We start from the raw sequence: 117466 nt of genomic DNA on the forward strand, positions 1-117466 counted from the left end.
ACAGAGACTTGGCAGCAGTGGCAGAGCTGGTTCATGGAGGAACCAGAAATCCTGCCAGGCCAAGGCCTTAGTGGTGAGGCGCTGACTGGCAGGGGGTGGGCGGCACAGATGGTGGTTAACGTATCAGTAGATCCAGGTGTAGTCTCTAAGCTTACAAAAAACAATAGACACAAATGAATCCATTTTGTCATATAAAGTTTAAGCCAGACTAAACTGACCCACGTATGAGGAATGTAAGTATGGTTGTCTTGGCGACAGTGGAAGAAGCCTGAGTTTGTGAGCGCTGGTCAAGTTCAGTTTGTGTCATTGTCGTTTTTCCCTTCTCCCTTTCTCTTTTATTTTGACTCATTTCACTGCGAAGCTGAGGCTGGTCTTGACCTTCTTCTGATCCTCCTGCCTCAGCATCCCCCATGCTGGAATTACAGACATGTACCACTGCCTGACGTGGTCTACGTCTTAATCTGACGGCGGTTCATCCACAGGTTTATTCACTTCGTGGGAATACAGTGGCTTGACAACCACCCACTGCGTTGTATCACTCTGATTCAAAACCATTTCACAAGAACACACTCCATCTGATTTTCAAGAGACTTCAAAAGGAGGCTGGGCCTGATGTTTGTCTCGGCTGAGTTTCTCATGCTGTTCCTGTAACGGATCTCCGTGTCCATGGAAACCAGACAGCGTGGAAACAAGAAAGAAAGAAGCAGAGCCTGAGGAAGTACAGCACATGCAACAAAAAACCAGACTCGCAACAAGACTTTTCCCTGGCTTCCGATCCCACTCAGCCAGCTCCCTGCCGTTGCGACTCATCGTGCGGTGTTCACCTCTGCCGGTCAACGTTCATACCAGGGGGCACCCGGCCTGTTACTGTTTTCCATTCTACCCAATCCAACAGCACCGTTATTCTGACGGGAACCCGATATTAAAGACGTCCTCTCTGCATGGAGGACTCTTCACAACTCACCAGCTGGGTGTGGTATGCTGGAACCTCAGCTCTGAAGAGGAACCCTAAAGTCCCTGCAACGGCCCACAGAGAGCGTTCAGGAGCCATGGGCTGAGCACACTCAATTCTCTCAGCAGGGTTCTCCAGAGCACATTAATTCCCATTTTAAACATACTTCCAGCACCTTGTCACTGGATTTTTCTGGGTCTGCCAAAAGTTCTCCCAAGGGTGCACATGCACCTAGCTTCGCAGTGTTTGAGACTTGTTCTGGCTGTGTCTGGGTGTGGATTTGTGTAGGTGAGCACACGCGTAGGTGTCTATGTGTTGGTTGTAACAATGTGTGTAAAAGAGCCGTACACGTTTGCATCTTATGCATCTGTGGGTTGTGTGTGTGTAGACTGTCTGGGTGGTATGTGACGACATTTGTGAATGAATCTGTCATTTTGTGAGTGTTCTGTATGTGTGTGAAACGGGGCATAAGATATGCAAATGAGAATGTACTTGTTTGTGACTCGGAAGAAAACAGGAGAGAGCTCTTTCGGCCACACCTGCGGCCATTTCTTTGAGCTAAACTGTAAGCTTGCGTGTGGATTTATAGAGGGAAAGCTCCAGGCAAAGTTTTCAAGTCATGTGATCGAGCCATATGGAACTGCCCTTTTCTGTGTGGGGGCTAAAAATGGTTAACTGTTCAGTGGTTTTCCTATGACCCAGCCTCATCAGTGTGTGCACATGTATGTGTCCATGCACACCTAAGTCTGAATTGGGTTGGCCTCTGCACTGCGTTGATATCTTTACTGTAAGGAGATGAGGTCATCATGCGTGAGGCCTGGGAGGAAGCTTGACGAGGCCTCCGAGGGAAGAGAAGCTGGAGAAAGATTGACAACCAAAGAAAGTTGCAATGGGTGGGTAGTGGACAGTGAGGCTGCAAGCTCCTTCCTTTGGGAAACCATTTCTGAGCCCTGTTCTGGATCCATGGATCCCAAGTTTCTCCAGTGGGCTTCTGTGACCCCTGGGAGCTTCCTGCCCAATGGGCTCTTGTTACCCTGGAATGTACTTGTTATTTCACGAGGCTGTCTCCTTCACTAGGCAGCAAACTGCCCGAGTCTCTCTTGTTCGTTCATATTCCAGGGACTGAGAACAAGGCTTGCTGCAGGGTGCAAGCTCAGTTAGTGTTTGTCGAGTACAATCTATAAAAGGAGATAAACTTCACTGAGGGACATTAACGAATGCCTGAGTAAACGAAGAGACAAACCACGTATATCATCAAAGCAAAATTGAAAGGACAGAAATGTCAGTGTATGGGGTTATGGGTTCAATCACCAGCACATATGTAACCAATGAATAGGTAAATAAATATCACTTCCTCTTAGTCTACAGTCAATGCTATTATAAGCACAGTCACCAAAAGGACCCTGACAAGATGATTGTAAGTTATTCATGAAGAGCAATGGGTATGTATGAAAAAAGGATATGTTGGGGAAATAGACCCTACCAGATGTGAAGATACATTTAACTCTTCCAAGGGTAGGTAAGGAGTTTTCACCTATATATTCAGCCCCTGCCTCGTCATGGTCCTCCTTGTCTGTCCTCTCTCATGGACCCCTGCTCCTTAGCATGATGCCTTTGTCCCTGTTTACCGCATCTTGTCACAGTAAGTGTGCGCTGTTGCCTCCTCTGCCTCTGCTCTTTCTAGTATACCCTTGCCTTTGGCTTACCAGCTCCGATCTTTATATCAGCTACTTATATTACTGTCAACATATATTTGAAATCTTCCTACCTTCCTCAAAACACTTAAGCCACTTTTTCTTGCTGTGTAGCACTGGCTTGGCCCTGAACTCACAATATTCCTGACTCAGCCTGCCAAGTGCTGAGATTTTAGGCCTGTGCCAGCCTGCCTGGTCTATGCCATTTTTGTTTTTGCTATTTGTTTCATTTTTTGTCACATATATAGCATAGAAATGGGGACGTAGAAAGGGACAGGGATACACAGAAGTGAGTGTTCAGAGTTACCCGCAGGGAGCCTTCTTCTTCTTCTTCTTCTTCTTCTTCTTCTTCTTCTTCTTCTTCTTCTTCTTCTTCTTCTTCTTCTTCTTCTTCTTCTTCTTCTTCTCCTCCTCCTCCTCCTCCTCCTCCTCCTCCTCCTCCTCCTCCTTCTCCTCTTCTTCCTCTTCCTCTTCCTCCTCCTCCTCCTCCTTCTTTTTTGGTTTTTCTAGGCAGGTTTTCTTTTTGTAGCTTTGGACCCTGTCCTGGAACTCACTCTGTAGACCAGACTGACCTGGAACTCACAGAGATCTGCCTGCCTCTGCCTCCAGAGTGCTGAGATTAAAGGCTGGGGTCAGAAGCCTGCAAGAACTCAACACTCACCCAGAAACTGTGAGGTCCTGTGGTCTAACAAAACCTTACTGCTTCAGTAATGGCCTTGAATGCATGGTACATGGGATCTGCTCTGTTTGTCTTGGTCTGCTTAATCATTTGTCCATGCAAATGGGAGCCTGGACGATCAGGAAACCTCCACGCCCATCAGGAGAGGTTATACTTTAGGTCAGTACCTTGGACAGCTAGTGAAAGAAAAGGAGGCCACTGCATGTCGCCAATAGGGAACTAACCATCAGCTTTGGGATGGACAAGAAAAAAAATAAGGTTCAGAACATGTGTGATTTCCCTCGTTTGTCCTACGAATATGTCTATGTGTGGGTCTGAGCAAACAGAGACTCTGGGAGTTGTAGGTTCCCTGAAAAGAAGGAGATAATGGTAGCTAATACCTGTAATCCCAGCCCTTGGGAGACTGAGTCAGGATTGACACAAGTTCAAGGCCAGCCTGAGCTACACAGTGAGGACCAGCTCAAAAACAAAATGTTGGGCACCCCAGCATTCAAGAGGTGGAGCCAGGATGATTAGAAGTTCAAGGTTATCCTCAGCTGTATAGTGAGTTTCAGCCATCTTGGGCTACAGTATGAGATACTTCTTCAACAAAACAAACAACAATGAGAAAGCATTGGAGATATGCTTTTCTTTGAACAGACTTTTGTACCATGTGCTTTGATTGTCCAAAAATTAATGTTTAAGAAAAAATGAGAAATAAAGATATTGCAAGCAAACAGTAAATCAGAGGACAGCAAAGGATAAAAATTTGATTTTTGTACTGTATCTGGGGAGATCAAATGGAATACTAGCAGGGGACAGCCTGCTCCTCATTCAGAGGACCATGCAAAGGCAAAAACCTGTATGTCCAACTTACATCTGAGAGAGAGCAAATTGCTTAACACCAGTCATCGCAGAAAGAGGACCAAACTGATAAACGCACGAAACCCAGGAGCAAAAGCCTCTCTTTGCACAGCTGCAAACCAGGCAGTAGATTTTTACCTGCTTCTGCCAGAGGGGGGAAGGCGGTAACCTCTGCTGGCTTTGCCGTGGAGACCACATCAAGGAGGCACTGAACTGCTGCTTCCGGCTGGTGGGCACCAGAAACTAGAGAGATGCATCAGAAGGGCAAGAATATTAGAAAAGTCAGCACCTGTCAATACCTTGCTGTAGGATCGGATTGCCTTGGAGGCTGAGAAATGGCCCCAAGCCAGGCAACAACTCCAGGGTCGCTCTGCAAAGGGAGTCACAGGCTTTACAACAGGAAACAGATTGGTATGAAGCTTCTTGACTAGCTAAGAAAATACAGCCAGAAGGATGGATAATTTTTGGGGGGTGGTAGGCAGGGTACAAATGTCAAATTCACAACCACGTGTCATCAAGAAAAGGAAATTAGATTCAGTCATGTGAGAGGCGGGCTGTCTCAAGGGGTTTATGGGACAGGCCTGAGCGATCAGGGGCACTTTGACTGGTGGAGTTCATGTAAGAAGGGAATTTTTTTATTATTTACTTATCTACTGGTTTTTCCACACAGGGTATGGTGTCACTCTTCATAAAGAGCCACAGACATTTGACTCAGGGGAAAGAGAGTGTAGAGACAGGGAAGAGACATGGGATCAAAAGGAAGGGTGAAATTTAGTGAAATTTGAATTTCTTTCAAATGTTTGGTTTGGGGACCTTAATAGAATTTGACTTTACACAGAGTCAGTCTCAGTAGCATGAGGCTATACTCTCAGCAACAAAGGAGTTGGAGGCAGGAGACTCCCTGGAAGTTCAGGGCCAGCAAGCCTGGGTATGTAATGGGGAGAAGAGGCCCTGACTCACGCAGAGTCTTTAGTATAGGGGGAGTTTGCTGCGTCTCGGCAGCCATTCCCAAAATAACACCTCACAGCCTTATTATCAATTATAAATACTTGGCCAGTAGCTTAGGCTTGACTCCAACCAGCTCCTACAACTTAAACCAACCCATTTCTATTAATCTATGTATTTTCCAGGGTTCATTTACCTCATCTATCAACTCCCCATGTTGCTTCCTCCAAGTCTGGCTCGAGACTCCTCAGACTTCCCCCTTCTTCCCAGCATTCTCTCAGCCCCCAAAAGCCTGCCTCACTACTGGACAATCAGCTTTTTATTAGCAATGAGAGCAACACATTTTCACAGTGCACAGGCTTATTCCACAGCACGTCAGTTTCATTCATTCATTCATTCATTCACTCAGCAAATACCTATGTTGATACCTGCTTACTTGGAAGGGATTATATTGGGTGCTAGAAATTAATTTTAAATAAGGTACAAAGACTGTAGAATTGTGTGTAGGCATATATATGTATGTAATCATATCTAATAATTACATATATATAATCTTAAAAGAGAAAAGTTGGAGGTAACTTTCTTAAATGAATATTTACTAAAAGCCGCAGCAAACAAAACAGTGTGATATTGGCATAAGGTCAGATGTATACAGCAACAGAAGAACGTAGAGAGAACAGAAATAAACTCTCATGCATACTGTCAGATAATCTTTAAGAGGAGCTCCAAGGCCCTTCAGTTGAGAACAGTCTCTGCAATCTTCATGCAAAAGAACAAGCCTGGGCCATTACCTAACATCACATACAAAAACTAATTTAAGATGGGTTTGAGACCTAAATGCAAAAACTGTAAACTCTAGGCTGGCCTCAAACTTGCAGCCATCCTGCCTCAGCCTTCCGAGTAGGTATAAAAGCTTGTGCCACCATACTCATGCTCTAAATAAGCTGAAGATCTATAGCCGTCTCCCTGGTATGTGTCCACATATACTGCATTCAGAGCAAATGGCCTCTTCTAACATAGCTGCAATAAATAGTCATCAAATATAGCAGATGTCAAATGATAGCTCCTACAACACGATGCTGTCCTGTGCCAAAACTGATCTTAGTTTTCCTCAAAATATCCTATATTCTTCCCAGACAGACTCAGATTTTCCCCCCAGAGACAGGATTTCTCTGTGTAGCACTGGCTGTCCTGGAACTCTGTGGACCAGGCTGGCCTCTAACTCACAGAGATCTGTCTGCCTCTGCCTCCTGAGTGCTGGGATTAAAGGTGTGCGTGCCATGGCCATGCAGTTAGACTCATATTTTTTAAAAATATTGTTTATTTTGATTTTATGAGCATTGATTGGTGTTTTGCCTGCATGTGTGTCTGTGTGAGGGTGCCAGATCCTCTGGAACTGGAGTTACAGACAGTTGGAAACTGCCACGTGAGTGCTGGGAGTTGAACCTGGGTCTTCTGGAAAAGCAGTCAATGTTTTTAACTCCTGAGTCAATTTTCCAGCCCAGACTCATATTCCTGACTGGGACTAAAACATTCAGCTTGCTCCTCGGGAGTTTCCACTCTACAGAAATCTGAATTTGGATGTAGGGTACGCATGAGACCATGTTACCAGTTACATGGCCTCCAATTGCAAAACCCTCTTGATCCCCCCTTCCTTTCAAAGTACATCAGGTGGACTGCTGGCTGGTGGAGGCCACAGCAAAGAGGCAAAACCCACACTCGGGTCCCTCTGCCTTCTTCCCCGTCCTCCCCGGGCTCCAGTCTCCTCCATGCTCCTCTCTCCCTCCCACTCCTTCTTCCTCTTGCTGTGTGTGCCTCCACAGTTTGAGTCACAGGCTGCCTCCAGTCGTGAAGGCGTGACCATTAGTCAGGGATGTGGGCTCATCCTTCCTCTGGCTCTCTGGGGACATCTGGGGAGATCAGAGGGAAAGAGCTTCAGCAGCTGGCACAACCTGTGTGCTTCAGAGTTGCTGAGACCAAGGGCAGCGCCGGCCGCAGTGACAGCAGTGACCTGGGGAGAGGCAGCGCCTGCCGCCTGCGCCTGCCGAGGCTGACTGATGGTGGCTGTGCGGGGAGGGGGAGGAGCAGACACCCGGAGACTCAGAAGGTGCCTGCGCTAAGCAAGGGAATGAACGGGACAGCTGTGAGGCTAATGGCGTCCTTGGGTGTCCCCAGGGGCAGGCAAGACATAAAGAGCAAATTCGCCATCTGCAGCACCCACACCAGCCTCCATCCCAGCCTCCTCTCTCTTCTGTCTCAGTTCTCAGAGCTCCCGCCTCCCGCCCTGGGGCAAGAGCACTCAGTCCCTTCTTAACATTCCATGTGAGGCTGTGCTCTGGAATCCCCTGTGCTCAAATCGTATCAGGGAAGGGTTCAGAGGAGGCAGACAGCGCTGCTCAGAAACATCGGCTTTCCTTTCTCCGGGTCTCCACACTCCATTCCCAGCTCCCTTGGGGCTGATCTTTGAACTTTAGGTTTGCCCCGCCCCCCTTACATCTTCTTCAACTAATAGCCCATGTCAGAACTGGAGGACACACGCTGCGGCTGTAGCTCAGCTGACAGAGTGCTTGCCTGGCACACAGGATGCTCTAGATTGGGCCCTGCCTAAGCTAGGTGTGGTGATGCAGCCCGCAGTCAGCAGCGCTGGAGAATCGGAGGCCGGGGAGGGGGGGGCAGAGTGCAAGGCCTCCCTCTGCTAGACAGTGAGTTTGAGCTGGCCTGTGTGGGCTATGTGAGATCCTATCTTGTTGTTGTGTTTCCGTTTGTCCATTTGGTTTTGGGTTCGTTTTTCTTTGTTTTGGTTGGTTGGTTTTTCAAGACAGGGTTTTTCTACATAGCACTATTTGTGCTGGAACTCAAGCTGTAGGCCAGGCTGACCTGGAACTCAGGGATCCTCCCGTCTCTGGCTCCCAAGTGCTGGGATTAAAAGTGTGCACCACCACGAGATAGTTGCTTTGCCGAAGTCTCCCTATGTGGCCCTGGCTCTCCTGGAACTCTCTCTGTAGTCCAGGCTGCCCTGGTCTGAGTGTTGCCTTCTGAGTGCTGGAATTAAAGGTGTGAACCACTACACCCGGTGAGACACTATCTTTAAAAAAAAAAAAGTGTGGTGGTGTCTGCAAGTGCCTAGGAAGGTGTGGCTGCCTACAGTGACAGCCAGAGCTGTAACTCCAGGCTCCAGGGTGGACTCCAGAAACAGTGAGTGCAAATAAACTCTCCATACTCCCGTCTGTCTGCATCATTCAGGTCTGCCTCTTCCCCGGAATGAGCATCTCTGGCCACTGTTAGGAAAATGGAGGTCCAAACTTACAGGACCTAGGAGAGGAAGGCGGGCATGACCATCTTCCCACCCAGACACACCGCCCCAAAGGCTGGACCCTTTCAGCACTCATCCCTGCATCTCTAAAATGAACAGTTGGGGGGGACAAGTCACTTCCAGCTGCATAGTGTCGGCCATTTACCACGGCGCCTCCTTTTCCATGCCTGGCCCCCATCCCTTTGCACTGGTTTCCTTTTCAGATTTACTCCCCACCCAGGGAAGTTTGTGCTTCCCACACACTATCTAGAAACACTAGCACCAGACCTGGAGAGCAGGAGCTCATACACGTCAGATGCCTTCTTTGTCCTTCTATACTTCATAACTTTGGTTCCCATTTTCGAGAAAAGCATGAAGTGTTTGCCTGTTTTCCCTCCTTCCTAAAAATGCCCATGCAGGGCTGGAGAGATGGCTCAGAGGTTAAGAGCACTGATTGCTCTTCCAGAGGTCCTGAGTTCAATTCCCAGCAACCACATGGTGGCTCACAACCATCCATGATAAGATCTGGTGCCCTCTTCTGGAATGGAGGCAGAACAGTGTATACATAATAAATAAATCTTTTTTTAAAAAATGCCCATGCAGGATGCAGGGTAGCCTCCCTTTTCTCTTTCCAACAGGGTCCCACTCTAGTCTGACTTACTCTGGAACTAGGTAGGCGTGTAGCCCAGGCTTTCCCTAGCCAACCTTGAAATACCTTCTTGCCTCGGCATGCAGAATGCTGGGTGGCACTGAAGCATGCACCACCCCACGAAAAGTATTTTTTAAGCCATTTGTAAGAAATGATGTAGAACTTCAGGAGAAGTTGGGAAAATAGCTCGGTTAAGGGTGCTCGGAAGGGCAATTGACGTAAACTCAGGGGGTGTTGGACAGATGTCCATAGATAACCCTGTGCCTTCCTGCTGCTTCTCCCCTCCCTCCTGATTCTGACTATCCAGGGCAGGAAGTAGGTTGCTGTGGGTTCTCAGAGGAAAGCAGGCATGAGGGCTATGTGTGGTGAGGTGGGGTTCAGTAGACTGCTGGACCTGAAGCGGTGACAATCCTGGCATACCACCTGAGTCTGCTTCACTCCTTTGAAAGATAGCGTGGGGAGTGGAGCAGGTCTTTCTCAGTCCCATCAGCCAACTCCCAAATAACGTCACCAAGACTTCTTATTAATTATGAAATCTTGGCCTATAGCTTAGGCTTGTTCCTAGCTAGCTCTTGTAAGGTAAATTAACCGTTTATATTAGTCTACGCTCTATCACGTGGCGTTACCTCTCCTCCATCTTGCTCCTCCCGTTTGCTCTCACGTTGCGTGGAGTCTCCTGCGTGTCTAGATTCCTCCACCCCTTTCTTTCTCTCTGCCCGGAAGTCTGCCTGTCTCTCCTGCCTAGATATTGGCCATTCGGCTTTTTATTTCACCAGTCACAGCAACGCATCTCCACACACTGTATAAATATTCCACCGCAGGGGAACATGAAGATAAGCACAGGGGCCCAAACACACTTTTTCCTTCTGAGGCAGGTGAGAGACAGCTAGATGAACTGTCTTTCCTGCTGGCACCAGAGTTCTGGGGAGAGGTGGGGGTGCTGGGGATGAGCTCCAGAGGTGGTCGTGGTGCAAGCCCCTACAAGGAGGAGGAAGAAAGAATCCAGGTGTGATGGTACACACTTGTAGTCCTACCGCTTGGGAGGCTGGGATCTTCGGCTGAGGGTCAGCTTGGACTACACGGTAAGACTGGAGCTCAGCCTGAGATATACGGTAAGACTGTCACAAAAGCTTAAACTTTGTTATTACATCTATTAATTTATTTGCGTAGATGTGTATGAACACATAGACATGCTATTATGGCATGCAGACAACTTGGAAAGGCTGGTTCAGTTCTCATCTTCCACAATGCGGGTCCCAGGAATTGAACTCAGGGAGTCAGGCTTGACAGCAAGTGCCTTTACCCACTGAACCATCCTGCTGGCCTATCTCTATTATTATTATTATTATTTTGTTTTTTTGAAACAGGGTTTCCCTGTATTGTTTTGGAGGTTGTCCTGGAACTCACTCTGTAGACCAGGCTGGCCTTAAACTCACAGAGATCCACCTGCCTCTGCCTTCCAAGTGCTGGGATTAAAGGCGTGTGCCACCAACACCTGGCTTATTTTTTTTAAAGATTTATTTATTTGTTATGTATATAGTGTTCTGCCTACATATATACCTGTAGGCCAGAGAGGGCACCAGATCTCATTACAGATGGTTGTGAGCCACCGTGTGGTTGCTGGGAATTGAACTCAGGACCTCTGGAAGACCAGGCAGTGCTCTTATCCTCTGAGCTTTCTCTCCAGGACCAAATGGAAATAAAATTCTTTTTGCCCAGTTCTGTTTGCTTGCTTAACCAAATACAGAAAGTTCTAGAATGTTTACCTTTATTAAGATCCTGTCTGCTTTTGAAGGTAAGAAGGAAGGGATCTGTTGACTTAAGGTATTCCCTGGGTGTTTGGAGGTTTAAACAACCTCATTAGCTTTGTGGGTTTCTCTGCCCTTAAGTGGCCTTAATTCTGAGGCAGGTTCTGCTAGGTCTCCGAGGAGGTGACATTTGAGGGGAAGCTTAAGGCCAGAAGGAAGTCAGATGAGGTTGGAAGGGGGGGCACCTGCACACAGAGAGAGTAGTAGTTCATGCAGAGGTCGGGGGCGCAGTAGGGCGATACAATTGGAGAGCTGCAAGCTCAGAAAGACGAACCTGAACAGATAGGAAGGAACCAGATTGCGGAGTCCCATGACAGGCTTGTAGAGTGTGTCCCTGAAGGACTGAACATGAGCATGTCCAGATCCACAACTGCGCATGCTCGTGGGGCAGCAGACCGAGCGGGGGACTTGGCGGGGGGGGGGACTGAAGAGGAAGCAGAAAAGTCAGGCGGTGAGACGGGGATTCCTCGAAGGAAATGCTGCCTGATGTCATCAGAAAGAGTCATTTTGCAAGCCCAGCTCAAGCAAGAGTTAAAACGATCAGCAAAAGAGACGCTCCTCAGTCTCAGAATCTCTCTACAGATAGACGCTCCTCAGTCTCAGAATCCCTCTACAGATAGACGCTCCTCAGTCTCAGAATCCCTCTACAGATAGACGCTCCTCAGTCTCAGAATCTCTCTACAGATAAGCACAAAGGGAGAAACCACACACCTTTGCAAAGGAAAGATCCAGGGGCCACTGCCCTGAGGAGGAAGCCAAGCTCAGCACGTGGTGCGAGCCAAGAGCATGCGCCTCCTGAGGGATCCCAAAGGAAGACAGGGGATCTCTCCCGGATCGCCGCCCTCTTTTCAGAGATGGTTGATCTCAGTCTAAACATGAGGAAACAACCAGGATGTAGGGTGGTATGTGAGAAAACTGGTAGAAATGCTTCAAAACTTCAGTCTCATAGTGAACAAAAATGGAAACAAAATGGGAGGGGATGGCTTTAAGTAAAAGGAGAACAGCCCAAAACAAAATATGCAGTACTTGAGGAGGTCCTTGGCAAGAGCTAAAAGAACTCTCAAAGACATTGCGGGCACAACCGGAGGATTTGAATGCGCACTAAATGCTATACATTGGTTTTCTCTTGTGTTTTCCTTTTTAGTAAACAGCTCCTTTTTTTTTTTTTTTACTTATTTGTGAATGTGTGTATGTGTGTGTGGTGTGCATGTGTGTTTACATGCATGTGTGCATGCTGGTACATGAAGGTGGGCACATGTGTGAGGAGATCAGAGGCTGAAGCCTATGTATTAATCTAATTCTCTGTCCCTCTCTCTCTCTCTCTCTCTCTCTCTCTCTCTCTCTCTCTCTCTGTGTGTGTGTGTGTGTGTGTGTGTGTGTGTGTCTTTGCATTCATGTATGTCTTGGCACCACATGTGTCCCTGATGCCCACAGAAGTCAGAAAAGGTTGTTGAATTTCTGAAACTGGAGTTGTGAATGGTTGTGAACAGCCATGTTGCTTCTGAGAATTAAACTTGGGTCCTCTGGAAGAATGAACAAGGCTGGGTGTGGTGAGACACCTTCTTAATGCCAGCACTTGGAAAGCAGAGGCAAGTGAATCTCTGAGTTGAAGGCTAGCCTGGTCTACACAGCGAGTTCTAAGACAACCAAGCAACAAGTGCTCTTAATCACTGAGCCATCCAGCCCCACTCCTGACATTTTTATGTGTGTTTTGGCCTTGAAAGTCAAATCCTCACGCTTATAATGCAAGCATGTTACCTACTGAATAGATTCTGCAGCCCAAGGATACTTTTATTCTTGTATGGTACTAGAGACTTAAGGAATAAAGGGTTGGGACATTGCCAATCTACTTTCAGAGCTTCAAGAAAAAGTGCAAGTGTGACTATGTCCATACATGATAGATACAGACAGGGATGGTTGATCCAAAATGCTGTTGATCTTTTCATTGGGAGAAAAGACACTTGGGGTTCCTGAACTGCTCTTCAGAGTTTTTGAATGTTTAGATACTATAAAAAAGAAGGAAAAGGAGAATTAAATATAAGCCAGACCTAAGACAGCAGCTTAATAAATGGGTTTGTCCCAGCTGCTGCAGCAGAATGACCTGGGCCTCAAACAACAAAGGCATTGCTCAGAGCTCCGGAGGCCCCGAGGTCAGGGTGCCGGCATGTCTGGGTTTGTCAGGCATCTCTTGTGGGTTGTAGATATTGTTGACTATACCCACTGGCTGCTGTCACACTGAAGGTTCTCTGGGGCTCCAGGTATCAGGACACCGATTCCGTTCGTGAGGGCCCTACCCTCCTTATCTAATTTCCACCCAATTCTATGTCACAGAGGAGGTGGGATTTCAGCATAGGTGGTTTTGGAGGGACACAGTTCATTTCATGGGGCGGGGTGTGTGTGTGTGTGTGTGTGTGTGTGTGTGTGTGTGTGTGTGTGTGTGTGGATTAGAGTCAAGAGAAATAAAGAGATATTTGGAATCCGTCCCAATTTGGCATAGTATTTGGGGACTATCCTAGTTACTTGTTTCATGAGCCAAAATCCCTAGCTAAAGCAACTGAAGGAAGAGAGTTAATTTTGGCTCACGGCTCGTCGGTATAATCTGCTTTCTGGGAGAGGCTAGGCGGAAACCAACTGACTGCTCTGAGAGTCTAGGAACTTACGCTGCCACGGCAGATCTACACTGCTGCTGCAGATGTGAGACTCAAGATGCTGGAGCCGGCTCCTGGCTTCACATGGGGCCTGCTGGGAGGGAAGGGGTTAGTGCCTCCTGGCTCTTCTTTGGAAGCAAATAGACTGGGGCAAACGAGTTCTGAGGATCCTTTTCCAGGAGTGTGGTCCTGGTCACCTCTCTTTTCTAATGTCACTGGGAGTCACCCGAGCTAAGTGATAATGAGATTTGTCACGTCTGCCTTTCCAATCTCTTGGGCTCTATTTCATTTTCCGTCTCTTCTTGGACACACTCTCTCCAGAGGCTGTTTTCAGCTCAACAAGGCCTTCACCGAACATCACTCTAGACGCTTCTGCCGCCGCCGCTGCCCCTTTCCAGACCTGTCTGCCCTTGACGTGACAGCTCCTTCCCAGACTCTTGGATATTGCTTTCTATTAATAACTCTGATTTTCCCCTTTGTTATGAAGCTACATTTTTATGGTAGAAAAATTTGGAAACTATGCGGAAGAAAAATCTTGAACTAGCTCACAATCCCACAGTTTTACTGGCAGCCACCATTAACATTTCTCTGAATGGATATGGAGATACTCGTGTTCCTCACAGTGGACTCTTATACACATACTTTTGTATTATGATTTTTTATTTAATAATACAAATTAAGCATTCTTTGGGGAAGACATGGGGCAGATTGCCTTTCTGTCATTTTTGCTTTATGTATGTATTTCTTTGTCCTGGTGGTACTGGGAGTAAACCTGGAGCCTCGAATATACCAGGAAGGACTTTACCCCGGAGCCATGACTCCAGTCCATCATTCTTTCACAGAATTTTACAGGGTTTGGATGTCATGATGACCTCCTGTTTAATAGCCCTCACTATTTAAGACATATTAAATACTGGATAAACATGTCATTAAAATAAAATATGGGGAGGCTGGGGAGATGGCCCAACGTTTGAGAGCACTGACTGTTCTCCTAGGGGACCTGCGTTGGCCTCCAAGCATCCACACTGTAGGGTTCCCAGCATCCACACTGTAGGGTTCCCAGCATCCGCACTGTAGGGCTCTCTAGCAGGCTGGAGCATGGCGAGTATAGGACCGAGCGTGGCAAACACGGCACCATCAGGTTTTGCCTTTTCTTCCCTTCCCCTCTCCCTTGCTAAGAACCGTTAGATTACATTTCTAAAGCTAGCCCACAAGGTCTACTCCCTGGTACAGCCACTGACTCATTTCTGAGACTAAACACCAAGGTCCAACAGTCAGAGTTCATTATTTGGCTAACATGTCCAATCAGGATTTAGCTACTCACCCTAGCACAGACTCCCCCTTTTTCTCCTTAAAAACCCACTCCTACAAAAAACACCTGCTGTTGCTGCTTCCTGCCGGGTGCAGCCTGCCTGCTCCAGAGGCGGCACCCCACCCCATCCACGCACCCCTCGCTCCTACCCTACCTCCGTTTGCCGAAATTGAAATCTGGAAATATGTTTATCACTATTTGTAGCTCTATATAATTGAAAAAAAGTCAACTTTTTGTTTTGTTTATTGGTTTCTCTGTGCAGCCCTGGCTGTCCTGGAACTCATAGAGATCTGCCTGCCTCTGCCCCCATAGTGCTGGTATTAGAGGTGTTCTCCACCACTGCCAAGCTCAACATTTTGTAAAGAAATTTTTCCAAATGACTGGGCAATGATGTAAGGCTGGCCGGTTACGTCATCAGCACCGCTGAGAAAACACCAAGGTGGAGAAAGGGGAAGACATCAATTTAGAATCTTAGTGGCTCACGCCTTTAATCCCAGCACTTGGGAGACAGAGGCTGGTGGATCTCTGTAAGTTCGAGGCCAGCCTGGTCTACAGAGAAATCCTGTCTCAAAAAGCCAAAAAAAAAAAAAAAAAAGAATCTTAGTTTATGGTGCTCTACCGTTTCTGGTTCCACGGATCCACTTTATGGTTCCACGGATCCACTTTGTGCTGGTGGTGGGACCGCAGAGTGTGTTCCAGTGAGAGGACGGTGAGAGAGTCAGTGTGGGGGGGTGTGAACTAAAAATAACAAGTGCCTGGGTGCACGTGACCATTCCTTCATAGACCCTTCTCTTGCTTTTTTATTAATGCTAAATAAGTCTGATTTTTAATGTTTTGTTTTGGGGAAGGAGAAAGAGAGGGAGCAAAGGAGGAGGTCTACAACAGAGACAGTCACTCAGGAGGGAGTATTCTAGAACCTTTTACAAACCAACAATAATTATAATCATTTTCCAGTGTCATTTAATTAATGCAAAAGCATAGTTAACACTTGACAGACGGGTATTTTTAAATATTTCCAAGATGAATCTAACGGCCTGCTTATTCTAACTTCTAATAATTTGATCCAAGACGTTCAATCCACTTAATTCACCCTCATAGCTCTCTGGGAAGCAAAGAGAAAGAACACGCCCCCCCCAACTTGTTATGTATGACTACATACTCTGTTTCTTTTATTGAACTATACATTTTCCCCACTCCCCTTCCCTCCTCCCTTCTCCCCTTCCGTCCTCCCCACCCCCAACCCTCCATGCTCCCAATTTACTCAGGAGATCTTGTCTTTTTCTCCTTTCTAGGGGGATCCATGTAACCTTAGGGCTCTCCTTGTTACCTAGGTCCTCTGGGGTTGTGGCCTGTGGGCTGGTTGTCCTTTGACTATAGACTCTAACTTTACAGAAAACGAGTCTGCTAACTCACTAGTCCTCCTGAACTCCCTTCTGACCCTCATTACCAGGTCTATCTTCACTTGCTTTATGCTTATATACTCCTTGTCTGGCCACATGTTTTTCAAATATACACATTTCGATGATTATCACATTTATTCTTTTTTAGTGGCTATATAAGTAATCATTCTATCTGTTTGCCATTGTTTACTTAATTATTATTGTGAGAACTTCGGTCATTGCATCTAAATTAGTGCAAATATTATTCATTATTGTGCAAATAAGTTTTTTTCCCCTTGAATTCTCTATTTTTCAGTCCTTTCATGCTGGCTTTCGGCTGCAGTATTTCAACTCTTGTTCATCTTCCATGTAGATGATGGAACCTCTCAGAAGTTTGATCTGCCTTCATCTAATTTCCACTGGCTTGTATTTAGTCACATTCCATATTTCCTAAAATACAAAATGATCTATCCTTATCCTTTTATTCCCTGGCCATTTGATAAGTAGCTGAGGCTGGACCCCACAAAATGTGATGAGCTCTATTTTGAAGGAATATAAGCTTTCATGAGATACAGTCGTCATGGATAAATCACCTTCACTTCTGTGATCTTCACCTGTAAAATTATTCAATTATATTTCTTTCTTTATTGGATTTAGTGTTAAATGGTCAGAAGGGCAGGAATGGAACTCACTTGTGAATTCCTTCCAGTGAGTTCACCACATCTGCAAACTTGCAATTCCTGCCACTTGAGTTTATTCTCAGAGTGAGGAGGACGCCTGTGGCTCCTGGTCAAGTTGGCACCTGGGATATCCTGTTGGGAGCACGCTGGTTTTCTCCTTCACTCTTTGCTCTTAAATGATCACCACCTGATCGCTGTAGTACATCAAGATTAAGTTGAGAGACTACTGGTTGTTCCTTAAACCACACGGTTGGAGAGCAGAGCTTCCCGTGGGCCACAGGGAGAAGGGGGCAACCATATATAACCTTCCTTACCCCAGACACTTGCTCTTTAGTCCACTGTCCTGGGCCAGCCAGACCCCAGCATCACACTCTTCTCTAGCTTGAGGCTAGAGGCCGAATACAGATCTTGCTCCAAATAGATTGTCTTTATGGCTCGTGGTAGAGTGTGTCTGTGTTCAAGTGACTCTGTGTGTTCAAGTGTGCGCATGCTTGTCTGTGAGTCTGTGTGTCTGTGTGTGTGTCTGTGTGTCGTCTGTGTGTCTGTGTGTCTGTCTCTAGATCCTGCTGGAATGCACTGACTACAATTGAGAAGGCTCCCATTTCCACACTCCTTGCTGGGGCCTTGTTGAATGGTTCGTCCTAGCAGCTGTGGTTGGGAGGGCAGACGCTCTGTGGCCACTGAAGACAGGTCACAGGCTATGGTCACTCTGCTGAACTGCTCCTGGAGCTGAGTTCTTTGCTTCAGTTCCACCGAAGCTATGCAACACGACCTGGGGTGAGAACTCACAATGGTGCTGGAGGCTGTGAGACACGTGGGCGTGAGTGAAGGGGGTGCAGGAGGGGAGGGGGAGGGGAAGCAACTGTCAGGTGACTATTGTCTGCTGGGCTTCACCGGAGGGACTCAGCAAAGCTTTAGACATAAGAACATATGGTAGCCGGGTGGTGGTGCCACTCGCCTTTAATTCCAGCACTCGGGAAACAGAGGCAGATGGATCTCCATGAGTTCGAGGCCAGCCTGGTCTATAGAGCGAGTTCCAGGACAGCCTCCAAAGCCACAGAGAAACCCTGTCTTGAAAAACCAACAAAACAAAACAAAAGAATGTATGGTGTATGGGAATGAGGTTATGGGTCTTTTTTTTTTTCAGTGTCTCCCTCTTTTGCTTAGGTTGGTCTCAAACTAAAACAATCTTCCTCCTCCTTCTTTGCTTGTTTTGAGACAGGGTTTCTCTGTGTAGCCCTCGATGTCCTGGAACTCACTCTGTAGACCAGGCAAGCCCCGAACTCAAGAGATCTGCCTGGCCGGGCGGTGGTGGCACACGCCTTTAATCCCAGCACTCGGGAGGCAGAGGCAGAGGCAGGCGGACCTCTGTGAGTTCGAGGCCAGGCTGGACCGACAGCCTCCAAAACAATACAGAGAAACCCTGTCTCCTAAAACCAAAAAAAAAAAAAAAAAAAAAAAAAAAGAGATCTGCCTGCCCTTGCCTCCTGAGTGCTGGGATTAAAGGTGTGCGTCACCACCGGGTTCAATCCTTCTTCTTCTGCCTCTGGAGTGCTAGGATCCAGGCATGAGCCACCATGCTTGATTTGCGTGTATAATTTTTTAAAAATAAAAATGAAAACTGACTCTCTGCCCTCAGGACCTCTGAGACTCAGGAGGCCGGAAACCACAAAAGCTGAGGTTGGGGTAAGAAAGGAAATTGTTCACACATAGGCAGAGGAGAAATTCCAAGAACAAAAGAGGACAAGACTATAGCGAACGTTGCAAACTAACAGTTGAAAGTAGCTGGAGATTGGGGAGAAGTAGCTGGAGATTGGGGAGAAGTAGCTGGAGATTGGGGAGAAGTTGCTGGAGATTGGGGAGAAGTTGCTGGGGGATGGAGGGGGGCGCTGAGCAGAGACTCTAATTCAACTTCCTACCAGCCAATCTCCAAACATCACCCGAAAAGGCTTACTTATTTTTATTTGACTTTCTTTTAAAAACTCAAGTATCTGGATCCATCAACAACACCAACCGGGAAATCAAGAGTCTTAACGTGCTAACTATATGTTTTTGTAACATACATGAAAATAAGCTGGAATTTTTTGTTTTGTTTTGTTTTGTTTTGTTTTTGGAGACAGGGTTTCTCTATACAGTTTTGGAGCCTGTTCTGGAACTAGCTCTTGTAGTGCAGGCTGGTCTCGAACTTGCAGAGATCTGCCTACCTCTGCCTCCTGCCTCTGCGTCCTGAGTGCTGGGATTAAAGGCGTGCACCACCATTGTCTGGTGTGATAAACAGGACATTATTCAAAGTAGAAATCTAGTCCATTTACCTGTTTATCTGTGAAGTTCCTAAAACAATCTCATGCAAGTCTGTCTGTTTTGTCTGTCTTCCATGTTAGGTCTTTCTAGAGTCTGATGGATGAGTTTTGATAATCAGATAAGATCCAAACTCAATTCAGGACTGGAAGGATGGCTTAGGGTTAAGAGGGTATTCTGCAATACCAGAGGACCTGAGTTAGGTGACCACATCAGGTGGCTTATAACTCCGGGTCTGAGATTAGGGACAGGGATGGGGGTGAGGAGTGGAACACAATCCTTCTTCTGGTTTCCTGGGGGCACTTGTATGCATGTGACAGACAGAAACACAAACACGAGTACAACAATCTTTAAAAATCTCCGTACAGTGAACCGGGTGTGGTGGTGCACACCTTTAATTGCATCACTCAGGGAGATGGATCTCTGAGTTCAAGGCCAGTCTGTTCTTTATAACAAGTTCTAGGTCAGCTATGGCTACATAGGGACTCTGTCTCAAAACAACAGAAGCATTTAAACACAGTGATGGTCAGGAATGTAAGTGCACAGCTTCAGCTTAATTCCTAGTGGGGTTTTGTGAAATGTGTGCTACATGTGTTTATTTGTGAGGGCAGAGGCACACATGCAGTGGCATGTATGTGGAGGTCAGAGGACACCTGTATCTTTTTCTGCCATGTGGTTCCTGGGGATTGAACTCAGATCACTGGGCTTGGAGGCTTGGAGTCATCTCACCAGCTCCCTAGCTGGTTTTGATCTTGAAATTTTGGGCCTTCCACTAATTCTGTGAGCTGCCCTAACATTATTCAAGTTTTTTTGGGAGGGGTGTATTTTTGACTTGGTTTTATTTGATTTTGGTGGTGTTCTTGTGTGTGTGTGTGTGTGTGTGTGTGTGTGTGTGTGTGTGAGAGAGAGAGAGAGAGAGAGAGACAGAGAGACAGAGAGAGAGAGAGAGACAGAGACAGAGACAGAGAGAGAGGGAGAGAGTCACAAGTGTTGTTGGTTAGCCAGCTGGTTTATATTATCTAGACCAAGAACTTGACTGATGAAGAGTCATGAGGAGACTCTTAGAGAGGGGATATGAGATTGTTTGATCATTTAAGAACCCTGAGTAAATTTCCTAGATTTAAAAAAAAATTGAAATTCTAAATGTTAGTATATAAGATGATACCCTCCATGTTTTGTGATAGTAAAAAGATGAACAGGCAAAAATTACCTGTTATCCCTGCTCATTGAAGGCAACTATGTGTTCATTAAGCTATAGGAAAATCAAAGAACTTCCAAGAGCTCTTCTATTAGTTCTAATCTACTGACACAAAAATGAACAGATCCAGGTCCTTAGAGTCTTAGATCATAATACAGGTTGAAACCAGGGTCACTTTCTTTCTTTTTAATCTTTCTCTCCTCTCTCCCCTCTTTAATGAGACAAAGTTTCACTATGTAGCCCTGGCTGGCTTGACACTTGCTTTGTAGACCAAGGTGTCCTGAACTCACTATGTAGATGCTGACCCAACTTCTCATGCTCCTGCCTCCACCTCTGCCTTTGAGTACTGGCATTACAGGCATATGCCACCATACCCACTAAACACTTGTCTCTGCTTTTATTTTCTGCAGCGCTGGGGATGGAACCTAGGACCTTGTATATACTACACAGGTCCTCTCTCGCTGAGCCTCATCTCCAGCCTCTAAGGCAGTGGTTCTCAGCCTTTCACAGGAGTTGCCTAAGACCATTGGGAAGCACAGATATTTTCATTAAATTCATAACAGTGGCAAAATTACAGTTATGAAATCACAATGGAAATTATTTTCTGGTTGGAGGTCGCCACAACATGAGGGGCTCTATTAAAGGGTCACATCATTAGGAAGGTTGAGAACCACTGATTTTTTGTTTGTTTGTTTTGTTTTGTTTTGTTTTTCGAGACAAGATTTCTCTGTAACTTTGGAGCCTGTCCTGGAATTAGCTCTTGCATACTAGGATCGTCTTGAACTCACAGAAATTTGTTTGCCTATGCCTCCTGAGTGCTGGGATTAAAGGCGTGCACCACCACCGTCCAGCCAAGAACCACCAATTTACAGGAATTTTTTCTTTCTTTTTTTGGGAGGAATTTCGAGACAGGGTTTCTCTGTGTAGCTTTGGAGCCTGTCCTGGAACTCTCTCTGCAGACCAGGCTGGCCTCAAACTCACAGAGATCCACCTGCCTCTGCAGAAATCTGAATTCTTAGAGGCATACGACGGAGAGGAATGGAAGCCTGTTTCTGTGAGTTTAGAAGTTACTAAGTCAGCCAAATCCACAGCTCACCAGGTGTCTCTGTGAAAATCAGGATACTGGTCAGGAAAGCACTGTCTCTCATAAACTGGAATGATAACACACACGTATTAGAAGAACCTGGGAACACTCCAGACCAGCCACACTGCCTCCATCACCAGCCAAAACAGAGCCTTGTCCAACGTCAATGAGGCTGCCATTGCTGTCCATGAGGATGAACCCAAGGGACCTCGGCTTGCTTCCTTGCAGAAGGAAGCCAATTATCTGCATCCTCTGATCCTCATTATCTCCAAGTGTGTAACTCGAATTAAGGGCCAGTGTGCCAGGAGGCCAATTATCAAGCATAACCCAAGAGGTAATGGTTAACACACACCATGGGCAAGGGACTCACAGAGAGAAAGAGAAGCAGAGAGAGACAGAGACACGCAGGAGAGCTCGCATGTGCTGTGTTAGTTACTTTTCTATTGCAGTGACAACAGCATTAATGAAAGCAAATTATAAAAGAAAGCATTTCATTGGAAATCTTGCTTACAATTTCAGAGAGTGAGTCCATGACCATCATGGCAGAGAACATGGCAACAGGTAGGGAGAGAGAGAGAGAGAGAGAGAGAGAGAGAGAGAGAGAGAGAGAGAGAGAGAGAGAGAGAGCAAAGCCCACCCTCCAACAAGGCCACGCCTCCTAACCCTTCCCAAACAGTTCCACTGACCAAGGACAAGCATTCAATATGAGCCTATGGGGGCCATTCTCCTTCACACCACCATAGACACACACAGACATGCACACAGAGAGACCAACACAAATGACATTCTCAGACACACAGACACACATTATTCTAGTTTTCTGTCAGTGTGACAAAACTGACCAAAAACAACTTAGGGAGGAAATGGTTTATTTGGCTTGCAGATCCCCATGGTTCATAACTGAGGGAAGCCAAGGCAGGGCCTGAAGCAGAGACCATGAACAGTGCTGTTTACAGGATTTCCCTCCAGGGCTTGTTCAGCTTTCTCTCTCTCTCTCTCTCTCTCTCTCTCTCTCTCTCTCTCTTCTTTTCTTTGTTTTTCAAGAAAGAGTTTCTCTTTGTAACACTGGATGTCCTGGAACTCGCTCTGTAGACCAGGCTGGCCTTGAACTCACAGAGATCCACCTGCCTCTGCCTCCCGAGTGCTGGGATTAAAGGTGTGCCACGGCCCGGCTCAGCTTGCTTTCTTATATGACTTTGAACAATCCGCCCAAGGGTGACACTGCCTCTTATATCAATCATCAATTTAAAAAAAGCCCCACAGACTTGCTTACAGGCAATCAGTCAGAAGAAGGCATCTTCTACTTAAGATTCCCTTTTCCAAAATGACTTTAGCTTGTTCAAGTTAACAAAAAAATTATCCAGCAAACATACATACACACAGATGCAAACATATTCAGACACATACAGAGACCAATACAGACAGATGTGTGAGCCTTTCAAGCTACAATAGCAACCAGCCTGGCAAGATATGCCCATAGTGGCATGAATGTTAGGGAGGTAACCAAGTGCTTTCTTATTAGTTTCAAGGCCCACTCCATAAGAGGAAATGCATGTCTGACACTGTAAATCTGACCAAGAACATATGGGGCTCATAGGTCCCCAGGAGTGACCCCACTATTATTACTTTGCTAAATGGGCATAGTATCAAACCGCTACAATGTCTGATGCATTCTGGTCTTGCTAGTTGGACTGACATCCCTAGGCCTGCTGGTTAGGGATGTACAAGCTCTTAGTTGTTTGGGGTTTGTGTCTGAGATCTTTCCAAGTGAGCCTGTATTGAATAGTGCATGGGGGTAGAGACCTCCAGTCTCTGGGTAAGAAACATTTCTGCCAGGCTGGAGAGATGGCTCAGAGGTTAAGCGTACTGGCTACTTTTCCAGAGGACCTTAGTTCAATTCCCAGAAACCACCTGATGGCTCAGTGCCATCTGATGCGCAGGGATACATGCAGGCAGGAAACTGTATACATAATAAATGCATCTTTAAAAAGAAACCTTTCTGTCAAGCTAGGCAGTATAGAAGTAGATAATTTCTTGCCCAAGCTGGAAGCCAGAGGCAGCTCTGAATAGTGTGTCATTTCCTATCTCCTGAACCTGACCAAGACCTCTAAAACCCCAAGAGCCGGCCAGGTCGACAGTATGGCCCATTGCTTGCCATACTGAGGACCGCTTCAGTGGGGGAGAAAGGAAATGCACAGGAATGAAGATGAGTTTTATAATCCCTTCCCGATTAAGAAGGGAGAAAATGTTCTATACAACCTTGTTATGCATCTAATTTTTTTTTTTTTTTTTTTGGACAAGGTTTTGCTCCATAGCTCAGGCTGGCCTTAAACTCACGACCTTCCTATCTCAGTCTCCTCTCCTGAGTTACAGGTGTGTGCCAATGTGCGGGAAAGGCTTTGGTGCTTTTGATCCTCGGGTCCCTGCCTCCATCCCTCCCTCCTTCCCTCCCCTTCCCCTCCCTCCCTCCATCTCCTCCCCCTCCCTCCCCTCCCCCACACAGAAGATACCATGAGTCAGGTCTGGCCACCGTGACCTCACCGTTGCATAAGCACCACCTGCATCTTCTCCTCCTCCTCTGTCTGGGTTCAGCAGCTTACACTGTTGCCGCCCTAGTTCTGCTTACAGCTACGGGGAACGAATGAAGGTCCCACTCCTTTGGGTGCCCTGGGCCCTCATGACTGGGTCAGAACCCACCTTTCTTACTGTTTCTCTCACCACATCCCTTTGGCTGGCCTGTGTTCTAACCAAGGGACCACGTGCCTGTCCTCAGAGTTGAAATCCCAGCCCATGCCTTTCCTCATCATTGTCTCTAAAACCTACATTCCCACCTCCCCACTGCTCTCCTTCCAGAAGTCTCCTCATTCCTCACCACTCCACACATGTGGAGTCACTTTCCTTGGCCTCTCTCTCTCTCTCTCTCTCTCTCTCTCTCTCTCTCTCTCTCTCTCTCTCTCTCTCTTTCTCTTTCTCTCCCCCCCCCTTTTTATTTTTTTGAGACAGGATCTCGTTCACCCTAGGCTGACCTCAAAAATCTCGTATCTAAGGATGACCCTGAACTCCTGATCCTGAAGCCTCCGCCTCCTGGGAGCTGAGACTGAAGGTGTGCACCACCACCGCTCCCAGTTCATGCAGCACCAGAGAGCGAACCTGGGGCTTTGCAGACAATAGCTGCCTTCCTTTCGTTTACCAAGACTGTCTCCCACAGACACACCCACAGGCCAGTCTGTTGGGGGATATTCAATCACACTGTGGACCCCGAGTTTGCATTTGTCTTAATTAAACAGAATTAACCTTGGGTCAGGAGGTTGAGTTAGCAACTGGCTGACAGAAAGTAATCATGGAGCAACAGAGGGCATCTGGGAGCTATAGAGAGACACCGGAAGTAGTAGGGAGGGATTTGGAGTGGGGCAGCCTTTTTTGTTTGACTGAGCGGAAGGAGGCTCCCTTTGTGAAGGAGAGAAGGCCGGCTAGTTGCTGCTCAGTCTCTCTGAACTCTGAGGTTTTCACCCCGGCCTTTGAATCCCGAGCCTTATTTATAAACAGAACGATAGTGATTTAGTTGGAGCTACCTTTAGCGGCAGTGACAGGGCCAGCGCCTGTGGGAACAGAATTCTATGCCGGGCTGGTAACTCAGGAGTGACAATTTTGTCTGAAACAGCAAGCATCATCAAACAGCACTGTGTGGAAGTTAAAACACCAACCTGATGTAGACAATCCCACACTGAGACTCTGTACCCAAGCGAGTCTAGACTGTGTCAAGGTGACAGTTAAAACTAACCACAACACCGGGCAAGCGCTCTGCCAACCAAGCCACATCCCTAACACCTCTTAGGACTCTATTTTGATCACTTTTCTGACACACTCATTATTCTGTGTTGACTTAACATTCTCTGATAGTCTTTGATCTTTCAGGACATCAAGGATACTCTTATTTCTCTCTGTGTATTGTGTCTACCAAAGTGCTCTCAGTATAGGTATATTCCACAATAAAAGTCCTACCTTACAAGGCTTCAAACTTCCAGACTTTGTTACCTGTGTGCTGCTACAGAGATGCCTCAGTATTCTTACATTTTGATTAGGTCAGGTGGTTGTGGCGCACGCCTTTGATCCCAGCATTCGAGAGGAAGAGGCAGGCGGTTCTCTGTGAGTTCGAGGCCAACCTGGTCTACAAAGCGAGTTTCAGGACAGCCAGGACTGTTACTCAGAGAAGCCCTTTCTCAAAAAACAAAACAAAAGCCACTTAAATTATTTTCATTTTATGTGTATAGTCATTTTGCCTGCATGTATGTCTGTGCACACAAGTACGCAGCACCCGTGGAGACCAGAGAGGACATAGGATCTCCAGAACTGGAGTTACAGGTGGTTGTGAGCCGCTGTGTGGTAGCTGGCTGTGTGATATCTGGGAATGCAATCCAGGTCCCCTAGAAGAGCGGCCGTCTCTCTAAGCATGGCTTGACGTGTTTCCAGCCACCCTTTTCTCTGGGCTAGGTTGTAGGGCTGAAGTGAGCTGCTACTCGTGAGCCAGGAAAGTGAGTTTTCAGCTAAAAACTCAGATGCAGATTGTTGGAGCTGAATGTCAAAGATGAGTTAGTCCTGTGGTCAGATAGAGCCAGGGTGAGAGGTGGTGTGTATACGCCCGGGACTGCCTGACTGCAGAGCTACCAAAGACTGGGCAGGTGAGTGTAAACCTTAGCATCCTGTAGCAGGGAAGAAGGGTGATTTCTGAGTCCAAGGCTAACATGAGGCAGCATGCGCACAGGGTCTGGGAAACACGGCTTGGCTCAAGTGATTCAGGGCAACTCCTCTATATTCTTAGGGCCAAGTTTATGGTTGTTGGGTCCCTTCCATGTGTTTAAGCCATCTTCAGCCCACTCCAGCCCCCCAGCTAGGGTAAGATGCGGGTTTCCTCTCCCATGCCCTGGAGAACTGTAGCTGACTTTCTGGACAGCTGTTCCCTTGCATTTATTTCACCAATTGCAAACCACGCCTAGTAGCAGTAAGATGGGAAGGACACTGTAGGCTTGGGTCTTTCAAAGGGGAGGTAGGAAACTGTACTTGGAGAGAAATACTCCCTACAGATGGAAGCTGGGAAATGGGGTTTCCCTGGTCTTCGTCTGCTTTGGGGAAAGTGTTTGCAATGCCTGTGTGTTGCCAGAAGTAAGTGGTTATCAATTTGAACTTCATGTGAGAAAAGGTTCTTCGGGGACCAGAGGGAGTAGTAGTAGCTAGAGAAGAGGGACTGAGCTGGGTATGGTATCACAGGCCTTTAATCCAAGCGCTTGGAAGGCAAAGGAGGCTGTATAGGTGAGTTCGGGTACAGCCAGCCTAGTCTACAGATCTTTTGAGGACAGCCAGGGCTACATGAAGATACTCTCTCTCAAAACCTTAAAACAAACAGACAAAACAAAACAAAAAGAAGTAGGTGGGCTCAGCCGGGCGGCGGTGGCCCACACCTTTAATCCCAGCACTCGGGAGGCAGAGGCAGGCGGATCTCTATGAGTTCGAGGCCAGGCTGGACCGACAGCCTCCAAAACAATACAGAGAAACCCTGTTTCGTAAAACAAAACAAAACAAAAAAAGAAGTGGGTGGGCTGGCCCTGCCCTGCAGGGGAACCATCGGGAAGACTAAGGTGGTGTTTTTATGCCTCTGTATGCCAGTGGTTAACATCTCACACTCCCCTGGCACCCTGGTCGAATCTGATTCTAAAATCCGGCCTGTGGCCGATGCAGCTCAGCCTCCTGCCTCCTGCGTCCCTCCTGCAGTCCAAGGTTGCTGATGCACCTTGGTGACCAGAGCATACCCTGCCTACCTGGCTGCTGAGCCGTTGTTTGTGTGTTGTGGAGACCATTCTTTAGCTCTTGGAGATCTCTACTCCTGTGCTTGGGCTTTCTTTTTTCTTTTAGGCAGTTCCTTCCTCATGGCCTTCGAAAAGTAGGTCAAGGTAGCTAACCTGCTTTAGGGAGAAGTGCCAGGGTTCAAGACATCCAGCCTGGTGTCAGGACTCTTGATTCTATTTTCAGCTTCTGAGCTAACAGCTGCATGGCAGTCCTCCCAGTGCTGAGCCCAGCTTTAGGTCTCAGGATTTTTTTTTCTTCCCTGAAGCTGCTGCATCCCCCTGGGGCTGTCATCTCTCTCTCTCTCTCTCTCTCTCTCTCTCTCTCTCTCTCTCTCTCTCTCTCTCTCTCTCTCTCTCTCTCTCTCCCTTCATCTAGGAGGTAGAGCTTTCAAGCTGTCCCCTGCTCACTGCTGGTGCCTGGAGCAAGGATAAGGATGAGAACTGCTGCTGATGGAGAGATTAGAGGCTTTGGGTGGACTTGGCTGAGTGATGGGACGAACAAAGCTCGCTGTCAGAACGCTACAGGACAGGCCTTGGGGATATCACGTGGATACTGATGTCCTGGGTGTGAGGGATTCTCCTGGGCCGTGTGATGGCTGTGGCTTGCCTTCTGCTTCTAAGTCTTCCTTCTGTGGAACACAGAGAAAACCTGGTTCGTATGGAAACTCTAGCAGAGGGGACCATTGGAGCTGTCACCACATAGGGCACTGTTAAAGGGAAACCATATGCAGCAGGGTGCAGTTTGGCTAAAGAATAATCAGCTAGTCTTAGGCCTGAGGAAAAAAGAGTCTTTTTTATTATTAAGTTTTATGTGCATTGGTGTTATGCCTGTGTGTATATCTGTGTGAGAGTGTTGAATCCCTTGCAAGTGGAGTTACGGACAGCTGCGAGCTGGGAATTGACCTCAGGTCCACCTGGAAGAGCAGCCCATGCTAGTAACTGCTGAGCCATCTCTCCAGCCCCTCAAACCAGTCTTAAGAGGCTCCCCCGACCCCTCTAAACCCCCCAGTCCCCACCCCCACGCCCCAGCCACCACCACCGGAGACCAGAACTGGTAGACCTAGGAAGGGGTGAAATGCAAGGACCGAGTTTGGTATGGACAGCTAGAGCGAATAAGACAGGGGAATTAATGCAGGTAAGGACAGAAGCAGGCAGGGTATCAGCTGCCAGGAAGAATCACCTCACTTGAGGTGTGCATTGCAAGGCTTCATGCTGGTAAGGAATCCTTTTGGGCAGTGTTCTGAGCTTGGACATCCTACTCGGCCTCTTGCTGGAAAGCTGTCCAATTTCTCTGCACCCCAGTCTTCCAGCCACAAGGCAGAAAGAGCAGTACAGAGACGCTCCTTCACTGGAATTCTTGTTCCACTCCATAAAACCATTCTAGGAGTTGCGGGTGTAAGGATTCAGGCATTATGCTGGCCTGCTCCTGCCATCTGGCAGAATACATTCAGGCAGTACCCTGGTCAGCCCAGGTGCAAAGGAAAGAAAGACCCAGCTCACTTAACACTCTCTTTCTCGCTCCTCTCTTTCCTGGTCTTCTCCTGGTCTTCCTCCTGTCTCCCTCTTCTCTTCTGTCCTCTCTATGTCTCTGTGTCTCTTTACCTCTGTTCTTTCCTTCTCCCGTCCCTTTATAATAAAAGGTCTCACTTAAGTTCTGTCTGCCTAGCATATTTGTCCCTCTGCCTCGGTCTCCCTTGCCTGCCGTGGAATCCACTAAGGTTCACCACACATTATTCCTAACACTAGAGATGTGGCTCCGCTGGCCAGGTGCTTCCTGAGCTCCTGTGAGGACCAGTGTTTGGATTCACAGCACCCATGTAAACGCTGGGTCAGAATGGCAGCTTGCCTGTAATTCCAGCTCTTGGGAAGAGGAGCTGGGGGGCGGGATCCAGGAGCAAGATGGTTGCCTAATGAACAACTTCTGAGTTCAAGTGAGAGACTCTGCCTCAATGAATAAGATGGAGAGCAACAGAAAAAGAAACCTGACATCAGCCTCTGGCCCTCACATGTATGTGCACACAGGTGTATGTCTCCCCTGTCCCTCCCCCCCACACACAACATGCGCCCACAGCATACATGTGCACACTTTGTGAGTAGAAAATTCACTTACTTCTGCCAACCTACATCATAACTTGGAACACAGTGCACTGGAGGCTACTGCTTACCTCTCCCCTCAAGAACCAAGGGCTGAGTGAGAACTGGTGGTTCACTGTCACTGCCCCGTAGCAAGAGAGACTACAGTGCTATACACTGCTAGGCTGAGAAAACATCAAAATCCCACGTACAGTTTCTACTCAAGGTGTAGTACCTTCACAAAACGTAAAGTTTGGCCATCATAAGTCGAGGAACAGTCTGTACTGAGATCTATGTGAGAGCCTGCCTGACGCAGACCCAATGCCATTCCTCAAGGCAATTTCTTTCACTTATTTTCTGTCCAACCCATAACCTTCTTTGAGATTTCTGTAAGGACAGTGGAACCTATTTAAGATAGAAATCCCAACTCTGGCTTCCCTGCATCCCATAGTTCCCCCAAGGAGTTGATTTCTGTTCACTCCTCACACTGGGACTCTTGAATTCACACTTTGGCTCTACACTGCATCTGTTGTGTTATCCCCCTTCCTCTGACTTTACTTCTACTCAACCCAGACCAAAGAAACAGTCCCATCAGAGTCTCTCTTGGTGAATCAAGGAGCTTGTAGGGATCACTTACAGGCACATGAGTAACTGGGCAGTTGCATCATTGGAAATCCCAACCAGTTTAGGGGAGGACTCTAAAAGCTGCTGCATTGCTGCTCCTTGTAGGACATGCAGGCAGCGACACCACTGGAGAAATCTCTCCCTCCAGCAACTGCTTACTGGTCGTATAACTTTAGGGATGAACCCCGCTTTAATTGCCTTTTTATTGCTTCGATAAGACAGCACAACCAAGACAACTTGTAAAAGAAGGCATTCAGTTTGAGGCTTCCATTTCCAAGGGTAGCAGCGTCCACAGCCATCATGGAGGGAGCATGGCAGCAGGCAGGCATGACTCTAGATCAGCGCTCGCATCTGACCCACGAGCCTGAGGCAGAGAGAAACCAACTGTAATAGTGTGGGCTCCTTAGACCTCAAAGCCCACCCCCAGTGACACACCTCCCCCAACAAGGCCACACAGTGGCCTCCCCAAGAAGTTCTGCCCAAACAGTTCTGCCAACTAGGGACCAGCATTAAAATATGTGAGCCTATGGGGGCCATTCTCATTCAAAGTATCACAACTTCCCTCAGCGATGCACTGTAAAGTTTAACAGTACATAAGCCCTTTCCTCTACAAGTGGGTTTTTGGTCATCCTGTTTATCACAAGAACTGTCTTAACTAGGGTTTCTATTGCTCCTTGCTGTGGAGACGCCATGGCCATTGCAACTTTTTTTTTTTTTGGACAGGGTTTTTCTCTGTGCAGACCTGGCTGTTCTGGAACTTACTCTGTAGACCTAGCTGGCCTTTAACTCATAGAGATCCACCTGCCTTTACCTCCCAAGTGCTGTGATTAAAGGTGTGCACCACTACCACCTGGCCCCATGGCAACTTTTTTTTTTTTTTTTTTTTTTACGAGACAGGGTTTCTCTGTATTGTTTTGGAGGCTGTCAGTCCAGCCCGGCCTTGAACTCACAGAGATCTGCCTGCCTCTGCCTCCCGAGTGCTGGGATTAAAGGCGTGTGCCACCACCACCTGGCCTCCCACGGCAACTCTTATAATGGAAAACGTTTAATTGGGGCTGGCTTACGATGTCAGAGGTTTAATCCATTATCATCATGACAAGACGCATGGTAGCATGCAGGCAGGCGTGGCGCTGGAGAAGGAGCTGAGGGTTCTACATTTTGATCTGCAGGCAGCAGGAGACTGACACAGTTTGGGGTGGAGTGAGCAGTGTCTCCAGACACAGGGGCTGGATCTCTCTTTGGTTTTATCCTTATCTTTCCAAAGAAGATTGGGAGACAAATATGTGGGAGCCCATTACATACTGTAGGTTTCAGGGAAATTCTCAACAGTCCTGCAGGAAGCAAGATTTGAAGAGGGTCATGCTTTGACCTATTATATTTAGACTTACACCATAGCAGGTATGTAGGAAACAGAGCACAAATTAACCTCAAGGTTAAATGAAGTATTAGTAAAACAAAGGCCATTACATTATCTTTCAGGCCCTTCTCTAATTTCTATGATCGGGTAGAAAATGAAAAGCCTCCATCCAGGGGCAAGAGGAGAAATTAAGACAGATACGGAAAGGCCAGGGAAACAGAAGGCAGAGATCCTCAGGGCTTGGGGCGTTGGCCTGAGGTTTCTGCCCCTTTGTGTCTGCTTCTCACTCTGCCAGGTCAGGTGGAAGATACCGAATTCAAATTGGCTCTGGGGCACCACTGGCGAGGATGCTGGTTGCAAACCTTGCAAAGTACAGGCATAAATCTGGAGGGGGAAAAAAAATCAATCGGATTTACTGCAGCCTTTGCAGGATTTCCTGAATACCTGGCCCAGGTAGCAAGCACCTGGCTAGAGAGTCGTAGGATTGGGCTAGAGTTTGGGGACCCAGGGAAAGAGGAGGATTATGACTCAATTTCTGCTCTCTGGAGCCGGTGGCTTAGTCTGAGCATCCTGGATAGAGTTGGAGGAGGGGTGCACCTGCAGCTTCAAGCACCCTGCTGACCTGGGGAATACGTCAGCGACTGGCAAAAGGTTTGAGCCAGGAGCTGGAATTCAGGTGGATGATCCACTGGGTGACCGCGGCAATCAGAATCCTGGCTCCTGGGGGCGTCGGGTTGGCAAAAGGCGCGCCCCAGGCTGGCGCGGAGAGGAGATGGGGGGGACAGGGGTGGAGGCAGGGGGGGCAGGGGTGGGGGCGGGGTTCTTGAGGCAGCCCACCAGTGGCTAAGCGGGAGGGGCGTGGCAGGACACAGCTCCGCCCCCTGCGCGCCGCCCAGCCTGCGGACCAGACCAGGAGGCGGCGGCCAACCTCGGCGCTGAATGGGCGGGTGGCGTCCCGCTCCGTCCCACCCGCCCGCCCGCCGCCGGCCCCCCCATCGGCTGCTCCCGCCCCGCCCGGGTCTCCACCCGCAGCCGCCTGAACCCGCCGGGCTGTGAATGAAAAGCAGGCGCGGCCCGGGACTAGCTGCCAGCGACGCGGCGACGCCGGCCTCCCGGAGGCGCGCTCCCCGCGGAGATGTACGGTAAGAAGGGCTCGGCGCCCCGGCTCGGGCCCGCAAACTTCCAGGACGCGGACCTTTGTCCCCCGGAGTGGCCCCCGGCCAAAAGCGAGAGCGCCGACTTGGTGCCAGGCTGGGCTGTTCTAGCAGCCTTGTGAGCGAGCGTCTGTGCAGAGAGGACAAAGATGCCTCGGGCCGGGGACAACCTGGTCCCCTGAGGTCTTTCAGGCCGGCGTGTGCAGGCGCTAAGGGGCGGTGGTCTGCCGCCGGCTAGGGACTTTGGTGGTGGAGAGACACCCGGCTTTGGGAAAAGTGGGTGTCTCTGGAGCTGAGTTGACAAGGAGTGTTGGCGGAGGCGATCGTGTGACAGACAGTATTTGCGGAATTAACAAAGAGGCTTGTGCTTGGGAGTTTGATGAGCGAAACTGGTCCAGGGTCGAGGGGAGCTGCTCGCTGCCCGTCTGATGCCTGGCTCTTTGGATGTGGGAGGTGGCGCCGGCGGTGCAGGAGCTGGGGAGGAAGCCGGCGCTGGAGACTCATCTCTCCGAACTGGATGGACTTGGCCTCTCTACTTAACCCGGCTGCTGGTGGGATGTAGGCTTCCCAACTTCCAGATTGGCCTGGGTGGGCGGGTGGGGGCTGACGGGAAGAGATGTAGCTTCGAGGGTCTCTCCCAGTTCCACAGCAACCATCCCCACGTATGTGTGACAGTTCCAAGACCCTTAAGGTGCAGGTCTCTGCTTCCTCATTTGCCAAGATTTCCTCTGGTTCGGCTGGCAGTGTGGATGAGGAAACGCTCTCCTTGTGTTCAACTTTGCAGCTCCTAAGAATGGAACACTGGCGATCTGGACGAGGCTAGGAAAATGCCTTGCAGAGCCTACCAGGGGTGTGTATATGTGTGCGTGCACGCGCGCGCGTGTATTCCTATGGACACAGTTTTAGAGCCCACGTCTCTGGTAGTTAGTTATTCGGGGGCCAGCAAAAGAGCCGGAGTCATTCTCATTCCCTGTCCTGTTGCAGAGTAGGGGCTGGGACGGCACCTGAGGGGTGAGTGAGCTAGAAGAGCTCCTTCCCAATTTAACCCATCTCTAAGGCTGCTTGCTGGCTGCCTCCTCGAGCAGACCATGAGTCACAAAGTTTGTTGGCACAGAGGAAGCTGAGAGCATGCTGAAGAGGCTCGGCAGTCGTTGGGCCCCCTGGTTAGAAGGCAAAGACTCAACTTTTGTATGCATCTCCTTCCCTGGCCAGCTGATCACACAGCCACGCTGTGATCCCTGTGGAGGTATCAGCAGGTCCTCATAGCGAGTACTAATTCTCTTGGGTGGACCTGGTGGGGGAGGGGCGACTTGACCTCAGAGCTGGACCCATAACCAGTGGGGGACTCTGAAGGAAGGTGACTAGGCTTGTACTTTTGCCTGTTGGGAGGATGGAAGAGCCATACACCTCTTTTATTCTGTCTACACCCCCTTCTTCTCTGCAGAGGGAGTAGCCTGAAGCTGCAGATCACTTGACAGGAACATGTGACTGCAGGGGCACCTGCAGCAGGGAAGGAGTTAGGACAGGCCCTATTAGTATGGGCCGGAACTGGCAGCCGTGGGTCACCACATTACAGCTAGCAGATAATGTGGTAACTTAGTTAGGGTGTCTGAGAATTGGGGTGTGGGGTTCCAGGTCTATTCCTGTTGGAAGAGCTGCCTAGAACAGACGAGGAACTGGGGAGCCAGCCTTCACTGCGTGCTATTTTCAGATGCACCACGGCACTTCAATTCTCTTTAATAATGTTTTTATTTCCCCAGATGCAGACAGAGCAGGGGCTTTAACTCTGAGTGATTCATAGAAAGACTATGATGAAGGACTCCTCTGGGTAGCTGCCTACAGCGCAGGAAAGTCACATTAGTGCTGGATGTAAACTGCCCCCCTTGCAAAACCTGGACCCCGGAGTTGTCTGGGAACAAGGAGTCTCGCTTGTCTGCCTGCATTTTAGTGTGGTCTTGCCTTGGTGAAAAGAAGGACTGTAGAGCTCTTACATTCTCTCCCTAGAAGTCAGTGATGGAAAAGGATGCTAGTAGGGTGTGTGTGTGTGTGTGTGTGTGTGTGTGTGTGTGTGCAGGCATTCTAGAGGCACAAGCATTCTAGAAGGGTCACTGCAAGTTTGAAGACAGCCTGAACTACATAGTCAGTTGCAGGTTAGCAGGGATGCACAGGGAGAGACTGGGGAAAAAAAGACAAAAGATGTTAGTAGCGTCTCGCCTTAGATGTGAGTGGTGAGAGGCACATGGCATTATGGACTTATGGATTGTTCTTCCCGCCAATTTTCCAAGTGACTTGCCCAGGGTGGAGTTAAGGTAGGGTAACACCTGGTCTCTGGGCTCAGTGCAGGCCCCGTCCCCCTTCTCTAATGTCACTGACGAATGTGTATTATAGGATGCCACCAGGCATTTTATGAACTGATAGACTGTAAGGACATGCAGAACCAGAACGTGCCTAAGAGCTTTAGATGATGGTGACCTTTGACCACCCGCTTTGGAGACTCCATCGTTATAAACTCAGATCCATGAACTGTGTCCAGGCTGCATCCTCGCTCCTTGCCAGCTACAGGCAGATCTTCATTCCCCTCTTATCGCCCTCCACAACTCAGTCATCTTTTGGGGTGGGGTGGGGCTCAATCGTCTCCTTCATTTGCCCTACAGGAGACCAAAGGTCTTTTGTCTTTCCTGGAGGACATAGTGGGATCCTAGACCTGAGGTCGGTGAAGCTCAACCCAAGAGCCGTTCCCTCTCTCTGGCCTTAGGCAGGTGCAGCCATGCCTCTGAATTCTGTTTCTCTATAAAGCGGTGAGATACCCACCTACCTCCCAGGTCTGTTGTGCTCCCAAAGCCAAGCAATGGTGCCAAGAGCATCACAGGAGGTGTGCATCTGCATGGCAGGGCACAGGAGAGCCTGTCCCTTTTGGGTCTTTTGGGGTTTCTTGCACATGCAGGAACTGGCAGAGAGTTTTGGGTCTCTTGGGGTTTCTTGCATGTGCAGGAACTGGCAGAGAGGAGAAGCAAGAAGCCTCAGCACATGCATCACCTTGACCTTGCTAACTGTGGGCCGCTAAACAGCTCCCCCCTCTCCCTTTTCTCCTTTTATTGAGACAAGGGTCACATCGTGTATCCCAAGTTAGTCTTGAACTCTTCTTTGTACCTTTGCCTCCGCGCTGTGGGATTACTCACGTGGAACTACACTCAGCCCAAACTATTTTCTTTCTCATTTCCTGACCCATCCAGGCTGCTACTACCATCCACTCAGCCCCAACCCACAGTCACTCTCTGAAATGGCACTCCAAAGGGACATGAATTACTTCCTACAGTCTTTTTTCGTTTTCTCAAGACAGAGTTTTTTTTGTGTAGCCCTGGTTGTCCTGGAACTCCATGTGTAGACCAGGCTGGCCTTGACCTCAGAGATCTGCCTGCCTCTGCCTCCTGAGTGCTGGGATTAAAGGCATGCGCCACTACTGCTTGGTCTTATCATCTTGATTATATCTATGAATGTGGATTGACAAGAGTCATGGGGAGAAAAGTACTTTGTCCTGCAGAGAGGGTCAGTTGCCAGACAAGTTCTATGCAAAAGTGAATCCCATTTTTTTTCTTTGGTTTTTCGAGACAGGGTTTCTCTGTATTGTTTTGGAGGCTGTCCTGGAACTTGCTCTGTAGACCAGGCTGGCCTCGAACTCACAGAGATCCGCCTGCCTCCGCCTCCCAAGTGCTGGGATTAAAGGCATGTGCCACCAATCCTGGCCCCCATTTTCTTTTGATTGGGATTATATAACTAGGATTTAACCTGTTCCTCTCACGTGGGCCAGAGCCTTGAGAGCATCCCATTCCCCCACTGATACCAGATCCAGCTTCCCGAGAAGGTGCCTCTAGAGACTGAGCAAGCTGGCCACGAAGAGTAAAGAGAATAGAGAGGGTTTCCCCACCACACTGTGGTCTGGGCAAGCTGGTCCCACTGGAGCTAACACTGCTCTGACTAGATCCTCTGTATCCTCAGCTTGTGGCTACCTTCCTGCTTTGTGTGGGAGAATGTTCTCTGTAGGGAGAGCAATGGCGTCCGGCTTTTGAAACGGTGCTTAGTGCATCCAATACACACTGTAGAGCTGTTGTAAATGGAGCAGAGAAACTGCAGGGCCTGGCCAATGCTCCCTGAGGTCCAAACTCACCTTTGCAAAAATCTGCCTGCTAGCCTCTGTGTCTCTGTCTCTCTCTTACACACACGCACACACACACACACACACAGACACACACAGACACAGACATGCACAGACACACAGACACACACACACTCACAGACACACACCCTCGCACACACACACACACACACAGACACACACAGACACAGACATACACAGACACACAGACACACACACCCTTGCACACCCACACACACACACACACACACACACACACACACGAACACACTGACCTCCCCTGCAGATCTTGAGTCTCCTGCACTCATGGTACCAGGCATTCAGGTGTGTACCCTGCCATTACCTATACCCCCATTCTTCTCCTTTGGAAGAGGCCCTGTGGGCAGAGCCTGGCTTCTGTCTCTTTCTGCTCTCAGTTCGGTCATTCATGCTGTTGCAATGCTGTTCTTTCATATCAATTAAAACAAGAAAGTTAATATCGCCTTACAGAAGATCTGGAAAAGAGAAAGGGGGGAAATCCTCCCTTCACAACTGCTTATTCAGACCTATCTTTTGGGCTTGGGATTAGCTCAGAGGTAGAGTCTAAGGCTTGATCCCCAGAGCCACAAAACAAACACAGAGAAACAACCCCTAAAGAACAAGCTACTGAGCTGGGCAGTGGTGGTGCACACCTTTAACCCAGCACTGGGGAGATAGAGGCAGGGTGATCTCTGTGAGTTCGAGGCCAGCCTGGTCTACAGATTGAGTTCCAGGACAGCCAGGGTTACATGGAAAGGCACTGTTTCAAAAAACAAAAAAACAAAACTACAACAACAAAAAGAACAAAACCACTGAAGAAGCCCACCAAAGCCTCCCGTTTCTGTGCTGCAGTGTATATGAATGCTATGGTTCTGCTATTCATCCAAATCCTTTGTCCTTTCCCTATTTTCTTTCTGAATCTTTGTTGTCTGTTACTCTAAGTCAGCAACAGTGAAATAGCCCTGAGGATGCCCTACCCCAGTTTTGACCCCAGCTCTTCCCTTAGGTAACCTTGAGCTGGAACTTTTCTTAGCACACTCAAGGTGCAGACACACACACACACACACAGACACAGACACACACTCATACACACACAGACAAACACAAACACACACAGACACACATACTCACACACACACACAGACAGACACACACTCACACACACACACACACACTCATACCTTATAAAGAACACCCACCCCACTATAGAAATTAATTTGAATGAGAGCTGCCCCCATTTTTCCTTTCCTCAACTCTTCTCTGCTTCTTAATTTTCTTGTATGTGTGTACGTATGTATCATGTATCTGTGTATGGTGTTGGGGGACATCCATGCATGCCATGGCACATGTGTGGAGGTCAGAGGTAGCCTCTGGTATTGGTCCTCAACTCCCACCTTGTCTTGTATGCCAGACCAGCTGGCCTGTGAGCCTGCAGGGTCTAGCCTATCCCTGACTGCTATCTCACCATGAGAATGCTAGGATTACAGATGTGTGCTGCCGTGCCCGGCTCTACACAGGTTCTGGAGATTTGAACTCAGGTCTTCCCCTTTGCATGGCAAGAAACATTTTACCCTCTGAGCCATTTCCCTATACTCCTTTGTTTTTTTAATTTAAGAAAAGGGGGAGCACGCCTTTAATCCTAGCATTTTGGGGGCAGAGGCAGGCAGATCTCGGAGTTCCAGGCCCGTCTGATCTACAGAGTGAGTTCCAGGACAGCCAGGGCTACACAGAGAAACCTGTGCTGAGGGGGAAAAAATCTGTGATAAATCAACTTAAAAGAAAAGGTTTATTGGGGGCTAGAGAGATGGCTCAGAGGTTAAGAGCACTGACTACCCTTCCAGAGGTCCTGAGTTCAGTTCCCAGCAACCACATGGTGGCTCACAACCACCCACAATGAGATCTGGTGCCCTCTTCAGGCCTGCAAACAAACATGGAGGCAGGATGTTGTATTCATAATAAATAAATAAATCTTTTTTAAAAAGAGTGACTTCTTAAAAAAAAGAAGGAAAGGTTTATTGACACAGTTTTAGAGTTTACAGTTTGTGGTCAGTCGATCCCACTGTTTTGGGGTCTGTAGTGAGATAGCATGCTATGGCGGAAGTTAGTAAGGAAGCTGCTAACTTCATAGTGGCCAGAAAGCAGAGAGAGACCGGAGGGGCCAGAGTCCCAGTGTCTTCTCAGGAGGAAATCAAACCCCCTTGGCCTGACCCTTCCATTAGGCAGCCTCAGAGCTTGTACCTTCCCAATAGTACCAAGGTGAGGACCAAGCCTTCAATTTATGGACCTTTGGAGAACATTCCAGATCTAAACTATAGCACACCCCAGCGCTGTGTGCACATGCTTTCAGATGAACGTATTTATGGGATGCCATGTGCTATCCACACACAATACACATATGTGTGTTATAATGTTCAAATCAGGCTAAGCACTCTAGCTCCTAGATATGTATTGTTCCCAGTGATGAATACATTAAAATCCTGTCACTTACTGTTCTTCCAGAGGTCCCGAGTTTGAGTCCCAGCACTTATGTCAGGTGGCTCACAACTGCATATAACAGTTGTTCTCAACCCGAGGGTCAAATGACCCTTTTCACAAGGGTTGCATATCAGATATCCTGCTTATGAGTTATATTTACATTACAATTCATAGCAGTAGAAAATAACAGTGTGCAGTAGCAACAAGAATAATTTTATGGTTTGGGGTCACCACAACATGAGGATCTGCATTAAAGAGTTGCAGCATTAGGAAGGTTGGGAACCACTGGCCTATAGCCTCTTCTTCAGGGGACCCAACACCCTCTTCTGGCCTCCACAAGCATGCACGCTCACACATGTAAGTAAAAATAATAAAAATAAAATTTAAAGAAATAGACAATCCATTATTACTATCTGTAGTCACCCTAAACCAGATAGCTGCCATTTTTTTCGTGTATTACTGTTGAGTGTTTGTACACAATGTGGGGGAGGGGCACATACCAGAGCATATTTGTGGAAGCCAGAGGACAACTCTGTGGAGGAAGAAGGTCCTCTCCTTCCACTTTTATATGGTTTCTGAGGATCAAACACTAGTAACCAGGTTTGACCAAGCCTTCCCCCATGAGCCTGTTTGACAGTCCTAGCTTTTTTTATTTTAATACTGGTTGTGTGACCATTCAGTAGTAGCTCATGCCTTTAATCCCAGCACTCAGGAGGTGGAGGCCAGCCTGGTCTAAGTAGTTCCAGGACAGACTCCAAAGCTACAGAGAAACCCTGTCTCAAAAAACTAAACAAAATAAAAAACAAACAACAAAAAACTGGGTGTCAACACCCTAGGGGACCTGGGACTCACTATGTAGACCAGGCTGACCTGGAACTCAGATCCTCCTGCTGGGACTAAGGGCAAGCACCACTTGGCCCCAGGCTTAGTTTTAAAGGCTACGGTGTGGTGCAGTAGATGAAGCAACACCTGCCACCTAAAGCTTTCTCTGAACTCTGGAATTTTCCCTTGGGTCACAGGCAAGGAATGAATGTAAGTGCATAAACATTTTAGGGACTCGTTGCTATTGTCAAGACTGTGGTTTTCAGTTTGAGTGACACTCCTGTTAGTGGTTATCAGAGTGCCCATCTTCTGGTACCCTCAAAGGCAATAAATAATAGGGATTAGCAGCATGGGCTGGTTAGTGCTAAAGGCTAAGGCTCCAGTTAATGACTGGGCTGAGGCAGAGCATTAGTTTAGCACTCCCTTTCTTATCTTTGTAAATCTGATCAAAGCATTCATATCATTTTTTACTCGCATTCTGAGTGTGCAGTCTATGCAGGCATTGTGTTTGTACAGATGTGCACAAAAATGTATAGAAGCCAGAGATTGACATGAAGTGTCTGCCTCTGTCACTCTCCACCATGTTTTTTTCTGAGACGAGAACCTGAAGTTCATTGACTTGACTAGGCTGCTTGCCATTGGGCTCAAAGGATCCCTCCCTTCTCTGCCTCTCTAGAGATGAGGCTATAGACATTCTACCATACTCAGCTTTTATGTGGGTGCTGAGAACCCTAATTCAGGTCCTTACCAACTGAGCCATATCCCTCACACCCTAACTTATATTTTATTACTAATACTTCCTGTGTTTTTAAGCATTTATGCTTCAATGACTGAGTGCTGTATTTATTAAGGATATTAGTCTTTTTTCTTTTTTTTTTTTTTTTTTTTGGTTTTACGAGACAGGGTTTCTCTGTATTGGTTTGGAGGCTGTCGGTCCAGCCTGGCCTTGAACTCACAGAGATCCGCCTGCCTCTGCCTCCCGAGTGCTGGGATTAAAGGCGTGCACCACCACCGCCCGGCGAAATATATGTCTTTTATATCAAGGTTGTGGCTTAAGGAGCCAGTGAGATAACTCAGTAGGTAAATGTGCATGTCACCACACCGAAAGCTTGAATTTAACGCTTAAGGCCCACATGGTGGGGAGGGGACCAACTTCCACTACTTGTCCTGACTTCACACACACTAAATAGATATCATTTCATTTTTTTGCATGCTTTACAAGGATATGCTCAGTAAATAGCACAAAGCTTATCTAGCAAGGTGGGATGGAATGTCATCCATGGTCCGACAGCCATGTCTTGAAGTCGAAGAGACTTGTTCGATTAAACCCTGTGCTCACTGACTTCTCTTGCCTAAATTCTACATATTGGGGTTAGCATTTCTGTTTTCAAATCAAGGAAACTGAGGCATAGAAGGTCGAATAAACTCTCCATGGTCACTATTTGGGGGATAAGGCTGAGATTTGAACTTGGGCTTTCCAACTCCAGATGCCATCACAGGGACCCCAGAAAATGCAAACCTTTCGGAGGATGGAGGCCTTCTTTTGTGGTACCCACTGTACCATACTCCCCTAGACCCAGACATGATGGGTTGGGAAGAGCAGAAGAATAAGGAAGGGGACAAAGTTTCTGAAAGCGACACACCGCCCATCCTGTAGGCCATCCGCAGACACTTCTGGAGGGAGTCTGCTCTTGCTGCCTTCCCTACCCTTCTTTTTATCATTGTTTTGCTTTGTCAGAGAGAAAGGGCTCAAGGAAGAACCTTGGAGGATGAAAGAGTAAGAGACGCAAAACCAGATGTGTGATGATGGAGAGACGGGCGAGAGGGAGCGCATGCGTCTCGCAGTCAGACAGAGTGGGGCTGGCACCTTCAAGACTGTCATACATAGTTCGGACGGCAGTGCCCATAAAGAGGACTCCTGTCCTGGGTGGTATGTGCCTGTAATTCTAGTAGTTGAGGCAGAGGCAGGAGGATTAGGAGTTCAAGGTCATCCTAGTCTACAGAGCAAGTTGGCAGCCCAACCTGGTATATATAATACCCTGCCTTAAAAAAAATTCTTGTGGCCAGTGTTTGGCTTGGACAGAGAACCTTCTGGAAAAAGAAGTGCTTCTGTTTCCTTGAGGGTTTGCCCATGAACTAGAACTTGCCCTCCAACCTCAGGGTTAAGCAGTCTTGATTTAGCTGGTGCTGCCTCGGAGGCGGACTTGGAGCAGTACTGTATCTTATGTGGATCTCATGCATAGACAGTATACCTATGTCCTGCATGGGTCTGACTGGGACCAGGGAGGGGAAACACCGAGGAACCTCATCAAGTCACAGGACTCTGGACACGTAGTTCATGTTTTTAAGTGACGGTCTTGGAGGTAGCCTCAGCTGACCCATTGCCTTATCTTCCTGGGTACTGAGATTTCAGGCTGGCACCACCATGCCTGCCTGGCCCAGATTTCCTCATTTATAACTTGTGTGAAGGATTATCCCCAAATTACAAGAACACTTGTACAGACCTTGCCTTAAGATCTCTTAAAATGACATGATGCCAGCCTCTCCCATCTTCTCACAACCCGTGCATGAAAGAAACTTCTAGAATGCAAGCATAGAAGAAGATGCTGGGAAAAAAAAGAGCTCTGCCACCAAGCCTTCTTTATGCTCTTGGGATGCTTTATCCTTCGTTACTTCTGTCACCTATTTGTCACAGTGAATGCCATTTATTTCCTTGCACAACAGATCTGTGAGCCTCTGAATGTACAGCCTCTATGGGGCACACAGTCTCTGTACTGTTCAGTTCTGTTTGCCCAGGAGGAGAACTTTGGCATGCAGTGGAAACCCACAGGTTCGCATTGACCTTCAAAACCATCACATGTATCATTCACGCCCATGAGCAAATATCCAAAGCATCCCACGAGCCCATGCTTCTGGAGAATGAATAATGGTGGGCTAGGGGCGTCGCTGAGGTCAGAGACAATCGTGAAACGATAGCAATAACGTGTTGTCGTTCTAATTATGCTTCCCCACACTGGTGGTAATCCGTCTAAGAACAGACCAGTGTATAATCATCTGGCTTCCTCTTCTACTCTGAGGTTTCGGTCTTGGGAAACAGCCCTTGGTTACCTGTGAGATGTGGTCAGGGAGGCCAGACATTTCGAGTATTCCCTCCCGGGTTTGTGGAAATCAACATTAATGCGGCAATCTGTCTTTTCAGAAAGGAGGGTCATCTAGCGGGCTAAGTACTAGCAAATCTTTATTTTGACTTCCGTTCCTGTCACTTATGTATTCTATCACAAAACAAAGATGGAAAGGCCCCTCAAGGCAAAGGCGGTAAATGTGTTTCTTGGTGTCTGAAAGCGCTGGCCAGAACAGGCACCTTCGGTCTGGGAGACGGGAAGAGTGCACCATGTGTAATAACTGGATCTTCTGTTGACACTGAACCCCTGAGAGTGTGCGCCCAGATAGCAGGCCTGAGCCCGGCAACTGGTAAAGACAGGAAACCCATCTGACCATCCGGAAGCTGCTCGTTAGGACTGCTAGAAACGTCGCCTCCCAGCCAGCACTCTTGGAGAACAGAGCTGAGTGTTCTGGAAAAGCGTGGGTGGTGCCGGGCATCGGCCACACTGTCCTCCTGCTTCATCAAGGACATTTCTGGAGTGTGTGGGGGCGGGGAGTTGGCCATCAGAGCCGATTCAGGCTCTGCTGCTCTGTGAGTCTGGGCAGGCTTCTCCACCTCCCTCAGCTTTAGTTTTACCATCTGTGAATAGGAAGAACTGGACTGGATGGTCTCGAAGGCTTTCCAAGCCCTTACAGCTTGTGAAGTAAGTGGCTGAGCTGGTTTATCTGACTCAGGCATCTGAGGCTGGTGTGCCCCCAGACCCGGGTGTGTAGTTGGGGTGGATGCTGGGGTGTAAACAAATGGTCTTAGTGGGAACCAGCCACTTTTTGTAGCCTGGCTAGGCGTCAGCTTCCTCGCTGGCAAGTCTGGAATAATGACTCTTTGTACCCAGTGTCTGTCCTTGGCCCTGACCAATGGGATGATCACGCTGACTGGGATGCTGGGTCCAGTTGTCTGGGGCCACTTTTCTTGTTTACATACATCCAAGTCTCATCCAAAACCCTGCTTGATGAGTGATCCCGTCTTCACTGCCTCCCATGTTCAAGGATAGTAAGGTCTCAGAAGTTCGATGCCTTGTGCAAAGTCACCCAGCTTAACTTGATGGTATAGCTGAGGGAACAAACAGATGCCTTTTAGCTCACGCTGATCCATCTTCTGCATGGATGCCACCCCATTTCTAGTTGGGCTACTTTGTGCCTCTAAGGACACAAGAAGAGTGGGAGAAGACCCCAGCAGGAGATGCATCAGATAAAGGACAAGTTACAGAACTTATAAGGAATGTCGGAAACTCAACAGACACAAAAACCCTTGATTTTAAAATGTACAAGTGACTTGACTAGGGACAGCGGGTACAGTACTTGCCTACAATATATGAGGCTTGTGTTCGATCAATCCCTCATGCTGCAAAATATAATAACGGAAGAAAACACAGCCTCATCAACTAGACTTGTGGACTGAGGATCCTGGTGTGACTTCCCAGCAGACTGCTTTGGAAACTGGGGGAGAAGGTGCAGCAGCTGAGAGGCTGAGGCAGGCGGATGGAGAGTTAAAGGCCATATACTCACACGAGAAAAAAAAGGGGGGATGGAGGTGTTTCATCCCTTATGTGAGTAGCCAACACACACATGAAACAACTCAAAACCATTGTCATGTGCTGCTTCATACCCCTTAGGGCAGGCAAACCCCTGCTCCCCAAAATGCAGGAAAGGACTTGGGGTGTGGCTCAGTTGGCAAAATTCTTACCCGATGCTCATATAAAAAGCTAGGCCCAGGACAGGAGGATCCCTGGGACTCCAGAGGCCAATCAACAAGCTCCGAGCCCCAGAGAAAGACCACATCTTAAATAGATGGGTGGCTCTTGAAGAACTCCCAGAGGCTTTTTGTTTGTTTTTGTTTTGTTTTCCCAGACAGGGTTTTTCTGTGTAACACTCCTGACTGTTCTGGACCCCACTTTGTAGATCAGGCTGGCTTCGAACTCACAGAGATCCGCCTGTCCTTGCCTCCCAAGTGCTGGGACTAAAGGTGTGTGCCACCACTACTAGACCCAGATGGGGATCTTGTAACAGGAAGAAGGAACGGTTCTTTTATAGCAATTAAGGGGAAGCTATTTGATCTTTTCCTGTAGGCCAATGTGTGGAGGCCATACCGCATGGATGAGTGGATTCATCTTTATCTTGCTGAGGGATAGCAGGAGTAATGTTTATAAGTTGTTGTTGTTGTTTTCTGTGAGAGTACTATTTCTGGAAAGTGCCATGGTTAGCAGGGGTTAGGCTTTAGGCGTTTGTGTAAGATATCTTAGGTTGCTAGGGTCAGGCTCCAAATGGTCATGGTCTCATTGATAAAGTATAGGAATATTGCATTTAGCTTTGAAGTTTTGCCTGTACAGACAGATGAATGGCTGGCCAAAATGTGGTGTATACATATGATAGAATGTTACTCAGTCCTGAAAAAAAAGAGGGCTAGGGATATAGATAGCTCAGTGGTAGAGTATATACCTAGCATTCCTAAGGCCCTGTGTTCAATCCCCAGTGTTGCAAAAAAAAAAAAAAAAAAAAAAAAAAGAAAGAAAAAAGAAAAAAAGAAAAAAAAAAAGAAAACCAAACAGATAAAAAGAAAACAACCCAGACACAATCTACAGCATGGATTAACCATAAGGACATTCTATAGCGGGAAATAGACATTCACTAGTAAGTCCTCACTGGACTACCAGCCTCATTCAATTCACAGGGACAGAAAATAGAATGAACCCAGGGGCTGGGGTGATGGCTCAGCTGGTAAGTTCTTGCGACGTAAACATGAAGGTTTGAATCTCAGAAGCCACATACAAAAGCTAGTGTGGAGGTGCATGCCACACGGTAGCCCAGGGCTGAGACGCCGGGGCTCCAGAGGGAGAGAGCCTGTCTCAGGTGGGTGGTATGGGGGAATGGAGAGCGGCTTCATGGGTAGAGAAGACGGGCAGTGTTTCCTGGGTGGCCTGTCAGTTCTTTGTTTTGTTTTGTCTAATGGAAAGGAAAGACGGATGTGGTGATGGCCATCCAGCAGTGTGAACGCCACTGACGTACACTCTAAAAGAATTAAAAACAAGAAAAGTTTGTATTACCTAATTTAAACTTAAAAATTATCTCCATGCATATGGGTGTTTTACCTCCAGCGAGTATGTCTCTACACCATGTGTGTGCAGCGCCGGAAGAGGACACTGGGTCTTTTTCAACTGCAGTGATATATGATTGTGAGCCACCACGTAGATGCTGGAATTGAACCTGGGTCCTTTGGAGGAGCAGCCAGTGCCCTCAGCCGCAGGGCCATTTCTCCAGCCTCTCCCCGCTTTGAGGTCATGCTAGTTGCTCACAATAGCCTCCAATTCCTTGGCTTAGGCCACTGGTCCCACCAAACCCCCAAGTAGCAGCTGGTGCTACAGGTATAAGCTACTGTACCCAGCTTACATAAACTTTACCGCCATTTTACAAAAGTTTGGTGAGCATGCGCGTGTGCATGGTGTGTGTGTGTGTGCGCGCGCACATGTGGCACTGTTTTCAAGTCTGCTCATACCCTCACCACTGGCCATGCCTATTATTTAGGGGTGTCTATAAATTGAGGCTCAGAAACAGACATCCTCATTTTCTTTGGATTTTTGGAAAACTCCATCTCTAATTTAGAATGCCATTAAAGTGCCATATTTAAGCCAGATTAAGGGTGTGTCTGCTGCTTTGTTTTCTGCAGGTGGATAGAGGGAAGATTACCAGAGTTGAGGCAGATGTTAGGGTGGACGGATTTCACAGCAAATGCACTATTCACCTGGGGAGAGTCTCTAGGAGCCGGCTTTTATCCTGAGCAGCAAAGCTCAGAGGCTCAGAGAGGCCCACATAGCCGCTGTTGGGCAAAGAGGAGATTCATGTAAACTCAGATCTCGGCTTCAGCTAAGTTGAATTATAGGTTGATTTTTTTTTTTTTTTTGGTTTTTCGAGACAAGGGTTTCCCTGTGGCTTTGGAGGCTGTCTTGGAACTAGCTCTTGTAGACCAGGCTGGCCTCGAACTCACAGAGATCCGCCTGCCTCTGCCTCCCGAGTGCTGGGATTAAAGGCGTGTGCCACCACCGCTCAGCTTAGGTTGATTTTTGATTGTGCTGCTTTGTAAGGGCAGCTCCAGACGCCTGCTCTGAAATGAGTGGCAAACTCAGAGGAAGGGAGAAGAGGAGAGTGTCGGGAGAGAAGACAAAACTAATGCAGTGCCCAGGAACTGATAAATATATAGGTCCTAGCCTTGAAAAAAACACACTGGAGCTCCAGCCGTGGCTAAGAGGACCATGGATGATTTTAATTTAATTTTTTTTATTCTTTGCATAATGAGCATTTTAATGTCAGGGCATAAATATAATTAAAAGTATTTTTCATCACCAACAGCCTTGTGGGTAGTTATCTAGAGTCTTCTAATTATGTTTAAGAAGTAATTATGCAAGGATTCATGCAAGAACAAATCTATGTTGATAGGATTTGAGCCTCAGTTGGATGTAGGCATTGGTTGGAAAGGTGAACATTTTAGGGCCTGGGAGATGCCCTATCTGTTGGGTGTCTGGTTACACAGTTATAAAAAAGCAAAACACTTGCCAAAATGTATGGTATTGAACCCTTAAAAAATCTGTGCATCTTTTGCATGTTAATGTCACAATAAATGAGTAGGAAAACGAAGGGAAAGCAGAAGCCAGGCATGCAGACAGTCACAAGGCTGTTCTGTAGCCCAGGCAGTAGGTGTGCTAGGAAATGGGGTCTGTGCCAGCCTGCATCATGGCTTTTACCCATAGCTCAAGACGATCCCTGGCCCCCTGGTCAAAGGGCTCATTTAGAGTTGTTGGGCAGAGCCCATGACATGCCGAGCAGCAGGCAGGGGAAGCTGACCCTGGAGGTTCAGTCCCTTGGCGGCTGAGAGGCTGATGCTGCCAGCATGGTAAGTGGCTGTCTGGGTAGAGGGTCTGCCTTGGGAGCAGTGAGATTGACATTGCTGACTTTCAGGGGACCAGAAATGACAAAGCCTGGCTCTAACAGGCACTCAGCACTGTCTCAGCCCAGAACAGGCGTGGCTGAGCAGGGCCAGCTTGTGTGAAAACCTGGCTTTTCCATTTCCTCCTTGGGCTTTTGTGATGGTCCAGCCCACAGTGATGTCATTCTTCTGAGGATGTGTTTAATAGGCTTGTCATTCACCTAATGTCTTAATGATGAGCTGGGCGGTGACCTATCTACACAGACACCTATGTCTCCATGGTAAAAGATGGGCTTTTCTGGAATGACACATTAGAATGAATAAGTCTCAATGTCTCCCTTTCAGCCAACAGGATAAGTATAAAGACCCCCAAGAGATGCATTGCTTTGGGTTTGAGTACAACTACTTAATTTAGCACCTGGGTATCTTTGAAAATATCTGCTTCACGTATCATTTCCCCCATCTGTTAAACAGGACAACAGACCCACCTCAATGGCACTGGGAGGGTTAAAGAAAAAGGCATTCAAAGCACATAACAGTCCCTGACACACAGTGCCGTGATAAGGAGTGGTAGATGGTGTTGACGTTAATAGGAGAAGCTGCTACACCTTTTCCCATCAGCCAGTCTTGATGACAATGTCCCAGTAACGAGGCCCCGTCCCCAGGGACCTGGCGATCTGCCTGGAAGGGAGAAGGCACCTCGCCTCATGGAGAGCTTTCAAAAGAGCTGTTTTGCCACTCTCTGCTTTTTGCTACTTGCAGTAGGCAGGGTCTGTTGAGAGACTTTGTTCTCAAATGCAACAGAACGGCCATGCTCATCAGATCGCTGCTTCATTGAAAATGGGTCTTGGCTCTGCTCGGTTCTCTGCTTACTTGGCATTTTTAATAGGGCTCAGCCTAGTATTCTGCTCCCCCTCCCAACTCCCAGAATTCTGATGCTTCTCATTCAGTTTTGCATTTCAAATGTGTTGCTTTTGAAATTTCCTTTGGCACCTAGACTACACTGGGTAGTCTTTTTAATATTTTATCTGCCCTGGGCACAATGCCTGTTTTGTATTCTGGAGACCCACACATGATGCAGCAGACACTCCGATTATATATTTGGATGCCTGAATAATTGATCTCAGATTCTTAGCCTGCCTGTAAGAGTTTGTGTCTCAAATCTGTTACCCCGTCTGTACGGCTAAAGCACTTGAACTTGCCCTCAATCAACTTGGCACCGTGACAATGAGGCTTCCTAGGGTTTCTATATTTGTCAACGTGTGTTCATTTGGAAACTGGAGGTGAGTAACCCTGCTTTTTATAGGCTGCCTATTGACCACAATAGGAAACTGGGTGTATTTTAGGAAAGAGGAAAGCAGAAATGTGTTGTACATTCCAAATACCAATTTCTGGCTCCCAACTTTAAACCAAATCACCGTGATATTACTAACACTCTAGCGTTTGTGGTAGATTTTTGGTGCCGCAGTCTCTTGAAGAGTTGGAGTTATTTGTTGGATGCCTTATATCTCATAGTTCCTGTGAGCTGGAAGGAACAAACAGAACACTTCATTGTATCGAGGTATTCAGATGAATGAATCCCCACAGAACACTCAGATCACCTCACCAAGAGCTAGACACACAAGTCCAGAAGTCCTCAAACCTGAGCTCTCATTTGTTGGCAATCCTGGGACTTAAGAAGCTCACAAAACACTTCCATAGATGTAACTTACTGTAGACTGCCTATCCTGGTAAATTCTGTTTGTGAAGTGAGTGCTTATTAGCAATCCAGTTATTGACTAAAACACCAGTTCCCCTCTGATAATTTGATATGCACAGCTACAAGAGAAGCCTGGGGTTTCAAGGCTGTGAATTAAAGCCAGAAGGTGTTGGGCCACATCTCAAGCCTCCCCCCCCCCGGCCCAGAGCAGGTAGACTCCCAAGGGTCTGTGCAGTTGCTTTTGGAAGCAACCTGCAGTCCTAGGGACTCACAGCTGGCCAGGGGTGTGCAGCTTGGAGAAGCATGCCCTTCCTGGTCCGCAGAGTTGTTTGTTACATTGGGCTTTGTATGACATTTGGGTGAGCTCCTTGAGCCAGCAGTCATTGCAGCTGAGTGGCAATCTCTCCTCTTTTCCAGGCTACTCCTTACTTTCTCTCTGGGAAATTCCAATGTCACTCCCCACTAAGAGCCTCTCTAGAAGATGGTCAGTGAGCGCTCAACAGCCAGGCCTCGTAGAACCTTCTTCTCCTGCCCTATTGCTATTGTCTTCAAGAATTCCTTCTTGAAATTCACTTTCCTGAGGTGGTTCAGTGGTTAAGAGCTTGGACTGCTTTCCCAGAGGATTCAAGTTCAGTTCCAGCTCCAGGGGATTTAATACTTCTGGTCTCTGATAATACTTGTCTCGAGCTCACACAGCCACACACAGACATAGACACATAATTCAAAGTAATAAAAATAAATATTTAAAGGCTGATTTAGCCAGGTGATGGTGGTGCACACCTTTAATCCCAGCACTTGGGAGGCAGGAGCAGGTGGATAGGTAGATCTCTGAGTTCAAGGCGCCATTCTGGTCTACAGAGTGAGTTCTAGGACAGGCAGAGCTACACAGAGAAACCCTGTCTCAGAGCGAGAGAGAGAGAGAGAGAGAGAGAGAGAGAGAGAGAGAGAGAGAGAGAGACACAGAGACAGAGACAGAGACAGAGACAGAGACAGAGACAGAGACAGAGAGAGATTCATTTTCCCTCCAACTGCCAGGACATGGTGCCTGCCCCCACCTCCCTGCTCCCCTGTCCTCACTTTGTGACTGTAGGCCTCTGGTTCGTTCGTGGGCCAGCGTACCCATGTCACACACTAGAGATGTGGTACCCATGTCACACACTAGAGATGTGGTACCCATGTCACACACTAGAGATGTGGGATACTTAGATGTCCAGAATTGTGCCTTGGGTTCTCCCATCCCAATTTCTGGCCCAGGCATGGTCAGGGCCCATGTGAGGTCAGCTCCGAGTCTGAGACGCCACCAAAGAGTCAGCATTTATTTTATGGTAGGAAGCTGGCAGCTGTGTCCTTCTCTGGTCATTTATCACACCCTATGCTGGGAAGCTAAAACATAGATTCTACCAAACGGCTAGTGACCAGGTCTGAAACTCCTGAGACATCAGTAGCAAATCGAGATGACAGACACAGACGGCACTGAAGGCTGAGCTAAGTGCAGACTCCAGGAAGACCCAGAGTGCTTACTAGTACCCTGTTCAATTTCTGAGACAGTGCCTTCTCATGCAACCCAGGATGGTTCAAACTCATGGCAGTCCTCCTGCCTCAGCTACCTGCATCCTGGGATTGCAAATGTGCACCGCCTCATCTGGCTGGCCAGGGTCTTGTGTTTAAGTTAGATTTCTCAAGTTAACTCACTACACTCATTTTGGGGTACAAACATAGAAAAATGGGGCTAACATCTGGGTATCGGGTGTTGAGCTGTGAATAAAACAAAGGCCCATCATGTCTGCGTATCAGGATCACTCTCTAAATGGGTCTAAGAGGTTCAGAGCATGAGGAGGCCAGTGTGAGTTATATGGAGAGGACATCATTGCCTGCTTCTGAGAGCCACGGGGCACCTTCTGCAGTGTTTTACCCGACGCTGGTCTTCCTGTTTGTTTTCAGGGTTGGAGACTGAACTCAGGGCCTTGCGTTCTAGCCCAGTGCTTACGCTGAGCCACACTTCCCAGTATCCGCCCCCCCATCCTAATTTCAAAGCACAGTGAAATAAAATTATTAGAGATTCCATGTCGAGGGGTTTGTTTGCTTGGTTGTTTGTATTTTGAGACAGCGTCTCTCTGTGTGGCCCTGGTTGTCTTGGTCCTTGCTTGGTAAACCAGACTGGCCTTGAACTCAGAGATCCACCCACCTCTGCCCCCCAAGTGCTGGAACTAAAAAGTGTCCACCACCACACCTGGTAACTGAGGGCTCTTACTGATCTTAAAAATTGACCCTGAAGGCTAAGTGTGGTGGCACACACCTGTAACCGTAGCTCGAGGGATGCTGAGACGGGAGAATTGCACGTTCAAGGCCAGCTCAGACGTCACAGCAAGTTCACAGTCAGCCTGAACTGCATAGAAAACCCCTCCATCTCAAATAATGAAAGTGCTTCGTCACAGGAAGACTTCCCGGTGTCTGAGCTGCAGAAGAACTGGAGGAGGAAGATAGTGAGCAGTGGGGAACCTTGCCATTGGAACTTTGAAAAGAAGGAAGATGAAAGTGTGCGCGGGGGAGGGGCACAGAGGGCTGGATGCTGCTCTCTCCTGGGTAGGCTCTGAAGGTGTGCACACCACCCTGAGGTGTAGGCTGCAGAGATGGCTTAGTGGGTAAAAGCACTTGTCACGCAAAGCCTGATGAGCTGCTTTTGGATCCCCAGAACCCACGTAAAAAGCCAGCTGCTGCAGCATGCATCGGTAATCCCGGAGCCTGTACAGAGAGATGGGAAGCGCCTGGGAGTGCTGAGGTCACATGGCCTGGAGTAAGCTGTGCAATGGCAGAAACAAGAGAGACCCTGACTCAAAAGAAAGTGGATGACAAGAACCAGCCCCTGAAAGCTGTCTTTCGACTTCCTCACATACTCTGTGGCATTCGCGCGCACACGTACCATACATATACACACAAACGCATGCCCGATGTCTTAAAATTCATCATAGTCTGATACTCCAGCAATCAACCTACTTCCCTTAGGGATATTCTAATTTAACAATTAGATACAGTTAAGTGTGGTAACGGTTGAGATGTGAAATATCCCTTTCAGAAGACTTGTGTACTAAAGGTTCAATCCCCAGCTGCCATTGCTCTTTTGAGAGGTTCCGGAAACAGAGGACCAGGTTGGGTCTAGCTGGAGGAAGTTAGTTCCTCGTTGCCCCAGGCCCCTTTATGTCTGTCTCTCTCTTGCTTCTGGGTGCCGTGTGAAGTGAGGAGTCATATGTTCCAGCTGCCATGACGTTCCGCTTCATCAGTGCCCAGAATCCACAGCGCCCAGGACTATGGCCTGGCCCCTCTGAAACCATGATACAAAATAAGTGATCCCTTCCCTAAGTAGTTTTTTTGTCAGGTATTTTACAACGAGAAAATCCAATGCCCTCCCCTTATCCCAAGCACTCCCCATTGGTTGTCTGAAACCACAGATGTAGCCTGTGTCTTATTCCTATAATACATGACTTGGGTAAGTTTGGTTTATAAACTAGGCACAGTGAGAGACTAATGACAATAAAGTAGAACAATTATAATCACATATGGTGTGAATCGCCAGCACGGCTACCTTTGCACTCTGGGTCTATTATCAAACAAAAAGGTTTAGCCCTGCAGCCGTGCAGCCGTCAGGCTGATAACCAGGATGTCTGCTGCGTGGTTATGTGGAGGATGACATATACAGCGTGGATTCTCTGGGCAAAGAGGTCATTCACATCCTGGGCGGGTGATTTCTTCATGCTCCTCAGAATAGCCTGCAATTTAGAACTTATAAGTTTTATTTCTTTCTGCCATAACAAACCTCAGAAAGAGAAGCTGCACCCAAGGGCTGTTGTATATGATTTTTAATTAAAGGTCCCCACCCCCTAGGAATTTTTCCATGGTGTCCCCTTGTCTTCAAAATGATGCAAGTGAAGTTTGCACTTAAATTATTTATTCAGACACATTTCGGCCATCTGGCCAAGTTTCACTGGGAATGCCTTTGTTGGCAGACATCACGGTGAAAGTATGTCCTGTACCTGTGCTTAGTGGGAACCAGTGAAATAGACTACCGATGTTGGGAGCCTCTCTCCATTGTTTTCCCTGAAGATTACTGGGTAGTTTGCAGACTCTCGACCCAATTCGCCTTGTGTCTCATGCCTGTTTCTCAAACCCCGTGTGGCACTCTGTTGATATTCGAGAGTTAATATTGTCGTTCTGGGCTGTCAAGATGGCTCAGTGAGTAAGGGCACTTGCTGTGGAAGCATGGTGACTTTAGTTTGACCCCTGGTACCCACATAGTGGAAGGAGAGAGCTGACTCCTACAGTTGTTCTGTCTTCCATATGTGTGCCCCTGCTCCCATGTGATAAAAATAAAATAAATTGAAAAAATGTAGACCCGCTGGATTTTTAAAGCTATATATTGTCATTTCTTCATGGGTGGGATGAGTTCTAATCCAGTTCCCAGGACCAGTGTGTCTTCCAAAGCACCCTTGGAAATGGAGAGTCATCAAGTTTGTCAGTAGCCCCAGGCTTTTGACTTCCCCCTCTCTACGCTGTCAGGCGGGGTTTGGGCCTTGGGGCTCTCAGTCACATTCTTCTAGCCCTCCATCCTGGCTCTGGCTCCTTCTGTAACAGTCTCCCTTCTATTCACTCTAAACTCAATCCATCCAGCCATTTTACACACACACACACACACACACACACACACACACACACACACACACACACACCATACATCCTGCCCAAGGCTGTCTTCCTCTCCCTCATTAGCCCAGCAAGCAAAGTGCCCCCAAACCTAGGTCCTGTCCTGCCCCTGAAGACGCAATTCAGATGCTTGAGTCTTAACTCCTGCTTCTTCCTTTGGACTCTGCAAATCCATCCTCAGGGAATACTCTAGAGAAATGAGAACAACTGTAGCCGGATGGCGGTGGTGGAGCACACCTTTAATCCCAGCCATCCCTGTGCTGGTGGTCCTGAGTTCTATAAGAGTGCAGACTGAGTAAGGAGTCAGAGGCAGGAGATCTCTGTGAGTTTGAGACCAGCTGGTCTGTCTATACAGCTAGTTTCAGGACAGCCAGGACTACACAGAGAAACTCTGTCTCAACATAGATAGTAGATAGATAGATAGATAGATAGATAGATAGATAGATAGATAGATGATAAATAAGAACAACTGTAACACACATTCTTTCCAAAATTAGTTTTTCATGCTATTGTGTGAAGATGTAAATAAGAAAAATATCAAAGAATTTGGATAACTATTAAATAAGATGCAGTAATTCTTATGGGTCTCCCTGGAGTTTGAAAAGCCCATTCAAAATGCTACCTTGACAACGGGGGTGGGGGAGTGGAAAGGAGCCCACATATCTGAAACTTAATTGTAGGAGTTACTTTGAGCACCTCCTGGAGACAAGGAAGCCAACAAAAGACTCTAATGATGCAGCTGATGTCACATAGCTCTGACCTAGTTTGGTGAATCCCAAGGCATGCTTTGCTATGTAGAATACCATTCTTAGATTGCTGTTTTGTTTTTGTTTTAGACAAGGTCTTGCTATGTAGCCTTGACTGACCTTCAACTCAGATCTGCTTGTCTCTGCTCCCAAGTGCTGGCATCAACGGTGTGTGCACTTATCTATCTACCTATCTATCTATCTATCTATCTATCTATCTATCTACTGTGCGTATGGAAGTCTGGTGGTGAGTGCAAGCATGCCAAAAATTGCAGTGGAATCAGAGGACAACTTGTGGAAGTTTGTTCTCCTTCTACCATGTGGGTTCTGAGGACCAAACTCAGGTCATCAGTCTTGGTGGCATTGACCACAGCCTTTTTATCACAGTACAGTGGAATTCTTCTCTCTCTCTCTAAAATTTTGTTTATTTATTATATATACAGTCTTCTGTCTGCACGCCAGCAGAGGGCACCAGATCTCATTCAAGGTGGTTGCGAGCCACCATGTGGTTGCCGGGAATCGAACTCAGGGCCTCTGGAAGAGCAGTCAGTGCTCTTAACCACTGAGCCATCACTCCAACCCCTGGAATTCTTCTCTTAAGTCGTGTTCAAAATTACTCTCCCCTGATACTCTTCCCACCCCACCTCTGCATAGACCGGGTTGATGAGGAGACCCTGGCCTATGTGTGCATAACATTTAATGTGTATGAACCTGACTTTAATGTGTTTCATACTCGTTTTGAATAGATTCACATTTCTATTTTTTAACCTAGCAACAATATGAGGTATTTGCAGTAGAGAGCTCAAATCTTTCGTTTCTACAAGTCAACATATTGGAGGAGAGCCTGGGTTTGCCACCATCTGGAATACAAGGATAATTTTACCAACCTCAGAGGCTGTGTAGAGATTAACTGAGAGAAAGCAGAGGGTCCAGTGCGGATGAACTCAAACACACTGGCTGCCTCTGCTGGGCGCTGCTTTGCCCTTGGGTGTCTGAGAGCATAAGTGTCCTCTGGGTTGGGACGGGTTTCTTATGGCTCCTTGTGCTTCACACTCTGTGCTGGCTTGTTTTATGCCAGCGTGATACAGGTTGAAGTCATCTGCGAGAAGGGAATGTCAACTAAGAAATGCCTCCATAAGATGGAGCTGTAGGCAAGCCTATCAGGCATTTTCTTAATTATTGGTTGATGGTGGAGGGCCCAGCCCATGGTGGGTGGTGCCCTCCCTGTGCTGGTGGTCCTGAGTTCTATAAGAGTGCACACTGAGTAAGCCATAGGAGCGAGCCAGTAAGAAGAACCCCTCCACAGCCTCTGAGTCAGCCCCTGCCGCCTCCAGGTTCCTGCCCTGGTTCAGTTCCTGTCCTGACTTCCTTCGATGATCAACCGCGATGGGGAAGTGAAAGCCAAACAAACCCTTTCCTCCCCAACTTATTTTTTGGTTTGGTCATGGTATTTCATCTCAGCAATAGAACCCTAACTAAGACCCAGGCTAGAGGGGCCAGAGAGGTGGTTCAGAGGCTAAGAGCACTTGTTGCTCTTTCAGAAGACCTGGATTGGCTTCCCAGCACCCACACAGTCACTCACAACAATCCTGACTCCAGCTTCAGGGGATTCCATGCCCTCTTTTGACCGCCACAAGCACCAGGCACACTTGTGGTACACATACTTACATGCAAGCAAAACACTCATACACACAGAACACATACATCTTTACAAATGAAAATAAAGATAGGGCCGTGGTGGCGCACGCCTTTAATCCCAGCACTTGGGAAACAGAGGCAGGCGGATCTCTGTGAGTTCGATACCAACCTGGTCTACAAGAACCAGTTCCAGGACAGCCTCCAAAGCCACAGAGAAACCCTGTCTCAAAAAGCCAAAAATAAATAAATAAATAAATAAATAAATAAATAAATAAGATAGGAAGCTGTAGTGACCAATCACTTTCTGCCATTTCATTTACTTCTATCCTGACACTTTTCTCCTAAAAATTAGAAAAGAAATTGTGTGTGTGTGTGTGTGTGTGTGTGTGTGTGTATGTAGGTGTGTGTGTAGGTCAAAGGTTTATGTTCTGAGACACAGTCTCTTAACTCAACCTGGAGCTCACCAGTTGGCTGGCTGGGCAGCAAGCCCCAGGGATATGCCTATTTCTGCCCCTTCAACTCTGGGATTACAGACATAGGGTACCACCCTCAGCTTTTGAGTTGTTGCAAGGGATCCAAAAGTCAGTGCACGGCGAGCACTCTAGTGACTGTGACTTCTCCCCAACTGTAGAAATGTTAATAGTGATTGCTTGAAACTGGGAATGTAACCCAGGTTGTAGAGTGCTGGGCTCGCCTGCATGGAGCGCATATCATGTATGCACAGCCCATTCATTAGGTACTGCATAAACCTTGCAGAGTTTGCATGCCTACAACCTAAGCTCTTGGGAAGTGGAAGTAGGAGGATCCGAAATCCAAAGGCTTCCTCAACTGCATGGGGAGTTCAAGGCCAGCCTGGGCTAGAGACTCTACCTCTAATGACAATGCCAGAGGGATTAAGGGCACTTATTCTTCCAGAGGACCCAGATTTATAATTCCAGTTTCTGGGGATTCAATGGCCTCTTCTGGCCTCTGCAAGCACCAGGCACAAATGTGATACACATATGTACATACAGGCAAAACACTCATACACATAAAATAATAAATCTAAGCTGGGAGGTGGTAGAACACACCTTTAATCCCAACACTCGGGAGGCAGAGGCAGATGGATCTCTGTGAGTTCAAGACCAGCCTGGTCTACAGAGCGAGTTCCAGGACAGCCGGGGTATACAGAGAGACCTGTCATGAAAAATAACAATAAACAAAATCTAAACAATAATAATCAATTGTCACAGTACCACTTGTGGTGGTGACGGTGACGGTGATGAAGGCTGGCAGTAGATAAGTGTTCATGTTGTACTAGCAACTCAGCTAGTACCTTCGCTTGTTTCGTGTTAGTCTCTACAATAGCCTTGAGAAACAGACTTCCTCAGTCCCATTTTACAGATGCATAGGCCAAGGCACACAAAGGCTTAGATACCTTGCTTCAGTTTGTATGGCTATCAGAGCTGGGACTGGGGTTCAAAAACCAGGCTATCAGCCTCCTGGACATGGTTGAGATAAATGTTCCCTATTGTCTGTGGTCCCAAGAGTCGATTGGAAGAGACTCTGTTTGGTTTTATTTGTTATCTGTTTGGAAAGTGGTGCTAAAACCCTCTGGGGAAGCCCACAGGTAGCAAAGAATTGACGTCCTGACATCAAATCAATCAGACACGTTTCTTTTAAGATTCCCATTCTCAATTAAGGTGGGAATCAGATTAACCGAGATTGGCTGGGAAGCGGTGAGCATCTTGGAGGCTCCGGAGCGTGAAAGGTCAGCCAGCTCCTGGATCAGCTGCCTCCCTGGGGGGAATTCAGCTGCTGCAGAATTCTGTTTTCAGTGAGATCTGTCTAGAAACCAGTCCCCGATTCCTTCCCCGAATTCATTTTCGCCTAAACTGCCTCTTGTTTTTCTCCATCCAGAATCCTCCCTGGGTGACAGACAGGCACGGGCACCCAAAGTGCACCTGTCCTGAGCCGCACGGCGCCATCAATGTCCTTAGTGCACCTGTCCTGAGCCGCACAGTGCCATCAATGTCCTTAGTGCACCTGTCCTGAGCCGCACAGCGCCATCGGTGTCCTTAGCACCAACCGAGCAGATCCAGGCTGTGCCTGTGTGGCTCCCTGGCTCTAATTACCCAGGGCAAATGGCTGCCTCGCTCTGAGTAATGAGAAATCGGAAACAACAGGGGATGATTAAATAAATCGGCATCTGGTCGAACGACGGAATAATAAGCAGCCATTAAAGTTTGAGGCGAATATATATAAATATCACAGTACTCCTGCTACAAGACGAAAGTGAACTTTGGCAGTAGTGGCCCACGGAACCCAAATTTCATGCGTGTATTTTAAAGATATGTGAAAACAGAAGAAAAAAAATCACAGAGCAAAAGGCCCACGATGTCCGTCATCATCTCCGAGAATGTGATTACAGGGTTCTCATTTGGTTTTTGCTTCTTTACAAGTGTGTCCCTAAGAGCAGGGTGTCTTTTAGATTAGAAGTGAGGGGGAGGAGGAGTGTGGCTGAGGGAAGTTTGTTGAGCCCCACCCCTCCCCCCCACCCCATCAGCGCTTGAGTTTTCACTGCCCCCCCCCACACTGAGGATCCAATTCAAGTCTTGCCCCCTTAGGTGGTTTTCTGGAATCATCCAGCTCAGAGGTATCTTCATTTTGATTGGCCTTTGGACTTGCTGGGACGCACCCACAGCTGTGTGGGGGGTCTCCTGTCCCCAGCTAAAGGACAGGACCCTTCATAGCTGCATGTGCTTATACTTAACTTCCTTCTCCTGACCACATGGCCCGGCAAGTGTTGGGAAGCTGCTGGGGTTTAATCAGTGTTCACTGAACACAAGCTGGGCCCTCATGGGACACACCACATGGGGGTGACCCGCCTTTCTCTCTGAACTTTGTCCCATTTCCTCCAATTCATCTGAAAGGGCTGCCTGTGCTATTAGCCCTGGGTTAGATTTTTATTGTGAATTGTTTTGTTATTTTTTTAAAATTCCTTTTGTTTTAGTAGGGATGACCAAGTCTAGCCCTTGTTTTTACAGGGAGATTATAGAAGAAAATAAATATGGTCTATTTTGAGCAAAAAGGCTGTGTGTGTGTGTGTGTGTGTGTGTGTGTGTGTGTGTGTGTGTGTGAAGGGGAATAATGGAGCTTGTGTTTTTAAGACAGAAAATGAGAGCCAAGAGGAAAGGAAGAACTTCCCTGGTCTCACGCTTATCAAAGGAAGGTGAAGTCATACTCATGTCAGCCTTTCTGTCGGCCTGCTGCGCTCAGGATACTGTACAGAGGTCAGGGGTCAGAGTTGCAGGACACAAGACCTGGGCAATGTTTCTGGAGGAAGAAAAGATGCGTCACTGGTCGCTGAAATAGCAGCCTGAAGGCAGGCTCGGTCTGTGAGGCTCAGTACAAAGGATGCCCAGGCAGACTCCAGCTGGCAGGGTAGGTCTGGCTGCTGGCAGATGCCTTAGGGATGGAGGTGGCCAGGGAGGTCCAGGCCCTGGCAGGGTGTTTTGTGTTGCTGGTCACCCCCCACCCTAGTTTGTACCCAGCGTCCCTGTCCCCTCATTTGTTGCATGCTCCACCCCGTTAGGTTCCTGTTAGGCTTCTGTTATGCATTCTGACCTCTGCCGTGGCCCTGTGTCTTGGGAGGCAGGGAATTTAAAAAGTGTCTGTAGTGGAGGAAGGCTGAAGGAGAGGATGACCTCCACCTTGAATGGACTTCCCCGCTAAATGCTAAGTGCTGGGGTTGGGGATTTTGATGCAGAAATGGAGCCATGCCTGCTCTTGCACTGGGAAGCAAAGCAAACCAGAGTTACCTTAATGCTACATCAGAAATGGACGAAAGCAAGAAGACTGACTGATGGCCGGATTGATAGGATACAAGCATCCAGGAGGTTTCTAATCAAGTGACAAAGAGCAGTATAGAATGAGCCTGGGGGTGGCTGAAGATGCATCTCCGTTGTGGTAATGAGAGAATTGGGGAGCCTCCTGATAAAGAGACATATGCTGTGAGATCTTGGGCAGGATAATCTCTCCGATCCAGGGCCATGACAGGATCTATGTATGTGAAATACTTACCAAGTACTTGGCCTGGTGCTCAGCCCAAACCAAGCTGTAAACCTGGGGTTTGTTGGATATTAAAGGTGAGTCTGAGGAAGCTAGAGGCAAGAGGGTGAGGACTTCCGAGGGGATGACTGTCTTTGTCCTGGACCTACGGGCCATATGGCCGAGAAGAGGGAGTCACGGGGGAGACCTAGATTTAGGAAAGTTTGCAGTGTTTACTATTGGGTGTTTGTTTCCATCCCCCCCTGGTCACAGGCAGTTCTGGCCAAAGGGACAGATTGGTCAAGAACCCAGGATGGGGGAGGCGCAGCCTAGGAGAAGGAGCGGCGGCGGGTAGGAGCTGGAAAGGCTGACAATGCCAGCAGGCCAGATGATGTTGCCAGCAGCCGGGGTTGTCTGCCGGCAGATCCAGAACAGCCAGGGTGGGGCCGTGCTCTCCCCATGGCTGCTCACCAGTCCCCGAGGAGCATTTAAAACCCCTGCCCCTCCTCAGCGGGACACTGGGGCCACACAGAGGACAGAGGGTAGGAGGAAGGCCAGGGTGTGTGGCATGGGCAGGCAGGGGACCCTTCAGACCTCCGTCTACCCATCTCCAGCATGCCTGCTTCAAAGACCCTGTCCTGTAGAAAGACAGGAGGACCCCAGAGCTACAACACTGTGAGCTCGGCCGGGAGTGCTGGAGGTAATGGCAGCCCTGTGGGTTTCAGGGTCAAGATCTTTCCAGACCCTCCAAGGCCAAGGCGGGCGTTTATGGAATTGTTACTGAGTGCCTTAATGTGTCGCCGCTGGCTTTCAAGTTTAACCCCACTGGCTTTTCCTCAGCCACAGTCCTTGCTTCATTCACGGAGTGTGCACCTGCTCCTCCTACCGACTTCACCTGTCCTGGTCCTGGGCTGTCGCAGGGACTGTCCCCACCCTGGATAAGCTTTCCTGCAGGGGACGTAATGTGGGCACAGATGGAGGGACTCATTTGGGGAGCACACTGGAGCTGGATGATTCCATGCAGGAAATGAAAAGCAAGCAGAGTCAAGGAGAGGTCCTCCCGCTAGGCTAGTCGTGGTCAAACCCCCTGGAGAAATAAGCGTGCCTCCCACACACACTAATAGGGAAAGAGCATTCCATAAGGGGAATCTTCAGTGCAAGTGTCCTGAGAGGAGTCCTTGCATCTGGGCTGACGAGTCCTAGCTGGGGAAGAGGAGAGTGGACCAGGGCAGCTGCCCATGCCTAGTTTTCAAGTTGTTGGGTACCACTGAAGCCTTGTAACTGGACAGTCTGTTAAATTATGTTTATCATTTGATTTAGAGTATCCAAAGATACTATATACATATATATACTCTATACACATACATGTATATATGTATTTATGTACATATAATAAAACAGGAGTGTGTGTGTATATGTACTCTCTCTCTCTCTCTCTCACACACACACACACACACACACACACACACACACACACACAGGAAGTTTGGCCAGGTCACTTTACCTTTGCTTTCCTTAAACTAGGTATGAAAAATGGGGCGAGTGACAAGAAGAGCATCCTTTAGGAAGTTGCCTTTGGTGCATGGAGATTACATCTGCCAGGCACAATCTCCAGAGAGTGAGAGATGACCTGGTGGAGAGCAGTTCTCCGCTTGAAATAAAATGGATGAGAATTAAAAGGTACAATATAGGCAAGTGACTGGGAGCTAATCTCCGCCTGCCTCGGTGTGCAAGAGTGCGAACATTAAGAATCAGGATTCTCAGGAGCAAGATTAAAGAAACAATCGTCAGGCCTTTCAAATTCTCGTTCCAATGAACTGTTTTCAGCTGCGTCTTAATGCTTTCTTTGGTTGTTCCCGGCAGGGCTGTGTCTCTCTTAAATTCATCTGCTGAGTTGTTTAGAAAACTCAGGGAGAAGCTTGTGGGTTTCCCAGTGTCTCCCTTACCTGCTTTGGCTCCCGAGGCCAGGCCTCAGCCCAGCCAGCCCCCCATACTCCCCATCCTGACTCTTCTCCTTACCTCCAGATTGCCCAGGAAGCATAGATGCTATATAGGACTGACTGCTCTATGGCTAAGATTCCAGATTCTCTAGCTATATGATTATGATCGTTCAGTTTCTGAAAGAAGCAGATAAGATGCCAGCGCAGTCCAGCCCTGGGCTGAGTGTCCTGCTCACTGCTCTGTTGGGACACAGCTTTATATTCACCAGGAGGTGAACTGCTTGTAACTGACAAAAGTATTGTTTTGTTTCTGAGCTTTTCCTCCCTCCTAAACCAGTTATTCATTTCACATCCCCGCCTTATTTTAAACCCTGTAAAGGTCTAAAAACAAACAAAACTCCAGCACCCAACAGAACGGGAAGGGCTTCAGACACCTGTGTGCCGGTTTTCTCATATAAACACCCTGACGCCCAAATGTCTAGAAGGTTCAGCCATGAGGATTACTCCCTTTGCCTTTCAAGCTTTCAAGGAAAACATGTTCATTCTATAAGACTGCTTCTCAGACACCAGCAGCTTGTGGGTTGGTTAATTAGATCTCCCAGATGGGAATTTAGTTTTTGGGGTCGTTCATGAGATTGACTGGAGTCCAGTGTTAGCCAACAGAAGGCTGCGGCGTCTGGTTTTGGAGGACCCTAGGAAAGGGGCAGAGAAGTAACGAGGGAATGAAGGTGACATGCTTTATGGAAAATGGGTGGCGGTCACAGGCTCTGTCCATCGCTTCTCCCTGCCCGCCACCCCTGGCAGAAGTGTCTCCCACCCCACCCGTCGTCTCCTGCAGTGCTAGGGTGCCTCGGCACACCTCAGTGCAGCTTCCGTGGCTCCACACAGGCAGTGACCCCCAAGACTTCAGCCCTAGCCTTTCTGCATGTAGTCCATTCTAGACGTCGCTCACCAACCACCTGTGTTCTCCAGTTCTAGGTACGGTTGGGCTCTGGGTTCCTCGTCTGTACGCCTGAGCCCCACATTCTTAACTTACCCTCTTGCTTCCAGGAGGTACTCACGTCTTGCTGGACTCTGCCCTCCCTTGTCCTGTCTTGATAAGTCACTCAGCTCTGACCTTCGTCCCTGTGCCATCCTGCATATTACATCTGGGTGGGGTCTTTACTGTCACCTGCTACTCAGATGACTCTCAAAGATCCCTGCGTTAGCCTGTACACAGCAGTCCTCAGTCTGGCCCTGCCTGGTCTTTGCATCTCTTCTTCTAAGATGTTGAAGAAAAATGCAGTGTCTCTCGTTGTGGATTTCAGTTAAATTACTTATCCAAGGTCATACAGTAAGTACCCAGAAGAACTGGGCTTTCAACCCAGGCATCTGTGACCCTGGAGCCTAAATTACTTTGTCGCCATGCTGTGCCACTTTGCAGACTCCAAGAGATGCCAATAGCTGGAGCCTCAGTGTTGCCTAGCCATGGCTGAAAATGCAGCACCTCGGGCTCACCCCACGCTCATGTGAACTCTCCTGCTCCATCTCTTTGTACCCTCCCTTTGCATGTGTGCTTTGAGTTTTCTTAGCTTGGTAACTATGTAACCCAGCCAGCCCTGGCACAGTGGTTATGTGTATAGTCTCTGAAGCTAGATTTTGGGGGACTAAATCCCAGTTGGCCATATATTACCCCTGTACAGTTCCAGGCAGATCATTTAACCTCCTCCTGTCTCAGTTTCCTTATCTGTAAGGTGGGGATAAATATAGTACACATTCACCCGTTGGAGTTGTTCAAGAGGTTTAACAAGTTGCCGTACATCCTGCCTGGGCACCCAGAGAAAGTGTCCAAAAAGCCTGGCCAGACAGATGATAGTATAGCCTATAGCTTTAAACCATGGACTTTGAGACCCTGAGAGGGAGTGTGTCCCCTTGGGAAATGTCCCACCATAAATAATCCTGGGTGCCAATGGGGCATGGCCCTAAATGCTTTCACCCAGGAAGGAGCAAGGAAGAGAAGCCAAGACAAACCCAGGAAATGTCTGGTGGCCAGAGCCTGGGGTCGTGGGGGCTGAGGGCCACAAAGCTTCCTTGTGGGGTAGGGGTGGGATTCACAGCCAGTCCCCTGCCACCCTGCCCCTTGCATTTCTTCAAGTTCACATCCATACCCAAATCATGAAGTCTGAAGCCCAAACCATAGCTGTCTCCTCCTCATGGCTGGGCGCCACCCAGACTTCCCAGCCGGAGCTCCCCTCCCCACCTCTCCCACTGGCCTGTGCAGGGTTCTTTGTGTGGTGGAGGGTTTCCCACTAAAGCAATTCATTCTTTTTCTCAGTGACCCCTAATCTTCCCAGCAAATGCTTGCATTTCAAGTAGAAGGCGAGTGCAGACAACTCATCTATAATTGGTGGGTGGAGGGGGCATTTAGTTTTCTTTGCCGGATGGACTTTCCCAAGCCCTGATATCTCCACCCCTCCACCCTCAACTCTCTCCGCACAAGGGAGCTGGGATACAGCAGAGGATGGTCCTGCCTGGGATAAGGCTAAAGAGGGCAGTTTCTAGGTGTTTCCATTTCCTTGATCCATTAAGTTACTTCACCAGTTTTATGCTGATTTCCTGACACCATTTGCTTTCCAGCATCAGAGATCCTAGACAGAGTCATTCGGGGCTTCTCGTTGGAATACATTTAACTTTGTAAAAACCGGCCACATTGTTCTTAGGTTTCCGTTTGGCCAGGGCACCAGGGAAGGGCATGAGAAACTAGCCCAGCTCTTCCATGCAGTTTCAAATAGCACAGACGAGAGCCTTAGGGATTCACTGTTAATAGTTGATGACCCTGTTTGTTTATCACCCTGCCATGACCGTTCTGCAGAGGGTGTGGCACAGGAAAGGACACTGGGGGAGGCTGAGGCTCAAGAAAGAGGGAGGTTGGGAGCTAGTGAGGGCAGGAGGAGCAGTCACCCTCACACGTGGCCTTCGTCTTCCCAGAGTATTCTGGAAATTTGTGTGTGTGTGTGTGTGTGTGTGTGTGTGTGTGTGTGTGTGTGTGTGTTAGGCTGGTGGCATGGCAGCACTTGGCTTTCACATGAGCTCCCATCCATGAGGTCTTACCCTCCAAATATTCTTCTGGGGTCTGGCTTCCTCCCCTGAACACCCCACTCTGCCCAATCCCTAAACCCAAGACTCAAGCAAAGACCAATGCGTTGGCGTGTGGGAATCAGCGGGAGACTTCCTCCTGGGAAGAACAAGGCCCTTGGCCCTTCAGCCCTAGCTTCTTTCCTCATAAGGCCTGGGTCCCTGCAGCCTCCTGAGAAGGCTTCATTCCTGGGCTTTTCTTTCCCCATTCCAGGTGTGTGCGGCTGCTGCGGCGCTCTTCGTCCCAGATACAAGAGGCTGGTGGACAATATCTTCCCCGAAGATCCTGAGGTGGGTCCCTTTAAGGGTGTGTGGGCTGGTGACTGGGGAAGGCCTTGGAGCAGCAGCTCCTCCGGTCCACAGCCTGGGAACGGTGAGTGGCATTGTCCCATGGAGAATGAGGACATCGACTCTTCTGAAGGCTGGGTGTGCAGAAGGCTGTTAGGAATGTGTTGGCATGAGAACTAGCCCTTCTCACCCCGTCTCAGTCGCTCACTCTCCTGATGGAAATGTTTTCCTGTCAGTTAGTGAAGATGTGCTCCTGTCTAGCGTTTGGCTCGGGAACCCGTGTCTCTCCGCAGCTCCCTCTGGCATCTGTCAGGTGTCTGGCTGTGCATTGCACAGGAGGCCTGGCTGCGTGGCTTCCAAGCTGTCACTGTGTGTCACACTGTGTTATGCATTGTGGTCTGAGGATGTCAGGATTTGATGCCTCGGTATTTGAGAATTGCTGGCCTCTTCCGGATGGGCAGCTGGAGAACCCCATTTCCATTATCCTCTGGAGAATTCCCTAGGAGCTGCAGAGTCTCCTTCTTCGAGTCTTGGTAGTGACTATCCATGCACCTGAGTTACTGTCAATGATGCTGTGTCCTTCATCCACACCCACATTAATGCACATACACACATACATACACAGGCACACACAGACCTGCCTCTGTCGATATATGTGTGTGTGTGTGTGTGTGTGTGTGTGTGTGTGCGCGCAAGTGCACTTGTCTGTGCATGCATGTATGGAGGCAGAGATTGACGTCAAGTGCCTTCCTCACCCTCCACCATGATTTTTGAGACAAGTCACTCACGGAACCTAGAGCTTGCTGTCGTGGTTAAACTGGGGCCAGTGAGCTTCAGGGAGCTCCCTGTTTGCACGCCCACCCAGCTCTTAAGAAGCTTTTAGGCTACATGAGCTGCTGTGTACAGCTTCTACATGGTTGTGGGGAATCTGAACTTAGACCCTCATGCTCACATGGCAAGCACTATGCTATAAAGTGTCTCCCCAGCCCCATGCTTGGAGGACAGAAATGCTGTTTTTGTCATTTCCATATTTCTGATGTCCAGCATCTGCATAATAGACGCCTTGCAAACGTCAGCTCAGTTGAACTGATATTGTGCCTCACTGTATCGGGGCCACGGTGATTTCGAGCTGTCTGTCTTCTACAGGATGGTCTGGTGAAGACCAACATGGAGAAACTGACCTTCTACGCCCTCTCAGCTCCGGAAAAGCTGGATCGCATTGGTGCCTACCTCTCCGAGAGGCTCATCCGAGACGTGGGGCGCCACCGCTATGGGTAAGTCACATAAGTAGGAACGACATCAGTTTTCAGAAATTGCATTTTATTTTTAGGGTAAGATAGTGCAATAACATCAAGAAAAAGGGGTATGGGGTGAGTTATTGGATAGACTGAGACCAAGGAAGGTGAGTTTGCACATGCTCCTCCAGAAGCAGATGAACGTAGGTGAGGCTGTGGACATTTGGGGAGAGGCTATGCTGGCTCCGAAAGAGAAGCCACTTAGTACCCATCGGGTTGTCGCGAGTCCACATAGAGCTTACACAGCCAGTCTGCCTGTGTTTATTCTCACCAACCCGCCTTCCTTCCCTGTCTGAGAGAGTGAGGTGGAGCCAGCAGTGTTGAGGAGGAGAGCTTGGAGTGGTTTGTCCACTAAAAAACACATAAGGAAAGGACTGGAACGTAGCTTAGTGAGTGTCTGGCATGCTCGAAGGCCTGGCTTCAACCTCTAGTGCCACATCAACCAGTCCCGGTGGAGCACACCTGTGATCCGAGCACTTGGGCGTGGAGGCAGGAGGATCAAGAGTTCAAAGTCATCTCCAGCATCAGAGCAAGGCTAGCCTAGGAAATGTGAGCGGCCATCCCAAAACAAGACAAAAATACACGTTAGTGGAAAATTTATCGTCTGAGAGGAAAGGACTTCATGTGTTTAACAGAGAGAACTCTTAAAGTGATCAATACATTTAGCTGTTTAAATTTCCTCCCCTGTCCCCCACCACCCCCTATCCCATCCCCTTTCTGCTCCCCAGGGAGGGTGAGGCCTTCCATGGGGGATCTTCGAAGTCTGTCATATCATTTGGAGCAGGGTGTAGGCCCTCCCCTGCGTGGCTCCCAAAGTCCATTTGTGTACTAGGGATAAATACTGATCTACTACCAGAGGCCCCATTGATTGCCCAGGTCTCCTAACTGACACCCATGATCAGAAGGTCTGGAACAGTCCTATGCTGGTTTCCCAGCTATCAGTCTGGGGTCCATGAGCAACCCATTGTTCAGGTCAGCTGTTTAACTCTTGATGTTGATTTTTTTAAGGTGGTTTCTGTTTTTGTTTTTTTGGGTTTGTTTTGTTTTTTAGTTTTTCAAGGCAGGCTTTCTCTGTGTGGCCCTGGCTGTCCTGGAACTCACTTTGTAGACCAGGCTGGCCTCAAACTCAGTGAGATCCGTCTGCCCTTGCCTCCTCAGTTCTGGGATCAAAGGTGTGTGCCACCACCGCTCAGCCAAAACCATTAGATTTTTAAAACTGAACACCAAAGATCAGCATTACCCACAAATACGATGAAGAATTCAAGGTTGCACATTAGTAACATTGAACAAATGGTCCTGGGAGTCAGGAGAGGGACAATTGGGGTAAGGAGTTCAAAGGGTCCACTCTGAGGGCCGCTGTCACCCAGGCAGCATTCAGACTTACAGTTCACTCCCAAACTACCGGGTCATCCTATCACATTAACTGTTTTTCTAAAAGTTAATATTCCAGTACTAACCAGGAGATGGGGGGTCGGGGGAAGGAGGCATTTTCACACTATCCTGGAAAGAGAACAATTGGTTAAATTTTCTAGGTCATGAGATGTGTGTCTAGATCTTCAAAACTGTGTGTGTCCTTTTGCCCTTTTCTGCCCATCGAAGGCTTCCCAGGAAAACATCTCAGAACCTCTACCTGGTGCATGGAGACTTTCTTTTTGCAGTGTTTTTGTATGCCTCAAAAAAAAAAACCCAATTAAGTCTCAAGTTGTCCAGGCTGCCGTCAAACTGGCTACGTAGCCGAGGACAGCCTGGGAGTCTTGTACCTCTTGACTTTGCCTCATAAGTGCTGGGATACAATTGTGGGGCGCCATGCCCAGACCATAGTGCTTTTTACAACAATGAAACACTAGAAACAACTTAAGAGTCTGGCAGAAGAAAGCTCTAGTAAGTTATGGTTTGTATCGTTTGATAAGATGCTATCTAGGTAATAGAAATGGTGTTTATAAAGATCCATATCTAATGATATTAAAAGTACAAAAACAGACTATAATGGCCACATACAAAGTATTTAGGGTCAAGTTAAATATATATATATATATATATATATATATCAACAAACCTCAGTGGCTAAAAAATAAAGTCCAAATGCCAATGCATTCAGAGCATTCACCCTGGGAGTGTCACAGTTGGGGGACTTCTGTTTGTTTGTTTCATTGTGTTTTCTGTTCCCTAAACGTGGACTGTTGGGCATGATTTACTTCATGCTTGCTGCTGCCCTGCCATGATGACACAGTTCATAGGTCAAGTAGCTCACCCCGAGAAGCCTAGGTAGCATTATTTATTCCTGGGGCAGAGGGTTGAGTTCTTGATGGGCAGTCATGGTTCCTGACCCTATGGATCCCACTCTGCCCGAGTCTTTCTCTCCATCCTCCTCTTCCCACTGCTCCTGACATTTTCTTTTTCCTTCTTTTTGGGGGGGGGTGAGAAGGAAGACAGGGTCTCATGTGTCCAAGGCTGGCTTTGAACTCAGTATAGCTAAGGATGAACTTGAGCTTCTAACCCTCCTGCCTTCACCTCTCCAGCACCGGGCTATAAGCATGCTCCACCACACCAGGTTTTTGTGGTTCTGGAGACAAAACCAGGGTCCATCCATGGTAGGCCAGTGAAGGACGGCCTCACCCCTGCTCCTGCCCTTCTCTTGGTTAAGGCTTTTAATTGGTTAAGTTCGGGAGATTACAATAGGAGCCCGACCTGTCTGCCCGCTGTCAAGTCCTTCTGTTTGGTCTCCCCAAGCCAATATATAATAATTATCACAGTATATAGAATATGTAGGCATGCTCTTCAACTCAAAGACTAGAATCTTTAGTCTTTAGAATCAACTCCAGAGCTGGGCAGTGGTTGTGCACAGCTTTAGTCCCAGCACTCTGGAGGCAGAGGCAGGCAGATCTCTGAATTTGGGGTCAACCTGGTCTACAGAGTGAGAGCCAGGACAGCCAGGACTACATAGTGAGACTCTGTCTTCAAAAACCAGAAACCAGAAACAAACAAACAAAACTCCAGGTTCCTCAAACTTCTAGGGTCTTCCACCACCCAGCCACGCCCACCACTATTATATAACCAATACCAGACAGACTGTTTGAACAGTCCTGAGGTTGAGGAACCAAGGCTCATCCACAAATGCTGGGGTGGGGGAGAAGGCGGGGCATCACACTGAGGCTTTGTGTACACTAAGGATGCGCACTACCCCCAGCTCTAGTCCCCCCCCCCCCCCCGGCAAATCTTAAACCAGGCTACCCTTTATGTGAAGACAAAATGCAAACTAATGCTTCCATGATCGTTCTCTATATAGCAAGTGTAGGTTGCCACTCAAGAAGAGGAGGAACATGAATTCTTTGCATATACTGATTATATGAAGAGACTTGATGTACTGTCGTGCATATTCAAACAAGTAAAAACGGCTTTCTCCTAGACAGAACCAAAAGCTAATGTGCCAGTGAGAGCATTAAACATTTAATACCGATTCCGCCAGAGCCTCTGCAGTGATGTTTCTTGTGATTAAAAATGTCCATAGCTGACAGCCTCTTCGAATCCTTCCTCTGCTTGTGGAATGACAATTCAAAATTGGCATCATCCTGTTAAAAATAGCCCTCGCAGCATCTAGGTATTTAAAGCCCACGGGAGGACTTTGATCATGAACATTTGGAGAACTGTCTGTTAGGATCTTTTTTTCTCCTGCCCCTCTGTATCTCCCTGCCCAACACCCTGATCTCTTCCTTGTCATGGGTGGGAGCCTGAAAGAGCAACATTTTCACATCAGGCAGCGTCTTCCTAGCATGATAAGGGTATCTATTTGTGGTTTGCTCCTGTCGGTGTGAACCCTGGATATGGATCCCCATGAGCCCCAGAGGCACCTCCTCGCGGCCACTGACTTCCTGCATTGTCACTCTGACACTGCCATAGGGGGTCCTGATTCGTGAGTGTCTGACCCCCAAGGACGCCAGTTGTGAGCAGGGGGAAGATGGGGGCATTTCCAGATGCCACGGAGCAAAACCCCAGCATTTCCCATGCGTCTCTCCTTCCTCTCATTCTCTTTCCAGATGAGCCTAGTGTCCCTAGGAAACAGGGGAACAGGGAAGGGAATGGCAGTGCCGAGTGAGACAGGTCCTCAAGGGGCACCGGGGGTGGGCCTCAGCGTGCAACATGACATATTAGACCGTCTCTGGGGTCCCCATGTCTGCTGTTCTGCACCAGTCCAGGACTGAGAACCGAGGATGCAGACCAGGACGTGGGGCTGCTTCAGCCTGAGGACCCAGCCTGGCCTCAGCATTGCCTCCTAGGAGGATCCGAAGCTGGTGGGAGAGTGGGCCGACCCTTCAGAACGTGCACTGCAGACTCCTGCTAGGTGCGGAGGGGCGCTCTTCCTAAGCTGGAGCCAAAACTGTCCTCCCTGCTCCCAGACTTCTTAAAAACGCGTTTCAATTCAGGAATGGGCTGACTAAATATACACAGACCTTTGAGGGACGACCCGCATCCCTGACCCCAGGTCCATCTCGTCTCCCGTCTGGGTGGGGCTCCCAGCCGGCTCTTCCCGCTCTTCTCCTTGCGCTCCAGACCTTTTCCTGGGTTCTCTGGCTACTTCTGACTGGAATGAAGTGTCCAAGCAGAACCAGCCCTCCCAGGAACTCCATCGAAGGACTTCTCACTTGACTCACAGGCACCAGGAACCCTGGGTATTTTCCTTCTGTGTTGGTTCCTGATCTTGGCTTCTTCCGGTTGTAACCTGCCCAGCGTCTTCCCCTGCTGCCCGAGGTTCCGGGTCACGTGTGTCCTGTCTTCTTCATCTTCCATGTGGGAAGTCCACATGGTATATTTGGGGTTGATGTTTGCTGCTGCTGCAACTTGTACCTTCCCCCACAGCCCAGCTTCATCCTAGCCCACTCTTCTCCAAGTATCCAAGAAGGCCAGCTTGGACTCGGACCTATTACTACTCTGGACCCCTTGAATGAAGAACTTAGGTCTCTGATGGTGGTAACCTTGTCATGGGAATCCTGTTGATGGACAGTACCCCCCAAATCCCATGCCCTGGTCTAAGAGCATAGGACTGACAGGCAAGGCACATGGGGAAGGTGGTGATAACACAGAACAAATGCCAGGCGTTGGTGACGCACGCCTTTAATCCCAGCATTCGGGAGGCAGAGGCAGGCGGATCTCTGTGAGTTCAAAACCAGCCTGGTCTACAGAGTGAGTTCCAGGACAGGCTCCAAAGCTACAGAGAAACCCTGTCTTGAAAAACAAAAACAACAAACAAACAAACAAACAAACAAAAACCATAGGACAAACACTGAGATCTTTTGGGGGGTAGTGTCCAAATTCAAGTGCCATTTGTAGCATTGGGATCAGAAATGGAGCATCAAGGGTACTTATGCCCTATGTTTATTTCTTTATATTTCTATTTCAATTCTACTGTTATGTTTTTTCACTTTATACCAAAATCTCTAGTCTTGGTCAATAGTCTATTTTTTTTCTAATAAAGAATATGTTTTTTTCTTTCTTATCAGGATATTCTAGATATGCCTCCCCCCACCCTGAAAAAGCAATGATGTTCTAGGACTTGGGAGGTCTTCTAGTTTCTTCTCTTGCCTCCCACCTCACCCCTTCCTTATTTACTTCATTTAAGTTCTGTTATAAGTAAGATGCCAGCAGAAAAATGCTAGCATGATCCATTGACAAGGGGGGGTAGATTTCTCTTTGCCTACCGTTATTTTCTAACCATCACTGGGTGACTTGAGCATGTCCAGGTGTCCCTACAGGGAAGCCTCCCTGCACCCCCTGGTGCTTGTCCTCTCTGGCCTGACCCTTCCTGACCCTTCTGGCAGGGGCCCCAGCCTGTCAGCCAGTTTTCTTTTCCAGCTGGGTGACTTGAACTCTCTGAAATGCCAGGCCTGCAGGAGGTGTCTTAGCTGTGACCATGCCAGTCTGTGGAGATCAAGGTTATAGAGGATGGGGCACGTCTATCCTGGTTAGGAGGAATGCCAAGCCAGCGCTCCCACTCACCAAATGACTTCTAAGAGTCAATGCTGTCTTTGTGTTCCTAAGCCACCACAGAGCTGGGGCTGCGGGCTCTGTGATAGTGTGCCTAACAAGCACGGGCAAAGCCCTGCGTTCCACCCTAACCCCCCAAGAAAAAGGACCTTATAGATAAAGGGATGACATGATCCAGTTTTCAGTATATTCAGAAATGACTATTTCATAATCCTTAATAATTGAATCTAGTAATATTCAAGGATTTAATATTTAGCTCAGCTCATAGAGATTAGAGAAATAAATTTCATAAAAGTGGAAAAGATTCAGAGTATAAAGGCTTTTTTAATGGCTATTTTGTACAGAAGTAAGTGCAAGGGTGTTTAAGAACTGGTGCTCGATGTCTGTTTAGAACCAAACCTAAGGTCTGGAGAGATGGCTCCGTAGGTAAGATCACAGGATGCTCTCCCAGAGGACCTGGGTTTGATCTCCAGCCCCCACAGGGCAGCTCACAACCGTCTGAAATTGCATTTCCAGGGAATTCGATGTCCTCTTCAGGCCCCCACGGGCACCAGGCACACCCATGGTGCACAGAGAAGCATGCAGGCAGAATACACGTATGCATAAAACAAATAAATCTTTAAAAAATTAAAAACAGACTTAGAAGACACTGTGGATTCTGTTACTTTGTGTGGATGTGGAAAGTTGTCTTGGCTCAGGTGGCTTACTACACGGTTTCTGTAGCTGGATGGCCACCACAATAAGCACCGTTAAGGCCTGGATGAGGCCAGGTGGTCCCTCTCAGGCATTTGCTTTATTGACCCAAACTTTTTTTTTTTAAGACCAAAACAAAAAAAAAAAAAAGATCAAGAGTTTATAAATATCTGCTCCCTGTTCAAAGATGAATCTGATCTGGATTGATCGCTGGGCTCGTTCTTTGTTGAATATGTAGCACGTGAACTTGACCGGGAAGCCTTAACATCCTTCAGCACCCCTCTCTGTGTCACCTGACTCTCAGTTCCGTGCTGGAGTGAGCACGTGTCAGAAGCACGGCACGGACACGGGCAGCCCACAGAGGCATCTCCTTCCCCAGATGCTGCCCTATCCAGGGGTGACAGCGGGAGAGGGCAGGGCAAGACTGAGTGACGCCTCTGTGCCTCTGTCCTCAGGTACGTGTGCATCGCCATGGAGGCGCTGGACCAGCTGCTCATGGCCTGTCACTGCCAGAGCATCAACCTCTTCGTGGAGAGCTTCCTGAAAATGGTGGCCAAGCTGCTCGAGTCGGAGAAGCCCAACCTGCAGATCCTCGGCACCAACTCGGTGAGGGCTGGGGCTGGGCATGCTCTCGTTGGGATGGGTTAGATGACTCTGGATTGGGCTGTTTCAGAATCACTTGATTTCTGACTCATGCTGTGGTGGACCCCAGCCATAACATATTTCATTGGTACTTTGTAACTGTTGCAACGTAAACATCTGATATGCAGATATCTGATATGGGACCCCCCCAAAGGGGTCTCCCCCACAGGTTGAGAACCGCTGCCCTAAGCACAATATGCTCTCTTTATGTGTGCAAAGAGGCATTGAGTTTTTAATTTCAGTAAATATACTATTTACGTGGGCATATAATAAAATACTAAAAAATAAAACCCACTGAAGCTGGAGAAGTGTCTCGGTTTGATTCCCAGCGCCCATCTGGGGCTGCTCACAACCTACCTGTGACTCTAGCTCTAGGGAAATCTCTGGATTCCTCAGGCACCTGCGCTCATGTGCAGACACACACATGTATGCATGTAATTAAATATAATATAGTAAATCTCAAATATAAAAGTCATGGACTGGGTACGATGACACACACCTTTCATCCTAGCACTGGGGAGGCAAAGGCAGGTAGGTATGTGTGAGTTCAAGGCCAGCCAAGGCTTCATAATGAAACCCACCTCTCAAATAAATAAGGTCCTGCTCTTTAGACTGAGGACTAACTTTTTTCCCCTGATAAGTTGTTATCATAAATAATTATCAGTTTGGACCCAAGAAGTGGGAAGGCATGGCTGAACCTGGGTCATTCTGTGGGGATTGGAGGTGCCCAGGGCCCTTCCGACTCAGCATTCCATGGGACACCACTGAAAGCTGGTCTCGGCTATATGCCCGTTAGCAATAATGCCCACACATGAAGACCCCAGACAAGTGAAGACTGTGGGGATGCAAGAAGCGGGCTGTGGACTTAGCCCCGCCCCTTCCCACTGGCTGATTTCTGTGGGCTTTGGCATTTCTACCAAAATCTCAAGTGATTGGACTTAGTCTCTGCGGGTCCCCTGGGCTCGGTTGCTGGTTACCGTTCAAGCAGATGCTACCCCGACATGCTACGGTTTATGAGAGAAGGCAGTAGGCACGCTAAGAAGTTCCACTGTAACATGTGTGTAAGTATTCTCCATGTCACGGTGCTCTCTTTAAGCTTGCCTTTGTCTTAGGCCCTCCTCTTAGCACATACTTTAAGCTCCGGATCTTTTTTTTATATATATAATAACAGCCTCTCAGCGTGTTGTAGCAAGGGGTGCGTAATGTCGGCACTGTACTCTTTTTTTTTTAAAGATTTATTTATTTATTAAATATACATTGTTCTGTCTGCATGCATCCTTCAGGCCAGAAGAGGGCAGTGCCAGATCTCATTATGGATGGTTGTGAGCCATCATGTGGTTGCTGGGAATTGAACTCAGGACCTCTGGAAGAACAGTCAGTGTCTTAACCTCTGAGCCATCTCTCTAGCCCCAAAGCTCCGGATCTTTAAGCCGTTTACATGTCACTATTTTATAGCTTTAGTGAGTCCTTTATCTTTCTGCAGTGAGAATAGAAAAGTAGCAGGTTTTTCCCTCGGTGCTCCCAGCTAGGTGTTTCTGAATATTTCCTTAACTTCTTTATATTTATTGATTTCCTTGGTGTGTGTGTGTGTGTGTGTGTGTGTGTGTGTGTGTGTGTGTGTGTGTGTGGACATGAATTTGCCATAGTGAGCATGTCAAAATCAGAGGACAAATCACAAATGTCACTTCTCTTCTCAACACCTTCCTGGTCCCGGGGTTTGAACTCAGGTCATCAGGCTTGGCAGCAAGCCCCTGTGCCTGCTGACCCATCTTGCTAACCCTATTTCTGAATTTTTAATCACACCGGTCATGACTTTTTTCCTGCTCTATGGAAGAGTGGCTTTAACTGGAAGAAAGTCTTCTACGTTTTCTTCAAATGACCCAAAGTGACAGTCCTTCCCTTCCCCTCCCCTTCGCCCCAGCTGCCTTTGACAAATTGCATATACAGCAGCCAAGGGTGAAGCCCTTTGTCACGTTGCCCTGGCAACAGCTTCGTGTACTCTTTTAGTTGTCTTGTTTAAGATAACTACAGTCTGGGAAAGAACATCTGCATGGAAAATAAACTAGTCATCCTGGATCCACAGAGGGGCCACAGAGCAGGTGGCCGACAGCTCTTGCTTTTCTCAAAGTAAATCCTAGCCCAGGACAGGTATTTATGCCACCTTCTCTGAATCCATCCCCCCAGTGACTCAGTGCCTTAGCAGGCTGCCGAATGACATGTCATGACGGCTGTGCTGTGGCCGTGAAGATTAGCATGGGTGGCAACCCTGAGGAGTTCAGTTGAACCTGCAGTGGGCTGGGATTCCAGCTTAGAGGCAGCCTTTCCTAGTGTTGTTCATCTGGACGCCCTGGCCAGCTGTCTATGCCAAGGACCCCCGGAAAGCCCCGCTTCACATCATGTTGGGCTTGCATGTTGTTGCTGTACCTGCCTCGCTCTGCCCTGGGACACTTAGCCCAGGAGTGGCAACACGGTCTTCACGGGGATCTGAACCTTCGTGGGCACTGAGGAGGCTGGAGGGAGAGGAAGGAGAGGTTGTGGGTCCTTTCTTCTTTGCCCGCATCCAACTCTTTCGACTGTGTATTATGTAGTCACTGAAGCATTTTTAACTTAGATACGGTTTCGCTGCCAGCAGAAGAAAAGAGGGATCAGATGCGGTAGGGTGTACTGGTGCTCTCGGTGCTCAGCGGGCCGTGGGAGGAGGATCTTGGGTTCGAGGCCAGGCTAAGCTACACAGTAAAGTGCTTATCTCAAGAACAAATCAATCAATCAATTAATTAATAAGGAGAAGGGAGCAGATGATATGAACGCCAAGACAGCATTGGTTGTAAAATCTGTCTAGTTGGGTTGGTCTTGGTGAGGCAAAGAGGAGGTGAAGGTAGCAAAAAGACTAGCAGTCCCCAGGCTGCAAAGGAGGTGAGGTCCCGCTGTTCTGTGCTGTCTGACAACAGAGAGTTACTCAGTGCCTTTGTAGACCGGGGAAGGGCTAGCTCTGCTTGCAGACCGTTTGCTGGTGCCAGAGTGAGCCCAGCAAGGCTTGGATTCCCTTTTCAGGCCAGGGGAGAGCTGTTTGTGCAGTCACTATGTAGAGCAGACTCTCTCTGTTACCCAAGCCCTTAATCACCCTCCGCTCTCCACACACGTTTGTGAGAGGCTGGTGATCCTCTCCTGCAAGCCTGGCGCCCTTTGCTATATAGAAAGAGCAGGACCTTTGATCTTGAGAGGGTGGCCCTAGCAGTGCGCCCCTGGCCTTTGAAATGTCACATGTTCAGAATTGTCAGTTTGTTGTCATGGAGACCTTCATCATGGCAATTTTTTAAAAAGGAAAAAGAAACAAAATTCGACTTTATTCTTTCATGATTTCATACATTAAGTACTAGCACTTTAATAAAAACCATGTCTGGGGCTGGAGAGATGGCTCAGTGGTTATGAGCACTGTTGGCTCTTCAAGCGCGCCCCACATTAAGATGCTGGCTACCTTTTATAGCTTCAGCACCAGGAGATCTGATGCCCTCTGCTGGCCTTCTCAGGCACCTACATCCATGTGTATATCCCCACATGGCACATGCAAACATAAATACAGAACTAAAATAGCTCTTAAAGGGTGACAGGCGCTGGGTGTCGGTGGTTCACGCCTTTAATGCCAGCACTCGGGAGGCAGAGACAGGAGGATCTCTGTGAGTTCAAGGCCAGCCTGGTCTACAGAGTGAGTTCCACAACCGGCTCCAAAACAATACAGAGAAACCCTGTCTCAAAAAAAAAAAAGTGACAGTCAGGGTGGGTGGTCATTCTGGTCATTGGGTGCATAAAAGGCAAGTATTCATTAATTCCATTTTAAAGATGGAACAGTTGAGGCCAAGGGAGCTTAAGTGACTTGCTGCCGGCCACCCTATTGCTAACTGGAGGAGTTAGAATTCGAATATATAGTTGGGCTCCAATCCCATCCTGGAAATACTAACAGGGGGTACCAGGTACAGTGGCAGTTTGTATTCCTAGCACCTAGGAGGTAGAGGAAGGAGAGTCATTAATTTCAAGCCATTTTGAGCAGCAAAGCAAGACCTTGTTTTGGGGGTTTTGTTGTTGTTTTGTTTTGGTGGTTTTGTGTTTTTTTGTGAGTTTTTCGGATTTTTTGCCAAATTAAAAAAAAACACACACACACACAGAAGGCTGGGCAGGCTACAGGTCAGCGTAGAGAGCTTTTTTGGTGTTCCCCAGCACTGCAAAAGCAAAGAAGGAAGGAAAGAGGGAAAGTCTCATATAGAGTCCTGTGCTGGTCGGAATGAGAACGGTCCCCACAGACTATAGGAAGTGGCACTATTAGGGCATGTGACCTCATTGGAATGGGTGTGGTTTTGTCAGAGGAAGAGTGTCACGGGGGAGGGGCTTTGAGGTTTCAGAAACTCAAGCCAGGCCCAGTGTCACTCTCTTCCTGCTGCCTGCTGTGTCCAGAGCCTTGGAACCTGTCGCTTTATAAGGGAACAGGGCATCTAGAGTTGTGTGTAACTCGGGGGTCTGGAGATTCTGTGCTGCATTATCTGGGCTCGGGGGCTAGAGCGGTTCTAAATGCTGTCACACACGTCTTGTGAGAGAAGGATGTCACATGGGAGGAGGCCAGCAGGACAGGGATAACGAGTCCTTGAAAAAAAATCACAGCGTGTGAGGGCAAGAGCACAGGGCTTTGTTGAATGTGTCTCTCAGAACACACTGCCATCAACTTCTCTTTTGCCTATGGCCTTCCCACCGACACTTGACGTTTCAGATGAGGCACGGAAGGCAGGTGTGGTGCTTCATACCTGTAGTCCTGGCACTTGCAGTCTGAAGCAGGAGGATTGTGAGTTCAAGGTTAGCCTGGACCATATAGCAAGTCCTCTTCTAGGTGGGAGGAACAACACCAAAAGGAGTTGGCATGACTGACCTGGCTGTCTGTGATGGAAATTCCTGTGCCTAAATTGCTTCCTGAAGGACTTTTTTCCCCCAAGACAGGGTTTCACTGTGTTGTACAGCATTGTATATCCCTGGTTGTCCTGGATTTCACTCTGTAGACCAGGCTGGCTTCAAACTCACAGAGATCCGCCTGCCTCTGCCTCCCGAGTGCTGGGATTAAAAGTGCGCGCCACCACCGCCTGGATTCCTCAAGGACTGTTACTTCTTGGTGCCTATTGCATACATGAGAGCTTGCTGCTGAGCAAGGTGTACGTTAAGCAGAAGCAAACACGCTTTACGGACAGTCTACCTGAAGTTTGTTTTGATGACCAAGTGGGACAGGGCGATGCCCAGAGGCCAGAGTGCATCTCGAGTGGAGTTCTGTTTCCTGAGTGGCATGCGGAGTGCTGTGCTCCTAGTGGTACCCGGGATGTGTCTCTGTGTCATCCCCATGGATGGCGCTCCCTGTGACCACATAGCTGAATCCCGTAGAGGCTGGGAAAGTTAATTCCCCGAGAATAAGTGATAATATGCATTGCATTCAAGCAGCCTTGGATTTTCTTTTAATATGCATGTGTGTGTGTGTGTGTGTATGCCAACCAATATTTGAGAAATTACATATTTTCAACCTAAGCTCTCTTCTTGAGACAGGGTCTTATGTAGCCGAGCCAGCCTCATGCTTGCTACGTAGCTGAGGATGTCTGTAAACCTCTGATCCTCCTGCCTCCAGATCACAAACCTGCGTTGCCACACTTGGTTTATCCCATTCTGGGGGAGGGATCCACGGTTTATGCACGCTAAGCAAGCACTCTGTCAATTGAGCTGCATCTCTAACCCATTAATCTAATCTTCTTCTGGAGCTGTTTGGGAATACTAACATAGCATCAAGCAAAATACATTGTATTAGTCCTTAGCGGTTTATTTTGTGTGCCACGCTTTGCTTCTCTGAGGGATGTGACTGGAAGGAATTCTCTTCAGAACTGGAAGCATACAGTGCAATGCAATCCAGCCACTGAGAACGCTGCTGAGAAGTAAGGGTTAACTAAAGCTGGGCATGGGGCAAGCACCTGTAACCCTAACAGCTGGAGGTAAAGGTAGGAGGAGCAAGCTCAGGAACAGCTCATCTGCTGGTGAGATCTTGTCCCATAGAGAAAGGGGGACAACCAAAATGGCAAACTTCAAGCACTCGAAATTTCGACCGTGCAATACGATTCCAGTTTGGAAGTCCAATGTTCAGATTTGCACTCCTGTCTCAAAATTCAGTCGAGGAGGCGCCCCATGCATTGAGCCAGCTCTCCTGCAGGCCGAGCCTTGTGCCTCGTTCACTGCATTCAGCCCCCAGGTCCTTGTGCAGCAGTGTACAGGGGGAGCCGCCACTGGCTTTCCCTTCCCTCCTCTGCCCCCTCAACAGGAAAGGTCACAGCTCCCCGCCTTTTGTGTATAGGAAAGCTGACAACGTCTGGACTCGGGTCTCCCAAGGGTGCTGTTATAGGCAAGAGCTGGTCCCCGAGGCCTGGGTCTGTGGGGTTTTTTGTAGCAGGTGTTTGGGACACTCAGCATCACGGGGCGGAGTGACTACCTCTCATGCAGATCCTCTCCTCTGTCCCGATAGTTTGTGAAGTTCGCCAACATTGAAGAGGACACCCCCTCTTATCACCGGAGCTACGACTTCTTTGTATCCCGGTTTAGTGAGATGTGCCACTCCAGCCACGATGACTTGGAAATCAAGACTAAGTGAGTAGAGGGAGACAAGGGGCCTACGGGGCCCCCAGCAGAATCCTCAAGGGGCCTTGAGCACTAGCTGACCAGTCTGCCTTCCTTGAGTCTCCTTCTGGCCTGCTGTTGCCATGGTGGGTGGGTGTTAATCAGAGTGGGGCCAGAAAATAGTGGTCCCCTGAGCTGAACTTGAGGGCCAGGAACAAAACACACAAGTGTGTGCATACACACACACACACACACACACACACACCTTCCACTCACTCTGTTAAAAATGTGCGCTTGCACAGACAACCTGCTCGCCAGGATCTACACCCACCAATAGAGCCCAAGTCCTAACACTGGTTCTTCCCCCCTCCGCCTCCTGGGTCCTCCTACCTACCAGTCCTTCTGCCATGCTGCCGAGGACATGTAGGACACTCTTGCCGCAGACCTTCTGCATTGTCTGTGCCATGTCGGAAGCCTTCTTCCGTGGTCTCAGAGCTCGCTGCCTCCCCGCTGCCATAGCCTCCCTGAGTGCCCGCGCTCACCCCATTCCTTCTGTATCTTGCTCTGCCCCCTCTACGTGATTAAATCCCCCTTTAACAACTTCCATCGTTCCTCCCTCGTGTCTGGCCCCTTGTCTGTCTCTCCCCGCTAGCTTCTAAGCTGCAGGAGGGCAAGGGTCGTGTTGCTCATTAATGCATCCCAATCGGGTCAGAGCCCACGGGGAGGACCAGCTGGAGGAGCCTTTGCGAGCGGTCACATCCCTCAGTCTGGAACTGAGCTCCTCTCTGGGAGGGCAGCAGCGATGCTCAGGGTGTGGAGATGCCTGGGTCTCTTTCCTTACAGAATCCGAATGTCTGGCATCAAAGGCCTGCAAGGGGTGGTGAGGAAGACAGTGAACGATGAGCTGCAGGCCAACATCTGGGACCCACAGCACATGGACAAGATCGTCCCGTCTCTGCTCTTCAATCTGCAGCACGTGGAGGAGGCGGAGAGGTGACTGGGGGTGGGGTGCCCCTCTCTGAGTGGCTTCTTCCCCCCCCGGCTTGGACTGGGGGGCAAAACCCAGATCCTGGGACAGGAATCTTGGCTTCGTGGCTTGTTCTGCCTTGAGAACAAGGCTGGCTCCTTGGACTCTTTGGATCTGGCTCCTGCCAGCCTCTGAGCCCCTTCAGTTCTCAAATAAGAAAGCAAGAGAGGCAATGAGTCTGTGTTGCCTCAGGATACATGTTAAGCTGGTCAGGACACAAGAGACAGACTATCCTGGTGCCCCTCCTGAAGCAGCTAAGGGGGTGGAAATGCCTCTCATGGTTCCAAATGCCAAAGACTTTCCCTCGTCCCTTCCTGGTGTTGCTCTAGACCTTAAAACATGACTGCTTGAGCATCCATGCCACTCAAGACTTGCAGATACCGGATCTTAACCTCAGAGCCCCCAAAGCATCCGACTCATCCGGTCCCCTGACCCCTATTTTCCCCTGTAGAATGGGATGGAGAGAAAAGTTCCCTTTGCTGTCCCCCACCTTGATTTTGTGCCTAGATGCTCAGTAAAAATGCACTCCTCTGGGTCTGTTGAACTAGCCGAGGAAAGTAAGTGTGCCCCCTGGTGGGTGTGTCTGACATAACAGCTCACCAATCTGGGGCTGGGATCTCTAAGAAGGACGGTTCTTTTCAGAGAAGGTACCCTCTGATTTGCATATTGTTAAGTCACGCCCTAGCCAATCACTGTTCCTTTCCTTTTGTCTCTCTCTTCCATCCTGTCTGCCTCTTTCCTCTTTGCGGTTCCCATTTCCCTCCTCTCTGAACCCTGAAGTATATATAGACCCTTGTGGTCTGCAGGCCTCCCGCAGAGCCAATCCAGCCCACCCTGAAGTGTTCCCAGGAAAATAGCTCTATGTCTCCCCCAGTCTTCTACTCCCAGCTTCCTTACCCTGTTTAATTCCTGACAGCCATGGCTATTCTACGACCTGGTGTAGCGTCTCTCAAATTAATCCCTGGTTGTCCTGAACAGAAGCTGAAAGGTAGACAGTCCTGGCTCACAGCTTGGCACCCATCCTTTATCCACCTGGCTCTGTCTCCACAGCCGGTCTCCCTCGCCCCTCCAAGCACCAGAGAAGGAAAAGGAGAACCCAGCCGAGCTGGCCGAGAGGTGCCTGCGGGAGCTGCTGGGCCGGGCAGCTTTCGGCAATATCAAAAACGCCATCAAGCCCGTTCTCATGTGAGTTGAGTGCCCAACCCCACGCAGGCAATGTTCCACTCCCAGGTCCCCGGTACCTCCTGGTCAGCTGCTTGGGTCCCCTCTGCAGCTGCTGTGCTGTGAAGTCAGCCCCCTTTCCGTGTCTGCACGCCCTGTGTCATACAGCAAGGCCACCGCACAGTGGCCACCTGCTGTTTGTAGTGATGGGTAGGACGGTACCCAAAACTGAACAAAGGTGCCAGCTTCATTCCTTGTGCCAAGCTATGCAGCCCATCCCGTAAACCCTCAAGCTATGCAGCCCATCCCGTAAGCTCTTCCTTGACTGAGAGCAGCAAGGGGCTCTCGGAGGTGTCATTGGCCCTCCAAGCTCAGCTCTACTCCTTACCTAGTCACCCTCCCTGATCCATGTTTTCTCCCTTACAGCCACCTGGATAACCATTCTCTTTGGGAACCCAAGGTGTTCGCCACCCGTTGCTTTAAAATCATCATGTACTCAATTCAGGTATGGTAGGTAGCTTCCCTGCTCCAGCTTGCCCCCCCCCATGTTGTCCCCTTCCAACCCCCCCCCCCGGCACTTCCGGGTGCAGGACATTGCAGAAAGCAAAAAGTCACTTGTCCTCTGACTTCCGCCAGAGACCCTAGCAGCCACAGATCCTGCAGTATCACCTGGCTGTGAAGAAAAGCTAGTTTAATGTTTAGTACATCCTAGGCCAGCATTTTATGAAACAAGTGAAAACGAAATCCTAGAGAAAAATTAAATCTCCCAAAAAGACAAGCAGCTTGCACCCCCTGGTTTTCGGAGCCTTCCGACTGCTACAGGCTTACGTTCCTTCTGGCCCGCCCTCCTCTCAGCAACAGTTATTATCAGATGCGTCTTGACCTGGGCCCCGGCCACACTGTGTGCAGCACGGAGCTGAACCATGTGGCTTCTCATGGTCCTTGCCAGTAAGACCTGGGGACAGGGGAAAACGAAGAACAATATTTTGAAATGGATTTGTGGCCCAATTGAAGGAAAAGGAATCAGGAAAAAAAAATGTGCAAGCGCAGACTCGCTAGGATTTGGCTCGGTGTTTGTGGGCCTGAGCCTGGATGGGGGTTGGGGAGCGCAGCGAGAAAGAGTGCGCGCTCTGGGTGCCACGTGCAGTACCCACTGGCTGTGGCATGTCATTTGGGCTCACCCTCGGCCTCTGGGTCCCCGCAGAGGGTGCCGGGCCTTTGGGGGTGGTGGTTTGGGGACCATCACGTCTTCCTCCCCCACAGCCGCAGCACTCCCACCTGGTTATCCAGCAGCTCCTGAGCCACCTGGACGCCAACAGCCGCAGCGCGGCGACTGTGCGCGCAGGCATCGTGGAGGTCTTATCGGAAGCTGCGGTTATCGCCGCCACCGGCTCTGTCGGTAAGACGGTTCAGAGCAGACGACAAGGGGCAGGAGGGAGGGGCAGATGTTGGATTTTAGGACCGACTGGCCGAGCGGGCTGGAGTTTAAGGGAGAGCGGGAGGGATGCCTGTCCTGACTTGCGGGTCCCTCCCTCTTGGCGCCCAGGGCCCACGGTGCTGGAGATGTTCAACACCCTGCTGCGGCAGCTGCGGCTCAGCATCGACTACGCGCTAACCGGGAGCTACGACGGCGCTGTGAGCCTGGGCACCAAGATCATCAAGGAGCATGAGGAGCGCATGTTCCAGGAGGCGGTCATCAAGACCATAGGTGCGGAGAGGATGGGGTGGGCCTGGGAGGGGCCATTGAGGCTTGGGGGCGGGATCAGGGGGAGGAGCGAGCGACGATCTGGAGGCGGAGCTAAGGGAGCAGAGCCTATGAACCAAGGCCTAGCACGGGGCAGAGGAGATGATGGGTGAGGCTTGGAAAGGGGCGGGGACGTGGGGGAGGGACTTAGGAAGGGGAGGGGGTCTGATGAGTCTTGGAGCTGAATGAGGCTCTGGGGAGAGGTTGTCAGGGTCCTAGGGTGCTGGCCTGAGGAGGGCAGGATCTGTGGGACAAGACTATGACAGTGCTGAAAGGAGGGACCCTGGCAAAGCTTGGAGAGGGAAGAGCTCTAGGGGGAGGAGTTAGTCTGGGGACTAAGGAAGGGAAGGGGTCTTGGGAGAGTGGAGAGGAACCTAGACTAGATAGAGATGACCCTTGTAAGAGGACCAGGCCTCCCCTGTAGTATCTGCTGTATGACTGTCTTGTTATTTAGGGACATGGAGACAGCCCATGATACACATGCCTGGCTGGCCCCTGAGCAAATCTGTCTGGGTTTCTCCACCAGGTCTTCCTACAAGGAAGACTATTCCTGTGTCTGGGGTCTCATTAGGCATACCTAGTGCTTCCAGGGTGGGGAGGAGGGGATTAAGGAAGAGAAGAGGAAAGGAAGAAAGCTGTGGAGACTATCTGTGCCCCGGGTGTGGAGAGATCTGAAACCACAATTACCACAGACTCCTCACTCTCAGAGGTCTCTGTACCTGCGCCACAGACTCACTGCCAGGGCAGGAACAATGAAACCACAGCGCTGCCCTGCGCCCCAGGCCCTATCCCCCAGTAGAGGAGCCCTGGTGGTGACCACAGCCTCAGTAACAAGGGAAGAAGTGGCATCTAGAAGAGTCCTCTGGAATCCTCCATGCTTCCTTCCCCAAGAGGCAATGTCACAGCAGACTGCCTGGGCAGGTCTCCCAGGGCCTGTGCTACCCCTGGGCGTCAGTGAGCCTAACTCTCTACCCATTCAACTAACACGTGCTGAGCCTGGGACACCGCTAACGCTCCGTTCTCTTCCCCACAGGCTCTTTTGCCAGCACTCTGCCCACTTACCAGCGCTCGGAGGTGATCCTCTTCATCATGAGCAAAGTCCCGATACCCTCCCTGCACCACCCGGTGGAGACCGGAAGGACAGGGTTAGTCCGCTCCCTTCTTTCTCCCAGCCTGGACTGCCTGGTTCCCCGTTATCCACTTCCGTAGATCTTCTCTTGACTCAAAAGCCCCTCAGCAGTGGGGATAGTGGGTCCCACGGCCATTTTCCAGGCTCCCCCCTCACTTTAGGGAAATCACGGGCCCCCAGTCTGGCTTCCTGGGTAACCCCACAAGATAAGCCTCCTGGTGAGAAAACTCATTGGTGGAGAACTGAGGAAGGCGGGGAGCACCCTATTGCCATCCTGCTGAGTGCTCCTGTCTCTGGCCCACAGGGAGAATAGGAACCGACTGACCCAGATCATGCTGTTGAAGTCTCTTCTTCAGGTGAGCGCCCCTGCACCCATCCCTGCTCTGCCTCCGTGGGGCACAGCTCCTTTCAGGGAACCAAGACAAGGCAGTAATGTGTGTTACATACTGCCCAGATGTGCCCAGCCACTAAAGGGGTAAGGGAGGGGCTGAAACCCAGCCTGAGCTCCACCAAGTTGTTCAGAGCAGGGTGAAAGATAATGCTTTTGTTTGTTTGTTTGTTTTGTTTTTGTTTTTTGAGACAAGGTTCTCTGTAATAGCACTGGCTATATTGTATCTCCCTTTGTAGACCCGGCTGGCCTCGAACTCACAAAGATCCACCTGCTTCTGCCTCCAGAGTGCCGGGACTAAAGGCATGCGCCACCACTGCCTGACTTAATGTGTGTGTGTGTGTGTGTGTGTGTGTGTGTGTGTGTGTGTGTTTTATCCATGTGCCAACTGATCAGCCTTGTCACTATAACCTTGTGGGTCTTGAGATAATTCCTCCCCCTCTGCCCACCTGGTACCCTTCCCTAGGTCCTGTCCCTCTGGCTCCCCCATTTTACCATTGACATTCATGTCTGTCACCTTTCAGCCACCACCTTCTTCCTCTATGTTTTCTATGCTTCTTTGTATCTCAGCTTTCATTGCTGGGATGTAGTTCTGTTGTTCACAAACACCATTCCCATGATCAATTGGTTAAAATACGTAGGCTCCCCAGGGAGTGTGAGGGTCAGTGCTTGAGATTCTGATAATCTCTATGTATGTGTGGGTACAAATATAAATATTTATGATTTATTTAGGGCCTCCGTCTGTGACCCTGGTTGGTCTTGAACTTAACATAGCCTATGCTGGCATCAAACTCAGATCCTCCTGCCTCAACCAGCTAAGTGTCGGAATTGTAGGCATACCTGCACGGTCATACCCCAGCTTTGAAATTTGTTTGTGTAATAAGCTCCCTGCCCTAGCCTAAACTTTGGACATCTCACGACTAGGTTATTCTCTTCAATGTTTCTGTGTTCAATCATCATAAACACCAGAAGAATTTTCTGGAAATACCATTTTCTAGTTTTGACCCTTATTTCAGAGATCTCATTTTCTCATGTGAACATCTAAATTTCAGACTTTTCAGAGCAAGTTCCCAAGGTCCTTTCTCTCTCTAGACCAACTTGTAGGTCATGACCTCTTTGGATTGAATGACCCTCTCATGAGGGTCACCAAGGACCATTGGAAAATGGACATTTACATTATAATTCATAACAGTAGCAAAATCAGAGCTATGAAGTAGCAACGAAAATAATTCCATAGTTGGGGTCACCAAAGCATGGGGTACTGTATTAAAGGGTCACAGCATCAGGAAGGTCAAGAACCACTGCTCTAGATCATTCGTTATACCAACCAGCTCCCATCTCTGTTCCCAACAAGCCAGTCTGTACAGACCCCCTCACTCCATGCAAGCCTTCTCTTCGCCACCCTCATCCGGATTCTGCGTTTGTTTGGCCACTCTGCTTGGGATGGTAGTATTGGGGATTGAACCCAGGACTTCTCACATGTTAGGCAGATACCCCTCCACTGAGTATCCTTTCCCAAAGCCCTTTTGTTCTTATATTTCCCATATCTAGTTGTCTATTCTCTCCTTGGTCTTTGTAATCTTTTAGTTTTGCCTAGTTGACCCTTGTTAATTTGTACCCAGTATCTTACACGACAGTCTGAGGAACACTCATGTGCCCCTTCACCATGCTCTGGGGCTGGGCTGGCTCCATGGAAACCTTCTCGATCATTCTGCAGCATGGACTTAACAGAAAATGCCCTTTGCCACTGTTGAGCATTTGGCATCATGTGTGATGTGTCCACCTGTGCTGACTGATTTGAGTCAGAAGGCCCCATTATCACAGTGCTGCGCTGACTGTCGGGTATGTGATGGACTCTGTCACCCAGCTGTGAGGTCCTCTGCCCTCTAAGTTCCTGTGACTCCTAGTCTTAAAGCATCGTAATAAAACAGCTGGACACTCACCAGATGTTCGCTGGCCAGCTAGAACTTTCACAGATTCCCTGACTCTTGCCTTTCTCTGGTGCTAATCCTAATTCACTTTTAACACTTACTGCCCCTGCATACTGTCCCCATATTCCTACATGCCAACTGAGCTGCACTGAGTAGGTTTTCCAGGTGGATATTCAGGGGGCTCTATGCAGAGGATGGACACTTTACACCAGAATTCTGGCTGCTTCTCCATCTCATCTCTGCACCGAGAGTGATGGTGTTCCTAAGCACACCTGTCCCGGGCTCCTCACAGGTATCCACAGGATTCCAGTGCAACAACATGATGTCAGCCCTGCCCAGCAACTTCCTTGACCGTCTTCTCTCCACTGCCCTCATGGAAGATGCGGAAATCCGCCTCTTCGTTCTGGAGATTCTCATCAGTTTCATTGATCGCCATGGCAACCGCCACAAATTCTCTACCATCAGGTGAGCGGAAGGTCTCTCCTCCAGCAGATGTGACGGGGAGCCCCCAGTCACCTGTCTTCTTGGCCAGCACCGTGACACCGGGGGCGGGGAGGGAGGAGGACAGCTGGGATGCGGTGAGAGCCGCTAGAGTTCATCATCCCGGCTTTAGTCAAGGAGAGCAGGAGTCAGCGTGTGCTTGTGCCTGGGCTGGGGGCTGGAGAGAGTGTGCATCAGCATAAAGTTTAAGAGAAAGAAACAGGCATGTGAGAACTTTGGAGAAGATGGAGGCGGGGTTAAGAGCCAAGGCCAACCTACAACAGTGGGGATAAAGCCTGGTGACACCATGTGAACTCAAGTTGGCCTCACACAGGGGGCTAAGAGGCTCCTCTGTCCCTTCATAGCACCCTTGGTGACATCTCGGTCCTGAAGTTGAAAGTGGACAAGTGCTCCCGGCAGGACACTGTCTTCATGAAGAAGGTGAATATGACCAGCAGACACAGCGAGCCCCAGCGGAAGTCAGGCTTATTAGTCCCAGTCTTTCAGCATCTAAGTCACTGTGTGGCCATTGGTCCCAGAGCCTGCCCCCTTGTCCTTCAGTTGGCCAGGTTAACCACTTGCTGAGGATGGAGATGGGGGACCACACACAGCTGTCACCTCCCCTTCAGATGGGCCCTCCACCCTGGACCCACCCCACTGACCACAGCTGTCCTCTGCCCCTGCTCCTGTTCCCAGCACTCCCAGCAGCTGTACAGGCACATCTACCTGAGCTGTAAGGAGGAGACCAACATCCAGAAGCACTACGAGGCACTCTACGGCCTGCTGGCGCTCATCAGCATTGAGCTGGCCAATGAGGAGGTGATGGTGGACCTCATCCGACTGGTGCTGGCTGTTCAGGTGGGGCCGGATGCGGGGAGGACTGGATGGGGATCTCGAGTAGGGGCCTCTCTAGCCAGGTACAGACAGGGATACTCTGCTGCACTTGACAGTTGTTTTGGTGACAGTTATTTTATTGTCTGGGGACATTGAACTCTAGTTGGCCATTCCTCCATGAAGACCCCAAACCATGATCTTGTCTGGGAAGCCCCAGAAAACAAATTAATCCATGACTCTTGTTCATCATTAAGGTAAAGAGGACACAAGGTCACCCAGAATCACCCCTGACCCCCTAGCATTCATGTCCCTCACAGGGTCTCTGAGTGCTACTCCAAGAACTCCCAAGGGGGCATCCAAAAGCCCCAAGTGATCCAGAAACATGTATTCATCTAAAAATCCTCTCGCTGTTGGGTTAGTTGTTCAGAACTGTCTCTGGTGCGTTTTTTAAAAATGCAGTTACCCAGACTGGGAAGCCACAGTGTCCCGAGCCTGGGACCTGTCTTTTACAAGCCTCCATTGTGATCCGCCGGCAGCCAATGTGGTACTAGGTAGGACCAGAGACCTTCAAGGTCTGCCTGGGTAGTAGTGCATAGCCGCAGAAGTCGGGGTGGGTCCTTCAGTCCTCAAAGGCTGCAGTCTCCGGGTCCCGAAGCCAAGCAGGCATCATATTCTTAAACTTAGTGGCAGGCATCTTAGGTCATCTTTGTGACCATGCTAGATCCTGCAGGCCAGCCTAGATGTCACAGTTGTCTTTGTTTACCCTAAGAGGTAGGATTCAAGACTCCTTTGCGTCCCAATCTCCTGGTGACCCTCACAGATTTTAGCACATGGACCCAGTTCAACAAGACAACCGATCGCCTCAGCTTCAGTTTTGCTGAAGGAGATGGCAGCTAAATGATGGGGCTAACGCTAATGAGGAGGGTTTGGGCAGTGGCGGTCACTATAGCCAAAACCACAGAGTGGCGAGATGGGTTATTGCCTCTATGCTCATAGGGGTTTACAGCCTCCAGCTCATGAGTTACTCCAGGGAGCATTCTCTCTAGCTTTATGAGGAGGACTTCTGCCTTTCAGAAGGCTATAGGACAAAGATTTAGTCTAGAAAGATGAGCCTGAGGAGACTGGGAAGAGGTCATGTGGGGGGTGTAGACTTTAGTGGGGTATGTCAGGGGAAAAAACTCCGGGAGTCTGTCTATGTTACCACAGGACGTGGCCCAAGTCAATGAAGAGAATCTGCCTGCCTACAACCGCTGTGCGCTCTACGCCCTGGGTGCGGCCTACCTGAACCTCATCAGCCAACTCACGACGGTGCCTGCCTTCTGCCAGCACATCCATGAGGTTGGTGTCCTCGTGACCTCAAGATCTCAGTGAGCCCTGGAACATTAGACTTAGGCTTTGGAGGAAGCATTCAACTAAAGATCCTCTGTCCTCAGGTTCCTGAATAAAGAAAGGGGTCTCACACCTGCCTGCTACCCACTGTCCTAAGGAAGCATGAGACACACACTCTTCCAGCCATGTGATCGAAAGCAACTTAATAGGAGGTTGCGTCGTATACATAAATCCCTGGGTCCAATTCCCAGGCCACATAAATCTGGGTATGGTAACATAAGCCTATAATTGCAGCTCTCAAGAAGTCTCAGTGGCAGAGACACCTTGGCATTGCAAGTCTAAGGCGAAACCTGGGCTACATGAGATTTCTCTCCCTATCAAAAAAAAAAAAAAAGTTCTAGAAGCCAAGCGTAGTGATACATGTAGACCTGGGATCCCAGCCGTTCAGGAGGCTGACAATAGTGGATATCCAGGTCAAGGCCAGTCTGGGCAACACTGAAGCTGTCTTATGGTAAAAGCCCTTGCCGTGCAAGCCTGATGAACTTGAGTTCAACCCTGGAACTCATATTAAGAAATCCAAATGCAGCAGTACACACCTAGCTCTCAGCACACCTATGGAAAAATGGGAGTCGGAGACAAAAATGAGACATAAGCTCATGGGTCAAATAGCCTGGAGTATACACTGCAGTGGCAAAATCCAGACAGACCCGGCCCCAACAAGGTGGAAGGCAAGAACCAGCTCCCAAAACCTCTACACAGAACTGTAGCATGTGCATGCCCCCAACACACACACACACACACACACACACACACACATACACACACACACACACACAATGTGCACGCACCAAAACAAAAAAGGCAAGATTTTTGTCATGAACACTCCAGTACCACAAAAGCCAAAGCAGAACTGTGAACCACAGTTATGCAAATTAAATACTGTGAACATTTCTCACATTTGCTAATCAAAATCATATTCCTGTACTGAATATTTTTAAAGCAAATTCCAGCTCCCCGTGCATAAATTTAACTTATATATCGGTATGCAGAGACAGAGAGAGAGAGAGAGAGAGAGACAGAACAAGAACAGTGGCTTTTCCCTCCAATGCTGCCACGCTGTCACTTAACTGATTAAATTTTGAATCTCTCCCCATCTTGGTATTATCTAGTAGCCAATCTCGTCAATGAATCCCAGTTGTTGCATAAAGGTCTTTTAAAAAATTCAGAAGGCAACTGGAGAGATGGCTCAGTGGTTAAGAACACTGGCTACTATTGCAGAGGACCTGGGTTCCATTCCCAGAACCCACATGGTAGCTTACAACTAACTGTCTATAGCTCCAGTTCCAGGGGATCTGACGCCTCTCCTGACCGTCACAGATACCAAACATGAGCATAGTACATATATATGTATACAGGCAAAGCCTTCATATACATAAAAATATTTTTAAGTCAGAAAAAAATCCTTTTTTTTTTTTTTTTGGTTTTTTGAGATAGGGTTTCTCTGTGTTGTTTTGGAGGCTGTTCTGTAGACCAGGCTGGCCTCGAACTCACAGAGATCCACCTGCTTCTGCCTCCTGAGTGCTGGGATTAAAGGCGTGTGCCACCAACACCCAGCCCAGAAAAAAAATCCTTTTAGGTGGATAGGACATCTAGAATTAACCTTAAAATCCCAGATCTCTGCTGGCTTAAGATGGCTTGGGGGCATGAGGGCAGATGCTGTGTCATTGTGCCAGTGACTTCCCAAAGCATTGGCTTTCACAGACTCTGGCTGATAAGGAAGTACAAGAAATCCTCTCTGTGGGAGATACGGGGGGGGGGGGGGCTGTTGCCGTCACAATCACACACCTGCATGCCACCTATCTCTGGCTCCTCACCACTTCTTCCAAAAACCCTTGCAAAGGCTCTTGAGGAGACCTCAAGCTGTCCATCAGCCACTTTTACCTCAGCCAGACCCGGCACTCTTGGCAGCTGAGCTCCCTTTCCGCTTGCGGAAGTCGAAAGCACAGGACTAAGAAAGAAACCCTGGCCTCTCGGGGAACAAGTGCCCTGCACTCGGAGGACACTTGACACACGTGCGTCATTAATGGCGACAGCTTGAGCAGCTCTGACGGCGACTGGGGACCTGCATTTTCCCTGGAGAAACTCTGTGCTGCATCTCCCAGGAGGCTGGGGGCCGGGGGGGGGGGGTGAAAGAGAGGCTGCCTTCGTCCCTCCTGCTCTGAGCCACCCGACCCTGCTGGATCCAGACCTCATCGTTTGTTTCCTTCCGAACTCCAGGTCATAGAGACCAGGAAGAAAGAAGCACCATACATGCTTCCCGAAGACGTGTTTGTGGAGCGGCCCAGGTAAGCACGGTGGGGGCTGAGGGTGCATTCAAACACGCAAGAGCGGGCAGTATGAGGCCAGGCAAGGGCACACATCGGGGACTTGGACCCTGCCTGAGATCTCCAAGTCCCGGGCAGAGTTGGCCCCCATCACATTACCATAGTCCCCCCATGGCTGCTGTACCAACACGCCTCAGGCTGGGACTGCCGTACTGCATAGGTGATGCAGTCTCCAGGAGCTTTGGTAAACCCAGGGGGAGTGCACCCTAGAAGAGTTACCCCCGACAGGCCCCTGCCTTCAGCTCCCTTCAGACAGTGCTGTGGACCAGTATCGATTCCACAGGAGCGGAACTCCAGGGAAAGACATTCTGAAAAACAAGGTGTCCAGCATCGGGACACGACCTTCTAAGTCGTGACCTCTCCGTTCTCTTCCTGGCAAAGGAGAAAATGTGGATGTTGCCTAAGGAACAACACCCAGCGTTGACCTCTGGTCTCCGCATACCTGCACGCACACGTATGCATGCACACACATACACACACCCAAAATTAATCCCAGAACACTGTTGGGGGAGGGACATTCAGTGTGTGAGAGTAAATGTGTGCAACTTAAAGAGTCTGCATAAAATGTAGAGCAGTGGGTGTTCTTGGAAAGGGGCTGGGGGGATTTCCTTCTATTTCTCTGTCATTTTGCATAGTGAATATGGTGCTATTGTGATAAAGGCATCCAGGGATTGTTCTGGCTGCCCACAGTCCTACTCCGCCTCTTCTTTGTCCTTCAGGCTGTCTCAGAATCTGGATGGCGTGGTGATAGAGTTTCTCTTCCGCCAGAGTAAAATCAGTGAAGTCCTGGCAGGCAGCGGCTACAATTCGGACAGGCTCTGCCTGCCCTACAGCCCTCAGCTGACAGGTAAGAGCTCTGGGAAAGGCTTCCAGCCTACCTCTGCCTTTCCTGCCAGGCAAGAGCCCTAGGGTAAGGGGGTGTGGACAGCTGAATCACGTGTGGTGGCCTCTTAGAAGTTATCTAAGAGCTGAAAGACACATAGCAGAATTTATGGTGAGATCCCTATTTTGATGCTCCTTCTCCTCAGTTTTGGATCTCAGAAAGCAACTGACCGAGAGTTGATAGCCTGGTTGATAGAGGGCTGGTCTATAGTTAGAAAGAGCACCCATGGGCTGTAGAACCAGGGACCCATTTCAAGACATCTGTGCTACTTACTTCTCTAAAAACACATTTGGGCAAGTCTCTGGAAACCCCCGAGTTACTGGATTACAAAATCCCTGCATTAAAGGGTTATGTGGAGGTGTGTGGAGTAATGAAATCAGATGCCCTTCAGGACACTGTACGCATGACCATTCCTGGTGCTGTTAGTGGAGGCAACCAGCTTATACTAGTTGACGTGTGCTTTCTGGTCTGAAGCAGCTTCTTTCTGTTCACACATGGTTGTAAAAAGTCTTAACCCAAAGCAGCAACCTGACCACTCTAAGATGGGTGGAGAAGGCCCACAGCAAACGCAAGCTTCTGGAAGCTCCAAGGGTGGCCTACCGATGTATTGAACCAGTGCAGACTGGGACCAATGGCTTGGCAAGGACTGGGAAACCCAGCTTCTGGCCTCTTCTTTTCCAGATGAAGATCGCTTGTCCAAGAGGAAGAGCATTGGAGAGACCATTTCCCTTCAGGTAGAGGTGGAATCGCGGAACAGCCCAGAGAAAGAGGAGGTGAGTGTCTGGGCACTACTGGGTGTCTTACAGTGCAGTAAGGGATCTGTGGACATTAGTTTTCTCGAGTACATCCATATTCTTACTGGTTCTTCTATTCCCAGTTGAAAGATAAAAGTACTTCTTCTACCATGAGAATATCATTTTAAAACAACAACAAAAATCACTCTGGAAAGGCTTGCTCATTTCTTCCTCATACAATTTGGGGGATTGACAGGCATGAGGCAAGTGTCCCACAAAGTAAGGAGGACCCACATCTGAGTGGGACTGACAGGGACAGGAACACTGGTGGGGAGTCTGAGGGCAGCTGCGGAGGACAGTGGCTCTCTCCCCAGGGGTGATCAGACCATAGACAAGTCCTTAAAGGCTGGCATTAAGCACCCTCTAAATAGGGCCAAGCTCTCACCCTGGACATTCAGAGCTGGTCTGGAACATTCCCTTAGAAGGCCGGAAGCTCTCACCCTGGCTAAGCAAAGTGAGGGAGGGAATGTGGAGGCCTCAGAGGCCCATCCAGGCGTGGAAGACAGGACCCCTAGGGCGTCACAGCCTCGAAGTTAGCTGACTGCCTCCCCACATTGCAGAGGGAGCTTCTCCTAAGCTTAGAGGCCTTCAGCAGTTAAGCAAAGCTAAGGAGGAGAAATGCTTACCTAGCATTTCTCATCGGTGGCCTTCTGGGGCACTCGTATTGGTTCTTTCCTTGGGTTAGCTTAGCCCAGGGGCGTCCAGGGCTATGCCCTCTCCATGGCTGTCTCTACCACAGTCAGCCCATGGTGTCCTGGTGCGGGATCCCACGTGGGCTGACTGCCATCACTGTGTGTGATGAGTCAATGCTGCTGTGGTCAAACCTTGATCCCAGTGCCCAGCATTCTGGGCTGGTCCTGCCATGTTCCTTTTGTTTCCCTTGCCACCCTATGTACTTCCGCTGGTGGTGCTGCTGTCAGTATCCTCTGAGCCACGCTCAGTCATCTATCCTCGCAAGTACACTGGTGCAAAAAAAAAAAAAAAAAAAAAACCTCCCGGAGTCTGCCTCCTTCTTCATTATGGGTGCTTGGACCTTTGGACCTGTGGAGTGCCTGTTCCTTGAAGCCCAGCCAGGTCCCATTTCCTCCATGCATATCTCTCTAGCTGCTCTCACTCGGAGAACTTGCTTTTATTTTTCCTTTACCATGTGGTTTCTTAATGCCTGGAGTTTATCTGCATTGGTCTTCACTGACCCTGGGTGGATGGACCGATGATGGGTGGATAGACTAATGGGTGGATGGACCAATGGGTGGATGGACCAATGGGTGGGTGGACCAATGGGTGGATGGATCGATGATGGGTGGATGGACCAATGATGGGTGGATGGACCGATGACAGGTGGATGGACCGATGATGTACGGATAGACCAATGGGTGGATGGACCAATGGATGGATGGACTGATGATGGGTGGATGGACCAATGGGTGGATGGTGTGTGTGTACATAGGATGAATCCTCAGGTTCTCTTGTATGTAATTCTTATCTTAACAAAGTGATGTCCATACAGTATTTGCTGAGTGTCCTTATCCAGTATTTGTCCTTTCCAGTCACACAGACATTTGCTAAATGGAAAACAAATCAAGAAATGTTCTGTTTGTGAATTTTCACAAGGTGACTGCATCCATGTCATCACACTCAGATCAGCAGACCAAACACAGTCATCACTGGGGACCTCTCTGGGCCTCTCTTCCCTCAAAGGAACCACGTAGCATAGTTGTGTCCCTTGTTGGAACTTTGTCTGGTTAATCGCTCTCTCTTGTCTAGATTTTCCCCTTTCATAATGGTGCATGACTCACCAGGGCTGTCACACCAAGAGGCTCATAGTCTGGTTCAAAGTTCATGGACTCTGGTCCAAACCTCATTATCTTCGGCATCTTCCCTGAGGCCATGCATTCATGGAATTCCCTTCTTTGGGTTTTATTATTTTCTGTCTCTTTTTAAAGGCTCTGCAGAAGTTGAGATCCTTTGGACCAATCTCATCAGCAGAGGTCCCATTATTTCTAACCTCCTATGACTTAACTGTATTAAGATTCATCACTTCGGGGTATAATTTAATATCATGCGACTTCAAAATGTTATGAAGTTCTTGGAGTTTATATTGGAGATTGTATTTCTCAACTCTTACATCCAGTCGTTTCTCTGAGGATTTTTTTTTAAATTACATGGTGGTTTCCTCCCAGGGAGCTTGACAGGACAGGCTTAGGCAGGGGAAAGAACAGAATTCTGTGCTGAGGGAACCTCATGAGGGACTGGCTTCATTTGCTTTTCTCCACACATGTTCAAAAACAGCTCTGGGGATGGGGGTGACCTAGGGACATTCCCCTAAGAAGCAAAGGGGCTGCCTTCTCTCCCTCACCTTTCTGAACATGTCTGTCCCTCCTCCTTCAGCGAGTGCCTGCAGAGGAGATCACCTACGAGACGCTGAAGAAGGCCATTGGTAAGACGGCAGCGAGAAACCCTGATGAACGGGAGGTTGGGGCTGACATGGACTTGGTGGAAGAGGCCGGTGGCTTCTTGTAAACTCATCGGCCAGCAAAGTTGCAGCTGGAAGTCCCCACTCATCACTGCATATCAGGCAGTCCCTCTCTTTCTTATTAATGACAACTGCCTCTGAAAGTTGAGGGTTACAGCCAGGTGACTGTTTGTGCAAATAACACTTCTTGTGTGTGGAGGATAATGCAAAAGGACATGCTGTCCACTGAAAAGCATTGAGAAGAAGTCATATTAGCGTTCATTTAATACGGGCAACAGACTTTAGAGACCGAGTCACCTTTATCTGCAGGATGGGCCCATGAAGTGCTCCTATTAAGAGGTCGTTTCTAAATGATGACAAACGAAGCCACTAAATGAACTTTCTGTGAAGTCTCTTCAGTATTTTGTTATTATTGAGTGCACTCAGCCAGGTGTGGTGGTGCACGCTTTTAATCCCAGCACTTGGGAGGCAGAGGCAGGCGGATCTCTGTGAGTTTGAGGCCAGGGTGAGGCCAGCCTGACTACATAGTAACCTCCAGAACAGCCAGAGCTAACTATTGTAAGCCTGTTTCAAAAAGATGATAGATAGATAGATAGATAGATAGATAGATAGATAGATGGATGGATGGATGGATGGATGGATGGATGGATGGATGGATAGATAGATAGACAGATAGATGATAGAGATAGATAGATAGATAGATAGATAGATAGATAGATAGATAGATAGATAGATAGATAGATGAACACACCACCTACCTCCCTAACCCTTTACAGCAATCATTATTTGGCCTCAAAACACGCTCCCTATTTTTCCTTATTTCGTAACTCACTTTGGATAGCAAAGCCTTAAGTGAAATTTCCTCAGACTGCTGTGCTGTGGAGCTGTGTTGACTCTCACCATCTATAGCTTTTTCAAACTATTCTGGCGGTACTAAAATGGACAAATGTCTGAGATCTTCTGTATGAGAGACCCCGCCGGAGTGCAGCCACGTGGTTCCATTTAGCTGATTCTCTGAGGAACCGGGCTGACTCAGGAAGCATCCATGGGGACCACCTTCCGTGACTCCGCCCTCTTTTCACCCCAGGAGTCCACCCTGTTCCTCTCCCTCCCCTACCTCATCTCTGAGCACTAACACAGTTCTCCGTGTCACAGTGGACAGCGTGGCAGTTGAGGAACAGGAGCGTGAGCGGCGGAGACAGGTGGTAGAGAAATTCCAGAAGGCACCCTTTGAGGAGATTGCAGCCCACTGTGGGGCCCGGGTGAGTGACAGACCATAGGGTGCCTTCCTGACCAATCAGAAACCAGTAACAGAACATAGGGTGCCTTCCTGACCAGTCAACCAGAAACCAGACTTGGGTCCAGGGCAGGACTGACTTCAGACGTTCCCTCTCTGTCCTGCAGAAATTACAGTTTGGGTTCAGTATCCAGTACGCTGCTACTTACCCTTGCTTCCCCTGAGCCCAGTGACTGGGCATTTACTTAGCACTCACTGTTTTGGACCTTTAATCCCAACACTTAGGAGGCAGAGGCTGGCAAACCTCTGTAAATTCAAGGCCAGCCTGATCCACATAGATCAGGCCAGTCAGAGCTACATGGTAAGATCTCAAAAAAAAAAAAAAAAAAAAAAAAAAAAAAAAGGCAGGCAGGGAGCAGGGAGTAGGAGGGTAAGGGGTCCGTGGCACGCCAGCTGGGTGCGGTGGCTCACACCTCTAAACCATCACTCAGAAGGTAGAGGCAGTGGATCTGAGTTCAAGGCCAGACTGGTCTTTGTAGATAATCCCAGGCCAGCCAGGGTGGTACCCTGTCAATAAAACAAAAAATTTAATTTTTTTATTATCCTATGTGTATATGCGTATGTTTATGCAGAGGAAGGACTTTTGGTCTCTCCTTCCACTTCTATGTGGGCTCCAGGGACTGAATTCAGGCCATGAGGCCATGAGGCCTTTGTAGGACACACTTTAACCACTGAGCCCTCCCACCAGCCAGGTTCCTTTAAATGAGGGTCTTGCTCTACTGTCCTGGGCTGGCCTTGAACTCCCTATGCATCCCAGGCTCACATCACAACGTCCAGCCCTCCTGCCTCAGCCTTCTGAGTGCTGAGGTTACGGGCATGTGGCTTATACTTTAAGTTTACCTTTGTAAGATCTACACATCTTGTCGTGATGTAAAAACACGCCTTCCAAGCCCGTGCTCCTTACCGTAAGTTATCCCCATCTCGCTTTGAGAGGTAGACTACCCATTTTGTGATCTAGGAGGAGGCTCAAGTGCTGGATACATGCCAAGAAAGAGTAACGTCAGCTCCAGTCTCTAACCCCATGCCCAACAGACTCCGTTACCCCATATTAAAGAGCAGAAGCCTGTGCAAACCTCCCCTGGTGTTCCCAGCCCTCTGTCAGGTCCCCAGTCGGCCTCTGAGGGGTGGTTGTCCCTGATCTGAATGTGTAAGTTCAACAGACAGGTGCAGGGGGGAGGGCACACCTGCCTGGTTACCCTCCCACAGTTGCTACTGCGAGAAACCTCACGGTGTCCTTTGGACAGGTGGCAGCTGACACTTTTTTAATTTATTTACTTTTATTTTATGTGTATTGCCTGCGTGTAAGTCTGTGTGAGGGTGTCAGCTCTTGGAGTTACACACAGTTGTTAGTGGCCACAGGGGTGCTGGGATTTGAACCCTGGGCCTTTTGGGAGCAGCCAGAGCCCTTAACCACTAAGCCATCTTTCCAGTTCCAGAAGCTGACACTCTTGGAGCCCTAAGTTCACTTTCCTTCTGTTTGTGTCTAGGCATCACTGCTGCAGAGCAAACTCAACCAGATCTTTGAAATCACCATCCGGTAAGTGGCAGCATGGGCAGGGGACCCTACCGCTGTGTCCAGCATCAGGGGTCTGGGCGGTTACCCTAATTCTTCTTCGCACGTCTTCCTACAGCCCTCTCCCTCCACTCCAACCTCTATTCCCAGCCACCATGGAGAAGGCAAGAGACTTGGCTTAGTAAGGTTTAGAAAAGGCCAGAAGTCTTAGTGTCCCAGGCAATTACTTGATTTCCAAAGTACCTGTGTCACCGTAGAGCAGCAGTTCTTAATCTGTGGGTCACGACCCCATTTGGGGGTCACATATCAGATACCCTGCATATCAAATTTTACATTACAACTCATAACAGTAGCAAAAACACAGCTATGAAGTAGTAACAAAATAATTTTATGGTTGGGGTTGGCACAACATGAGGAACTGTATTAAAGGGTTGCAGCTTTAGGAAGGTGGAGGGCCACTGCCGTAGAGCCTACAGGAAGCCTTGACTGAACTGAAGACCCTGGACATCCTGAAAATCTGGAACTCACGGAATGGCATGAGTTTTAAAGAGAATCTGAGAGTGACTGCTGCGTTCAGTTGCAAAGGGTAGGACTGTAATTCCTGCCTCATACCCTTCTCTTCCACGTGTCCCTAGGCCCCCTCCAAGCCCTTCTGGGACCATCACGGCAGCCTACGGGCAGCCGCAGAACCACTCCATCCCTGTCTATGAGATGAAGTTTCCCGATCTGTGCGTGTACTGAATTCCAAGAGACGAAACTTCCCGGTGGACACCGTGGGGCCACCGGCCTCCTGCCCACTCTCACCACGCGGAAGTCTAGCTGGGAGAGCTGAGAAACAGTCACCTCGGACAGTGGCTCTTCCCGACTTGAGCAAAGATGGAACCCTCTGGTCCTCTGTGACCCTCTTGCCTTCTCCTCGTCTTCCATGAGGAAGATCCAGCCACCTGCCCTCTGGGGTAATCATCTGTCTTCCCTTTTGTATCAGCCAGGGACAGAGAATCACCAGGGTGTCTCCACTGAGAAGCAGAGGGGCCTGGGAGGCTTCCACTGGGAATGTATCTATGAGGGAGTGTCACCCTACCCACCATGGGAAGGAGCCTGATGAAGATGTCATTGGTCTAAGGAAGCCATAGATGGTACTCGGGGAAACTGAGGAAAGCCCTCCTCATCGAGAAGTGACAGCTGGAAGGTGATGTCTGCTCTCACCTCTTAGTCCCGGGTGTCTTGTCTAGCCTCTTCGTTACCCTCCAGTTGTCCGTGTTTCTTTCTTTCTTTTTTCTGTTTCTTTTTCCACCATTACTGAGTACTGAGTGCTTACAGCAGGAGCTTGGGGAGAGACACTGGCAGGGCTGGCAGGAGAGCAACAGACTGGGCACAGAGAGGGACTGCTTCTCCCGGGATAGGTGGCAGATCAGGGAAGCACAGTGTGGCAAGTCTGCGACCCTGCCGCGGTGCACCTTCCCGGCTCCTCTGTCCAGAGGAAGCTTGCGGCAGATCGTCTCCTGTCCTCCCTCTTCTGGATGTTTCCTGGGTTGTCAAGTCTGGTCCCTGATGTCTTTCTTCCAGACATCCCTGTGTTCCCACAGCCTCTGGGTTGAGAGAAAGCTAGCTGGCCCTGGATGGCTGAAAATGGGGGGACACATGTGGGGCCCCAAGGCTCGTCCACACCGCTTCCCATGGAAGACGCTCCCAGCAGAACTGGGTGTGCTTGCTTGTTGGGGAGAGGCTGGGAGTCGTCGGAGGAAGGAGCAGTTGAGCAAGTAGCATTGGGATTCAAGGAAAGAGATTTAATAGCTAGGGTTGGGATGATATTTTCCCTCTCTGGGCGAAGTCTGAGACATTTGGGATAACCGGCCTTGTTTGTGGCCTGGGTAGAGGTGGTAGCAATCCTTTTGGCTTCCATTTTCCCTATGTGTCACCTACCTGTGCCTGTGTGACTCGTGTGCTGGGAGGAGCTGACCCTGGACTGGGCGGGAGCAAAAAGGGCCGCTTGATCTTTCCTGCTGCCCCTCTGGGCGCCTTCTTGCCTCCCAGGATGCCTCTGGCAGCATCCCAGGCCTCTTCCAGTGGCAGCACCCCATGGTCCAGGTCAGTCCTTTCTTTCCCTTTTATACTTCCCTGAGTTTTCTGAGCTGTTTTCCTCTCAGACCCAATGCTGCCTCCAGAGAAAAGGGAGTAGTTCTGTTGACCTGCAGGAATCCTTTCTGGGGTGTGGTTTTAGGCAATGTGACCTGGGGCTGTAAAGGAGCCGTTTCTGCTAAGGAGGTTGTAGGCTTCTAGATCACATAGATCACAGATCACAGCCCTGTATGTGACCCTGCATAGTGACAGCCTGCACACTAGGACAGGTGGGAACATTTTCCAGAATTAGAACTGAAACACATGTTCTTCCCACTGCACATGCGGTAAATGTCACAGATGGGGCCCGTCTGATCCTGTCCCCATAAGTTTCTTCCTTTTTTTTTTTTTTTGAGACAGGGTTTCTCTGTGGCTTTAGAGACTGTCCTGGAACTAGCTCTTGTAGACCAGGCTTGCCTTGAACTCACAGAGATCCGCCTGCCTCTGCCTCCCAAGTGCTGGGATTAAAGGCATGCGCCACCATGGCCCAGCTAAGTTTCTCCCTTTTAATGCAACTCTTTCCCATGGTCTCTGTACTGAGCTATGGGTTCATGGCTCCTGCATGGCCTGCATGATCTCAGGTCCCTAAGGACGAGGCCACCCATGACTTTGGAGCTATGTAACTGTTGCTCAATCCAGCTTTGTAAGCATAGACTTAGGTTTCTCCTTAATATCCCTTTACTAAGAAGTTTTGAAAAAGCACGAGGCAAGTAGCCCTTTGGAAACTGAGAAAGTCTAAGCCTAGAGCTAAAAACATGTCTTTCTTCTCCTGCTTGCCACACCTATTATACCAGCCTTGGCTTGAGTAAGAGTTGGTTGGTTTCTTTCTTGTTCCCAAGCGACATCAGTGTCCACCCCTGAGGTGTCTCAACCCTCATTGTGGATTGTGAGAGTCACTTCCTTGGAGACTTTCTAGGGCCAGGCATCAGAGCCAGAGGCTTCAACCCTGCCCTGGAGACAGAAGGGGACAGAGTTCCAATTCTGCAGACTCAGCTGCTCCAGGGTCCCTCTTTTTCTCCACACCACGGCTGCTTAGCAGGTTCTAGAAAGCTCTGGCTCTGGGGGCTGGAGAGATGGTTCAGTGGTTAAGAGCTCTTCCAATTCCCAGCAACCACATGGTGGCTCACAGTCACCTATAATGGGATCTGGTGCCCTCTTGTGGCCTGCAGGTGTACATGCAGATGGAACACAATATACATAAAATAAACAGAAAGCTGGCCACTTGCGTGCCCTCTCCTTGGAGAGTTTAAGTTTATATTCAGTAGGCTAGTGAGTTGCCTGTTGACAGGGAACAGAATCTGATCCTGGCCAAATATACCTCAGAGTCAGGAAGTCCAGATGGTGGTCCCAGGAGTGTCTGCCACTCCATCACGAGGCTGAGGAGAGGCAAAGGTAGAGCGGGTGGGAACTGGGGGAGGAGCCTAGTGACTCTTGCCTCCCCGGCCTCTGGTGTCTGATAGCACAGTCTCACGCCCTGTTCTGTTCACCTTCTCTGTTGTAAACCAGAGTCATGCAGAGCCAGCAAACACAGGTCACCAGGTCCCCACCCCCTCACCACCACACCAAAGCACCCAGGGCTCTGGCTTCATAGGCCAGGGCCGGAGGATGGCATCCTGCTGACTGAATCGAATGGGTGTGAGTGTGTTTGAGGTTCGGAAGTTAATTTGGTTGATCACAAACAAGTGTAAGAAGTGGATTAACAGAAACTGCCTGCGACCCAGAAATAGCTGCGGTATCCCCTGTACTGAGCCTGTTTCCTCCTCACCTGGAAGATTAGATGTAAATGGTTTCATGACTCTGCAATGACCTCATAAGAAAACCTAAAAATGTCCCTGTGTCCGGGCCCTGTCCTACCTACAAAGCAGGGGATCATGGGCCTGGGACCAAGACCCTGGTTGGAGCAGCCTCATCCTGTGCATGGACTGTTCTTGGTCCCATGGGACACAGTTCAGCTGTAGTGGGATCTGGAAACCCCTGAGGCTCCTCCAGACTTGGAGGGGGGCAGGCTGGAGCTGGGCTATGGTGTCTTCCAGTTGCCCTGCTGTCCTCCTAGGCCTCCCAACCTGCTGCAGAGCACGCTGCTAAGAAGCAAGGGGCTCGCTGTGTTTGGGGGTCTTGGGGAAAAGGAAAGCCTGAGCTGTGGGTCTGAATGTTGTGTGTAAAAGCAGACTTGAAGGTGGGGGTGGGGGTCCTGTCAGGCAGGCTGTGTCTGCTTCCCTTGACCTTCTCTGTCAATCGGAGTGCACTGAAACAGGGGTCCCATCCTCTGGAATCTGAGGGTAAGGTTCAAGGAAAATTGCTGCTTCTCTGTCTTTAATATTAAAGGTCTGGTTTCTATGGTTCTATAGCCCAAGCAAGGTCTAGATCTGAAGACTGCAGGAGGGGAATCGTGGGAGGTCTTGTTCTTGATCCTGGGGGAGTGATGAGAAGCTGAGGGGTAGAGGGAAAATCTTCCTGGCTCCGTTGGCTGCCCTCTGGCACCAATATGGCTCCTTCAGGGAGTATAGGATCTCCTGAGCCCGGCACTTGCCCTCTTTTTTGGGGGGAGGGGGTGTTTCGAGACAGGGTTTCTCTGTGTAACAGCCCTGGCTGTCCTGGAACTCACTCTGAAGACCGGGCTTGGCCTTGAAAACTCTGATATCTGCCTGGCCGAGTGCTGGGATTAAAGGTGTGTGCTGCAACCATTGGGCTTACTTGTTCCTTTTGAACTCTTCATGACTGTGGATTTTGGTATACGGAGTATAAAACTGAACACTCAGATGCTGCAGCCCATCCATCTCAATGTGTCCGAGTTCTTTTAGACCTTCATGACCTGGCTGAGTATACATGTGCCTATGTCCATGCATGTGTTTGATGTAGTTTGTAGTTTCCAGCGTTGTATATATAATAACCTACTTATTTATATGTAAGTACAGAATTGGCACCTGTGACAGTTTCCTGTATTTTAAACTTGTTGAATCAAATTAGTTTTCCTTCCCAGGAGGTGTCAGAAGGACTATTCCAAAGTCATTCTTTAGGAATATTAGTTGTGGTTTCCCAATGAGCCTTCAGGATGCCCTTTTCAAATAAATGTTAATGTTGTCACCATATGGCTGTCTGCTTGAATTCTTAAGAGGAAATGGCTGGGGTGTTTTTTGTTTTGTTTTAGGTAAATCAGATTCTGGAAATATCAACAGTGTGCCATTGGCATTTCACCGCCCCTGCTGTCCTTTGCTTTACCTGGGTCTAATGAAGGAGGAGGAGGAGGATGTTACGGAGATGGGAACTTGAAGACGGGATTCCCCTTGAGGGAGCATCCTCAGGAGGGCCCAGGCCGTCCTTCATTCTTAGTTCATTTCCCACCACCCACGTTAGGGAGAGCCTAATCGAGTTTCTGACTCTCCTCGCTCCAGGACTTTCAGGGCTCATCATGTTTTTGTGAACTCCTAACAGATGTAAGGGGTAATGAACAAATACACCAGGCTTTGTTTAATGTGTGTAGCCCATGGGTGTCTAATGTAAGTAACAGGCATGTGTCCATCCCCTGTAATTGTAAACACAGGATTGCACACAAAGACACCACACGGAGACAGAAGCAATGTAACACAAGGCTGCAGAGCTTGGAGTTTCTCCAAGAGGGAACAAAACAGACACACAGCAAGTAACTTGCCGTCCTGGCGGGACAGCACACCCTCCATCACAGAGGGAGGTGACCGCAGAAGCTCTGAAAATGAACAGGGCCACTGGCCTAATAGAGGCTTGCACTCAAAGAGGCAGGATTCTGAAAGGTGGGCAAAGGAGGCATTGGGGAGGGGGTCCAGGCAGTGAAGAACTGAAGGATAGCAATGAGACCAACAGTCATGAAACAGGACCTTCATTCCAGGAAACATGAGCTAAAAAGCTTGGTAGGAGAGTAAACATGGCTGCCATGAGCTCTACATACTTTGCCCCAAAAGTTTGCGACGGATGGGAAATTGGGATGTAGCCGACACTGTTTTGGTTGGTGGGCCAGGGACTATAAGACCAACAAGCTCTTTTTAAATACAAGTATTCGTGTGAATAACTTGCATAGGCAGGAGCGACTGGAGAGCAGTTGGTTAATGCGCTAGGATAGTGGCGGTCTTAAGCGAGAACTTGAGAATAAAGGACTGAAGTTGGGCAGAAGCAGGGAGAGCTGGGGAGACCCCGAATGGTAGGAAGCCAGCGCCCTCAAGACTTGAGCCTGAGGGATGGTGTGCATCTATCTATCTCCATGGTGAATACAGATCATGTGTCGAATACTTGTGAATAGCCGAATTGAAACTGCTTCCAACCCTCAACTCTCACATTTTCCTGATAAAATGATGTCGTCTCTTTCTCCCTTTATCCTTGCCAGAGCTCTTATGCCAAGAAGGGCCAGTAAGATAACTAAATCCTGGGAGGGTTCAGGGACCTGACTGAGGTCAAAGATGAGGACTCAATATGGCAAGCAAGGAATGTCTGAATGACAGCCCAGAGCTCTTTCCAACGGGGCATGCGCGTTAGTGGTGCCACCCTAAGGTCACTCTTGTAGGAATCCTGCATTGGGGCCAGGCTGACAGCTAGGCAGCCGTCCTAGGACAAAGAACAACCCTGAGCCCTCCAAACTATCTGCCTCCCCCACTCCCACCCCGAGTCATTTGCTGGGGCAAGTGGGTAGAAGTTTTTGTTTGTTTTTTTTTGGAGTTTTTATGCACTGCCACTTGGTCACATGCTAGTGTCACTGGATGGCTGTGTGTTTTGACTTCATTCGCGTGCGGTCTCTAATATTGAAGGTCGGAGCCGTTTGTGAAATCTGAAAGGTTTTATTTCCTAACTACAGGCAGCTCTAGGAGGCTTGAGGTCTGGCGAGTGGCTCGCCCATGCAGGGAGGGAGCTTGGAGTGAGAAGACCCCTGCGCCCTCACTGGCCCTTCTTGTGCGCGTTCTTGACGATGGCATTCTTAAAGAGTGTCACCAGGGGCGTCTGGCTCTTCTCGGAGGTCATGAAGCCGCCGTAGCGCTTGTCCTTGGGCGGGCTGCCCCAGCGGAAGCGCTCCACCCGATAGGGCCCGTCTTCCTTCTCGGCGTCCGCCTCCAGGACGCGCTCCAAGCCGTCGGGCCGCTCGCCCGCCAGCTCCCTCCGGAACTCCAGAGGAAAGGCCTCTGCTGACTCGTTCTCGGCGACGCTGGGGTACACCTTCACTGGGCGTCGCTTCTTGCCCACCGGCTTGCCCCAGCGGAAGTGCTCCATGGAGTAGGAGCGCTTGCCCTCGCGCAGGCCGGGCTCGGCGCGAGCATCTTCCACCGCCACAGCATCCTCCTCCTCCTCCTCCTCCTCCGCGCGCCTCTGCTGCGCCGCGCCGCTGCTGTTCCTCGGGCCGAAGCGGTCCCAGCGGAAGTGACCCATGACGTACTTCCGGGGGTTCTCGGTCAGCGTCTGCTCGTCCCCGTTGCCTGGGAACACGGGCGTCTCCGCGGAGAGGTCGGGTTTGCAAGCCCGGATGCAAGCCTGTGGGAGAGCCCGACGCATGAGCTAGGCTCTTCGGCCACCGACCCCTGCCCTGGTCTCAGAGCCACTTCGGGCCTCGAGGCCTTTGTGCAAGCACATGGACACCTGCACGTGGCGGGCACCGCCCACCCTCCCCACCCCACCCCACGGCCCCTCCTCGGTCCCACCAATGCCCTGCACAAAGCTGTTCTTGCCCTTGCATGATTCTGCCTAGACGGCAGCAAGCACCCCGACCCACCCTTCCTTGTTTGTCTTCCTTAGCTCTTACGGGGGGGGGGGGGGGCGCTTGCTATCATATGCGGGGGTGTTGTCACTTAATGATGGCAAAACTTCCCTGCGTCTGCTAGGTTCTTTACTCTGTGCGTTGGTCTTGCATTGTCTCAATCAGAGTTTTGAGTCAAGTTGGTTCATTTCCACCTCATTCTGATTGGATGGCCAAGGATATTTCTACCTCTGCACTCTGGCCCTAGAGCATTCAATTTGGAAGCTTTATTTACCCAAAGGCTGCATCCTTAAGTTGTTTTTTCTTTGTTTGTTTTTAGATCCTTGGAAGTTGCTGAGAAAAAAAAAAAAAAAAAAAACAGAAGGATCCCAGCCAGTCTTCATAGTTGAGGGTTTTCTACACCAGGCATTTGGAATTATAATACTGCAGAATGCTAACAATGGATGATAAAAGCAATGTAATTTAAGTTCCTTTTCCCCCAGGACAGATAATGAAGTAGGAGGTGATCTCAGAAACAGAAAAAGATCTGATAGAGATGTCCCAGCTGGTTGGTGTCAGAGGTGGGGGACAGACCTACGGACTCTGACCTTGTTTGGCACCCTCCTCCCCCCTTCTCTGGCAAGATCTCCTCGGGAAATGCTATGCAGTGTGTGTCTCAAATCAACGGTCTTGGGTTTTTCTCAACTGATCTCCCAAAGAGCTCCTTGGGCTTGCCAAGTCTAAAACACATTGTACAGGACCCTTGCTCTTATGTCTCGAGGAGGTCTCTCCCATCACCTAGTCTCAACTGTCTATTGATTAAACAAACAGGATATAGAGTAACAGACACCCGCAGGCACCAACACTTGTGTGCACACGTGCTCATGTATGCCCTGTGGTGACCTGAAGGAGATCCAGCCTGTCCCAGAGGGCTTTTACATGCTTCTGGGAAAGACTGGAGAGGAACTTGGCAGGAAGCCTGCCTTCTAGAAGCAGCATGAGATATTTGGCACCAGGTACACACACACACACAAGGGAAAAAAAGTACTTTGGTTTTCCCTTCTCCCTCTGGAGATGTTGTATGAAAATACCTAACCGGTAATGGCTTTGTAACTGGGAGGAAATAAAGAAATAGGAAGTGAAATTGTAAGTTTTCACCGTCTAAAGGGGGCGGGGCTAATTGGAGAGCTATAGGGTTGAAGATGCAGGATCAATTAAGGGAGCAACAATGGTTATGGCACTGTCTAAACTGAGCATATGGTAAGGGGTTTTCAGAGTGGGGAGTGAGGACAATAGAGCAGAAATCGTGGATCAGATCCCTTTTCTCTGAAGCCACCTCCTCCCTCGCCTTTGCCTAATTCCAGCCTTATAGGAAAAGTTCTGAAGCTGCTCCTGAGCCACTGCAATCAATGGAGATGCATTTCCCTGTCCCTACACTGCTCTTCCTTTTTAGCTGTTCTAAGCCCAGTGTCATCTTCTACCCAAACGGAGGTGGTGCCCATTGTCCACATACCAGCAGGTTGCTTTCAGTGGTGAGGTCCTGACACTGTCTGCTCTCCAGGCACCAGCCCCACACTTCCACGGAGGTCTGAATCAGCAAGGCCAGTAGCAGGGCCCCTGAACGACTGTAGAAGGATCTCGGCATCTTCCAGGTGACAGGCTGAGACTCTACAGAGGCAAACAAGATTGGTGGGACCCCTGCAAGGAGCAGAACAATGTTGGCTAGTCACCAGGAAGGACTGCCGGCCAACACTAACAGCTCTCGCTGGCACAGTCCAAGGCTTTCTGAGGACAGGAGCAATGTTCAGAAGCTGCAAGATATTCCCAGGGCTATCACACGAGGGATAAGAGAAGAGCTCGACACAGCTGGGCAGTCCCCCTCCGTATTTCCTACTAAAAACCAGACCCTTAAATTAGAAATTAAAGATGAGGCTATTTAGGGAGGTCACATGGCCCAATCCCTCATTTGAGAGGTGGGAACACTGGAACCCAACAAAAATTATTTCTTTGTGTTCATGATGAAGTAAAGATAAGTTCTCCTGCATTCCCAGAGCGCCTTCTAAGTGTACAGCCTAAAGCTACAGTTCAACACTCCATCTCCAGTGGGTGGGAGTAAAAAAAGAGACATTATTATGACATTCCTGGTCTGGATCCTGTCCCCTAAACTTTGATCATTTCCTATGCCTTTGAGGCTTGAATACAGGTAAATAAACCAGTTTTTTAGTCCAGGTCTCAGGCAACCAGTTTGATGTCCTATACACAGATCGCCTGGTGATTGCCATGTATCTCCAACACCCTGATAACTTTGGGAGGATATTTTTTCCTGGGTTTTTTGGTTTCCAAGACAGGATTTCTCTGTATAGCCCTGGCTGTCCTGAAATTAGCTCACTGAGACCTGCCTGCCTCTGCCTCCTGAAGGGCTATGCAATTTTTCGGGAGCTGGTTGTCCAGCAAGCCTTGGATGTTTTTTTGTTTGTTTGTTTGTTTGTTTGTTTTCCAGAACCGTTAGCGGACGCTGGCTGCCATTGAGCTATGTGGGCCACACCTCAGCCCAGAAGCAACCTTGGTTAGCCTTTTCTGGTGCTCAGACTCAGACACAAATTCCCCCCAGAAAAAAATGGTAAATAGCCTGAAAACATGGTAGCAAAGAAAAATAAGATCACACAAGCTGGATAGTCCTCTCAAGTAAGTTTCGATTGTCCTCAAAGCTAGATGGCCATGGAATGAGGTTTATCTTTGAAGGAGCCACAGTCAAGATTTCAGGCCTTCAAAAGATTGCCCTCTCCTCCTAGCCTACCCAATGGGAGCTGTAATTCTCATCCCCCCCAAAAGCTCCCAGTTACATGGTTCCAGAAAGCAACTTGCTATTTTTTTCTTGTATGTATTTTTTCTCCCTTTTCTCACAGAGAAACAAATGTCTTATTTGTATTTTTTTGAGAAACTAAAAGTAATAAGGGATATGCTGTGCTACTCATAGTTAGGAGAGTGTAGGATTCCTATTATAAAAAAACCTTGGAAGATTAAAAAATATTTATTCATTTTGACAGAACTACATCTATTAGGACCCCATAAACAGGGGAATCCTCTGAACTCAGGAGGACCTTTTATTTACTCTTCTCCAAGTGACATCGACATAGCCCTCTATATATAAACCCAAGAGGCATGAAGATGCAACTTCATCCATACACAGTGCATGTGTCTCAGCTTCTATAGTACTCAAAGGAAACAAGCCATTGATTAGTCATAATCTGCACATACTTCACAAACTGAGAAACACAGACTTACTACTTATTTCATTTTACTTGATTCCTCCCAGCCGTTCTGTGAAAACCTCCCCTGCTTTATTTACACATGGAGAGCTTGGGGGATCTGTCCCTCCTTCGTTTGAAATGTCTTTTGCCCCAGCATAGGTCCTTTCAAATGCCACACCGCCCTACAGTCACGGTCATTTTGAGGGCTTCCGAAACTAGACCGTGTGGTTCAGAACCTCGGACAGTTCCCTCCCCACTCTGTTTAACCCCGGCCGCATCTTTGAGAGAATGCCTACTGTTCCCCCCAAAATTACCGCAATGCAGCCACCTCGGGTCCGCTAAAATGAGCAGGGTCCGCAGCAGCAACAGCAAAATAACTCCACTATTAGGAGCTTATTGTGACTCGGCCTTTTCTCCCACTGTTTTTCCAACGTGTATTTATATTCAGTGTATATACATACACAAGTCGGAACAATCGGGAAGAGAAACCTACAGAGGAATTCTCCCAAGATCTTCCCGGGGGCCGGTCGGAGTCTAAGACTATGCTAAGCGTCCCGATGCTCCATTCATCCTTGCAAACTCCGGGACCACCCCCTCCCCCCGACGGCAGTGATCCCCAGAATCTCCAAACCACCTGCTCTCTGGAGGGCTGCACCCTGTCATCCCATCTCGCGGCTCAGCTCCTCCTCAGAAAGTTTGCGAAGAGCTCAGGTCGGCGACAAGCCCGCCTACGGAGCATCCCAAGGCCCAGAGGCAGAGCTCAGTATAGGAAAGCTGTCCTGAACTGTGGCACCTTACCCGTCTCGGAAATGCAGCTCTCCGGGGACGAAGGTGTTTGGTGGCCTCTCGGTCACTGCTCTTTGCCTCCTTCTCCTCCTTCGCCGCCCGTTTGGTCCCTGTCGCTCTCCTCCCTCCTTTTATACTTGCAGGGCTGGGTGGGTGAGCGTTGGACGTGACCTTCCTGGCAGCGCTTCTGCAGCGCAACAGGCGAATCCCGGGCCACGCAAAGGGGGGCGGCGGGGCCGCGGGAGGGGGGCTTCCCGGTGGGGGCTGAGCTCAGGGCAGATGTGCCTGGAAAGCGCGGAGGATGGCATTAGCACAGATCCGCTGAAGCGCACACCTGGCGGCCGGTGGTCAGAAAGAAATTAAGGATGGTGCTGGATCTCCATTTAGGACGGGGCGGAGGTTTAGCATCCTGGTGTGAGGCAGGCCTAACTCTGAGGTCATGCAGATCCGAGTGAAATTACCTGTGTGCGTCCATCTGCCTTCCTGGCATTGGGAAGTAAATATCACTAATGAGGAGTTATGCCTCAGATTTCTCCAATGTTGGGAAAGTGTGATGGTCTTGTGAAATCAGATTTCCATTTTGGAAAGGGAGATGACAGGCCGTCAGGAGTCACCCAAGGCAGGCTACGTCTTGGGGCAGGGAAGGGTGCAGCAGAGTTGGACAGATAGCCTCGGTCCCCAAGCCCTAGGCTAGGACAGGTACACGTTTGTGCCCAAACTCTAAGGGAAACTCCCAGCTTCAGACTATTAACCAGGAGGTGCAGTGTTCTGGGGAGGGTAACAGAAACAGGCTCCTCTCTGGGGTGAGAGCTGGCAGAATGGTCTGGGGACTGTGGGACAGACTTCACCATGGGGCCGGGCCCAGGCATCCTGGCTTGGCTGTAAATTCTTACAGGCCTGGCAGGGAAGACAGGAAGACCTGCAGTGGCATCTACCTGCACACAGAGCAAAGCAAACTTGTGAGGAGAGGTGTGGCTGGTGGGGGGAGGGGGTCTGTGGGGGTGGCAGCATGGGGGCACACTAAGTCTGGATCGGACTTCAATCAGTGTGGCTGTTTAACCTGCCGATTGAAGGAAGTTTATCCCCCCAGCTAGGGTTTTTTTGGGGGGGATTCTAGACTCCCTTGGAAGTTCAGCTTTTCTGGTTGGTAGCACTGACTTTGCATCCAAAACTCTTCCTTTTGCACCACAAGACAGCACCAAGAGCCCTAACAGCAAGCGAGGCGATTTGGTCTCTTCCAGGTTATCACCTGCCTGCTGTCCATGTTGTTTACAGGACCTTATCTGCCCCCTAGCAATCATACTCCACCCTACTGCCTCTGCTTCCTCGGGTGTCCCCTGAAAACTAAGCGCCCTTCCTCCCTCCGTTGAGGCAACTCAGAGTAACATTAAGAGCTAGCTCTCCATCACCTGGCTCTTATTAGCCCCTCTTGGCTATTGTTTCTACCAGAAGCCTGAGGGGGGAAATGCGGGAGGGGAGAAGTTATTGTTGCTGATGAGAAAAGCAAGTACAGTAAGCCTTAAGCAGACAGAGATGGAATCCAGAAAATTAAGCTGATCCTTGAACACAGTTGGGGTGGGGTGGGGGCTTCCTCTGCTATAACAGGATAAAGGAGAGGGGGGAGGAGGAGAGGAGATATAAGATTCAAGCAGGCTAGTAGAATAAACCAGAGAAAATTGGGGTTTTCTATATATTAAGTCTTTAACCTTATGACCCAGAATTACCAAAGATTTATCCCAAGAAAACTGTCTAGCCATTATGTTTTCTTCAAGACTATTCCTATATCAGTTATAGCAACAATAAAATAAAAACCAACGCTAAAGATGTAGTTATAAGAATGATGGTGAAGTCATACAGTGAATATGCTGTGGCTATTTAAAATAGCAATGGGGGCTGGAAAGATGGCTTGGCAAGAGCATGTACTGTTCTCGCAGGGACCCGAGTTAGGCAGTGCCCATATAAAGCAGCTCGTAAGTGACTGCCTGCGACTCCAGCTTCAAGAGAGCCAACGCTCCTGGCCTCCGTAGACACCTGCACTCAAGTGCACATACTCACAGGGATACACGTCATTAAAACTTGTAAGACATTTTTTAAAAAACAAGGCTGTTCCTCAACATAACAATAATCATTGTACATTAAGTGGGGGAAATAAAAGATAGAAACAGGTGACGGTGTGGACAGAAGCAGAAGCAGGGAGAAAATGTACCAAGTGTTAATGAGGGGTTGCTCTGGTTATCCAGGGGAGTTAAATGGCTTGCAGCAATGGTGTTTAATTTGCTCAGTATCTTGCATTGTGAGTAGGGTTCAGCAGGGTCATCGGGTCCCTGGATCCACCATGGGGAAGCTTGGAGCCCGAGGTCTATAGCTTCTGAAGCCGTTTATTCACGGCTCTGGCTCCTGGGCTGAGAAGGCTCAAATCACAGGCAAGTGAGGGGGCAGACAGGGGGTGTTAGGCCTCCTGGGATTCCCACTCTTTCCATCTCTATGGAACTTTGGCAGGGGGTTCTCAGTAGATAGAGGATGGCTGGGTTTCTCAGGTCTAGACCCCGGCCTCCTGAGCATGGGTTTGAGAGAGAGCCAGGTAGGGGTCATGGCTGCCTTTTATGGTTGAGCCTCAGGAGTTGGGCAGGCGGAAGCCATGTTGCCTTTTATGATCTAGCCTCGGAGTTGTACAGTAGCACAGCTATAAGGGAAAGGAAAATAGACCCCAGCTTCCCAGGAGGGCACAGAGAAAGAATTGACTGGCGTGGCCTTTAACCCCAGCATTAGAGAGACGGAGGCAGGAGGGTCTCTGAGTTTAAAACCAGCCTGATCTACAGTGTGAATTCCACAGTGGGACCCTGCGAAGGGGTGGGGGGACGGGAAGAGAAGACGGAAGGATGTGAGTAAGCTGGTGAATAAACCACAGCTCTTTTGAAAGTCCAGTCTTTCCGTTTTAAATGGGAGCTCATCTCCTCCCTCCAGGCCTTCACTTCACACTCCTTATGGCCTCAGCTTAAAGTCCCCAGAACTCATGGAAAGTTTTACCAGCTGGGGGGAAGTGACGGGGTGCCTCAGGTGCCTAAAGAACTTTTAACAGTTTCCCTTCACCCAACACCCCGCACACAGTCGCTGCACAGGTGGGGAATAGACACCATCCTACTAAAAACAATGGGGATCAGAAACTACACAGGAGTTCCCACTCAGAGGCAATGTTGGGATACAGCCTGGCATGTGTTCCAGAACCTTCAGGGTGCAATTCTGCCTGGCATGATCCCCTAAACCTCCATCCCCCGGGCTCCGGGTCCTCCCTCCTCTGCATTAGTTTTCATTTCTCTAAACAGCTCGAAGGACAGACGACTACTTTCCTTTCGTGTTGCCTGTGGCGTTTCACAGTTTGTCTGACTCATCTGCTGACTGTCTGGCCGTGTGTTTTAGACCTCAGTAAGTTCTCGGCAGGGCCTGGCACAAACGGAAGCTCTGCCCGAAATGCCATGCGAATGCTGGCAGGAGGCTGGAGGGCGGGGGGGGGGGGAGCAGAGAGATGGAGTGAGGGAAGGAGAGGCCCCAGAGGGGCTTCTGACTGAGCCGTGGGACTCCTCCTGCTCGGTGAAGCCTCCGGGGAGGTCTGCACCTGGCTACCGTCACTCCAGGTGGCTGCGGCACAGGGCTGAGGCCACTTTCGTCACCCCAGCTTCTCACCTTTGAGGGTTTAATTGGAAAAGAGATGTCACCAGGGTGTGAGAACGTTATACAGGCAGGTGCAGAGGTAACCTCCTCACGGGAAGGGCTAGTGGGGGCTAGGCGGAGGACCAGATGCTCTAAACTCTCAGCCTCCCCAGGGGGGTCAAGCACTAGGATCATCTCACTGGGAGAAAAGTCTTGGGGATGAGACTGCCACCCACCACCCAGCTGTGTTTGGGAGGCTGGACTGTAGCTAATACCAACTTGAATCTTGGGGGCCCGGGCAGACATAAGGAAACCCCAGGTCAGCCCTGACCCATGGTCCCCAGGGAAAAACCATGGTATCTGCCCTGAAGTAGAAGCACTTATGCCCGCTCAGGGCCCCTGACAGAAAGAGACCCCACACTGCTGGTTGAGGGAGGCCCCTAGATGTTGGACTGGTGCTACTGTTGCCCAGGACGTAGCCAACAGTGAGACAAGGAGAGAATGAGAGCCAAGGAGCCCCCTATGGCCTTAGCTCTAGCAAAGCCTTTCTGTGCTGCCCTCGGAGACCAAGAAGCCTGGAGCAGAGGATGGCTTTTCTACCTACCTCAGGCCCATCTGGGAATTAACCCAGCATCGCATCTGCACTGAGTGTCTTGATGCTGAGAAAGGAAGGGAGGGAGGGAGGAAGGGAGGGAGGAAGGAAGGAAGGAAGGAAGGGAGGAAGGAAAGAAGGAAGGAAGGGAGGAAGGAAGGAAGGAAAGAAGGGAGGGAGGGAGGAAGGGAGGAAGGAAGGAAGGAAAGAAGGAAGGGAGGAAGGAAAGAAGGAAGGAAGGGAGGAAGGAAGGAAGGAAAGAAGGAAGGGAGGAAGGAAAGAAGGAAGGAAGGGAGGAAGGAAGCAAGGAAAGAAGGGAGGGAGGGAGGGAGGAAGGGAGGCAGACAGGCAGGCAAGCCCATGGTTTGAGCACAAGATGTGGTCATAGGAAGTAAAATGTATGCTACCCAACAGCCCGGGACCAAAGACACACCCTGGAGCCCTGGATAGAAAAGGTTAGAAAATGCCCTGGACCAGACCTCTCAATAAGCTGGCTTCTGGGCATGTGTGGGAGGAAGCTGGCCGGCATTTAAGAGTGGGGCTAGGGTACCATACGTGATGTCACACCTCAACCCCAGC

At 49.1% G+C, this 117466-nt stretch overlaps 2 protein-coding genes across 4 annotated transcripts; one reads left to right on the plus strand and one right to left on the minus strand.

The window, feature by feature from the left end:
* Nucleotides 1-32355: 32355 nt before the first annotated feature.
* Nucleotides 32356-106008, plus strand: Efr3b (EFR3 homolog B). 2 transcript variants are annotated; one of them, XM_013119873.3, is made up of 23 exons: nt 32356-32497; nt 66130-66206; nt 67350-67477; nt 74626-74776; nt 81345-81466; nt 82280-82429; nt 83514-83648; nt 84051-84129; nt 84888-85023; nt 85171-85332; nt 86402-86513; nt 86802-86853; nt 89109-89281; nt 89662-89737; nt 89993-90154; nt 91337-91468; nt 93737-93804; nt 94563-94690; nt 95408-95499; nt 97909-97957; nt 99149-99255; nt 100778-100827; nt 101439-106008. In XM_013119873.3, exons 1-23 carry the CDS (start codon nt 32491-32493, stop codon nt 101542-101544), a joined length of 2454 nt encoding a protein of 817 aa, XP_012975327.1. In that variant the 5' UTR covers nt 32356-32490; the 3' UTR covers nt 101545-106008. The 2 variants fall into 2 exon arrangements, with proteins under 2 accessions (XP_012975327.1, XP_040586677.1); XM_040730743.1 differs by lacking the exon at nt 32356-32497 and adding an exon at nt 33341-33359.
* A 1699-nt stretch (nt 106009-107707) lies between these two features.
* On the minus strand, nt 107708-112742 carry Pomc (proopiomelanocortin). 2 transcript variants are annotated; one of them, XM_005079106.4, is made up of 3 exons: nt 112660-112742; nt 110124-110278; nt 107708-108408 (listed from the first exon to the last, which is right to left on the minus strand). In XM_005079106.4, the coding sequence occupies exons 2-3, from the start codon at nt 110253-110255 to the stop codon at nt 107821-107823; spliced, it is 720 nt and encodes a 239-aa protein (XP_005079163.1). In that variant the 5' UTR covers nt 110256-110278; nt 112660-112742; the 3' UTR covers nt 107708-107820. The 2 variants fall into 2 exon arrangements, with proteins under 2 accessions (XP_005079163.1, XP_012975288.1); XM_013119834.3 differs by having other exon boundaries at nt 110124-110308; nt 112660-112740.
* Nucleotides 112743-117466: the final 4724 nt, after the last annotated feature.

The sequence above is a fragment of the Mesocricetus auratus genome, unplaced genomic scaffold, assembly GCF_017639785.1.
Source record: "Mesocricetus auratus isolate SY011 unplaced genomic scaffold, BCM_Maur_2.0 Super-Scaffold_100024, whole genome shotgun sequence".
In the NCBI taxonomy this organism is placed as follows: domain Eukaryota; kingdom Metazoa; phylum Chordata; class Mammalia; order Rodentia; family Cricetidae; genus Mesocricetus; species Mesocricetus auratus.

Bases quoted from the DNA above. Each gene is read 5' to 3' on its own strand.
- Efr3b (XM_013119873.3), top strand. The intron at 67,478-74,625 runs GTAAGTCACATA...CTCTGTCCTCAG, and splicing joins GTGGGGCGCCACCGCTATGG to GTACGTGTGCATCGCCATGG. The intron at 82,430-83,513 runs GTGACTGGGGGT...CTGTCTCCACAG, and splicing joins CACGTGGAGGAGGCGGAGAG to CCGGTCTCCCTCGCCCCTCC.
- Pomc (XM_005079106.4), bottom strand. From the start codon at position 110,255: ATGCCGAGATCCTTCTACAGTCGTTCAGGGGCCCTGCTACTGGCCTTG. The intron at 108,409-110,123 runs GTATGTGGACAA...GCTCTCCCACAG, and splicing joins CCACTGAAAGCAACCTGCTG to GCTTGCATCCGGGCTTGCAA.